This window comes from Musa acuminata, chromosome BXJ2-4 (genome assembly GCF_036884655.1).
Source record: "Musa acuminata AAA Group cultivar baxijiao chromosome BXJ2-4, Cavendish_Baxijiao_AAA, whole genome shotgun sequence".
Taxonomy (NCBI): domain Eukaryota; kingdom Viridiplantae; phylum Streptophyta; class Magnoliopsida; order Zingiberales; family Musaceae; genus Musa; species Musa acuminata.
In genome coordinates this window covers 8,903,026-9,015,000 of record NC_088341.1, presented here as the reverse complement: position 1 = coordinate 9,015,000, position 111,975 = coordinate 8,903,026, and the positions used below count along the sequence as shown (strand labels likewise).

At 40.2% G+C, this 111,975-nt stretch overlaps 13 protein-coding genes, 2 long non-coding RNA genes and 1 other non-coding gene across 23 annotated transcripts; 6 read left to right on the top strand and 10 right to left on the bottom strand.

Annotated features, from left to right (window-relative positions):
- Window positions 1–2,504: 2,504 nt before the first annotated feature.
- On the top strand, window positions 2,505–3,544 carry LOC135583290 (ethylene-response factor C3-like). The gene has a single exon (XM_065102083.1). It carries the CDS (start codon window positions 2,544–2,546, stop codon window positions 3,162–3,164), a length of 621 nt encoding a protein of 206 aa, XP_064958155.1. The 5' UTR covers window positions 2,505–2,543; the 3' UTR covers window positions 3,165–3,544.
- Window positions 3,545–5,469: 1,925 nt separating this feature from the next.
- LOC135608992 (ABC transporter G family member 28-like) lies at window positions 5,470–14,998 on the bottom strand. Its single transcript, XM_065102082.1, has 14 exons — window positions 14,526–14,998; window positions 14,360–14,436; window positions 13,154–13,426; window positions 11,928–11,991; window positions 11,681–11,827; window positions 11,493–11,527; window positions 9,841–9,914; window positions 8,759–9,597; window positions 8,162–8,458; window positions 7,330–7,812; window positions 7,090–7,238; window positions 6,586–6,875; window positions 6,368–6,492; window positions 5,470–5,765 (listed from the first exon to the last, which is right to left on the bottom strand). The coding sequence occupies exons 1-14, from the start codon at window positions 14,780–14,782 to the stop codon at window positions 5,609–5,611; spliced, it is 3,267 nt and encodes a 1,088-aa protein (XP_064958154.1). The 5' UTR covers window positions 14,783–14,998; the 3' UTR covers window positions 5,470–5,608.
- A 2,515-nt stretch (window positions 14,999–17,513) lies between these two features.
- LOC135609893 (uncharacterized) lies at window positions 17,514–26,719 on the top strand. 3 transcript variants are annotated; one of them, XM_065103673.1, is made up of 18 exons: window positions 17,514–18,954; window positions 19,259–19,330; window positions 19,429–19,633; window positions 19,715–19,826; window positions 20,701–20,796; window positions 20,885–20,966; window positions 21,059–21,118; window positions 21,200–21,252; window positions 21,347–21,513; window positions 21,907–22,117; window positions 22,563–22,620; window positions 22,711–22,767; window positions 23,009–23,254; window positions 24,673–24,737; window positions 24,824–24,880; window positions 24,966–25,059; window positions 26,137–26,277; window positions 26,361–26,719. In XM_065103673.1, exons 1-18 carry the CDS (start codon window positions 17,650–17,652, stop codon window positions 26,448–26,450), a joined length of 3,171 nt encoding a protein of 1,056 aa, XP_064959745.1. In that variant the 5' UTR covers window positions 17,514–17,649; the 3' UTR covers window positions 26,451–26,719. The 3 variants fall into 3 exon arrangements, with proteins under 3 accessions (XP_064959745.1, XP_064959744.1, XP_064959746.1); XM_065103672.1 differs by having other exon boundaries at window positions 20,695–20,796; window positions 26,361–26,591; XM_065103674.1 differs by lacking the exon at window positions 26,361–26,719 and having other exon boundaries at window positions 20,695–20,796; window positions 24,673–24,729; window positions 26,137–26,275.
- Window positions 26,720–39,825: 13,106 nt separating this feature from the next.
- LOC135609892 (uncharacterized) lies at window positions 39,826–53,407 on the bottom strand. Of its 4 annotated transcripts, none has more exons than XM_065103670.1 (8): window positions 52,734–53,407; window positions 49,437–52,271; window positions 46,651–46,704; window positions 45,985–46,321; window positions 45,793–45,888; window positions 40,824–41,061; window positions 40,515–40,727; window positions 39,826–40,434 (listed from the first exon to the last, which is right to left on the bottom strand). In XM_065103670.1, the coding sequence occupies exons 1-4, from the start codon at window positions 53,283–53,285 to the stop codon at window positions 46,049–46,051; spliced, it is 3,714 nt and encodes a 1,237-aa protein (XP_064959742.1). In that variant the 5' UTR covers window positions 53,286–53,407; the 3' UTR covers window positions 39,826–40,434; window positions 40,515–40,727; window positions 40,824–41,061; window positions 45,793–45,888; window positions 45,985–46,048. The 4 variants fall into 4 exon arrangements, with proteins under 4 accessions (XP_064959742.1, XP_064959741.1, XP_064959743.1 ...); XM_065103669.1 differs by having other exon boundaries at window positions 40,824–40,941; XM_065103671.1 differs by having other exon boundaries at window positions 40,824–40,920.
- An 858-nt stretch (window positions 53,408–54,265) lies between these two features.
- On the bottom strand, window positions 54,266–54,897 carry LOC135608991 (polcalcin Phl p 7-like). The gene has a single exon (XM_065102081.1). The coding sequence runs from the start codon at window positions 54,860–54,862 to the stop codon at window positions 54,521–54,523; it is 342 nt and encodes a 113-aa protein (XP_064958153.1). The 5' UTR covers window positions 54,863–54,897; the 3' UTR covers window positions 54,266–54,520.
- A 1,185-nt stretch (window positions 54,898–56,082) lies between these two features.
- LOC135609891 (uncharacterized) lies at window positions 56,083–58,221 on the bottom strand. Its single transcript, XR_010485957.1, has 3 exons — window positions 58,105–58,221; window positions 57,608–57,956; window positions 56,083–57,490 (listed from the first exon to the last, which is right to left on the bottom strand). It is a non-coding gene; the product is annotated as an uncharacterized LOC135609891 (long non-coding RNA).
- Window positions 56,844–58,194, top strand: LOC103981242 (probable xyloglucan endotransglucosylase/hydrolase protein 32). Of its 3 annotated transcripts, XM_009397896.3 has the most exons (4): window positions 56,844–57,045; window positions 57,121–57,221; window positions 57,296–57,513; window positions 57,588–58,194. In XM_009397896.3, the coding sequence occupies exons 1-4, from the start codon at window positions 56,844–56,846 to the stop codon at window positions 57,949–57,951; spliced, it is 885 nt and encodes a 294-aa protein (XP_009396171.2). In that variant the 3' UTR covers window positions 57,952–58,194. The 3 variants fall into 3 exon arrangements, with proteins under 3 accessions (XP_009396171.2, XP_009396169.2, XP_064959738.1); XM_009397894.3 differs by having other exon boundaries at window positions 56,844–57,221; XM_065103666.1 differs by having other exon boundaries at window positions 56,888–57,045; window positions 57,121–57,513.
- A 552-nt stretch (window positions 58,222–58,773) lies between the features above and the next one.
- Window positions 58,774–69,469, bottom strand: LOC135609889 (signal peptide peptidase-like 4). The gene is made up of 14 exons (XM_065103665.1): window positions 69,161–69,469; window positions 68,512–68,670; window positions 68,297–68,408; window positions 67,898–68,017; window positions 67,155–67,306; window positions 66,863–67,045; window positions 66,195–66,229; window positions 64,352–64,508; window positions 63,833–63,886; window positions 61,594–61,686; window positions 61,350–61,492; window positions 60,353–60,423; window positions 59,463–59,546; window positions 58,774–59,256 (listed from the first exon to the last, which is right to left on the bottom strand). The coding sequence occupies exons 1-14, from the start codon at window positions 69,290–69,292 to the stop codon at window positions 59,156–59,158; spliced, it is 1,596 nt and encodes a 531-aa protein (XP_064959737.1). The 5' UTR covers window positions 69,293–69,469; the 3' UTR covers window positions 58,774–59,155.
- Window positions 69,470–73,773: 4,304 nt separating this feature from the next.
- LOC135609888 (uncharacterized) lies at window positions 73,774–76,000 on the top strand. Its single transcript, XR_010485956.1, has 2 exons — window positions 73,774–74,371; window positions 74,465–76,000. It is a non-coding gene; the product is annotated as an uncharacterized LOC135609888 (long non-coding RNA).
- A 3,172-nt stretch (window positions 76,001–79,172) lies between these two features.
- Window positions 79,173–82,188, top strand: LOC135608990 (uncharacterized). Its single transcript, XM_065102080.1, has 3 exons — window positions 79,173–79,299; window positions 79,434–79,495; window positions 81,864–82,188. The coding sequence occupies exons 1-3, from the start codon at window positions 79,242–79,244 to the stop codon at window positions 81,990–81,992; spliced, it is 249 nt and encodes an 82-aa protein (XP_064958152.1). The 5' UTR covers window positions 79,173–79,241; the 3' UTR covers window positions 81,993–82,188.
- Window positions 82,189–82,973: 785 nt separating this feature from the next.
- Window positions 82,974–84,769, bottom strand: LOC103981239 (tubulin beta-1 chain). Its single transcript, XM_009397891.3, has 3 exons — window positions 84,332–84,769; window positions 83,976–84,245; window positions 82,974–83,877 (listed from the first exon to the last, which is right to left on the bottom strand). The coding sequence occupies exons 1-3, from the start codon at window positions 84,723–84,725 to the stop codon at window positions 83,201–83,203; spliced, it is 1,341 nt and encodes a 446-aa protein (XP_009396166.1). The 5' UTR covers window positions 84,726–84,769; the 3' UTR covers window positions 82,974–83,200.
- A 510-nt stretch (window positions 84,770–85,279) lies between these two features.
- LOC135609887 (uncharacterized) lies at window positions 85,280–88,375 on the bottom strand. The gene is made up of 5 exons (XM_065103664.1): window positions 88,074–88,375; window positions 86,458–87,041; window positions 86,171–86,363; window positions 85,781–86,056; window positions 85,280–85,707 (listed from the first exon to the last, which is right to left on the bottom strand). Exons 1-5 carry the CDS (start codon window positions 88,257–88,259, stop codon window positions 85,363–85,365), a joined length of 1,584 nt encoding a protein of 527 aa, XP_064959736.1. The 5' UTR covers window positions 88,260–88,375; the 3' UTR covers window positions 85,280–85,362.
- A 2,666-nt stretch (window positions 88,376–91,041) lies between these two features.
- LOC103981675 (transcription factor LAF1-like) lies at window positions 91,042–92,805 on the bottom strand. Its single transcript, XM_009398417.3, has 3 exons — window positions 92,670–92,805; window positions 92,091–92,220; window positions 91,042–91,456 (listed from the first exon to the last, which is right to left on the bottom strand). The coding sequence occupies exons 1-3, from the start codon at window positions 92,803–92,805 to the stop codon at window positions 91,042–91,044; spliced, it is 681 nt and encodes a 226-aa protein (XP_009396692.3).
- A 6,808-nt stretch (window positions 92,806–99,613) lies between these two features.
- LOC135608989 (WD repeat-containing protein RUP2-like) lies at window positions 99,614–101,452 on the top strand. The gene has a single exon (XM_065102079.1). It carries the CDS (start codon window positions 99,988–99,990, stop codon window positions 101,224–101,226), a length of 1,239 nt encoding a protein of 412 aa, XP_064958151.1. The 5' UTR covers window positions 99,614–99,987; the 3' UTR covers window positions 101,227–101,452.
- A 3,984-nt stretch (window positions 101,453–105,436) lies between these two features.
- TRNAP-UGG (transfer RNA proline (anticodon UGG)) lies at window positions 105,437–105,508 on the bottom strand. The gene has a single exon. It is a non-coding gene; the product is annotated as a tRNA-Pro (tRNA).
- Window positions 105,509–106,200: 692 nt separating this feature from the next.
- LOC103981236 (luminal-binding protein 2) lies at window positions 106,201–110,055 on the bottom strand. Its single transcript, XM_009397888.3, has 8 exons — window positions 109,925–110,055; window positions 108,902–109,169; window positions 108,598–108,812; window positions 108,273–108,515; window positions 107,439–107,918; window positions 107,195–107,349; window positions 107,029–107,111; window positions 106,201–106,939 (listed from the first exon to the last, which is right to left on the bottom strand). Exons 1-8 carry the CDS (start codon window positions 109,980–109,982, stop codon window positions 106,441–106,443), a joined length of 2,001 nt encoding a protein of 666 aa, XP_009396163.2. The 5' UTR covers window positions 109,983–110,055; the 3' UTR covers window positions 106,201–106,440.
- Window positions 110,056–111,975: the final 1,920 nt, after the last annotated feature.

The window sequence follows — 111,975 nt, the reverse complement described above, 5'->3', positions numbered from 1 at the left end:
TCTATATAATATCATAGAGATCGTATACAGGGTATGGTGCTGTCAGACCCATATAGTTTCTACTCGAGTCTCGCTCTAATCGGATTCTCCCGAAGAACTCTTTCTCTCTCAATCCGAATGACCCTAGCTAAGGATTTGTCTGAACAAGAACATGTGGGATATTCCTCTCATGACACCGAGAGTGGATGATCCTCTATCGACACTCAATAGCCCTCGTAAGGTCGACTGTTACTCCCAATGATCGATTGTACTAGATCTGGTACATTCAAACCTATAAATCCGGTATCAAAGAATGGAGCACTCATACAGGATATCCTTGGTATCTCAAGTCTAAGGACCATATACACCACTGGGACTACGAAATCGCTGTCTGATAATAAAGCATCATCAACCATCCAATATTCCATAAGTGGATCAATCAATGAACTCATTATCTATTGAGCACCTGTACTGTATCTCTAATATCCCCACACGAGCAGCTATGAGACCAAGTGCATCCATCGTATGGACGTATATACAGTACACCAATCTATTCGGTTATCTCGATGTCCCTCTCGAGTTACCTATGATCGGGATTATTTATGATATATATTTAAAAACGAATTGGTCTCATTATCGTGATCTCATCACGATCCAATTCTCATTGCACAGATCCAAGTATATCACAATATATACATGCATATGTGCAATAGTCAATATAAAGTGATAAATGTCAAAATATAATAAGCAAAAAGATTATGTATTAAGTCACACATGTCATTACTCACGTGATTGACTTGTTGGACACATATGACTATCAAGTTGATCTTTGCCCATTAAAAGAAGATCATTAGTAGATGTTGATGGCCTCGACAGAAGAGAAATTAGCGGGTGGATATAGGTCATAATAATCGAACCACTATAAAAATCTGGTTTGCATTTCGGTTTGAGAAATTTATCTTTCCTACAAACTACTTACCATCTTACTGTTTTCACTACGCTCTCGTACACTTTCAAATTAATATCTTTACGAAATGATTTTTGTCGGAATCAGATTTAATCGAAACAAAGATTTTTCAAATCGAAATAATTTTTTCCACTACACTAATTCAATCCTCCCTCTTAGTACCGATTCATTCCTAACACTTAGCTGACGTGATGAATCGGATTCACAGAGTGCTCGATCACACGTGATTAATCATATCTCACCACCTCTCATCGGATTAAAAATACACTCGTGGGTTTCTTCATAAGTATCAGCTAATCAGTCCCGAGGTAACTCCACAAGCATTACCACAATACATCAACAGACCAAGAAAAACGAAGGCTGTGTGGGACAGCGTGCAATGCAATTGGCAGGGTGGATATGTGCACTGTATCCGAATTCACGTCCGCTTCTCTTATGTTGGCTATTTCGTTGTGTTAGATTCAGTGAATCGCTCCAGTGGGCACGACGACGCCTATGGATTTTGCTACGGATTCGAAGTGACCCCACCGTATCTTTATACGCCGCCGGCGCCGGCGCCGCCACGGCAGACGCTGACAAGTACTCCTTTTTATATTAGTAACCTCTTTGTTCATAAACAAAATAACAATAAAACTTGGTTTTTCTTAATTGAATTGTTAGATGGATGATTAGAGACAAATATTTATAGAAATTTGGATATGATATTTGCATTCCAAATCATAAAATAGCATTTATACCCCTCCAATGTTATTTATTTATTTATTTATTATTATTATTATTATCTACTTAAATTTATCACTTTAGCTATATTCTTATTTGTTAAGTACTTTATTTCATGCTTCAATCTTGTGGTTGATTGTGTATGGAACCTTTTAATAATCGTTTTAGATTATATAATTATTTCTCATTTATAGAGTAGTAGGTAAGCAATAATGAATCGATCTTAACTACGATACGAAAAATGAGCTGATATATTTTCGGAGCAATTAATTCGAACCACATTTCCGATTGAATTGAATATAAATACCAATTATTTGCATCGTAGTTTATCATTAATTGTTCGAGAATTATTTTTATATAATGTAAAATAATTCAATAATTCAATATTATATATATATATTTATTTATTTATTCGTGTCTAATTTTGGTTAAATTTGTAGGTTTTTTGGATTCAATTTGAGTATTTAATTTTTCTGAATTCATATCAAAAGGCAAAATGTTTGCTCCGCCGCTATCCCTCACTTAGGTGGGGCCCAGTTACCTTGGCCAATGGGAGGCTCTGTTACCTCACCACGACACCAGACAACGTTACACACAGGCATTAGAGCGACACGTGTTCGGGACACCTAATAGGTACAATCCATACCGAAGCCATGACCGCACGCTGATGATTTCCTCTGATCCATTGACCCAGCCGCCGCAGGTCAAAGACGCATGTGCCATTCGAAGCCTCCGGGTCCCACCCTCCCTATCACGTCTCGGCCAATGGAATTATCCAACCCAGACAACCCTGACCGGTATAAACAGCCGGGGATTCTGAGGCTCTTATGCCGCGAAACCACACGAGCCGAGCAAGAAGAAGCCTGTTTCTCCGTCGATGGATTCTCCAAACCTCTACTTCCGCTGCTCCGAATCCTCGGCCGCGTCCACACCCGAATCCCCGGAGCCTGCCCCGTGCTCCCGCCTCGACCAACCGCTTCCCTTCGACGTGAACGACGCCGATGAGATGCTCTTGCTGGACATGCTCATCGATGCTCCCGACGTGTCTAACTCTACCATGGCGGCAGAAGAGGTCGGGTCGAGCGTGACGGCGGAGCCCCCGGGGAGCGAGAAGAGCTACAGAGGGGTGCGGAAGCGGCCGTGGGGGAAGTTCGCGGCGGAGATCAGGGACTCGACGCGGCAGGGGGTGAGAGTGTGGCTGGGCACGTTCGACGACGCGGAGGCGGCCGCCTTGGCCTACGACCAGGCGGCATTGGCGATGAGGGGGACGGCGGCGGTGCTCAATTTCCCGGCCGAGCGTGTGCGGGCGTCGCTGCGGGACCTCGAGCTGGGGGTGGATGGGTGTTCCCCGGTTCTGGCACTGAAGAAGAGGCACTGCATCAGGAAGAGGAGGAGGTCAGGGGGCAAGGTAAGGGAGAGTGTTGTGGTCTTGGAGGACTTGGGTGCAGAGTACTTGGAGGAACTCTTGAGACTGTCAGAACCTGCAAGTCCTTGGTGATCATCCAATGGTCTTGCTTTCCTGTAGCTTGTTCGCTGTGATGACAAACAGCTTCACAAGTCTAATGATTTGCTCATTCCCATAAAATCTGGATCCATCTTCTTTCTTGATGCTTCACTGTATATTAAACCATGGCTGCATCATCATGTGGCCTACACAACGAGCAAAGATCTTCTCTCTCTCTCTCTCTCTCAATTTAAGATAAATGCTCAGATTACCATGTCAAAAGGTAGGCTATGACAAAAGAGGATGTCATGTTGCCTTTTTTCGATGAGCTCCATGTATTGCTAGACTCTGTCCAACTGAGTTTACGGCTCATATTGTTTGGATTGGAAGAGTTGATCTGAAACCATCTGAGATATGGGAGTGAGACAGAGATCATGTTTACTGGAGGAAACGATGTGCCCATCCCATATATTATATACGTATATAACAGTGGTTGTTCAAGAAATATATATACATATATAGTAGATAGGATAGCACAATTAAACAGGGGCTGTTCAAAAAATACATCACCCACACATTGATCATAGACATATTAAAGTTCGAACATGATCCAGCTTTGACAATCCTACAGTTTACTAGCAGCTAAGATCCAGCTGGTGCAATTGTATACAACCTTCTCTTGCATCATGGTGTTGTGTGTCAGTGGGTGTAGTGGAACTTTCAGCTCTGTTCTGAAATTTTCTATCAGTTTACAAAGAAATATCACATCATCTATAGAGTGCTTTCCCAAATTTTCCTGTACTTGAACCTTATTTTGAGATATATAATAAATCAATAGATCAGCAGCTGATTGATTGATGGAAAGAGAAAATGAAATAGAAGTTCTCTCTTCCTTCCCATGTGGTGTTTAGAAAATCTCATTCTTTTGCATGCAGTAGTTAGAAAATCTAGTGATAGAAACAACTCAATGGTTCACAAAATTTTCCTTTGTTTTACAAAATAGAATTTTATGCTACCAGGAAAGCACTAGAGAGAAAATTGAGCAAAATAGAAACAAGATTGAATAACTTGGATCATCATTTGGTTGCTCTTTTGTAGGCTACCAAGCTGGCCATCAGAAATGACTTGGACTGCAGTTTGATCCCCCCCCCTTTTTTTTGCTTTCCCTTACAAATAGGTCAATCTTTTCTGTGACAAGTTTGTGGTCAAAATAAAAATATTTTCTCAGATCTCTATGATCTAAATTTAGGATATACTGACATGCATGATATCCTTGGACTCAACTTTAAGCAGAACTAATATGACAATGATGTGTCTGTAGGTGGAAATATTCAACATGAAAGAACGAAGGGGAATTGCACTTCCTGTGATGAAGACAAACACGCATGGGTCACATCGCAATCCATTTATGACTTGGTCCTGAGTTGTTATTGTCATTGTTCCTTCCTGGAACTTAATCCAACCATGGTGGACATCACATCTTATGATTGCTCTATTGTTCTTGATGCAATGCTTATATATACACGGAGAGAGAGAGAGAGAATGAATTGGTCAAGAGAGATATCAATTCAATCTAAAATTTTACTAAGTTGTGGATATAATCCAACATGTGCCATCCAACTTTCGTCAATTCTTAGCAATATACGAGTGTTTTTTATTTCTATTTTTAATTCTTCTTTCATACATAAATATTGTTTATATATATATATATACATACATACTGTTGTTTTAATATTATATACATGAGGTCATGTCGACATCACATGTGGCTCTAAAATGTCAGGAATATTATGTGAGCCATAATCATAGTGGTCAAGATGCATGATGAAGTCAAGTTTTAAGACCATTGACTCTTCCTTTAATTTTGGGTGGAGATGTAGGCCTGAGATAGCATTGTTTAGGGCCTCACATTGAGATCAATGCCGTATGCAGGTGGGATTTCCTGAACCTGTCACATCTTGCATCACCAACATCCTTGTGATCTCAATCATCTATTTATTTTGAATAAAAATAATTAAACACGGCATAGCTGGTAGGACCAAAATAAATTAAAATTAGAATAACTCTTCTGCGGTCCCTTCCAACCCTTACAAACATGCTTAGCCTTCACCTGTACAATTGTCTCAGGTTGTCTTCAGAACCACATGTTTGCAATTTAAGGAGGCACAATGATCACTTTATACAATGGGGTGGGAGGTGAAGACCAGCCACGGAATGGTGTTACACAAATCACTGCTTGCTTCCTCACAGGTTTTAGACATTACATGCAGTACCCCAGCTGTTCTGAATGACAATCCATCCTTGTACAGGATTCGTGAAGTGAGACAAATAGGAAATATGTTTTGACACTGTTCTAAATCCTTGTTAAGGACGTGCTGGAGTGGGTAAAAAGGTAGGACTCCCTTGGAGATCTGTTCATGTGTGTTTGTACATTTCCCGGTCCAAGAAAGCGCACCAAAATTGATTGTGGCTTGTATGGACAAAACTAAGCATATGTCTCAGTTCTTTTGGAATGTCACCATGCAAAACAAGGCAATGCAGCGGAAAACTACGCCGTTGATAACTAGGACCACTATACACAGCCACCAGTCACCGATGTTGTAGCCGTTCTTTATGAGAGAACCGCACCGAGTCACCAGCCACACTCCAGAATACCTGAAACAGACAGTGACGGTATTAAAGCGAGCATATCAATAGATTTCTCTTGTGTTTCAAGTGCTTTATTCTTGTTTTCTTTCCGGAATGATGAGATGAGTAAAACAGAAAGCAGAGTGTTAAGTACTAGTATGGGTGCTACTTGATGTACAGGTGAAGAACCGCAACTGAAGTTCACATTATCAAAAGAAATATATCTTAATCAATATTGTTGTCCGACGAAAAATTAGCTCATGGGGCTAATACAAGAGCCGCATTCCAGGCATATAAAGCAATCAGCAACAGAAACGGGGTGCCATTTTGCGTGCCGAGAGCTCATACATAAGCTTTAGCTTCAGATGATGGCACGTTAGACAGCTGAACTCGAGCATGATTCAAAGGCCAAAGTTATGTTTATGCTGATTTTTACAAATAAAGTGCATGAAATTGTAACTCTTAGTACTACTAAATCCCAAGAAACAACTTAAGCGCTGTATTTAAGCTAACAAACACATCAAAGTTGCCTGGTTTAAGCTGTCAACAAGCACATCCTGTCAATGGGAATAACTCATATGCTCTATTAACATAGATGGGTTAGAAATGCAATGGTTGTTTAACCATACCTTTCAGCATTTGCAATTACAAATGCTTCCAGAGCCCACTTTGTATAGCATAAATTTGCCAAGAATTTTGAAGTCTTCTGCTGAGTTGCTAGGAGAGTTAAAACAACAGGAAGTAGCACCGACCACTGCAACATGAAACACGAATGTTAGTGAAACAAAATGATATGAACGAGAAAGGGCAAGTCCAAATGGTATTGATTCTGTGATGGAACACACACCAATTGTGCTGAACCTGGCTGGAAGAACATTGCAAAAGCATATGCGATTCCGGTTACACAATAAACAAGTCCGACCAAGATGATGTAGTTATCTAAGATGGAAGACCTGGGATTGTTGAAGAAGTAGAACATAGAGAGATAAACTATTGGCTTGATTATCGTATTGAAATGATCGATTGTATCTCTTGCTAGAAAATAAGCCAGCGAACTCATGCCAGAAGCTCTTTCTCTCAAATATTGCAACCTTTCAAGTGAAAATGATCTCAGTGCTCCAATCTTGCACAAAAGAGCTGCAATTTAACAGTAATTATCGGTCATAGTAGGAAGTATAAAGTTTTTGCTCCAGATGCTACATGAATCGCAATGTACAAGATGACATTAAAAAAATATAACTGAGATGTCATGATCTTAGCATGCATTTGTTATCAACAATGAGTTGTATTAAATAACACACGATGTAAACTCATGAAGCAAACGTTTGAAATTACGCAATCTCCGACTTACAAACGGCAATGACGGTGTAAGTGTAACCCAGTGCACCAAATGTTTCATCGCTCACTTTCGCAAGTGTTCCTAAGCACACACCAGCAAGACATAAGATAAGAAAGTCAACTCCTTGTATTCTGGCCTCCCTAAGACGTTGCTTGCCAACCCTGAACATGAAGAGTTACGCATCAAATTCGAAAGCTCAGTAAAAGAAGATGAACAAGTTTCACTTTTGAGACACCTAAGCTGTAAAGTTACCTTCCCAAGAAATACTTGTATTGCCTGAGAACACCGGGAGTTCCGCGGTTGGACAAATCTTTGGATTTAGAGAAATTGTACTCGTACTCATCTCGCTTTTGTCCTACGATATCCTTCACATTATCCCATACTTCTCCAGCAATGGATTGTGTCTCAGAGCCAGTGGTAGCAGGACTTGATCCACCTCCCCTCACTGATGCATCGATGTCACCAGCATCCTGTAGCATATCTCGGGGCACTTCGTACCCATTGTGCAACATCCATCGCAGCGGCAGCTCCTTATAATTCACACCTGTACTTGTGCTTGGCTTCACTATCCCTTCTAAAATATCAATGAAGTAATCAGGAGGGTTCACGCGCTCGGGGACATTAATCCCTAGCCCTGCAAAGTATTCTTCCACTTTCTTCACTGATCCATGGTATACTGTCAGCCCTCCTTTTGCTAGAAGTATCAAGTCATCAAACATCTTGAACAACGTATAGCTGAATCAGAAGAAAATTGCACTGAGTTATTCGTTTCTACGGAGCAGTGATACATTTACTTCTGCAAGCAATAGATATAGAAATTGCTTTGAACATTTGCAAGTTATGCTTTGTGCAGGAAACGATGTGCTGAGCTTATAGTTTGTACGAATGAGATCTATCATGCAAGAAAATAGAAATTTAAAGGTCAGTTTGCGTTTTGAAGTTACACAACTTCATGCATATGCAGAAAAAGGAATGAAGGCAATTGTACGATTAACTGAAGGTCAGTAGAATGTGTGGCATATTAAGTGGAGAACAAGCAACACACATTTTTAGCAGAAAACACATGAATACTAACTAAACCAACCTGGGTTGGTGAACAACCATGCAGATGTTTACCCCTTCAAGGGCCTCCCGGCGCAGAGCTCGAAGAAGCAACTGAGATGAAGAACTGTCCAAACCAGATGTTGGTTCGTCCAAAATCAAAAGAGAGGGTTCCATCACCATCTCCAGACCAACATTTACTCTTTTTCTTTGCCCGCCAGAGATACCACGTTTCTCTACAGTCCCCACCAGCGAGTCCCTCACTGCCTGTAGGCCTAAAGACTCGATAACTCTCTCAACAACTAAAACTTTGTCAGGCTTAGACAACTCTGCTGAAAGTCTGCAACACATGAGAAGAGAAGAGTTAATATCATGTAAAAAGTATCCATCTGAACAGTGAAATTGAAACGAGGCTCTCTGTCACTTGCCACTGCACAAGCAGGCTGCAGGACTTGTTGTACATATCTCAATTTCTATCTTTGAGCTATGCCTAGGATGATCTGAACTTACGAAAAACGAAGTCTATACTATTAAAATTGCTGGATTTTTTTTAAATCTTAATGAGCAGTATAAATCCTAAAAAACCTAATGAGAAATGAGAGAATGCTTGTAGAAAACTATGTTGAAAGTCTCTTCTCACCTGCATCTAGCACTGAACCAAAGATTCTCCTCCACCGTCAAATTTCCATGAACAATATCATCCTGTGGCACAAAACCAATGATCTTTTTATATGAGCGTATGGGTTCTGCTTTCCCATTGATGAGCACAAGACCTGAAGTAGCACATCCTGTTGCCTTTCCAGCCAAAGCATTCAGAAAAGTGGTTTTCCCAGCACCAGATGGGCCCATCACTGCAGCCACACGACCAGGCATAAGTTTTCCTGTTACAGACCTCAGGAGTTTCTTCTTGCTCCCTTTCAAGGTCAGCGTGAGGTCCTTGAAAGCAACCTCGATCATGGGCCTGGTTCTTATATCGGTGTCAGTGGCCATGGAAATCACTCCGGAAAAGGTCAAGTTTTTGTTCTGCTGTTGCATGGCTTTTTCCTTCTCTATCTGACCATATGCATACTTGAAGATTTGGCTGCGCGTGTGCATCTGTTTACCTTTGGGCATGTTCTTCTTTAGGTTCTTGTCCCCTATTTCGACGTGGAAGCCTTCGTAAGTATCAGGATTCTCCTCGAGCGATTGCATCATCTTGGTAAGGTTACTTGGTTCCTTCTTTGAAGGTTGGCCGAGACCCTTGGGAGGATCTTGTCGAACAGACTTTTTACGAGAGAATGTGCGAGACAACTGTGTCTGTAAGCCAACTGCATGTTTCTTAGCAACATCTTTGGCTGTTTTCCACCTTTCACGAGCTTGGACAGTCTCTCTTGCGTGTCTTGCGGCAGCTTCCCTAGATTTTGCTTGTTTTCTTTCCCGGCTGGTGAGGATTTGGCCAGAGAAGTTATAGATAATTAACAGCAGTAGACTCAACGCAACCTACAGGTATTGTCAGAGAAGGTTAGTGCCATCCATGCCACATGCACTTGCAAAACCTTCAGGCCGTAGCAACTGTAGATATGGATCTATACTGAGTACAGTAACAAGTTTTCCAAGGAATGCTAAAACCAATAATTGCTATCTTTAAGTAAAGCAGATTAAGCTAATGTTCAAAGGTGGTCTCGAGGGTTCAACTTTGATAAACAACATGAACAGGAGAATTTAGTACGAGGGAAGGCTCACCATCAACAAGGCACCAAATATTGTAATATCTTGATTGGCAGAATTTGGTGGACAAGAGCTTTTCTGAAAGCATCCTGCAAATGCATAATAATTTCAATGAAAGAAATGCCTGCACGATTTTATACAAATTCAAAAGAAAAATTATGTCCAGGCTTAACTTCTCAGAAGATTAAAAGGCAGCACACAATATTGTTGTAGATATGCAAACAATATTGGTATTATATAAAGATTATGTCATAGAAAAGAACACAACTTGTTGGGTTTGCAGTTCTAAAGATAGTAATGACCTTTACTATGACTTCAGTGTTTCTCTAATGTCTACGTTCTGTTGGAGGGCCAGTCCTCTGGAGATATAGAGAAATCACATATTGTATGGCCTGGAACATTGTTATAAATTGTTCCTTTACTTAAAAACCTTGGCAAACCATTGATGTAAATCATTAGTCAGGCCATGGAAATGTTGGTTGTTTTCCCTCTTATCTTTTATCTCCTTCTATTCTGTTTTGCTGCTAAAAACCAAATAACATCTTCCAAATGGAACCAATAAAAAAGTCTGAATCAGCAACATAAAGTCACTCAATTTAGGTGGCAAACATTACATTTGAAAAGTTACATTCTGCGTGGCCTATCGACTATTATAAAAAAGAAAATAGGATTTTAAATGTCAACCAAAATCTTTTTAAGACTATAATTTGTGTTTTTTGACATTAAGATGTTGACTATAATTCAGAACTAAAATACAAGTTGCTTTATAAAATATTTCAGTGAAATTTAAAATTGAAATTCAGTTGGACAATAATTCATCCATGGTTCCAAATTCCTAGCCTATCGAGTTTCATTCATCTTAAAGGACAAGTTGCAGATTGGAAGATCTACATTACTAGCTTCAGATTTATTGATGCAATGAAGAAGCAATCCTCTAAAATGTCTCCTAAGCTTAGAAAAGCATAAAAAAGAGTGGAAACACACAAGTTTTATTGTTGGGAATAATTTATGTCAAAAGCACAAAAAAACCAGAAAGAAATTGCATACAGTTTGTTGCATGAGGTCACTAGTGCTTAGCAAACATAAGAATGTTTTGATATTTATAACAAAATATATGGGAGAATGACTAAAGATGACAATATTTGTTATCATATAATTCAGTGTTAAGTCCATCTCGGGTAGAAAAGATTGGATGGAGTAATCATTTTATCAGATCATTGAAAAATGGAGGATCAGGTTGATGTTTATCAAGAATTCAGAAATCATAAGTTCCAATAAACATGGTGCAGGTAATGGGTAACCTTGAGGTGATAGAAAGGACTAGGGAAAAAAACTAAACGTAGATGATTAAGGGTACAATATCTGGAAAGAATAATGCAGGCAGGAATCCCAAAAGTAGATGACATAATGGCAAACTGTTTCACAATCTAGCACATGATCACAGCATTTTTATGACTAAAATGTTTAATCTGGACCAACAACAGCATGCTGAGGACTGCAGTGGAAACAAAGACATTGGCATTAAAGAACACAACTGGTGACGAAACAACAGAGTCAAGACAGAGACTAAACATTACCAAGTTTCTGATCTATGATTCATATTAGCATCTTAGAATGAAATATATGTCAGGGAATTACTGGGAACCCAACTACTAAAAGGAACTTACTCGTCTGAGTAGTAGAACCCTTCCTGCAGTAATATCTGAAGAAGTATTTCAATGGATATTAGTTGCATAAATAAAAAATAAGGATAACATTGTGTGGTATGATTGACTTGGAGAAAATAAGTATTTTTTAACTGATACTTATAGCAAGAGAACAGGAAAATTAGACAAGTAGGTTTGAGAAACAATACCCACTACTACAAGAAATTTTCTGTATGGTGCTTGGACAGTAATATCCTGCTGGGCAAAATATTTCACTACTAGTTCCAACATCTGCCCACATATCAGCACTCCCACAGGTATGATTTGGCTGTCCAGGAGGTAGCTGATAATTGTACCTGAAATCTTCCTAAGTTTTAACATGTATATGGTAAAATATTCAAGCAATTGTATAAATATAAATTAATAAGGAACTTTAGGAGATCAGGATAAACTTACGGATCACAGACCCCAGTAGTTTTGTTCAGTTTTCCAAGTGGGCAATATGCACCTAATGGGCAGGCTGCAGGTTATTAAAGAAAATGAAATCAACAACATTTCTTAACAATTCTGGATTTCAATGAAATAGGTAAATGTATATATACACAGAAAGAATAGAAAAAAATTCCTTTTGAGCACATCAAAAGCAAACAGTAATCAGAAGCACAGCTAAATTATGTTAAAAAGTCCAAGGCTTATTTTCCTTTTCTCTTTCTGTTTTTCTTTTTTTTTTTAAAGAGAGAGAGATAATATTTCTTGCACTTACACTATAGCAGACATAAAATTGCATTATTGCTTAAACATGTTAAATAAACTAAAATATTTCCTTATGGTGTTTGAGAAACTCATCCAGAGGATACATTTCAGATGTCACGTTTTTGAAATTTAAACAAATACATACTCGCTGATAACTCTTTAAGAAAGCAATAGACTTGCAAATTGAGAAAAGAGAGAGATTCAATAATGCTGTACTGTTCAGAACATAATGCAGTGACATATATATGAAGGGAATCATATCAGTTTATGCTGTTCTATAATAAAATCCTTATAAGAAGCATAAATATTAGGGGAGGTCGAAACGTCTGATGCAATGAACCTGAAGGAATTCCCTCAGTTTTACCTTAAAATGAAGAGAAATCGTTGCAAGGCATAGTGCCATTGTAACAACTATACTGTCCATTAATGCAACTGCTACATTGAAACAAGTACTGTTCAACAATCTATGCAACTTAGATTTTGGCTAGGACCTAAAGGCTCTGGTACAGGTTTTTTAGTACTTGAGATAGCTCATTGTCCAACAGTAAACAACATTGAGAGTTGAGACCACATCCTTCATATGGTACTATTCAAGATAGGAAGCCATTCTTGAAAAATGAGGAAACTCAGGTAAACTGTAAATGTTTCAGATACAAAAGTCTGATATTTATATGGAAAGAACAGGAAGGAAGAAATGCAGCAGAAATAAAGAAATTCTAAAAAGATTGCAGATGTCACATATGATTTTGGAACTTTTTAACATATAAGACATCTGATTTTTCTGCAGTACTATTGTATATTTATGTAAAGAATAGAGAAATTGTTTGAAAGATTCTGAAACCTTTAACAGACATATGATAACGATCATAAACTGCAGATAGTGTAAAATTCATAGATCTGAATCCAAGAGAGAAAATAAAGATACTCACGGATCATGCAAGTGATACCATGAGGACAGAAGAAACCCTCACAACAAGGGCGACAGTTGATACTTCTCATAGGAACAACCTTGGAATCTTTAAGATTCACTTTCTGGTCTTCGAAAATACTGCAAGCCCATCCTGGCTCACATCCAGATACCCATGATGTCAGATTGCAATTCTTGTTGGGTCTTAGATAATTCTTTTTTCCACCATTATCATAGAAGCTGCTAAAGTAGAACTTAGTTTCTGCAGCCGTGCATAAGCGTCGAGTAAGATCTCCTGTCAATTCAAGTAAACAATGCATGAGAAATTTATCTATTATAATATAATTATATACCACCTGGAAAGGGATGTAAAATATGATGATTCTAGTCTGTCTATATGCTGTAGAAACACAAAAAATCATTCAAATAAAAGTGAAAAGTTATCATCCCAACTTCTTTAATAATGATTGGGAATGCACTATGAAAAATTCTTTACTTTAAGAGGTATATCATCATAATACACTGAGCCATCCAATGTCGCATTCATCTTAATGCACCTTCATTTCTCTTTACCAACCATAACTTCAGCCAATTAATTATGCTCCAGCTAGCAAGGACTGAATCTACAAACTTGTATGTTCCAATTGTCCCTTACCAGAAGTGCATACCCTATAAAATCTGTATATATCATCTCAGCAAGCGCATTACTATGATATTTGATCTTGGCTCTGATGGAACAAACCCAAACCATTCTATTCAAGTCTTGCTTAGAGACACAAACAAAATTTTATTTTATTTTCGCAAATTCTTGCACCTACAGAAAAACTTTTTTGCTGTGTTACCTAGCCATTTATATTAACATTTTCTCAAAAATGCTCCCTTTTAAAGGCCAGAGTACCAAGTTTCTGACACTATAGACTAGATAACTATCAGTAATTTAGTAATACCATACTTGCCTGATGCCCACAATTTCATATTCCAATTTTGTATAATCAACCTTGTACACAATAGGGTTTGTGCGCTTTCAGATGCAAATTTCTCATAATAATGCCAGCTATTCCACCCAAATCTTCCGTAATTGGCTTGTGTTTCATGAAATTCACCTTCATTGTTTGATTACACAAGGCAATTTGAGTTCGATAGACGAGATGATTGCTCATGTTGAAATGATTGTGAACAGAGTTAAGAACGCGTTGTACTAGGAAAAGAAAGCAAGAAGAGCTCATACCATTAGTCTCTTTCATGCATTTTGACAAGAAACTCAAATCCGACGAGAAATTGAACGCCTCATTCCAATCCTTATCCCTGGAACCAAATAACATCACCTCGAGAATCAATCCCCTGCATCTAAAAAGCCAACAAACCAGCGAGACAAGAAGCGCCAGCAAACATACGCGTTCTGGACGCAGAAATCCAGATGCTGGCCCATTTCCATGGCGAAGCTGCCCGTGAGGTTCATGATCCGGTCGTAGATGACCCCGGCGAACAACGGGGACGCGCCCTGGGCTTGGCTCCCGTAGTCATAGTCATCGTCATCCTGGCATTGCCCGAGGGGCAGGCGGCCAAGGAGGATCGCCGTGGAGGCGATGATGACGATGAACGTGATGTTGGAGGCCGGTCGCGGCCTCCGGCGGGACCATGCGGCCAGCATCACGGGATCCGTGCGATAAGGAGTGTTGGAGGCCGATGTCCAGAGGAGATCAGGTTGGGGGGGGGAGGGGTTGAACTGGGCAACGTGGGCTGTAGGAATGGTAATTTAGGGTTGTCGAGAGGGGAAGGAGGAGGTGGTGGTGCTGGTGCTGGTGCTGGTGGTGGTGGTGGAGTGGAGAGGGGTGGGGAGGAGAAAGGAACGGAGGGGAGAGAGAGACGGCGCGAATCCAGGAATGGCGAGGGCATTCGGTCGCTACTAACGGGGCGGGAAGTGAGGAGGGAGATGGTCGTCTTTAAATGACTTGGACATACAGTCCAAATGCATTGGGTTTTCCTTATATTTCCCTCCAAAATTTATTCTTATATACATCTTAAAATTCAGATTTTTGCATATATATATATATATATATATATATATATATATATATATATATATATATATATATTTGATGTTTCTTGATAGGTATGTTTAATCACACACATCAATTGAGGAGTAGGGAACCAAGATTTTGTAAGAATTAGTAATTATAAAATAAAACTGTATGAGGCCCACCTTAAGAAATAATTTTTCACAAGCTTATATGTTCACATCAAAAAATAAATGATGATTTGTCAATTGATAAGCATTTTCTCAAAATAAACATACTCTTTTACATTATTCATTTATACAAATTGATTTATCAATCGATCAGCATTTTCTCAAAATAAACATATTTTTTTACATTATTCATTTACACAAATTGAAATGAGTCAATAAACAAGTCCCAAGAAATACAAGTTATACATTATAACACAATCATCCAAATCTTCCCAATTTTACAATATATTATAACACTATATCCACATATTTTGCAATGCTATCAAAATTTATTTTTTTAGAAGGTGTTTCCTATAGTTGTGCTGCATGTAAACCTAAATTTTGAAATATATAACCTAGTATTGTTGGGTTTCATCAATGGATCACCTTATTATGGATTCAAGATGGTTAATTCCCTATCCACTATTTTTTTAGGGTTCTCTAATTGAAAAAAAATGAGTATATCCCTTTGTTTTTCTCACTAATTATTTAAATAAATTCAATTGTTTTACATTTATGTGTTTGATAATAATAATAAAAAATTTATAAAAGGATATGAACAAATATGTTTATATATTTTTATACCTTAAACATTATTTTAACGATCATATATTAGACTCACTTATGATTCACTTACTAAGGTTAAGGTTGAATAGTTGAAACATTATCTAATCTATTTTTTGAATGTACCAACTAAGTAAAAACTTTGACAGGTTCAGATTTTATCTTCACTACTTATTATTTACATAATAATAATAAATAAGTTATAACATTATATTTATTATATTTTGTTATAATTTATTATTACAAAAATGATGTCAAAACTCTAAATGATATTAACACGGTATATATGCTTAGAAATTAGTAATTCTTGGATCTATCCTTTTTAAGTATAAAAATAACAATAAATTTACTATTTTAAATTTAATGATTTTAAAAACTCATTAGCAACCATGGTTAATAACTTTTAACCTGAAATTATTAGACAGAGTTTTGAAGATATATATATATATATATCTGCAAGATCTAAGTATTTGAAGGATTATATTAATATGTTAATTTAAAATTTGAAGGTGTAAATCTGCTATTTCCTAACTTTGAAATAATATATGTATGTAAAAGCTTGAATAAATATACATACACATTATACCTTGCATTACTTACCAGTAACAATCACCAATGCAAGATCCTCTAGATTGGAGGATCATTCTATTTAAGTGCCATGATTTCCAAGCCTGAATGGGCGATCCAAGTGCTCTTTATATTATTGGATTTTGTAAGACAATGACAAATAATAATAATTTTTTTTCTTAATCTGTATATCGAACCAAATCGAACCGAACCGACCCGAACCGGACAGGACTCCGATGGATCTTTTGTGCTTTTGGTTTTTCCTCGATAGAAAACTGGGAGCAGCGGCAGTTGTCTTCAAATCTTAATTCAAGGACCCGAACCGGGCCGGTCCGATCCAATAGTGCCGACCACAATCAACGAGTTGATAGCTGGGTGACGAAATGGGACCCACGGGTGAAGCCCGCGTCTCTGTGTCGTAACGATGCAGGTGGATCTCGGGTAGGCGAGGAGTGGGTAAGAAAATATCGTGGTTGTGCCCGCGCCCCGCCCTGTTTGGAATGAAGATTCCGGGATGCTATTTAACGATACCCTCCGGAAAAGGCCATCCACAGAGAGGACACCTGCCTTTATTCATATGGAATCCCCGAAATGCCCATAGATGTTCCAGCAAATAAATAATAATCGAACCGTATTCCAATCGCCGGCCGAGGATGGATGGGTGGCATGAGGTAAAGAATAATTTCTGACCGTACAGTGAAAATAGGAGAACAAATTTATCAATCGCTTCAATTGGACATTCTGGTTCGACCGAATCAACAATGATTGAGCTTAAATTTTGGACCGCATCACACAGGTTCGGGCCGAACCGGTCCGATTATTGCACAGATCACAATCGTTCCCACTTTGCTGACCCCGTCAAAGGTAGGGGCAAATTAGTCATATAGCTGGCCTGTGAATCGCGGCAACATCCCCGTAATTTCGAACCAGTCCATTTCCGTTTGAACTCCCATCTCCGTTCTCTTTCTCCTTCGCTCTCTTTCCTTTTCCGTTCCCGACTTGTCTTCCCCTCCAATATACAAACCGTTCTACCCCTTCCGGAATTCTCCGGTCTCCGCAAACCCTAATTCCCAATCCTTTCGAGTTCCTCGGGGCCTTCTCCGTCGTCGCTAACGCTGCCGGTGGAACGCGAACCGCTTGCCTCCCCTCCGTCCGGTCCGATGGCTAACGGCCGCGGGTCCTCCGAACTCGAGAACTCCGCGTTCCGCTGCGGCGTCCGGACGGGCCTCAAGCGGGAGTTCGTCTTCGCCCTCAAGGCCCAGTCTCAGTTTCCTCTCTCTCTCGGTCGGACCCGCTCCGGAAAATCGTCCGCCGCCACCGTTGGCGCACCACTTGTCAATGAGAGCAAGCGGCGTAAGAAATCTGGGACAGATATGACGCCGGAGACCGCTGAACCGCAGCTTGTCAATGTTCCGCTGATGATTCTTGCTCCTTCCCCTTCTGATCTCGTAGAGGCGGATGCCCTCGCCGTTGTGGATGGTAAGGATGAAGTCATGGTGGATGTTGTTCCCTTAGAAAACGGGACTTCGGTGGAAACCCTCATGGTGATGGATGGTCGAAATCAATTCGTGGTGGATGGCCCTCCTCCTACGGTGAAACCCCTAAAGGTGTTCGTGACAACTTTATCAGATGAAATCGCTGAAGGCACGGTGAATTCTCATTCTCAGCCGGTTGAGCCTGCAGAGTTGACGGGCAAGGCTAATGAGACGGCAAACTCTCCTGCGCATGTGGATGAATTCGCAGAGTCCGAAATTGGTGGCCAAATCGTGGTCGATGACAATGGCTTTAGCAAATTGAACGTTGATCTGAATGAGAATGGTTGTGTCGAAAACCCAGTTGTAATTGATGGTAATGGTGGATTGGAGGTGGATAGTTCAGAAACAGAGAACCAGGCAAATAAGAAGATTGTGTCAGCGACTGACTATGCTTCGGAGGAACCGGCAATCATGATGCCTTTTTCTATAATGAAAACGGGTGAGGGGGATTCTCCAGTAGAAATGTCAGCAGTAATTCATTGTCTAGATGGAAGAAATATGGAGAGTGACTCATCAAACAGGACGTGCAATAGGAGGTTTACAAGATCCACACTGACCGTGCCTGCTAAAGAGCAAAAAGAGCCGCCTGTGAATCCTCCTGTTACTATGAATGGTCATTACAGTAACAAGGATAACAATAGTCACTTTGGGATGCCCCTGAGGAGGCTTACAAGGTCAGCTGTTAAAGCAAAATTGGAGTCTAGTTCAGGGGACATCACCAGCACAAGCAGTTATTCATCAGGATCAGAAGACACTAATCATGGGGTAGATACTGTTGATTCTTCTTCAGTTTTGATCCCAAAGAGCAAATTGGAATTGAAGATGTCAAAGAAAATCACATTAACAAAGCTTCCGAATAATGTGAGGGAATTACTTTCAACTGGATTGCTTGAGGGGTTGCCTGTTAATTACATTGCCTCCAATAGCAACGTAAGTGGCAGGTTTGATATATTAGTGGGTTAGTCTTTTGATGACTTGATATTGGTGCTTTTTCAGTGGAAAATTTGCATGAGTTGGAGTATGTTGAGTTCTTGTTTGTTGTCTTTTTCAATTTGGGAATTCTTGTTACCTTCTGTCTTTTGCTTTCGGTGTACTTGCACTTCTATTGTAGGACTCAAGGTGGAGTTATGACAATGATGAACTCTGCTTTACATTATTATTTTCTTTTTTTTATATTATCATCATGGCCTTAAAATTTTGACAAGGAACTATGTTTGTTACATTGTTGTTACAGCATATTGGGCTTCAAGGTGTGATCAACGGCAATGGCATTTTATGCTCATGTGCTTCTTGCAATGGTTCCATTGTTAGTACTTCACTTGATCATTTTTCACTATTGTTCAAGGTACCATATATTGTTTAACAGGATTAATTGTTTTCCTTTATCTTTTTTCTCAAATCAAGGTTGTTTCAGCATATGTGTTTGAACAACATGCTGGTAGCACAAAGAAGCATCCAGCGGATTTTATTTACTTGCCAAATGGGAAAAGCCTCCATGATGTAGTTAAAGCATGCTCCATTGCCCCTTTAGACATGTTGGAAGCTACAATTCAGAGTGCAATTGATCCAGTACCTGCAAACAAAACTGTTACTTGTCAAAAATGCAAAGGTGTTCGACTTTTTTTGAACTTCCTCATCAGTTGTCACATTTTGGTTTGTTAGATGTTTATTCATATTTTGACATCTGCAGGGTCATTGCTTACTCCATGGTCTGGGAAGTTTGGGTTGTGTGATTTGTGTTTTCCATCACAGCAACCTCCAAAAACTCCAAACCTGATGCATGGAAATTTTAACTCTACAAGGTTTGCCTCTTGAAATTATTTGGTATCCTGTCTTTATTTGTGTAAGTTTGTTTCTGAATTAAAGGAAATATGAGGCATCTATATACTTTGTTTCCAATTGAATCTTTTCAGGTAATCATGCTATCATTGCTTAGATTAGATGAATTTAGATTGTATTATATGGGAATCGTTGGAGACAATTTCTAATTTTTTAAAGAAAATAGGTGGCATATTGTTATACAGTCTTTCTGATGTCAAGTACTAGGACATCTCTAGTGAAATACCAAATGGAAACCCATGCAAGGCATGGTTCACATTGTACATAATTAAAGGATTAAGCAATGGCAAGACAGTTCCTAAGAGACTAAGAGTTATCATCAATCGGCAGAAGTTCTGGTGAGAAATTGTGAGAGTTTTGTTTGATTCAGTTATTCTTGGGTTTTCTTTGAGACAAAACATAAAAAGAGTGGACTCTGTGCACGAGGTGAATGCAGCCTTACCCTTATATTTAGAGAAGCTGTATTCATGGCTTGATTTCTGGTCACACAGATTGCAAAGAAGCAACCTTTACGTTGAATCAAGATCCATTCTTTTTTTTGAGACAGAATGTACTTTACCTAACCAATTGATATCAGTTGATGTTAAATGAATTAATCATTGAGTTAGTGTCCTCTGGTTTTCATTGTTTGCATTACTTGTTTTTAGACTGAATCCTGTAGGTTATATTGTTTGAAATGTCCATCTTGTTTGAATTTTCTTTTAACTATGATCATTCCTTTACAATTTGCATACTTGATCTCTTGCAATGCTACTTATCTTGTCAAATTGTATTCTTTTAATTATTCACACAATTTCTGAACTCAAAATATGCCTTAATACAAATGTGCAGCTTCAGGATATTGAAGACAGGTTCTGTAGCAGATCCAACAAGTAGCTCATTCAAGAACCTTTCATCCAATAAGAAAAATAGCCTGGGAAGATTAACTAGAAAGTTGGTAGTTTTAAACTCTTCTATTGAATATGTATGTATTAATTTACTCACAATCATTCTTATTCACCTATTTCTTTTTTCCTTCAAGAGATTTGGGCTTGCACAAGTTGGTCTTTATGAATGACATTTTGCCTGAGGGTACCGAAGTAGGCTACTATGTTTGCGGAAAGGTGTGCAATGTGATGGTTGATTTATTCTTATTTAATTTATCCCATTTATATCTGCCATGGCCTTTTTTAACAAGTTTTTTTATGATGACTAGAGGCTACTTGAGGGTTATATAAAAGATTCTGGAATATACTGTCAATGCTGCAATTCTGTGGTAAAGTGTTGGCCTGCACATGTTTGTTTTACTTGTGATCTGTTTACTCCAGATTTTAACAATAGGAACATTAAATGACAGGTTAGTCCTTCACAATTTGAAGCTCATGCTGGTCAAGCATCAAGGCGCAAACCGTAAGTTTATGATTACAAGGTTGCAGCCTCTTTATCTGAATTGATCCATTAAAAATTCTTACTTATCTATTTTCATTTTGCTATGGTTGTCCAGTTACAACTACATTTATACTTCCAATGGAGTATCTCTTCACGAATTATCGGTTTCACTATCAAAATGCCGAAAAATGTCTTCCAGTGAAAGCGATGATCTTTGCAGCATCTGTGCAGATGGTGGAGACCTACTTCTTTGTGATCTCTGCCCCAGGGCATTCCACAAAGGTATTTTTCTTGCATGCAAAAAAAAGTTGCCTTTTGGAAATTAATTAAACTTCAGAGGGGTATTTTACACTAGCAAGATTATTTTGGCAAACTGCCTTGGTTAACTAGTCAACACATTTAGATGTGCGCACATGCGTGTGTACTTAGATCCATGTTGTCTTTGAGCCTGGCAGCTTGTCTATGATGGACTTTATGCTTTTAGCCTCATGTCATGCTAAGATTGATCCATCATGTCATGCTGTGATGGACTTGATATTATTGTTAATGTTTTAATGTTATTGTTAATCATAAAATTATGATTACTGATTTCATGATTATTTTTTCTTGCTTATACAACAACTTGATGGTTAATCTGTTTTGAGTGTTAATGGCATCTTCTTACAATTATTGCAGAATGTTTGGGTTTGTCAAGCATCCCGAGTGGAGATTGGTGCTGTCAATATTGTCAAAATCTCCATCAAAGAGAAAAGTGCCTGTCAAGTAATGATAACGCAATTGCAGCAGGGAGAGTTGCTGGAGTGGATCCCATCGAGCAGATATTTAAAAGGTGTATCCGTATTGTCACGACATCAGAGACTGATGATAGTGCATGTACATTGTGCAGGTTAGAACTTCAAACTCATGTTTGATATCTTTACAGACCTGTAATACAATTATAAACATTTTGCCCTAATAGGTTAGTTAACTCTTCATGACCTATCTATCTGCTTTGTAAAGTAGTGCTCATCTAGTATTGAGGTTCTCGAATCCACATTAAGACCATGTATCTATGGCTGCTGAATTATTAGATTTTCCAATTTTCTTCAAAATCTTTTGGGTGGAAAGTAGTTTGAATGAATTTTGTGGGTTTTGTTTTATGGAAAACCTCTATTTCGAACCAGATTTACCTTTCTGATTGTCTTTGATTGTTTCTCATGCGTTTTTGATACATTAAGGTGCTTATATCTATTCAATGAATTTATACTTAGTGGGTTATAGAGATTCAGTTTGCATTTTGGAAAACTAGTTTCTTTATTAATTTCTTTCCTGATTATTTAAAATGTATGCAGGTGCCATGATTTTAGTAAATCAAGATTTGATGACCGCACTGTCATGATTTGTGATCAAGTATGTTTCAAATATTTTATAAAATTAGTTTCACATTTTATGGGATTTGTACTGTCATTTTGTGATAACTCTGAGTTCTTTCACTTTCAGTGTGAGAGAGAATACCATGTTGGATGCTTGAGGGATCATAAAATGGCTGATTTAAAGGTACAGAAAAACGTGTATTCTTTCTTCTCTTAAAGAGATATTTCTCTTTATTAAGTTGTTAAATTTATATAAGATTTTGTGACAGTGGTGCACCAATGTTGAGGTACACAAAATTTTGAACTAAGGCAGTTGTTACAGATGAGCAAAAAAAAACTTAGTTACTTGCCTGTTGCTTGTTGGTATGTTTGTCCTATATGGACATAAAGGATTTGTTTGGACTTGACTGTTTCTTCATTTTCAGGAACTACCTGCAGGGGAGTGGTTCTGTTGCACTGACTGCAGCAGGATTCGAAGAGCATTGCAGGTGTTTCTTCATCATGGAGCAGAGTTGCTTCCTTTTACAGATGCTAACATTATAAAGAAGAAACGTGATAGTAGAGGCTTAAATAAAGAGGTTGATGCTGACATAAGGTGGAGACTTCTAAGTGGAAGAACTCTTGAAGCTGACAGTAAACTTTTGCTTTCAAGAGCAGTCACTATTTTCCATGTTAGTGATCCTTTATTATCGATGATTAATTCTTACACAAATGTTATTGCTAAGATTTGTTTTTCTGTTAGTAAATTGTTATTATCCACATTTACTGTCAATAAAACTGAAACATCTGATAGATAACATTTAAAATTATCAATCATTAGATTGTTTAATGAGTCTAGTGCTGAAAATAACAAGTAATTGGCGAATTGGAAATGTGGGAGTCTGGCCGGCAATTGCTTACATGAATTTTCTAACCTGTCTTAGATAAAATGGGTGTCATTAAGGATTTGGAAGAATGCTTGTCTTATTCAAAATATTTGAACATGTATATTTTAAATATCATAAGATTGTTTTTTCTACAAAACATGTATATTTTAAATATCTTGTCATATATGTATCGTGTGGGTGTTTGATGTGTATCGGATTTGATGCTTCTTGGATATTGTTGAACACATATCAGATATTTCGGGGAAGTGTCGGATTTATTAAAAGTGGGTCTTATGAATTTCTACTTGGAAAACACTTCAAGAGTACTTCATGGATATTTTGATGAACTTTTTACTTGAATTTTGTTTATTTATTAAATAGAACAATGTATGATTAAATGCACTACTATAGTACTATGTATTTGCACGCATTAAAATGATTTTCTACATTTATCATGAATTTTCAGTCTTTTGTTATTTCTTGGCATACTATGTTACTGAAAGTAAAATCTTGTGCTGAAAAAAGTAGGGATCTAAGTTATCATTTTATCTGTCATGAATAGTTATATCCGACTATTTATTGAACACATAATTATATCTCAAATTGTTATACAAAAAAATTATATGTTTTAAATATTTACTTATTGATCTGTCCGTGGTGTATTGTATCATATTTTTCATATCTTGCCATATCAACATATCCATACTGTGTTGTATCGGACTATCGGGCTTATTATATATGTCGTTATCATTGACATCCATCTAAAAAAGATAGATTAGCCATTTTTGACCATGGGTAACTTCAGCTTGTTTTCTTTAAAGAAATATATAAAAATATTATGTGCCAAAACTACCCATAATAGCATCATAATGACTTTTTGAAGGCTACTTACGAAAATTGGATATATGCTACACATAAAATTTTAGGGATAACTATAAAAATCTTTGACTTTATATATATATATATATATATATATATATATATATATATATATATATATATATATATATATATATATATATATATATATACACACACACACACACAATTTTGTCTGTATCATTTATTATTTTGGTTCTTCACTTTGTGGTCGTGACATCGTGTTATTATGCGATTGATTAATTTTTATATTTTTGTTCTGTCTGCCTTCTACAATATTATGGGTTGCACATTAATGGAAATTAAAAACTTGGTTCTTATTTTTTTTATTGGTTGATTGGCAGGAGTCATTTGACCCTATTGTTGAGTCTACAACTGGAAGAGACCTCATTCCTTCAATGGTATATGGGTGAGGACTGAGGACATTAATTACACTTTTTAATTTGGTTTTTACTTTTGCATTTTTGTACTAATTATCTATTTATTTTCTGACAGGAGAACTGTGAAGGACCAAGATTTTGGAGGAATGTATTGTTCAGTATTAACTGTTGGGTAAGTGTTAATTAGTAAAGTGAATATCTTTTTACCAATTTATTTGTAAGGTTATGATTTTGTCTTGCTATGTTCGTCATTGCAGTTCATGTGTTGTGTCTGCGGGAATTTTACGTGTTTTAGGAAGTGACATTGCCGAACTTCCGTTAGTTGCAACGAGTAGAGAACATCAAGGCCAGGTGTGTGTTCTTATATCAACTTATATTAGTGACGCAAGCTGTCTTTAGTAACATGGTAGGTTTGGCTTTAGTCTGATGGTGGTATGCTTGGGTACTCTTTTAGCATGTGGTTTTCTAGGGAGAGTCTTGGGCTGTTATTTGCTAATTGTTGCTTGTTTTTTTTCATCCATTTCCATAACAATTTCATGGGTTATTGTGCTGTCTTTTGGGTGGCATAATCCAAGAAGCTCATTTTAACTAATTCTCAAAAAAGTTTCGGTGATGGAATTTTTATCTTATTTATGTCATAAATCTGTGCTGCACATCACATGACAAGGTTCTACTACAGTGCAAAATAATGCACTTACTGGTTATTGAAAACGAACATGCACATTTTTGTTACCTGCTGATTTCTTTCTTACATTTTAAGAAGGAATAGTACTGCATGGGTAGCTTTGACAAAATGAAGAAGTTGCGCCCATGTTGCCTTCAAGCCATAGATGGCCTCTCTGAATGCCGGTTAAGATTGGGAACGTTAAACTCTCTCTAAACAATACATTGGTTGGTGCCCCATGCATTGGAAATGTCTTTCGCCTAGCGCTGGTATAAAGAAAAGATCAAGGAAATAAATGAAACATTTTGCTGGTGTCCAATCAGATGAGCTTCCTGCAAGATAGTGAGCTACACAGGATTAGCAATGCAAAAGTAGCAGTTGATGTTATGTTTATTGGTGGCAGGTGGAAGTTTATATACATCAATGAACAGATTGTTTGCTTCTCATTCCTTGAACTGATTAGATGTTTATATATTAGATGATCTTTTTGGTGGCATTATGTTAGTTAGGGTTTTGATTGCTTAACCACAGTCTGATAAGACTATTAATTTGGTTTAATAAAGTGTTTGTACATGTTCAGTGGGGGCCTATTGATGCACGGTTGATTGAGATTAGCTAACTAGGATTAGTGGTGTGAGTGAAGGAGAGGCTAAAGAACTTATGGTTTTCTAATTGAAGTTTCTAGTGCATAACACGCCTAAATCAAGGTTCAGTGCCATAAGATGATTCATATCAAAGCTAATTAACTGCTGTTGTTTTTGTAGGGTTATTTCCAATCTCTGTTTGCATGCATTGAGAGATTGCTGGGATCGCTGGGTGTCAAACATTTAGTGCTGCCTGCGGCTGATGAAGCTGAAGCTATCTGGACCAAGAAATTTGGTTTCACCAAGATGAGCTCAGACCAGGTTGGCATCCACATTAATTGTTCTAGTTTACGCACATGCAGCGATTTCAACAAGCATAAAGACATTAACTTCATGTTCTGCAGTTGGAGAAGTACCTAAAAGGTGCTCACGCAACGGTCTTCCATGGGACATCGATGCTCCACAAGCCAGTTTCATGTGCGGAGGTTTCCTGACGAGCTTCCAGAAGCAGAGAATTCAGGTACTGTCAGTTGGAAGAGCCTCTTTTTTGGTAGTGCTTTTCGGTTGGCATGTACATACACGAGGGTCTGCTATGTACATGATAGAGCTGTCCTCGAAAGCAATTTTGGGCTCTAGAAAATTCCTTATTTTATCTTTTTTGAAGGAATTATAGGAATTACCCAAAGGGTAGTTGAATTTTGATGTTAATGACTGCGACACATTGTTGGAATATTAGATTAGGTATATCATTTTATTTTTACAATGCCTCTCTTCAACATGTGTTCTCTGTATGTGTTGTGATGCAGTTTTCTCTTCACTGTGTTTTCATATTAGTCTTTCTACAAATAGAAAAATAATTGAATCACAGTGAGGAAGGTTTAAGTTTGTTTTTGTTGTACGTGGCTGTGTCAATTGAAATATATGTGCAACACATATCTTTATGATAAACATAAAGATTGATCTTTGATACGTGGGCTTTTCCATACGTATATATTAAATTTATTATATATATAATTATTATATGAAACTGCATATTATACAAACGGTCAATTTTTCAAAAAAACTTTAAATTTTTATTTTTTTCTTGTAAAGTGTTTCCTTTTTTACTTTATTTATATAAAATATTTTTAATATTTTAAAAATGATATTACCCTTGGTCTTCGTCTCATCGTTTATTGACTTTGTTTCGTCATGGTCGTCTCATCATGCTATGTTACAGGTTGCCTTCATCATCACGAGGTCTCATCGTGAGGCTCTTGTTGCCATCTTTATCATCTCTATTTCATTGTGAGGTCTTATTATCTTTGCGTGATCATCATCTCCATCCGCGAGGCTCCTTCACATAGGTCCTAACCCCGTTCCTATGAAACTTCGTTCATGGTGTCAACCTTCGTTCCTAGTGTCAACTACTCCCCACCATCACCCCTCCTTTGGGGATCGGGGATGGGGTAGTTACTAGCGACGTGGGAAGAGATGAGATGTGTCACCCATCTCCTCACTATGGTTTGTGGTGTCCATAGACTCTTCCCCCTTGCTTCCACCCACGTGCTCCCTTCATATACCCCCCGGTCCTCCACTCCACTGCAACTTCTTCTCTTTCCTTCTATCACACTTAATCTCTTTCTCAATCATCTTCTACTTGGCATAGAGCGACCATGCGATAGTGACCTAAAAGGCCCAATGAGGGACCACGAGACCTAGTGCTTTAGTTTTCTCTGAGAAATCCTAATAAGTGTTAGGATCATTGGTATCGCTATCGATGCTAAAGAATGTTGCACTAGTGTTATGCTCATGGAAGCGTTTAGCCACATGTAAGAATTGATGTTGGCTCACGTCTAAGCTCATGGCCATCTTGTACACCTACGTCCAGGTGAGTATTTTGTTGGACGTGACAAAGAATCCTTGCGAACAAAGATGGCAACCACTCGAAGATGACAAAGTGAAAGCGATGAGGGCCTAACGGTGGAGGGTTACAATGATGGGGCCAAAGACGAAACGAAAACTAATAGTAATATCGTCTTTAGAAAATAAAAAAATGAACAACACTATTTCTTTCTAACGAAAAAAAAAAAAAAAACTATGTGAGACGCTAACCACTATACAAATATCACTGAAGCAACAAAAGTGTTACATATTCACCCCTCCAAGTTGATCTTTCAAACATACTCAATTATAGTATATATATCCATGGATGTCCCTCAGCCCTATTTTTCATCCAAGAAATGCTATTTCTTTCTATCAAGGTTATAAAAAGACACGTGCAATCATGCTGTCTTTGTGCCAATACCTTCAAAAAAAAAAAAAAAAGAAGCCCTAAATGTCTATTATTTAAAGTCCAATCAATAGCATATTCTTATCTTATTGTTCCACTAAATAAATGGCCTGTATCTACATATGCAACCAAATTGTTCAAGTGTGTCCATGCGGAAAAAAGTTTTTGCTACTTTCACAAGACAACTGGTGTTCTGTACACATTCTACACCAAGCTAAAGATGATTGCAACCTGCATGCTTAAAAAAATTTGCAGTAAAAACTGAAGAAACATCACGGGCTTAATTGATTTGGTCTAAATCATAACGTACTGTTGTATATTGGTTCGTAAAGAGTTAATCTCTTCGAAACTTCTTATGATCTCTTAATGATCTATAAAAAAGAAGATGGGATAAAGAAAGTACTTAACTCGAGATCCAGCCATTTCAATAAATATTTGATATATAATGTAAATTATAAATATAAACTTCGCAAGCTCTGAATGATCACAGGATAAAGAGTCTAAGATGGTCTGTCATGACCAAAAGTCTCCACAAGTGACCACATGATACTACTATAGAATAGAGCAGCAAATCAACCCTAGACACTATCTCAAAGACTCATCCAGCCATATGCCACCTGGGTAGCTTCTAGGTGCTATACTGGCTAATACTCTACACCATTCTACGAAGCTAGAAAACTTTCAAAATGACTATACATCACTCTGCAAAGCTAGAAAATCTCAAAAATGGCTATCTAGATTATTTATTTCTAGGTAATTTTGCCTCTACGTGATGACTGCATAAACATGCATTTACAAGTCTGAAATAACCATAAAAGTCAAATAAAATGGGGTTGTCAAATCTACTATAAGCCCTCTATATGTTATGTAAAGCATGAATAAAAACTAAAAGACATAGACATACATGAGCATTACATCAAATACTTTATTTACAACTTTGTCTGTGACATTCTCCCCCACTTATTCCTTTGACATCCTCGTTGAAGCCTTTAGGGATGCTATATCTGCTCGCCTTTACTGAATTTTTAATCTTCTGCTTTAATTGCAATATACCTCTTGGCTCCCAACTACTTTCCGTCGTTGTTGAGTAGTCGACCTTTGGTTCGCTATGCTACTTCAACTCACCAATGATTATGACTCTGGTGTGGGATCGACTAAGTTGTGTTGATCCTTATTAGTAATTGTGGATTCTTCAAATGAAAGAAAAAACCTTTCTTGTTATGCGTTAGTCTCTCAAATGTCTTACGCCACTTGAATTGAGTGGATGCCTGTTAAAGTTTTAACGAGTATTACCTCGCAGACTTTGAAATTTTTAGGGTCTTTCCTTCATAAAATTTGCCCATCGATTTCTCTTTTATTTAGTTGTCACCTCTAAATATGTTCACAACACTTTCACTTTTAATTGAGATTCTGTTAGAAAATAAAGCAAAAAGTTTACTCTTAGTAGTACCAATCACCGGTGAGGATTCAATTATTTTGATGAGAAACCTATTGACAATGGTCTTATTAAGTTCACTTGCATTTGCCCTTCAGCCTTGTCTTAGTACTTGGAGTTTGTATTTATATTATCCATATTCTCAACCCCTTTTATAACTAAGCGCTCTCCCTCTATGACAGTAAGGGATCAATAACTCCATAGAAGTCTTGATTATAAGGTACCATTGCACTGCCAAGCCCATGGCCTTATTCCGTCTTCTCACATCAACATCCCTTTCCGCGTGATTGGTAGATCCACTTCTACAACACTATAGTACACCTCCAAGTCCACCTATATTCTAACTGATGTTTAGTTTTGAGTAATTGAGTCCCTTTGGACTCGTCATCGCTTTCTTGCCCCTTTTAACCACCTACTTCAATACCTCTATGTTCTCCGAGCAGTTCCCCTTAGTCGAGGGAAAGATAAATTACGGCTCTCATACATGGTCTCTGCCATCATGTTCTAGGGCTCGTGTCGATTCTATTCTCCTTTACTTCCTTAGTGGCAATATTCCGTGACGGACAAAATTCTAAACAGGATGTTTGATGTAATGTTTATGTATGTACGTATCTTTTGGTTTGTTCATGATTTGCACAGCATGTAGAGGAATGGTCGAAGGCTTAACAGTTTCATTTTAGTTGGGTTTGGTGGTCTTTTTAGGCTTGTAAATAAAGGTTGTATCATGTGGACACTTATGAGAGATATTCGGTCTGTAGTGGTCCATTTTGACCCTTTGTTGTGTAACCCTTCAGAGCTTATAAAGTCTGTTTGTAATTTGCATTGGCTATGAAGTGTTTTCGAAAATGTTTGCTTATGGATCCCGAGTGAGGCATTTTTTCTAACCTGTTTTCTCTTTTGTATGTCCTAAGGGACCATGGGAGGTTTTGGAGAGGCTAACCTTTGCGGACGGACACGCAAGGGTGCTGCACGACTTAAGCAAAACCAGCTAAGTCTTTGACAGATGATATCAGAGTGGGACAAGCACTCATAGAAACACTTGGCATGCAAACGTGAGGGACTTAGCGGGGCTACATTGAGAACAGCCAGCATGCGCGACCGTTTGGAGGAAAGCGGGCATGAAGATGTTGGGAAAAGGAGTCGCTCAACGGAATGGGCATCTAAGATTGGCATTTAGAGGAATGTCCAACCCTTTGCACAAGAGGCACCACGAGGAGAAGCAAGCTGGGAAGAATGTGTAGCGCATAAAGGTTGGGATAGTTGAGTTTGAGTTGTGGCTCAACGTTGACAACCATACTTAATGGTGCTCAAGACAAGCGAGACACTTGGTAAAGGATGAAACCATGTAAGGTGGAATGGGTTGTTCAACGACTGAAAGAATTATGTAAAGCTCACAAAGGTGATGGGAATTGCTAATTCAAAGAATTTGGTACTCGTACAAAGGCTTGTATGCGAACGATGGAGTGTTTATGGTCATCCCTAGGCAACTAAAACTCGGCGCCATAGAGCATTGAAACTTTCTCTTAAGCATGAGAAGGATACATCCGTAGAAGGCTGAAGTGTGCAGTAAGTTCAGCATGTTGTAAGGCCTTGAGTGGTGCTGCGGGGACTGTATTGACATGGAGTCGTAATCTAGCGAGTGCGTTTGTGGGACGCATAACAATGCACAATTTATTCAGCAAGGTAGAGTAGTCCAAGGGGATGGAGATCTCCAAAACTTTTAGAGAGATGGAAGCGAAGAGAGAAGTTGCTCTAACGGGACAAATATCTAGGAGGGATAAGTCCCGACTCTCCAGAGGGAGAATCATGTGCAACAGACCGCATATATTGAGGAGGAGTACCTCAAAAAAATAACTCCACGAAGCCCAATAGACCGAGCGAGCAGCAAGGAGTCGTCGCATGATCTCACTTGAGAGAATGCATTGGTGGATGCATTGCGAGATCAAGTGGGGGAGCGACCCAAAGCAACACAAATGAAGGCATACTTGGAGTCGATATGGAGATCAGACTCAAGGGAGGGCTGACCCGTGGAATGGTGGGTGCAAGGGCCACCATCAACTCAATGCAAAACGAGGAGTGGAGCAACTTGGGAGTAACTTGGCGAAGTACCCAAGGCACATGAAGGGAGCCGACATAGAAGATAGAACATGGAGTGGAGGCACAGAGATTTCCTTGGACAGAAGTCAAGGACATGAACTCTTGCAGAGGCAAGAGTGGGATCATGTTATTCCATAGGTCCCTCATTCTAATGGAGTAGGCTCATCCTGCATGGTGTCATAGACAAATGGAGCTTCGAGGCACATGCACCTTACCTCAGAGAAGCATTTGACGGAGGAACTGAGGCAACTCAACTTGCAGTGGCAAAGTTGGGTTCAAAAGGCCTTGACACGGGACAAGAGGATGTGGAGGCGGGTACTCTTGAATAATATGCCACGGTGTTACCATTCAAGTTGCCATGAAGGAAGCGATGCATAACGGAGATTGTGCTCGTAGGGGCAGAGGCCTAGGATCCAAACAATGGTACACTAATTTCAGTGAAGTCGGTGGACTTTGAGAGCTACTAGGCGAAGGATTGTCCTAGAGCGGTGCTTTGTACAGATGTGACCCGAGAGCGAGGGGATGAAGGTCGATTGTCAAAGGAGCGAACACAATTAAAGGTAAAAGATGCCCTATGATGTGTTGGTAGAGGCCACAAATGGAGGTATCACAAACCGAGTTCATCCCATAATGATCAGAATGCAATGAAGATGTCACTAGGAGCTGACATGGTGCAGCGGATCATGGTGGAACAGTTCGTGGTAATGTGATACATACGAATCTAATCCCGTGAGGGACTATATCGAGAGATATTGGGAGCTCCACTTCGGTGAATAACACGATAGCAAGAAGGGCTATGAATTCAAGGAGTGAAGGTCATGGTACCACAAAGGTGGGTCTTCCGTGCGTGCATCGAATTTTGCATCGGATGAAAGCCTTGGTCATCAGCATACGGGGGTTGTGTACTACCGAGGGAAAAGTTCGAATGCAAGTATCAGTGAGTTCCATGTGAGGGACTTGATCATGCAGAGGTATGATCGAAGCAGCTAGAGAGTTGGACTACTCCAAAGCTTATATTCACGTAAGGGAGCCCGACAAGTCAGAGGACAAGGTCGAGTAAGCGAACATGGCTACCAAGGAAGCTAAGAAGAACATAATTAGTATAAACCCTGCAACATGATGGTAGAGATCATGCATAAGAGTTACAATTTGTCTTTCCATCGACCAAGGGAAATTGTTTAGAGAGCATAGAGGTGTTGAAGCAGAGGGTCGAAAGGGGCGAGGAAGCGACGATGAGTCCAAAGGGACTTAGCTACCCAAAAACCAAGTATCGGTTAGAATAAAGGTGGACTTGGAGGAGTGTCATAGTATCATAGAGGTAGATCTACCGATCGTGAATAAAGTGATGCAGATGTGAGGCGACGGATAGTAGGGCCATAGGCATGACAACGCTATGGTACCGTAGAGGTGGGACTTTCATGAAGTCATCAATCCCTTGCTCTCATGGAGGGAGAGCGCTTGGTTGTGAAAGGGGCTGAGAAGGTGGAGCATGCGGAGACAAACTCCAAGTACCAAGACAAGGCTGAATGGCAGAGGCCAAGGAACTTCGTAAGACCTGTGTCAATGAGCTTCTCATTAGAATAACCGAAAGTGAAGGACTTCGAGTCATGCAAGAGTGCACGACCAAGGAACGAAGCAGGTAGTAACCTGAATCTATGCAATGGAAATCATATCGGTTATTTCAATGTCCCTCTCAAGTAACCTATAACCAAGATTATTTAGACAAATTGATCTCATTATCGTGATCTAATCACGATCTGATTCCCATTCCATAGATTCATGGATATCACAATATATTCAAGCAATAGGGAATATAAAGTAATAAAATACCAAAATATAATAAGCAAAAAGATTGTATATCAAGTCACACATACCATCACTCACGTAATTGTCTTGTAGGGCACATATAACTAGCATTGTATACCCGTCCATATGATGGAGGTAACTGGTCTCATAGATGCTTGTGTGGGGATGCTAGGGCTATAGTGTTGGTGCTTATTGGAGAATGAGTTTACTTATTGATTTGCTCACGGAATGCTGGATGGTTGATGATGCCTTATTGTTAGACAATGATTTCATCATCTCAGTGATATACATAGTTCTTAGACTTGAGATACTAAGGATGTCATATATGAGTACTTCACTCCTTGATACCAGACTTATAGGTTTGGAAGTTCTAGATCTAGCATAGTCGGTCATCGGGAGTGATAACCAACTATACGAGGGCTATTGAGTGTCAATAGAGGATCATCTGCTCTCGATATCATGTGAGGAATATTGTGTGCATTCTTGCTTAGAAAAATCCTTGGCCAAGGTCATTTGGATTGAGAGAGAAAGAGTTCTTCGAGAGAATCCGATTAGAGCGCGACTCAAGGAGAAACTGTATGGGCTTGACAGCACTATGCCTGGTATTTGATCTCTAGGATATTAGGTGGATGAGAGACTATAGGTACACGATAATTAATGATAGATAAGTCCAAAGTATTTAATCTCCCTGTATTATTTGGGGACCACAACGTCGTGGCCTAGTACATCCGTAGTCAATGAGTCGAGTGAATTATTATGAAGATAATAATTCATTGAGCCAGAAGGAGTTCTGACAGGTATGACTCACAGCCAGCTCAATATTGAACCTAGATGGTCACACACATATGATAGGTGTTGCGATGAGTAGAGATTCAGATATGAGATATTCGTCAGAGCCCCTATTTTATTAGATATCCAATAAGCCCATGAATTATTAGATCCTATATATGAGATTCAAGAAGAGCTAATAAGAGATTATTGGGTAGAGACTCACTAATCTAAGAGACTTGGGTAGTTGTATGAAGATCCAATACCCAATAGGGTAGGATCCATTAGAGTTAAGTTGACATGGGGCCTCTATAAATAGGAGAGAACCAATGGGTCATAAACTAGGCTTTTTTGTTGTCACTTCCTATTCTCCTCTTCCCTTCTCCTTCTCAAACAACTAGTGTGGAGATTTGGGCAGTGAATTGAGGAGCATCTTTACAGCCCTTGTCATGTGAATCATCGCTAGAGAGGAGGACACTTGACCTCCTTCATCCTCTCCTATAGATCTGTAGAATTTCAGGGATATACGATCTCCCTAGGTAACATAATCTTTCATATACGTAGTTTTCAGTTTCGTAAATTTTACGTACTAATCTTCGCATGATGACAAACACCTTTTTTAAAAAAAATTTAAGGTTTTTGTTTCCTATTATTTCGCTACACATATGATGTCGCCCATAGATTTTCCTACTATGGTATCAGAGTTAGGTTATTTATATGGAAGATTAGTTTTGAACTGCGTGTATTATATTTTAGAAAAACTTTTGATGTCAAAATTGTTGACAAAAAGTCGAGAGAGGGCAGCAATTGTTGCTGCCCTTGCAGGTTAGCCAAATGCTACTTGCAACCTTGGCCGAGAGCTCCCAAGGGAGCTCTCTACTTAGCCACCTATGTGCAAGTGGCCGACGACCAACAATCGACTACTTGTGGCATGCAGCTTTCGAGCCGCAGGTAAGCAATCGCATGAGCGACACCTATGGGAGCGATTGTGCCCGTGGGCAAAGGTGGCGCCCCTACTGGTCGTCGTTGGCAGGGTGGTGGCGACCGCAATGTAACAAAGGGGAGGGCATTAGGTTTTTGGGTAAAAGACTATTTTACCCCTTAGAATTTTAGAAATTTTAAGATTTATCCTTTTTGTCCAAATTATCAAAATACTCTTCATAATTCAGAAAATTCCCTACCTGTCTCAATTTTTAAAAAATATTAGTTAATTAAAAGTTTAATTAATTGTTATTATTTATATAATAGTCTTATATAATGATATATACATGTGATATATGATGTGGACGGATGATCATGGATCGTGTGATGTGATTATTATTATTATTATTGGGGCCTACGAGCCTCCAATTTATTTCTCATTTATTGTTGGGGTTGTGTCTATAATTATATTGTAATTACATGATAAGGCACAATGGGAGCATGGAGGTTATAGCGGGACTTACGAGGTCGAGACGGACGATTGTGACGCATGGAGATGCGCTGAGATGTCGACGGAACTGAACCTCCAATTTATTTCTCATATTTGAACCTTTACTCGTCGTAACTCTTACCATGTGTGTGATCCTCTAAGCTCAATATCGAACTGGTTGTGAGTCGTACCCGTTAGAACTTCTTCTAGCTCAGTGAATTATTATCTCCATAATAATTCACTCGACTCATCGACTTCCTACGTACTAGGCTATTACGCCGCAGTCCCTAGATGATACATGGGAATCCGATCCTTTAGACCTATCTGTCCTTAGTTACTGTGTACATATAGTCCCTTATCCACCTAATATCTCATAGACTGAATATCGAGCATGGTGCTATCAAGCCCAAATGGTTTCTCCTCGAGTCTCGCTCTAATCGGATTCTCTTGGAGAATTCTTTCTCTCTCAATCTGAATGACCTTAGCTTAGGATTTGTCTAAACAAAAACACATGAGATATTCCTCTTATGATACCGAGAGTGGATGATCCTCTATCGATACTCAATAGCCCTCGTAAGGTTGGCTACCACTCCTAATGACCGACTATACTAGATTTGGAACTTTCAAACATATGAGTTCGGTATCAAAGAATGAAGTACTCATACATAACATCCTTGGTGTCTCAAGTCTAAGGACCAGGTACACACCACTAAGACAACGAAATAACTGTCTAACAATGAGATATCATCAATCATCCAATATTCCATGAGCAGATCAATCAGTGAACTCATTCTTTAATGAGCACCTACACTGTAGTCTTAGTATCCTCACACGAGCAACTATGAGACTCATAACCTTCATCATATGGACGGATATACAATACATTAGTTTATTCGGTTATCTCGATGTCCCTCTCGAATAACCTATATCTTGATCTCATCACGATCCGATTCTCATTGCATAGATCTATATTTATACATCAAGCAATATAAAATAATAATAATAATAATAATAATAATAAGCAAAAAGACTGTGTTTTACATGCGCTATCACTCATGTGATTGGCTTGCGGGCCACTTATGACTAGCATGACACACTAGTTTATCTGGTCATCTCGTTTCCCTCTCGAGTAACTTATGATCGGGATTATTTAGGGTTTATGTTTAAAGGTGAATCGGTCTCATTATCGTGATCTCATCACGATCCGATTCCCATTGTATAGATCTATGAACATCACAATATATGCAGCATGTTAGATAAAGTGATAAAATATCAAATAATATAATAAGTAAAAAAAAATATGTATAATATCACACGTGTCATCACTCACTTGATTGGCTTGAAATACACCTACGACTAGTACATAGCCCCCATATATTGATGACCAAGGCTTTCATCCGATATAAAATATGATACACATACAGAAGACTCACCTCTATGGTACCATGACATTCACTTCTTGAATCTATAACCCTTTTTGTCATCATATTGTTCACTAAAGTGGAGCTCCCAATCATATGATCAAGTATTTGCGAGACTTCTCCCATGTTTGTTGTATTATCTCGAACTATTCCAATATGATATGTTACACCTTGTTGCCTCTTGGTGACATCTTTATTGCATTTTGATCTTTGTGGGATGAACTTGGATTGCGATCTCTCCATATGAGGCCTTTGCCAGCACATCGCATGGCCTCTACCACATCGGATTATGTTCACTCTTTTAGAAAAAAAACCTTTGCCCACCCACTCTCGGGTCACACCCAGACGAAGCACAGCTCTAGGAAAATTTGTTACATAGCAGATCTCGAAGTCCACTAACTTTGCTGAAATTGGTGCATCATTCTTTGGATCTTAGGCCTCTACTCCCTAACATAATCTCCTCTATGCATTGTTCCTTAATGATAACTTAAATGGTAGCATTATGGCATATTCTTTAAGAGTACTCGCCTTTGCGTCCTTTTGCCCTATGCCAAGGCCTTCTAACCCCAACTTTACCTCCGTAAGTTGAGTTGTCTTAGTTTCTCTGTCAAATGATTCACTGAGATAAGGTACATGTGCCTCGACTTTCGTCTTTGGCACTATGCAGGGTGAGTCTATTTTATCAGAATGAGGGACCCATGAAATGACTTGATCCCACTCTTGCCTCTATAAGAATTCATGTCTTTAACTTCTGTCAAGAAAAGCTTTGTGTGTCTACTCCATGTTTCGTTTTTTATGTTGATTCCCTTCATGCGGCTTGGGCACTTCACCAAGTTTCACCCAAGTTGCTCCGCTCCTTGGTTTGCATTGAGTTGATGGTGGCCCTCACGTGCACCATTCCACGAGTCAATCCTCCATTGAGTTCAATCTCCACATCGACTTTAAGTATGTCTTTGTTTGGTGTTGTTTTAGGTCGCTCCCCCACTTGATCTCACAATGCATCTACCAATGCATTACCTCATGTGGGATTATACAATGCCTCCTTGTTGCTCGCTCGGTCTATTGAGCTTTATGGAGTTGTTATCTTAAGGTACCCTTCCTCAACATATGCGATTTGTTGCACATAATTCTTCCTTTGAAGAATCGAGACTTATCCCTCTTGGATATATATCCCGTTGGAGCAACTTTCCTATTCGCATATTTTTCTCTAGAAGTTTCGGAGACCACCATCCCCTTGGACTACTCTATCTTGATGAACAAACTATGCATTGTTCCGCCCCCGCAAACGTACTTATTAGATTGCGACTCATCGCTAATACAACCCTCGTTGCGCCTCTCAAGACTTAGCAACATGCTGAACTTATTACACACTTCAACCTCTTGTGGACATATCTTTCTCATGCCAAATAGAAAGTTTCAATGCTCTATGACGCTGAGTTTTGGTCACCTTAGGATAACCATGGACAGTCCATCATCCGTATACAAACCCTTGCATGAGTACCGAATTCTTTTGAGTGAGCAATTCCCTTCATCTCTATGAGCTTTGTACAACTCTTTTGGTCATTAGGCAATCCATCCTACTGTACACAATCTTATCCTCTACCAAGTGCTCCGTTGGCCTTAAACATCATTAAGTTTGGTTGCCAATATCGAACCGCAACTCGAACTCAACCATCTCAACCTTTATATACTATGCATTCTTCCTAGCTTGCTTGTCCTCATGATGTCTCTTGCACAAAGGGTTGGTTATTCCTCTAAATGTCAATCTCGGAAGTCTGCTCCTTTGAACGACTCATTTCTCTATATCTTAATGCCCATTTCCCTCAAACGATCAGACATGCTAACTACCCTCAATGCAGCCCCGCTAGGTTTCTTACGTTTGCATGTCAAATGTTTCTAAGTATGCTTATCTCACTTTAATACCATCTATCATAGACTTAACTAGTTTTACTTGAGTCATGCAACACTCTTGCATGTCCATATGTAAATGGTCAGCCTCCTCGAAATCTCTTATAGTCCCTTGAGGACCTATAAAAGAGAAAATATGTTAGAAAAAATGTTTAACTCAAGATCCATAAGCAGCTATTTCAACAAACACTTGATAAACAATACAAATTACTCAAGATCCACAAGCAGCTATTTCAACAAACACTTGATAAACAATACAAAGTACAAACATGAACTTCACAAGCTCTGAACGATCGCATGATAAAAGACCCAAGGTGGTTCGCCATGAACAAAAGTCCACAAAAGACACTACTGCGAAACAAGACAGCGAACCCACTCTAAACACTACCCCAAAAACTCATCCAACCATTGGTCACTTGGATAGCTTTTAAGTGTTGTACTAGTTAACACTTCGCACTACTCTACTAAGTTAGAAAACCTTCAAAATAACTATTAGATGATCTATTTCTAGATAATTTTATCTCTGCACGACGACTACACATAGTATGTGTTTACAAGCCTATATCGATCACAAAAACCAACCAAAAGGAGATTATCAAACTTACTCCAAACCCTCTACATGTTGTGTAAAGCATGAATAAAAACCGAAAGACAAAAACATACACGAACATTACATCAGACACTTTATTTATAATTTTATTCGTGACAATTTTATTCATGACATTTGCTCTACACACTTACTATATAATCATGTTAAATTTCACTGATATAAATAGCTTCATATGTGAGGTTACAATTTTGTAAGTTTGTCCTTCAATCTCACAAGATAGGGTTTATGAAACATGCTAGTCTCATGGAAGCCCAATAACTCCATGTGGAATATGCAAGTTATGCCTGAGCTATCACATACAGATAGATACAAAGCAGGTGGCCATTTTGTCAAATGTGGCAACTTACGAAAATTATAGCATCCCCACAAAGACCATTTTGTCACATTTCACATGACTTTCAGAAAGCAATAGTAGCTTCAAATATGCAACTGCAGAACTTGGGTTTGAACATCTTTTGAAGCCAACCAGATTTTGTTCACTATGATCCAGTTTGACCTAAAGAACACTCGATAAGATGCAATGTGACAACAGTTGTCATCGAAAAACACGCAGGCAACTCTTTCTTGAGAGAATCCTAGCGAGCTGTAGAATCTTAACATAAGTACTCCAAGAATTGATGTCAACTTGGAAACTCAAGAAAATTTTGTATCAGATGGGCTTCCTTCCAAGACAGATTAATCCTTTTCTCATCAAGAGCTCCACAGAGCACCTCAATCTCTGATGCCACATGTACAACGAAGACCTGGGTCCTGCAAAATTAATACAGAAAATGAAAATGTCCCAAGTGAATAACAGAAATCTTCCAATATCAAACTTCATGTATACTCACCATATTCTCTCTAAAGATCATTCCAGTTTCGTTGTTCTTCCTTCTGTTCAAGCACTTCTATGCAATCAAACATCAAAGGCAGGTTAACATGGACTCATCACCATCCAAGAAAGATCTGTTGGAACTCAACTAAAATAAACAGAACAGTCCAACCCCTGGCATGTTTAAGATTCACAAAGCTGTGTGTATGGTTCCGGTATCCATTTCATGAATCTGGATGAGAAATAATTATATTAGTGATCCTCGGTGATCAAATTCAACAACTCTGACCATTGCAGTTATTGTATAGGCATAATGAAGTGAAATGACCTAATTATGATGAGTCCAACTACATATACAGGAGACAAAGTGTGGTCTGATTATTCTCCGAGTTTAATGTGTCACTATTTGTCAAGAGAAGAACCTCCTGAAAACAAACTATGAGCTCCTGGAATTATTGAAATTGATTACCAAGTAGCTTGAATTTACTCCACAACAAGATAAAGAAAGCAACTAGCATATATGGGCTTAATGCAAATGACACAGAAGGCCAAATTTTTACCTGCATCTAAGATGTTAATCATAATTAGACAGCAATTACATTCATCAACAAAATGGAATGGATGATCCTACTGAAACCATTTTCACAAGGAAACATATTTCAGTCAGCTGGCAAAAGAGAAGTAATTCTATTAATTCTGAGAGCATTTACTTAGCAGCTGATACTATTTAACACATTATGATATAAACAGAGAAAGGAGTTCATCCTAATTTTTCCAACTTGCTTCAAATTATGCGAAAAATAACAAGTATCTCCAGACAATTAAGAATACAGTAAACACTAGAACATATAGATTAAGAAGAAATTTAGAAACAAACAAGAGAGTACAAGCTGTAAAGTCCAATCTGAAAGGGAGCTTGACTTGCAACTCAAAATAGGTCAAGTTCACATAACCTGAGCAAGCTATTAGAGTTTTAAGTTGATTTGCAAGATTGGTCTACTCACATGTTTTTCTTTTTTGTTGTTTCCTATTTAAAGCCATTTCAAGTAAATGAACCTTAGACAAACCGGCACTCAACTCAGCTCTTCGAGCAGTTTGACAGAAACTAAAACTATGCATCAGTATACTTTTCAACTTGAACCAATTAAGTAATTACAATATCAGTATACTTCTTGACTTGAACCAATGAAGTCATATGAAGGTTTTAAGCATATGTATAATGTTTAAAGTTGTATTTTCATTACTTGAAACATGTGAGTGCACATTAAATTATTATGTGATACTATAAAGACTTGCCACACATTTGGTACTTGGTCTTGAATGATTTCAGTACCCAGACTTCCAGTGCTAGTTACGCTACCGCATACCTTTGAATAGATACTTACAAGTCGTACATACAAAAGGACCCAAATCTCGATCTAGTGTTGATATCGGTCCAGGTCTAGTGCTGATATCAGTCGACAGCTGAACCAGTACTCTATTGGTACAACTGACATACCAATACTCGGTATAGATTGGTAACCCAGAGAGGAAGAAAAGAGGAGGTGATGGCAGAGAAATCGACATTTCAATGAGAGGTGGAAGAGGAAGAGGATGCAACTTTTACAAGGAAAGAGATGGTGACGGTGATGGGCCAAGTGAAGGAGGAGGCGATTGCAAGGCAGCGGAAAGGAGGAATAGGCAGAGGAGGGAATAGTGACTTAATAACATATCAAAAAAATATCATCCTGTCACGGATAAAGTTCTAAACAGGATGTTTAATGTAATACTTATGTATGTCTGTGTCTTTCTGTTTGTTCATGCTTTGCACAGCATGTAGAGAAATGGTCGAAGGCTTAACAGCCGCATTTTAGTTAGGTTTGGTGGCCTTCTTAGACTTGTAAATAAATGTTGTGTCATGTGGAAACTTGTGAGAGATATTCGGTCTGTAGTGGACCATTTTGACCCTTTGTTGTGCAACCGTTCAGAGCTTGTAAAGTATGTTTGTAATTTGCATTGTCTATGAGGTGTTTTCGGAAATGTTTGCTTGTGGATCCCGAGTGAGGCGCTTTCTCTAACCCGTTTTCTCTTTTGTAGGTCCTAAGGGACCATGGGAGGTTTCGGGGAGGCTGATCTTTGCGGACGGACACGCAAGGGTACCGCACGACTTAGGCAAAACCAGCTAAGTTCGTGACAGATGGTATCAGAGCGGGACAAGCACTCATAGAAACACTTGGTATGTAATGTGGGGGACCTAGCGGGGCTACGTTGAGGGCAGTCAGCACATGTGCGACCGTTTAGAGGAAAACGGGCATGGAGATGTAGGGAAAAGGAGTCGCTCGGAGGAGCGGGCATCTGAGATTGACATTTAGAGGAATGGCCAACCCTTCGCGCAAGAGGCACCACGAGAACAAGCAAGCTTGGAAGAATGCGGAGTGCACAAAGGTTGGGATGGCTGAGTTCGAGCTACGACTCGATGTTGACAACTATACTTGATGGTGCCCAAGACAAGCGAGGTGCTTGGTAAAGGAGGAGACCATGCAATGGGAAATGAGTTACTCAGCGACTGAAAGAGTTGTGCAAAGCTCATAGAGGTGAGGGGAATTGCTAACTCGAAGAATTCGGTACTCATGCATGGGCTTGTATGTGGACAATAGAATGTTCGCGACCATCCCAAGACGACCGAAACTCGGCGCCATGGAGCATTGAAACTTTCTCTTCGGCATGTGAAGGATACGTCCGTGGGATGCTGAAGTGTGCAGCGAGTTCAGCATGTTGCTAGGCCTTGAGTGGTGTAGCGGGGGCTGTATTGACGTGGAGTCGCAATCTAGCAAGTGCGTTTGCAAGAGGCAGAACAATGTACAATTTGTTCAGCAAATCGGGGTAGTCCAAGGGGATGGCGGTCTCCGAAACTTTCAGAGAGAAAGAAGCGTAGAGAGATATTGCTCCAACGGGACAGATATCCAGGATAGATAGGTCTCGGTTCTCCAAAGGGAGAATCATGTGCAACAGACTGCACATGTTGAGGAGTACCTCAAAAACAACTCCACAAAGCTCAATGGACCGAGCGAGCGCTGAGGAGTCGTCACATGATCTCGCTTGAGAGAATGCATTGGTGGATACATTGCGAGATCAAGTGGGGGGAGTGACCCAAAGCAACACAAATAAAGGCACACTTGGAGTCGATATAGAGATCAGACTCAAGGGAGGGCTGACCCGTGGAATGGTGGGCGCGAGGGCCACCATCAACTCAATGCAAAAACGAGGAACGAAGCAACTTGGGTGTAACTTGGCGAAGTACCCAAGCTGCATGAAGGGAGCCAGCATAGAAGATGAAACATGGAGCGGAGGCACAGTGCTTTCCTTGGACAGAGGTCAAGGACATGAACTCTTGCAGAGGCAAGAGCAGGATCATGTTGTTCCATAGGTCCTTCATTCTGACGGAGGGGACTCATCTTGTATGGTGCCAAAGACAAAGGGAGCTTTTGGGCACATGCACCTTATCTCAGAGAAGCATTTGATGGAGGAACTAAGGCGACTCAACTTGCGGAGGCAAAGTTGGGTTCAGAAGGCCTTGGCACGGGGCAAAAGGACGCGAAGGCAAGGACTCTTGAAGAATATGCCACAGTGTTGTCATTCAAGTTGACATGAAAGAAGCGGTGCGCAGCGGAGATTGTGCTGGTAGGGGCAGAGGCCCAGGATCCAAACAATGGTGCACTAATTACAACGAAATCAGTGGACTTCGGGAGCTACTAGGCGACGGACTGTCCTAGAGCGGTGCTTCATCTAGGTGTGACCCAAGAGTGGGTGGATGAAGGTCGATTGCCAAAGGAGCGAACAAAATCGAAGGTGGAAGAGACCCTGCGATGTATTGGCAAAGGCCACACATGGAGGGATCACAATTCGAGTTCATCCCACAAGGATCAGAATGCAATAGAGATGTCACCAGGAGGAGACATGGTGCAGCGGATCGTGGTGGAACAGTTCGTGGCAATGCGATACACACGACATAGTCCCGTGAGGGACTATATCATACGAAGGTATGATCAGGAGATACTGGAAGCTCCACTTCGGTGAACAACACGACGACAAGAAGGGCTATGGATTCAAGGAGTGAAGGCCATGGTACCGCAGAGGCGGGTCTTCCATGCGTGTATCGAATTTTACAGCGGATGAAAGCCTTGGTCATCAGCATATGGGGGCTGTGTTCCACAAAGGGAAAAGTTCGAATGCAAGTACCAGTGAGTCCCATGGGAGGGACTTGATCATGCAGAGGTATGATCGAAACAGCTGGAGAGTTGGACTACTCCAAAGCCCATATTCGCTTAAGGGAGCCCAGTAAGTCAGAGGATAAGGTCGAGTAAGCGAACGTTGCTACCAAGGAAGCTAAGGAGAACAAAATCGGTGCAAACCCTACAACGTGATGGCAGAGGCCATGCATGGGAGTTGCAGTCTGTCTTTCCATCGACCAAAGAGAGCTGTTTGGAGAACACGACACACAAGGGTGTCGTACGACTTAGGTAAAACCAGCTAAGTCCGTGACAATCCGGTACCCAAGTTTTAATAATTAAAACTAGGCGATATGCCTAATAAGATAATCATACCAGTCGGTAAGTCCGATATGAACCAAATCTAGATGACAACCGGTGGACCACATACCGGTCCAAGGTTAAACCAGTAGATACAGTCCTGTATTAACTGGTACAACATGTTTTCTAAACCTTGGTACATACAACATCTAAAATTCTGCCTAAAAGTCTAACACTATGAAAATTTACAGAATAATGTTCAAAATATAGCCTGTGAAAAATTTCAGTATTTTTTTCTCCTTCAAGGATATTACTAATTTCTTTCTTTTGTTCCTTAAAAACATTTTTGTGGGAATGGAATCCTGAAATAATGAATAATGCTCCCAATATTGACAAAACTGCTGGAAGGATAATCCAAAATACAGGTCAAAATGGGAACAGGAACCAGTTGTTATACCACAGGTATGAAAAACCACAATCACTGCCATGCCAAATTTGTGCCTTCCATGGTAACACAAGAATGCCATAATAACCAGCACTTGGATAACTTTGAAAAAGCACCATAATATGAAAGGAAATATTTGTATACTAAACAGAATAATCCTTATGAAAAATTCAGTAACTGTGATTTGGCTTGTTTGACACTTGCTAATTTTGTAAGTTCCGGTATCTTCTGCCTTGTATGCTGTACTCATAATTATGTGAGATATCATACCAACATTGATACCATAGAAGAAAGGTTTAACATGAAAAGTTAAAAAAGAACATCAACGATAATTTTTAGGTTACCATTTGTCCATAATGCTTGGTGAAAATATAAGAAACTCGAGCCCACTTGACTGTACTACAGATGAATTTACATAATAGCCAATCATATAGCAAAACCTGAGACATTAAAATTAACAGATAAGTTTGATTGAAAGAGAACCCTTGATATAAAGTATTAGTTAGGCACAGAAAATGATAAGTTCAAGAACATACCTTCGCCACGGAGCTATATTTAGAAACTTTCTATCTGATTTTCAGACCAGAAGGTGCTAACCTATCATCCTTGATTTTTTCCCATCGAAGCATCTTCATAATATTCGTGTCCCGTTGAGACAACCTGCAAAGCTGTTCCTTCAACAAGCCATGCTGTGAGCTCTGGCTGATGTTCAAGGTGGTTAAGTGGATGCAGACTTCCATCATCCATTTGGACACCATAGACAAATGGGAGCTTAAATGTAAGAAAGCTTTCTGGTGGAAGAATGACTTGACAGTCGAGGCTAAATTGTGATTGCTGCTCACGGTTTTGAATAGATGGAGGTAGACAAGAGTCCTATAGTACATTAATGTTCCAACAAATTGTCAGTATACAATATAAAGATAACGGGCATCTTTTAACTTGAACAGGCAACAACATGCAATAAGACTTCAAAATCTTGTAGTAAAATTATAGCATCTAAAAAATCATTCAACTGTACACAAGTGATCATCCTAAAGAATCCATATGCATTTCTTTGTAAGAAAGTGGTTAATTGTAAACTTTTGTCAAAAACCTCTTATGGTAAAGTATCAAACTTTAAATATTGTCCACATAATGGAAAAGAATTGGGTACTTATGACCTAAAAATTAACACTAGGAACTAGGAAGGCACCATTACTTACCTCGAATTGTATTACTGGGCATGTTGCTAAAACAGTAGGGAGCGGCGGTGTCACCTACATAACAAAAAAAAATGTTAAAGGGGGCAGGTTTATAATTTCATACAATGAGAAGATACTCTATATATAAGAGATAAGAGATTCTTTGAAGGAAAACTTTCTAAGTCTAAGTATTTGACAACATGTTTTGGAATTATCCAGTAATGTATAATCATAGTTGATAATTTGATATCACCATTCTTAATTTCCATGTCATCAGGAAATCTAGTGAATCAGGAACAGTTAAGCATCAGCACTGCAAGCAGAAAATTCCAACGACCAGATTCCAGTAAGATCTACTAGTATATGCTATATATCTAACATATCATTAATGCTATGAGATCAAAAATCATAATCACCTTAAGATATGTTTAACTGTCACCTTTTGTGGTTTTATCATTTATGATTAGCATAAGGTTTAAGATGGTCATGCACCTGGCCTTTCTTTACCAAGCTGTAACAAATTTTATAGAATGACTTACTGAACTTCTGACGTTATCCCTCGTATGCATCAACCATGCTATGAACTAAAGAGGTACTGATACCCGTTGAGGCTTATCATCATCAATTGTAAGATTAAAAAAACAAATTTCTCATCTCATCAACCACTAACTTATTCAAGTTGATGAGAGACTGTTGTTCACTGCAACCTATGGGCAGAGTGAAGTCACATACAAAGAACAAATATTTCTATTGTTGTGCTTTATGGGATCCTTTCTTTTCAACATGATATATTGATATATATCCTATCATGCTGTATTAGTTTCCTATATCCATATTTATCATTCCTAGCCAACCAATCTTAGAGCCGAACAACAATTCTTGGGATCTTGGTTAATTCTAACCAAAACCAGATCAATCCTAGTCTACCTAGATTGTCAAATTCCGGTCAACAGTTCAATACCAATGGAAAACCTGATTTCATCCTTTTGAAACCTACTAGCGCTTTAGATCAATGTTATTAAGAGGTGCTCACCTAGGCGCCCGATCGAGGCGACACAAGGCCCAAGTGCCTTCAGTTTGGTTCAAGTGAGCGATTGAGTTGGCTGCGGTGCCTGAGTTAAACCACAAATGGGTTCGATTTGGGTTCAAACAAGAATGACTTGGCCGAACCAATTCAGCCAACTAAAACCTCTCTCTAATTCTGACCAAAACTTCATCATCTCTGCTGCCCTCCACCGCGGCCACAATCTCCCCTACTTCCTCCGCTAACTGCTCATTGGAACAAGGCAGTCGGTGACTGGAAATTGGCATTCGTGCGCAAGGTGGCCCTCAAGCAATGCCTTCCCTTCCGAGCCTCCTCAACAGCCCCATCCCCCTCCTCCTCCGTGCTTCCCCCCTCTCCTTCCCTCCCACTGTCACTCTCCCTCTTTCTCCACCATCGACCATTGCTGAGTCTCCCCGACAGCCCCCCTCTCCCTTCTGCATCCCCCTCCTCCGCAGAGCCTCTCTTATAGCCCCCCTCACCCTTCCTCCTCTGTGCTTCTTCTCCTCTCCTTCCATCCCGCTATCCCCTCCATCTTTCCCCACCTATGTTGTCGCCCCGCCTCCCCGACAAACCCCCTCCCCCTCCATCCCTCCCTGAAAGCTCGTCACAACCGACAACCCCCCTTAGGATGTCCCCACCCTTTCACTCGGGTCTCGCCTCTTTATCTTTCTCCTCCGCTATCACCCCAGCCAAGCCTCCCCGTACCCCGACAAACCCTCCTCCCTCCTCCACCACCACCACCTCCTCCTCCCCGATAGCTCCCCTGCCAATGAACAATTTATTTATATTTCTCTCCTAAAATCCTGACCACCAATATCTTTTTTGGTTACTATAGCAAGACTCTAGAATGTTACATGAAATATATGATGAATGAACTGAACTGATTGGTAATGATGCTTTTATGTCCTTTTAAGTTTTTTGCAAATGATACTTTGTATGATAGATGGAATAGAAAGTCCAGTGTGTAGAAAGGCAAATGCAACAATCAAGCATTTGCCTATAGCTGTACAGCACTAGCATGAACATATGTCCTTAATTATATTTTAGTGATCATATGGAATACTAAGCATTTGCAAATGATTTTTTAGTGATCATATTTTTCCTTTAAATTTTTTATAATTTCAATATTTGCAAGTGCCTCACTATGCTCGGGTGAGCACGTAGCACCTTGTGCATTTTGACACCTCAGTGCCTTTTAGCAATCTGTAGCCAGATGTTACGCACTTATGTTATGCCTCACCTAACTATCTAATTAGATTGGCCTTCTTAGTTCTGTTCGGACATTGAAGCTAGTTCCACACAAGGATCTCATCCCTTCTTTGCTAGATCATCCATGACAAACTCATCAGCACATTCAGCTCCCTCAGAGATATCTGCTACCTTAGAAATAAGCGACTATAAGGCCCTTGCGGCACAGTAGTCAACCTTGGTCCCAGGTGGAAATCCAATCCTTTCAATGGTAAGGGCAACCTAGCACCTTTGACTACACTACTTTAGATGGTAACTAGAGTTTATCATTCATATCAAGCAAATTTATGATATGCAGAAAAGAAATTCCCTTATTTATTGCATGGGTATATGGAACTTACGCCCTAAATTAGTTCTAAGTTCGTCAAAACATCGTAGCTACAAAGCCATGTGAATTAGTAAGTCAACCATATTCAACTGAGATTTGACCACCTTAAAATCCAAAAGAAACAAATGAAAGAATAATATTCATTCAACAGAATGAATAAGATATCAAGATAGAATGGATACTTACCAGAAAAATGCGCTGAAGTTGTGATGTTGTACCTGCAAATTTAATCTTTTGATCCTTTCTTGTTAAATTCCTACAATAAGGGCAGTTCATATGTAGCGGTAACTTTCTGTTCAAAAGAGAAAATGCAGATCCACCATCATCAAGCCTAACATGTAAAATATTTCTGTCAAGCTTTTGCTCATAGCCTGCAGGTAATGGAAGTCCATTAACAGGCTCAAACCATTCAGCGCCATATCTGGATAATAGTGTGATTCTACCTTGCTGTTCATTACATTTAGCTGATGTTTCCATGGACTTTTGAGTTTTCTTCATGTTATTTACAGTGGAAGTTGTTCCAGATAAGTTTTCTGGAACTTTCTCATACAAACCAGTCTTAGTATCTGAATTTTGACCAGAATCATCAGCAGAGGAATGTAATTTATCTGCCAAAGAATATGAAGACTCAAGCTCTTTCAGGTGCTCTGGAGATATCAGAAACCGGTGACCGAAGGAGCACTCATGTTCAAATCCAACATACACGATGACTTGCTTTGAATGATTATCCTTTGGAATTTTTTCACCACCAATATTTACTGGCACTATGTTGCTCCCTATCTGCAAAACAGGGTTGCCTTCAGTTTGGCCTTTAGTACCTGATCTGGTTATGCTTTCATGTGAGAACGTATGTTCAGCTTTTTGAGGTCCTTCATGATTATCAGCTACAGAAACTCGATGCCCATTTTGATGGGGAACACCTAATTTTCTCACAATTTTTTCTGTGTTTTCTTTTGGCAGTTTTTTCTGCTGAAGACTTGGAAATGGATCTACACTATTATTACCAGCAACAACTTCAGAGAAAGGCTTCTTCATAGGAAAAGATGGAAGACCCTTCCCAAAGCTAATACTTGAGTCCTCAAGGGGCACCGCCTCCGATTTCTTTCTAAAATTTTCAGATGCTCCAGACTTAGTTTCTCTCTGCAACTGACCAGCACCAGTTTTCTTTACGTCATCATCTAAAACAGGCGAAAGCTTACATTCTGGAGTTGAATTTGCAAAAGAAGACTTGCCCACTGTATTAAAAAGCAAGCTATTTGCTCCCTTTTGTTTCTCAAGAGAAATTGTCCACTTAAGCAAGTACTTTTCAGTGGAGGAGAATCCAGTTTGAAGCAAGCCCTTTGATGGTTTATAATATCTTCCTCCAGCTATGCGCATCAAACGCCATGAGTTCTCAGAAAGAGGTCTTACATGACTTCCTCTAGGTAATATAAGAGTTGGAAGGAGATCTTCACAATTGGCAAAGCAACTGAAAGTTATGTTTGCACTCTCAAAATCAAAAGGATCATCACGAAGTTTTCTTGATCGGCCGCAAGCACAGGCATGCAGAAAAACATATCCGCTGGAGTGTTGTTTTTTGTCATCATGTATCTGGTGCATGCATGGCTTTCCTGTAAGACTAACAGCATCACAGAGTTGTCTTCCTGATTCCCATATTGTCGTGCACTCCTCTTCCAGCTTCCTTGAAAATTTTTGCATGGCTGGTCCTTTAACCATGGAATTGAAAAAGTGCAAAGCCCTCTCCAAATGGGCCTTATGCAAAGAAGTTGGATAAAAAGGAGGTAACTCATTTAGGTATACTTTCTTAGCAGCTGGGAGAGCTCTTTGACACCAAGAAATAGAAAACTTCAAGTTCAGGTCCTTGCTACTTTCCAGACAAGATATAGCTGCTTCAATAGATTTAGCATCTTCAAGAGAAATTTGTTGATCCTGCATCTCATTGGCATGTTTTTCAAGGAATGATCTCTTAACTTTTCCATCTTCATCTAGAAAGCTGTCTTCAACAGAAAGCAATGAATCAAGGATCAGACTACTAAGAGACAACCAGCGTTCCAGACTTGGGAGTTCAGGAGCACTAACAGGCTTCCCAGCTGCAGCTGATGCTGCTGCAGCTGCTGCTGCTGCTGCTACCATTCCCACACCAACTACTGAACCACTACTCGCGCTACCTGGTAACCCTCCTCTACCTCTTAAAGCGTCAACCTGCCTGTACAGAAAATCCTTGATTGACTGAATATCCTCATTATTCAAATTCTGGCAATGGTTTTCAAGAGAGAACACATCAATTGCACGTTTTGAATTCAATGCATCCTCAATAAGCCCTGTCATAAAATCAAGTGATTCACCTCTTTGGATCATAGACCTATCTACCAGTGAAACAATCCTTGATGCATCAAGCAAAAACAAGGGCAGGTTACTCAGACTACCGGCACCTCTTGGACCAAGATTACTGTGTTCTGTGCCAACCAATGTTCGGCATTTCTTTATCAAAAATCTGACTTGTGACTCTAGTGATGATTGCAACTTTTTCTTGAAACTACCTTCATTTTTACTAGCCGGGTGTGTTAGCACTACCACAGGACCAGAACCTTTTACGCTTAAACCAGGCTTCGACGGTCCACCTACGCTTGTAAGCTGAGTAAGAGACATTGCATCACCAGAATCCTCAGCAATGGGGGAAGGATTGGACCCATCAAATAGGTCATCAACAAACACAAAGAGAATGACAGGAGTACACTGGCCTGGAAGCACAGATGAATTACTCCCTGAACCCGACATTAAAGAGATGGATGAACCATGGCGATTTGAGGCTCCACTACGTCGGCTGGGAGGAGATATGGAAGTGACTCTAGCTGCATTGGGAAGCAAGATGGCTGAAGTGGTTTTCGATAATGTCGGTGCAATTTTGGATCTTACAAAAGGGGCTAAAGCATGCTTTGCATTTTGCAGCATCCGGAACCTTTTTAAGATCTGGGTATCAAATCGGGCACCATCTTGAAGAAATATAATCACATGACAGACCTGATTTGAATTAAGAGCATTAAATTAGAATTGCAGTTACAACTATTAGCAAAATAACAACTTGAAAGACCCGTCATTTTCGTAATCATGAATTGTACAAGCAATGCAAAGAAAAATGCAACATATACAAGTTTTTAATCCAAATTCCACTAACTTAGACTTCCATGAAACCAAGAAAACCTAAACTCAGTCTTGTATCCAAAAAACAACAATAAATTCGTAGCACTTTCTGTTAGTGGTTGGAGTTATATTTCACTTCATAGAATCCAATACAAGCCAAATCTGTAATCCTGGTCTCATATAATCTCCACCAAATCAACAAATAAATCAAACCGTAAACAGATCAACCCATATTTCCGCTGCCGATACCTGTTTGGATTGATAGGAGAAGGCAATCAAATAGCAGATGTCCTAAACAATCAAACGGAAAAGTGTCAACCAAACGAGAACCTAAAAACTCACGGAGAACATGAACAGCATCCCCCGGAGATCATCGGCATCACAGGTTTCCAAAGCCGAAACCGACCTATACCCCTCGTCATCTGTTCTAGAGGAGCACAGCAACGAAAACGGCGACAAAGACGACGAGAACTGGAGGAAGACCACCCCTTTCTCTTTCTCAAAGTGAAAACTGATCCTGCGGCGGCGGAACCACTCCTCCACCTGCCCGCTTGACTCGGACCGAGAAGCGAAGAGATCCTTGTCGAGGTTTCCGCAGCCGAAGACGTTCGCGTCGAGGATCCTGTTGATCAGATGGGTAGCGTCGGTGCTTGGCCTACTGCCGAGGAAGCCTACGACCACGACGCCTTCGGGATTAGAAGGAGAAGGAGATGGAGGAGGAAGAGGAGAGGAAGAAGGGTTGCTGACGGAGATGCTGGCGGCGGCGGGCGCAGCGGTGGGGACGGGGCCAACGGAGGTGGAAGAGGAAGCAGGAGAGGTGGAGGATGCAGTTGGAGGTGGGGTACGGACGAGGACGCGGATGGAGGGGGAGGAGGAGGAGTTGGGGTGCGCCATCTGCGGGCGGCGCGGGCGTGGGATAGTACAACGGGCGGCGGCGATGACCGGCTCTTTATCTCTCTCTCTCTCTCTCTCTCTTTTTCGGGCTACACTGTACACGGACTTCACATGGTTGGGTCCGTTTGGGCTCGGGACCGAGTCAGATGATACCTATATAACAAATAATTATATATATATATATATATATATATATATATATATATATATATATAATTAAAAAGAACTAAATATAAAAAAAAATTAAATTTTAAAAATAGGTATATAACTATAATAAGCATAATAATAATAATTATATAAATAAATTATAATTTTTTAATCAAACTAAAATATTATTATTATTATTATATTTTTATTATATTTAATCGGTTTGAAATCGAAACCACTAATATGGAATCGGAATCGTCAGTAATTAGAAATCGAAATCGTACCGCTCATCATCGATTCTGATTTTATTTGAGACCGTGGAACCGTTAGATCGATTTGATTTTGGTTAAAATTGAAGCAGCTTCAGAATTATTTTGGAGCGAAACAACGCGGCAAAGTATGGCGTTAGCTCTTGAGAGTCCAATTGAACCACCCATTTGCTTGGCCCTATCGAGGTATGCAAGAATGGCAAAAGCCTCCTCTTCGACGGGAGAGTGCAAGGATCAAAGTTTAGCAGTGACAGTCATTGAATTGATAGTTCACCTTAGATTGAATCGTACTCAGAAGAATGCAAGCGAAGAAGATAACACATACGGCAGGGATCCAATCAGCTATAGGCAGTTCTATGACAATCAGCTTGCCAAGAATCCCTCCCGAGTGGGTAATGCTTTGGATTACCATTTTGGTATTGCTTCTTCTTACTATTGTGTTGTTGGGAATGCAATTTTTCGATCATACATCATAAGTTTCAAGTGAATGCTTTCTTTTTTGTGAGTCTGTTCTTGAGAGAAGGAGAAAATATACATGATGAGTTTAGGATTTATGGTGCCGAGTTGAAATGAGAGAGGAAAACTTTATTATTAGATCATGTGAAAGCTCAGTGTCTGAATCAGACTTGCATCACAAACAAAATCGGTGTCTTCATGCAGTAGATATATCGATTCACACTCGTGACGACGATTACTTTGAGCTGATAGGATCCATAACACATTTCCACAGGCACACAACGATTCGAAGGGATCCAACGACGACGACGACGACGATCGAGGAGGAGGAGGGAGGAAGAAAAGGAATGTGAAGGCAAAAACTCAAAGGAAGACCTTGGCCACGTCCTTCATGAGGCCAGGGTTGGCGCGGCAGAAGGCGCCGAACTCCTTGAAGTCGATGTTGCCGTCGCCGTCGGTGTCGATCTCGGCCATGGTGCGCTTCACGTCGTCGGCGGAGGTAGAGCCCAGCGTGCGGAGGACCTCGGCGAGCTCCGCCAGCGAGATCTTGCCGTCGCCGTTGGTGTCGAAGCGCTTGAAGACCTGCTCCATCTCCGGCGAAACCTCGCCCATCTTCTGTCCTGCGATCGATCGATGCTGCGTGACGTGTTGCTTGAGCTGAGGGGGCGGGAGGAGAGTGAAGGGAGGAGCGAGCAGGGGGATCATAAATGGAGGGCGTGGCCTGAGAAATTGGTGGATCGCCCTCGCGAAGCGGAGATCGGGTGGTGGTGGTGGAGTTCGCGTGGGTCCTCGTGCATGCAGACGAGCGAGCGGCCATGCCCCCGAATCTATGTAATTACGGTCAAACCCCCACAAACGTCACTGACTCCATCATCACCATCCTATCAAATTATTGATCACTGTTTGTCAATCTAAAAGCTCATATAATGAAACGTGATTTGGAATCAGGAGTTCCAATCACGTGATAGGGCATGATACAGTACACAGTAGTCCTACGCCAATCTCAAAGCACGGATGCGAATCGAACGTTGTGTTGGATCCGATTTATTACGAACCCAAAGTGGCCCACACCCAAGACTCGGTGATTAACTGTCTTCACGGGTTTAGGGTTGGGCACATGGTCGGCAAAAGAAGCCATTGCAAGGGGACCCTCTTCCAACGTCATGTTTGACATGTAGTCGCGTCGGGATCTCGGTGTCATTAATCGATCGGATAGTTCATAGATACACTAAGCCGACAATTTTGATCGGTCCATGTTAATTTTTACCGCATGTTCATGGAGTTTGTAGCATCAGCCATTGTGTCGTGCTCCTTTAGCAAGTGGAGAATGATGCTGTGTTTATTGTATTTCATACTTCCTTGTTATTATATACACAATTACTGAAAAACTATTATCAAATCCTATGAATATAAATTTATTGTTCCATTAGTCTAGTTTGTTTTGTGGGATATATTCTTATCACAACAATAATAAACCTTATGAATAGTATTTATGTGAAATGGTAGGAAGAGATGAGAAGGATCTAGTTCTCTTTGTAGATTGATATCTCAGATCCGACGATGAAGACGTTTGTATATCATATAAGGTTTATTCTTCTGAACAACAATGAAAGATACGCATCGTAATATATTATTAGATCTAATTTTATTTGATTTCAATCTTGGCATAAAATTTTTTTCGTATTACAGATAGCATGATTACAGATTTTATGCTAATATTATCACCTAATTGGTTTAGCTTTTGCCATCTTTGTTTCTTGTTTTAGCTTTAACCTCTCTCTATTTCATTTTGTAGGGTTTTGTGTTGTACTTCTTATGTGCATACTTGAACTAGATTATTGTTTCCCCCTTCTATCTCCTAAAAGAATCACACCATCCTTAAGAGAATGCTTCATAAAGGCCTAATAATCTAAAGATGTAAGTCATCTTGCAAGTAAATTGGAGTCACGTTTTTATACTTCACAAAAAAGTTCTTATGGATATTGGGTGTTCTTGCATGTTGTTCCACACACACTTTCATATCACATTAATGAAACTAGCAGCTGCAGAGTTGCCTGTTAGATTGCTGCCCTAAATCCAGCAATTGAGTCCCCATGCCATTATTTTGGACCTTTCGGTGGATTACTTTCGGATGCTAACAAAACACTTACAGCTTAGGTATGTATATTGACTTGGATGCCTGGATCTACCTTCTCATCACCCAATGGATGAGGGCAAAAGCACAGATGTGGTTGGATGGCTACCTGATAGGTCAAGCAAACCAGACATGAATGTTTTATCATTGTTATTATTTTACTAATATATCAAAAAATTAAACGGATGGCAAAAAAAAAAGGTGAAAAAACAAAGTGTGAGAAAGGAACGGGATACATTAATGAGATATTCTACCAACTATCATAAGTGTCAGACATTAATGAATAGTCTCACTGTTTCAGTTTGTTCTCATCTTGAAAGTGAAATAAATTTGAGTGGATTCATAGCTGACTAAATTGATATACTATAGAGTTAGATTTCATTACTCTTTTTGTATCATTTCTACCTAATCCTTTTTTTGGGGGACTTATCTTCATCTAAATTTGCCTATCGGTATCCACCGCTCAAGTTTTCTTGCGATGGTAACCATTCCATCTTCCTATTTATACTCACCTTCCTTCCCTGTAGTGTCACAGCTGGTTGAGCTCCCTCCATGGCTCTCCTCCTCTTCTCCTCCATTCTGCTCTCCATACTACAATGCAGCAGTGCTCAGCCCTCCCCTGGCTACTACCTAAGCAGCAGGTTCAAGCCTTTGCCTGGCTTCTACCATGGATACAACACTCTGTGGGGGCCCCGGCATCAAACAGTCTCAGCAGACCAGTCCTCGGTGGCCATCTGGCTCGACAGGAGCTCAGGTCTGCTGCTCCTCCTCCTCCCTCACGGTTCATCTCAGTCTCATGTTAACCCTGCCTCTGCTGCATCGATAACAGGCAGCGGATTCAAGTCGAATCGCCCATTTCGAAGCGGCTATTTTGCGGCATCGATCAAGCTCCAACCTGGCGACACTGCAGGAGTGATCACAGCTTTCTACGTGAGTTCTTTCTTGGCCAACTCCCGTTGCCGTCTTGCTTGCTTGCTTGTGCATCATTCGACATTGTGCTTCAGCTGTCGAACAACCAAGTGCATCCTGGGTTCCATGACGAGGTGGATATCGAGTTCTTGGGGACTACTCCGGGGAGGCCATACAAGTTGCAGACGAATGTGTACGTCAAGGGGAGCGGCGACGGCCGGGTCATCGGGAGGGAGATGAAGTTCCACCTGTGGTTTGACCCTGCTGCTGACTTCCACCACTACGCTATCCTGTGGAACCCAAATGAGATCATGTAAGACTTGGTGCAGAGAGGTTGCAAGCTTGAATCATGAAACGACGTCTCTCTCCAACTCTCCGTGCATGCAGATTCTTCGTCGACGACATACCGATACGGCGGTACCCGAGGAGGAGCGACGACACGTTCCCGCTGCGGCCGATGTGGGTGTACGGGACGATCTGGGACGCGTCGTCCTGGGCCACCGACAACGGCAAGCACAGGGTGGACTACCGCCACCAGCCGTTCGTCGCCAGGTTCACCAGGTTCGTCGTGCGAGGCTGCTCCGCGTACGCGCCGTCGGGGTGCCGCCCGGTGCCGTCCTCGCCGTCCGGATTCGGGCTCAGCAAGCAGCAGCTCGCCGCCATGGCCTGGGCGCAGAGGAACTACATGGTGTACGACTACTGCAGGGATGACCGGAGGGACCGTTCCTTGACTCCCGAGTGCTGGGCTTGACGCCGCTGCAAGTAGTCAGTCACATGGGAGTGTTTAGTGTTGGCTTTAGGGGACTGATGGGGGAGAGGAAATACCGCCATGAAATAATTCGTGGTTGCTATTGGTCGCATGATGAAGAAAGCCTGTAGAGAGGATAGAAGAAGAATAACTCACAGCCTCTCAAACGCGTCGTACTGTAAGCGCGTCGAAGCCGCGTTGCCCAGTGACTGTTCTCTGTTTTATTCCATTGTCTTTTGTCTCGTATGGCTTGGCTTCGATCGACCTCGACATCTATATAAATCACAAGAACTCTAAACGGAATTCAGTACGCAATAATAATTTGTAATGTGTAGATGAATTGCAAGTTAGAGGATTTAGTAGGGCAGACAGAAGAATGAGATCACCTACAATTATATCTGAATAATTGATCAATGCCTGATTGAGGTACACCACATGCAGAAGTTGGTAAGTGATAGTTTGGAAACGAGTAAACGAGGCTGCGGGAATGTACATAATCATATCACTACTGCCTGCTAAAAGGGCACATCGATGTGTACATATCACTTCCTGCTAAAAGGAAGACAAGCATACCGGTGTAAAAGGATATGACTACACATTATGCACATAGGGCCAAAAGGAACAGATGATTACCAAGCAAACTTACTGGGTGGCGGAGTGCGTCTTCGCTTTGTGACTTCACCTCAGACCACCTTTCTTGGGCAGCAGCCAGCTCAGTCGTCCCAGAGATTATGCACTGTGATTTCAATAGAAGAAGATGGTTAAAGCACACCACAAAAGTTGTACATAAATACTCGAAAATGGCAACTCAGATCACACTGCATGTGCAGTTTTAACGTTGCACTTATACAGACTGTTTCCACAATAATAACAACAACAATGATAACAACATTATAAATTATTATCATCCTAACTTGAGATCATCATAATACCCCACTTCAACAAGTACGGGTTACAACAAGGAAGTTAGTTCTCTGGCCCATCCGGCACAAGACGTGATTTGGAGTTGAAGTGGGAAAGAGCATGGTGGTTTATAGAAATTAGCCTGCAGCAATGTCATTCCTCACGCATGCTGGGCAAAGCTTTATGTTAGATCTAATCTTTGAGTCTCCTGGCAATTACAAGCTATTACATCGTGTACATCACAGTACAGTTTTGAGACTTTGCAGTTAGCTTATAGTTTGTGCAACAGCACGAGGGCAGACTCCTATTTGGCAGGCTGAACGTGTGGGCAGACTCGTGGTGGCTCGCCTTGTGTCCACAAGTTTATAAGTTCACCTCTTTTCCGCCCAAGAGCCAAGAAGGTGCCTGGTGCAGAATTTGAGGATTTCACAAGTTAGTAATTGCAGTAGAAGCAAAAGGTATTTCTTACTGTTAATCAATCCTCCAGATATCATTGATACATGCATGTTCAATTTACCAAATGAACATGTATAATGTTTAGAATCAAACTAAAATTTCCAGTTAACAGGAATTTCTCTGAACTTTTATAGGCTTATCAGATCTTCACTTACCCAAAGTGAAGGGCACAATGTAAAGTAGAGCCGGTTGACCGTGTCCGTCCATTAAGTTCAAGGCAACATATGTAATAAGAAGACCTGCAGAAACATGGACAGCCAGATCTCGTGACTGATATGAAATAACAGCAGCATAGTGAATCCAGATTATAATTCCATGTAATTTGCGCTCGATACACTTCATTTTCAAAATATGTTGTTCAATATCCAGAAATTGGAGGTATTTAACTGGAACATTAAATAAAGCTAGAAAAGAGACAATGAAGAAAAGGTTGTAATATCACCAGTTAAACTTTTCAAGATGAATGAACCAGGAATTGTTGAGAGTTAACACTATCAGGGGAACCATGTATGATAATGTAAATCAAAACTAAAGAGCTCAGTTTGGAAATAAAAAACCAAAGCCAGCCCTTTAGTTAGAAAGATAGATTAACCAGAGATATCAGGAGGCCTGCAACAAATGGTTGGACTAAGGTTCCATGGTTACATTATGCTTTGTCAATGTGAACAACACAAGCAATCATCCTTTTGTGCTAACATGAAAAACAATCTGATAGTGACATGATAGTGAGTGGCAGATCATCCAAGACCATCTCTGTTGCATAACGATTTCAAAAGGGCCAGTGTTTTTTAGAATGATGCAAGTCACAAGTAAGAGCAATGAATTTCATCAAAATGCAGATCAAAACAACTTGTTGCCTATTTGTTTATTAATGAATTTCATAAGAAAAACTTGTTGCCTATTTGTTTATTAATGAATTTCATAAGAAAAACTTGTTGCCTATTTGTTTATTAATGAACACAAACTTGTTTATTCTTCTTGTGATAATCCCAATTTTTCTGACATACCATGCTCCTCTATACAATACCAGGAATTGTCATCTTACCAGAGCCATAAGCCACCATTGACCACAAGAAGTAACCAGCTCGTAAGCTTTTCTTCGCAGCCCAATCATATCTGATTATTGCATGTAAAAAAGAGTTAACTAGTGAAGGAGAATTGGCTGAAAAAAACCTGCATATTGTCTAAGCTATTTGAATAATTTGCGTTCAAACAGAAGTTATCAGAGCATTATAGTAGATGAACAGTAGTATGTTAAGAAATGACAAAAATAAAAATAAATAAATAAAATAAAAGCTAATAGCATATAGGACCGTACATCTGATGCCCAGTGGAAAACAGATCTACTAGAAGCATCAGCCCCTGGAATTATGTCCAAGTAGTTTACAAGAGGCAAAAACATAACTGAAATCTTCACAAAATAGATAGAATATTACTCATCGTGTGACAAAATTTTAACCATCCCTGGAACAAGATAGTTAAATGAGCACTTAATTAGCACCCTCTGCAAAAAACACTCCCCATAATATAATATTTTAGACAACTATTGACATGATTCTGTAATGCTCAACTTAGAAGCACCAGGATGTCCCATAGATAAAGCACAGATATAGCAAGCACATAGCGGGCATCTCTTGAGGGGGCAAGTTCTGACATTTGTTGTCCTATTGACCACAAAGTTTAATGGAACAACTCCAGCCCCCAGTATTGCAAGTATTATAGGTTAATCATTGCAGGTAACAAAATAAACATAAGGCCTGTAAGAATGGTCAGTACAACAAGTTGGTGTTGGTAACAGGCACATGCATCTAAAGGATGGATGGAATACTTAATTGTAGGTATGGAAATTTACATCCAGGGATGTGAAAAGTACACAAATGTAAAGAGCATTCAGGAAAATTTTAATTATACTGTATATTTCTTATGCCAGGTCTATTTGAGTTTCACTTGCTAATGTTATGGTTGTCACTTACATCAGAAAGGACAACCATTCCAATAGAAATATTCAGAAAATATATCAAGAGTTTTTTTTTTCCATTTACCTTAATGAAAATGCAATCAGCAGCCCAGGTAGAAGGATATCACCAAAGCCTATGATGCTATATCCACCCCATGGATCAAAGAGACGTGGTATCTTAAGTAGCATAGGTACACCATCCTCTGCAGTCCTATCACCTCGTGCCACCTGTGAATAAATAATGAATAATTTTATTATTCAAATTATTAAAATTATGTTTCAAACTGTTCGTTGCACCTAACTAAATATTTGTGTATAACAACACATACCACAATCATTACACTTTCATGGAACCAACTCTTCGAGATGAAGACCCAAAAGATGTCGTACAAGAAGGCACAACTGAGAAGCACGGTGCCCACCTGAATATCCAAGTCCAAATGCAAATTTCATGGCATACACAAATAAATCAGCAACAAAGAGGAAACATTACTGAAAAACTACCAACAAAACTTTTACTACTACAATTTTCTCAAGTTCACAAAGGACTGCACATATATCACATCAGGATATGCATGTAAACAGAATCCAATAAGATGGACGATAACTATATTGTAGAATAGACATATTTCAAAGTGAATGATGTAACTAGGAAAAATCTCAAAACGAAATAAGCAATCATCCATGTAAAGGTAGCACTGATTTGGAGTAAGATGACAGGAAAAAATTCAAGGTGGTTCAAGTATGTAGATAATAGAGTACCACTACAAAGGAGCAAAGTCTACTAAAGTAGATACAGAAAGAAGATAAGTGAAGATGCTTGGGTAGCAGTGAGAGGTAATATGAAGGCAGTAAAAGAACTTAAACAATGGAGGTAAATGGAGGGAAAGAATCCATGTAGGCCACAGGAATACATCAAGCTTCAGATACACAAACTTGTTGATCAAGGATCTCCAGAGACTGAAGCTGAATTTTAGTTTTCAATGGTCAATTGGCTTAATGGCATGTTATTAGCTCAAACTCTTGGAGTATAAAAACAATAGATCCATCTGCATCAGAAATGGAAGCCATGAAGCACGAATGCTGATACCATATGGGCATACCAATAAGTCAAACCTTGAAAAAATAGGATGAAACATCTAAGATGTCATTATCACAGCTATAAAAGATGCTTTCAAGTTTCTGCAAGAATATGTAGTTACACCTAAAAAATAATAACAATTATCAAACCAGCAACTATTTCTGTATCCTGAATGCTTTTTGTTAAAGCATTCATTTGTTATACTTGTGCCACCTAGAATAGCAGAATACTAAACCTTTTGAATCCCAAACATGGTAAGTTAAAGCAGACATTTGTCATCCTCAAAGAACAGAACCTCATGAAGAAGTGATGACTTTAGAATCATGCACAAAGCAACATAACATCTTACTTCTTAACAAGATATTAATTGCACGCCAAACTAGGAATACTAAGGAAAGGGGAACTATGATAACAAATCACAAGAGCAACAAACTTATCAAATGCTCTAATATTATAAGCTCAAAATTCAAGTGCTGCAACTTCTAGCAACATGACAATATATAACCGCTTGCATAAGCACCTAATGTCTATGACTTCTTTACCTCCCCACAAACCAAAAGCCTTGACCAGGACAAGCTATGTCATTCTTGTATCTTAAATTATGCCACAAATATTGACAATTATAACTAATTCTCCATTTCGATAATGTGTTCCACGTAAGAGGTATCAGTCAGTTGAAAAACTGACTATAAAATTGCCAATCAGAAGAACTATGCTGACATGCACCATTTAGCTTAGTTTATACTATGTGGTGAGAGGTGGCTAGAAAATAACTCCAGTATCAGTTTCTGTTTCATGCTGAAGAGGCAAGTTCTTCACATTTTCTGCCACCTGAAACACAGTGTGGTGCTGAGACCTGAAACCTAGGATGTAGGCAACAGAGTTCAACCTCGATGAAGTCCAATCTATGATATAGAAAGAGAACCTTGGTTTTACAGACTTCACTACGTAACTCTGTTTTGATTTTCTTGATGTAGAAATCAGAGGTTTTCACAATCTTTGTTTTCTGAACCTGCAAATGCACCTTAAAATTCATGGTATAAGGTGTTGATTATTCAAAACAACAGACACCTTCAATTAATTATTAAAAGGGGCAACCGCCAACATCAACATGACATACATAAAAATGGAACGTAGCAGTTGACCACAAACAAAGAGAGAAGCTTCTGCCAATAATTGCAGGTCACCTACATACATAGCAAATGGCCATGTGATGGGTGCATCAGACAAACTAAAATTTTCAAATGTTAGAAAGCTTAACATCAAAATAATACTATTTAAAGTTCTTATAAACTTAAAACCATGTACAAGCAGAATGACCTAATATGTGTTATAGCTATATTATAGAACTCTCAACAAAATATCGCAAAATTTAGAATTGTACCTATTATGCTTTACTTAAAGAGTTAAAATGTCAATAACCTGTCAAGCAACCATTAATAACAATCTATAAAATGTGTCCAGTTGAAAGAAAAACAAAAACTAACCTTAAGATTAGGTACTCGGACAATTTGGAGAACTGTAATAATCAGTGCAATACCCTAGTAGAGAAGGTAGAGAATCAGAAATAAATCAATGGAAATGACAAAATACCAATGCAGGTAAAGCATAATAGTGTAAAATGTTCCTCGGTACATCTTGAAAATTTCGATTTGCAGTCTTATGAAAATTGAAATATAAAAAATAGAACTTAAATGTATATAGTCAAAAGTAGCAATTTAAACCAGTCTCTATTAATTATCAAGTGTGTCTTGCACAGAATTAATTTTTTTAGCCTCACTGAATTCTGCAGAAGCAAGAATACCTAATTTCTATGTTTAGAAGCGAAAATAGATATCTATGTTTTTAAGTTTGAGAGAGCTAAGAAAATTTAGTTAGAATTAATACCAACATATTTGACCACTCTTATTTTGATTAAAGGTACTGCCCCAGACAGAGCTTAATGGCAGGGAAAAATCTATGAAGCCATGTATAATGTGTTAAAAACAACAAAACCAGTTTCTTACCAGGATATCTTGGCCGATCCAAGCAAAGGATACTCGACGATAAACAGCCCATACAACAGCAAAGACAATGCAGAATGGAGAGACAGCCAATGTAAGGTAGGAAACAGCTCCAAAAAAGGGCACTTTAATGTAAGACTCTCCAGCACGTTTGAACCATCTGAAAATTTCATATATAGTTTAGGTAAATTTATATATCAGCAAACATGCAAGTCACAAATAATCTGAAACAACTAGGACTGATGCTGGCAACAAACCATAGAGAACTATCCATGATGTTTGGTAATATAGTTAAGCTAAGACAATCAAGTCATTAATGAAATCATACTCTAGTAATTTCCACCTTCAAGTTCGTTATTTGTCAAGTGAGGTCAAAAAAAGTCCCTTCGTCAAGATTGAATCAAGTACTGAAGTATCTGCTTATGTTGGACTTTGTTGTTTATTGTAACACTAACATCACCATTTGCATAGTAATGCTTTTGTGATGCATCTCATTTCCAGACAATAGTAGTCGTAACTTAGCTGGAGAGGGATCCAGTGGAGCATCCACAAGAGGAAAATTTCTGAGCCAATTTGGTTCTTAAACAACTGACCACATAGGTTGATGAAAGAAACAATTGAGTAGTGCAGGTAACTCCATTTTCTATCTTCACCTCATTTTGTTCTCTATCCTTCTCCATAGAGGCAAACATTGTTATATCTGTTGACATTTTATATTATAACTCTGCTGCAGAATGCTTATTATTTTTGAACCTTTGTATGTTGCTGTTATTTTATTTAATTAATTGATGATACATAATATTACAGCTTAGTTGCATCCAGTACAATCTACCATGTTTATAATACAAAAGAAGAACAAATATCTAATTTTTCTAGAGCCTTAGACTTGCTTTCAGGTTCTTTTCAGTTGTTCCTGCATCAGAATTGGTTAATTGAGCTCCCCATTGCCATCATGGTTTATCATGATGCCTGGTCTAGGACCTGGTGATCATATAAAAACTATTAGCCTACATGCTTCTTGGAATCCACGAATGCTAATCATGTGCAACATCCCTTTCATATGATCTACTATCTCCAGTATTCATTGTTCTTAATCCGATTTATTATACGATCAACCTCATGAATTGGTGTTCAAGTTGCAAACTCAGATTAATAAGGTAAAAACCATAAGTGAGGATATACGTGTAAAAAGTAGAGAAGAATCAGACAAATAGTGCAAATGGTAAAGAATCAAGAACATAGAACACCAGACATCTTATGTGGTTTGGCAGTATGTCCACATCCAAGCATTGTTTACTTAAACCAGCTATAGGAGTAACTAAATGCATAAGATAGACTGTCTATAACCATAAAAGCAAGGATCTTATATTAGCGTTCTTTGGCCTCAGTTAACATGAATTTAGATAATGCATGGAGTCACTCACTATATTAATGAACTTCACTATATGAATCACAGAACTAGTCTCAAGGATAAAATTGAAACTCATACACATCATTAATGCATCAAGATATATTTCTTGATAGCACCAGTAGATATGGGACAGGAAGAATCAAATCTAACAGAATAGAATTATGCCTCATGAAAATAAAATATTAATCTTAATTTTCTATTACAATCTAATTTTCAACATTGAGTTCCAAGAACCAAACATTAGATAAATAAACATGTAATAGTACTTAGAAATCAAAAGATTTAGTGTCATTGCCCCCAACTGAGCATGATGAAAGAATATACTCCATGTATGCAAATGCAAATAATTGTTTCATTTGTAAAATAATTTAACAGAAAATTTGTTCCAGCCTTTCAAATGATATGATACCAAGGAGTTATAAGACACTAGTATACCGTGATAACAAAGCCACCAAGCATGTTTGTAGACCCTGAAGCAAAACAACATCAGCCAATTAATATTGTTATGCAAAAGTAAGACATTTAACTTAAACAGTTGCAACACAGCTAATAAATTAATGTCAAACTCTTTTAGATTTATTCAAATAATCAACAACTTTATTCTCTTTTCTGAATAATAAACAAAGAAAGATTCCTAGATCAAGATTATGGCTTCATGATTATCTTGTATTAAAATTAAATAAAACTTGAGCAGTGCAGAACACAATATCTTATGTTATCTTGAACTCCAAAAATCTCAAGCGATAAAAGAGCTGATCAAAGGGCTTCAAAAATCAGAATCATATGCAAATTCTACCTATGTTGAAGAAAAAAAGTAAAGACCAGTTCTAAGATTGAATGCTGGTGTCATGTAATATCTTCAGCCTCAGAATGCATGCTGCTAACATTTATTTTGGCTTGCATCAAGTTCTAGCCACTAGTTGAAGGATATGTATCAGAACTATATACTTGAACATTCAAGAGACCAGCTAGGTTAAATTTATAGTTAACAAATAGTAACTGAAAAGGTTTCAGAATAACTTCAGAAAAATTGTCTTGCATCAAAAGCAATAATTATTAATAAAAAAGAAAAGGACATATAGGATAAAGGTAATGAATTGCACCTCTACACCACCAATGCAAAAAAGAACCACCAAAAGCTCCACAAACCAGAATGACATGAGTTTGTAAAGTAAGATTAAGAAGCATGAAGCAATCACAACAAACAAAATTGCTGATGTTGTGTTGATGTCCACCACACCGCTGGATCCTGTATTTTCCATGTTTAGTAACTCGTCTGGCGCATCCTATGATCATTATTCCATATATCAGTTAAAAAGAAATGTTTTGACAGGTTCACAATAAGCAAAATATGATTAAACAATCTTAGGCAAACTATGAAAGACAAATGAGGACCTTCAATAACTTTTCGTGTTCAATTAATGCTTCTCTAGCACTCCATGCTGACCAATATGATGCACACAAGATGGTACCAATTGCCATAAGCCACAGAAAGACTTCTGCTGTATCAACCAAAGGACGATCTGGAGAGTACAGTTGCACAGATACTGAAGAAATTTCAAACAGTTAGAAACTCCGTTTGGTAGAGTGTCGAATAGAATATCCGATCATCAAATGCCATAAAAACTGTCACATGATATAAAAATATATGTGCTTACAAAATAATAATAATAATAAGTATAAACCAAAAAAATCATGTTCCATAGAAAGAAATTTGCATGCAACATGATACCAACTTCCATATCCCAATCCCAAATTTAGTGTGGTTCCACAACTCAATCCCAAGAGTTCAACTCTATTTGATATAGGGCAGGCCACAATCTATGAACTAGAATAATCAGCCACTATTATACTATCATCATTATGATAATGTTAAGTTACATCTTCATATATATGGTCGTAGAAGAACTGGAAGAATAACCATACTAGAAAGTTTATCAGATATAGTAAAACAGGCTACAAAAGAAAGGCTATTAAAATTATGCACAAAATAAAGATGCCCAAATTCAGGGAGATCAGAAAAGTAATCAAGACAACCACCCCTACAATATATGGCAATCATTAAAACTTCAGTTAATCTACGTAAAAATAAGTAGATATGTGCCCCTTGAATAGCTGATATTAAACAGGAAAATTACCTGAGAAACCATGTTTAAGACTGCTTTCCAAGCTAGCCCCTGCATCTTGTGGCAGCATAACTGCAGGAATCTTTATATTTAAATCTGTTTCATTTCGATCACAGACCATCTTGTACAGCTCTGCAGAGTAAATATTACCATCTTGTAACAAAACAAGGGAGAAAATTCTACAGACTTGTGGGTTGTTGTCCTCTGGTAAATTAAAAGCAATGGAGCTTCCAGACATGCACCTCAACATGCTGGGGAAAAGAATACAAGGGCCATCAAATAGAATAGCTTGGCACACTATATTTAAAATATCCCGAGTATCACCCAGTGTTACTTGATGATCCTATATCCGACAGGAATAGAATCTCAGATCAGGTTATTGTCTCACAAGCAATAGAAAAGGAAACATACCTTTATGATTATTAATAATTAAGATAGCAGATGCACCAGCAGCTTCTGCAACCTTTGCCTTTGTTGTAAATTTGCAGTGTCCCCGGTGCACTAACAGGACATCTCCAGCAAGCTTACAAAATAAAATTCCAAATCATAGCCTCAGAATGAATGGACTACGAGACTGTATGGATGACTAAAAGAGGACTAGACTCGACAAAAAGCGGGGAAAAAACCTTTTTCGTAGGTGCAGTGCAGCAGTCAGGAGGATCTGAAAGAGTAAGCCGAGTTCGGTTGGCATGTTTTTCTTTTGACACTATGGTAGGGCCAAATCGAGCACCAACGCCAACAAACTCATTATCTTCTGTGTTGTTGATCCAGGTTTGCACTTTCACCTGGCATGAAGCAAGACACAAAATGAGGCCTTATCAAACCAACAAACAAATAAGAGAACCAAATTAGGCTTCGGAAAGAACAAATTTGTAGAATTTTCTCGGGAATTGGACAGTAATAATTAGGAAGAAACAAATATTGCATGCACCAGCAACCAGTAATGACATCAAGGCGTGTACGATGACTAATGATCAACTCTGAACATGAAGGGTTGCAACCGAGGGTTTCCCCATGCGAAAAACATGCAAACTATGGAAGATCCCTCGACTAAAATTAAAGAACAGAACTGAGGACTAAGACTGCAGGTGGCGATCGAATCAATTGCAAAGCTGGAGGCATGTGGCAAAGGCAGAACAACATTAGAGGGCACGATTAAACAGTATAACGAAAGGGGGAAGGGATTCTGCTTCGATCTTCCCAAATAACCACCACAAGTCGAGGAGTTTCACGAAATCGCACCAACCAAGAGCAGGATCGAGGAAGAAAAGTTACCAGGACGAAGTTGTTGGAGCATCCGGGCAGCTTCGGGGCCTCGTCGTCCTCGTGCACGATGTCCCCTCCATGGACAAAGCCAGGAGTGAGCAGCACCAGCACCAAAGCCCACATAACCCTCCCCAAATCCATGGAAGGGCCGAAGAACTCGAGCAACACGAAGCACGAAGAAGATTCGAAGAGGGAAGGGACAACGGGGCGGGGGGGGGAGGGGGGCGGGGGGCGAAAGAGAGAGAGACAGAGAGAGAGATCTGGTCACCGCTCTCTGTTGGAAGACGACGTCGTCCTTCGGACTCCCTTTTCACATCCAACCGAGAGAGTGCTTAGTGACGTTATTTTATTTAGCGATTTACCGATACTACCCCTCGCTTTTGGGCTTTTGCCCATTTATTTATTTGTAAAGGATTTACTTATTAAATTAGTTGACATGTTAAATAATTATTGAATAATATTTCAACCATAAAATGGTTTGTAAAACTATATTGATTGTTTGTGATTGAGATATACAAAAATTATTTTTTTATTTATAATTTTTGTTAAAATCTTTTTTTATCTTTGTTTGTACCATTAATATTAATTCGTTCATCTCTTCTAATGATTATACCTCGTAAGTAAATATTTATATCATCTTTAAATGATTTTATCTTATTTTATTAATTGATACCTAATTATTTATTAAAAAATATTTATTTTTCTTAACAACCCTATATATCCATCTCAATATTTTCATCTTAGCTACACGAACTTTTTATATACATCAGTTCAATTCATCATTATTAGACTAATATTTTTTATAAAATAATACTAATATGATAATAATTTAAACTTTTTAATAAATTTATCAATATTTTTATTTACTTTTTTCATTTTATTTTTCGTCTTTCGTCCCTCATATTTTTTTTTGCTGTCGTTCCTTTCTCCAATCTCTTCTATTTCCTTTTTCTTTTGTTCCTTCTTTTCCTCAAACTTCCTATATTCTTCATCTTTTTCACTTCTCCATGCAATCTTTTTTCACCGCAAAGTATTACAAGGATTTGTTTTCAATTTATGATGTTGATATTTATTCAAATATTTCTTGTTATGATTCAACTAGATTTAGAAAAATAATAGTATTATCTTTTGTATATATCAAAATATAGATCAGTTCTTGCCAACTCAATTGGTTCCTATAATTTAGCAAGCAGTCTGATCGATCTTTTAATTAAATCATGTTGTTCATAGTGCTTGGTCCGATTCTAATAACTATGCTTATCTCATTTTGTTTTCATAGACCTCAATAATTGTTCATATAAGTTCATTTTTAGTATCTTTTAAATATAAATAATTAACAGATTAATGTTATTATATCTACATTTATATATTATTTATATAGACGCATGATAAGAAAAATTAGTATCAGTCTCTGAGAAGGTATCATGTTGTGTAATACTTGAATGGTGGATGGAACAAGTAAACTAAAATATATATATATATAATAGAAAAATTAGAACATAAATAAAATATTTATTTTACAGTAATAAACCTGAGAAAGATGACAAGCAAGCAATTCACAACATAGTGAGTTAAGGATTTAGTGCTTCATCTTTCAAGCTGAAAATTATCATTTATTTGCCAAAGTTGTGGCAAGAACAGTGCATAATCCAACACCATGAACATGAAAAGTCTCAGTTCACAGTTCAACAATGGGTACAGTCTCACTTCATGGATCTCTTCTCACTGTGTTCTAAGCTCTTCCATTTCTCTCTGTTCTTATTGTTCAGTCTGTTTCCTTTGTTTTATCTCAACAGTGTGCTTTGGCCTGCATGAGAAAGAGGCTTTCTAAATTATATCAAAATATACCATGAAAAAAGATTTTAATTCTTTTAGCCCTGCAGATTCTAATTCTCATATTCAGTTCCTTTTACCTTTTGATTGTTTTTTTTAATCTTTATTTCTCTTCCTTATACTCCATAATTCTTTATGTTTTATGTATGTCTATCATTTCCAGATTACATCAGTCTGAAACATGACAAAACATAATTGGAAAGTTGATTTAATCTGGAAATAATATCAACAATTACTACTTAGATCTTCAGTAATGATTTTGTCTTCCATAGATAAATACTTGGGAGAATGTTTTGGTATGAAATGGGAGATGAAGAGCACACAGTGAAAGCTAACATGTGTATGTTAGGGAAGTTTCTGTGGAGATAGAATTGATAATTATGGACTAAATTCTTCTTACTCTATTATTATTATTTATTTCAGATTATGGTCTTTGTGTTTTCATAAGTCAATTTAATTCCCACATTTTTTATGTCACCATTTACTAGTATTAATTTGACAAGCATCATCAGTGTCATCCATCATTAGCTTTGTTCACCTTTAACATCATTCTTCACTTGTTACTATCAACAGGAGTCTTCATTGTTGCCTTCCATTTATTATCATACCTCTCTCCATCCTACACATGGACTGTCATTGTTAGGTACACACATTGTGTTGTGTTTGGCACCTCTTATTATTTTCATTATTCTCTGAGAACTTTTTTCTAAGTTGTTTCCACCAAACAAATTGTGATTTATCAAAAAATAAAAAAGGGTTTCAACAAGCTACATTTTGGTCTAGAAAGTGATTGTTGAAATCTTGTGCTTGCTATACTTGAATGGGATATGGGATATCATTATCTAATTACTTTGATTTATCTTATGGTATGACTATATCATTGATTTATCCCCTCTTTACATCTCTAATAGGGCAGATGGATCTTCTCCTCCTCACAGTCTCACTCTTATCTCTGCCAGCACAGGATTCAATAAGCTGCCTAAATCAGCATGAAGGGAATCTATAGTGAGCATATAGGATAGATGTGGAAGGCTCCAGCCACCACTGCACCATCAACAATCTGCATGACCTCAGCTCTCAACACACTGAGGCTCACCAAGCATCCATCATCTTCATCATCATCACTCTGGGTTGGAAGAGCAGCAGTAGCGGCAGCTTGATGTGTGTATGCAGTCTGCATGCCTCGAGGAACAGTGATGGGGGAGAAGCAGTACTACTGATATGGTCCACAAGGGAGGACAAGATGGGCAGCATCAGCCAACCTGCCTGTGATCGAGTGTTCATCAACTTGGAGCTTGACAATTACCACTGCTTCAGCAGCTCCAAAACCCCTACTGTAGCTCTAAGCAACAGGAGAGACATTCCAAAGCTACTGCCACATCTATCTATGGTTGCAGGATAGTGATGGGAGTAATGGCTCTCTTGACATGATGATGATAATAATAATAATAGATGATAAATATTTTAATCGGATTACCATAAATCTCAAAAGTTTTAAGTGATTAGAAAAAAGTCTTAATATATGTTTATGAACTCAATCTCTTTTGTGTTTTTGTTTTTGTTTTTTGTTTTTGGAAGAATCTAATAATGATTCTTCCACATTAAAGCGAAGTTTGCTTGAAACAATGATTCATAGTGTGCAAGACATGTCACAATTGAGATTGATTTATCCATACTACCCACATCCAAAGAGAGCTTTTGAGAGATCAATTTAATCATTCCAATCTCAATTATTAAACCTTTTTGACTCGTCCATCAATCATTCTTCTGCGATGCCAATGTCGCAGAGGTTGTTCGGCCGTCCCTACCGCACAACTCCATCAGTAAACATGATGAGATTCCCCTCGAATCATCATCATCATCACCATCAATGGCGCCATTGTTCTCAGGACCGAGGCTGCAACGTGACGTAGCTCCGACGTCGGCCGGCATGGCCCCACCTCCGCCTTTGTGCGCCGCGCGATGTCGTGGGCTTCGCTCGGTGCGCCCTCTCGCCCGAGCACTTCACGTGGCCATGTCGCCCAGCCTCTCGTTGAAGGAGGAGGAGGAAGAGAGCTCTGCGTGCACGCAATGCGCGACGTGTGCGATGTTTCTTTGTAATGGGCGAAGCAGTGCGACCACTGCCTTCCCCTTTCCTCGCATTATTTGGCTTCCGATGCTTGCTTTCAAGCATTCCTTTCATTGCTTTCAGAAAGAAAAGAAAGAACCAAGTGTTACTTTCAGCTGCTGTAGCTGTGTCAGTGAACCTTATTACATCTCTTTTTCGGTTGCTTTTATCTGTAGTTATAGTGTTTCCGAGCACTTGGATTCTAAAGGCCTTTCAGCTCAACCTTATTCTTTTCTGCTTGTTTTAGTAGTGATTCGATAAGATGAAGCTTTCTACTATATGAGATCAATTATAAGACTCATGAGTTATCGTTGTTAAAACATAATCTTTCAGTATATTCTTTCACTAATTTTTTTATCTCATGCTCTTTAAAAATCGTTAGATAGTATCGTATTCTTCGTATTTTACTCTTCTACTAATAAAACCTAAACATATTTATAAAATTTATAAAAAATATCAAACCCTCGACTTTTCGCGAATTAAAATTTATCGTCCTTTTAAGACACTGGTTTCAGAATTCCAAAAATACTTGTCGATTCGTCGTAATCCTAGAATATTGGCTTCAAAAATCCAAGAAATACCTACCGATTCCAACAACATTGACAACCAGTGGTGTAACATATTATATATCTCATGCGCAAAACAACCATAAGCTACAAAAAGATTAGGGTTAGGGGTTTAGTCAACGACATGCTTGTGGCTTCAGCTTCGCTGAATCAGTCTTCATCAGCTCCACTACCGATGGGTAGTAAGCTTTGGGAGCTATCCTTTGAGCTTTGCATCTTTGTTGAAGTCGTCAACAGGAATTAACTATTTTGGTCCTGCACACGAAGATTAAAAGAAAGAACATAGTGGGGATGTCATTTTCTTTGATGGCTGGAGTGCTTGCATTCTTCCTATCAAAGTCATTGCTTGATTGCAACCCCTGCCGGCCTTTGCTGCTATCAGATTCAAAGCTGTCTCTTTGCCCGGCAAATTATTCACCTGTCTATGTCCCACCTGTTTCTTCCCTCACACAATGCCAATTCGATCTCTTCTCGTGCTCCACAGAAGAGTGGAGAGAAAAGAAACGAGGAAGAACAAGATCATCCAAGTCCTACTATTCCTGCATCTACCACAGGTGCAGCTCACTCGGGACCTTTAACAGCATCTTAGGATCATGAGGGCGCTATCACCGGAGGCTTTAAGAGCTCCTTCGTGCTTTCTAATAAGGCAGTGCAACTCCAAAGCATTCGAATGGAAGAAAGTGACATCCATCTATGCTTCCCAGCTTCTCCTTGGTAACACCACCATACAAACCTCTTGATCAAGCATGATCCATGCTCGAAGCAAACGTGTATGTATTCATGGTTTGTTCATGTCACATTTTACAGCTATAGAAGCATCGAGGAATCTGAAATTTGTGGTGCAGAAATGGATTCGTACACGACAAGATCAGTGCAAGGATATTGGAGTCATTTTAGGTGGAGAAAAATATGCTACTGCTTCATTCACCTTCCTACCTCTTTCCTCCTCCCTTCTTTACGCTGCAATTAAACTTCCGACATCCTTCTGCATCTTACTGCGCCCAGCTGCCATTATAAGAGTGATCAGAGGGACAGGGGAAGAGGAAACAGCAGCTCGGAATGAGGTTGGTTGTGTGTGGGCAGCAGAAGGAGAATTCCAAAGGGATCGCATTGATCTCTGTCTGCTGAACAGTTTTGAGCGGTCATGCGATTCCTCTGGAATTTCCCATCTGTTGCTGAATGTTCCTCCCTCTCTACTCGGCTTGGAAAGCTCATCGTCCAGGTATTTTGCTGTTCTTTCATGGTAGATCGAGAAGCATTTTCTCACACGGATATCTCGATCTTTTCGTGGGGATTTAGAGTTTCACACGATCAGCATCCTTCTTCGTATTGCTGATCTATTGCTCTATTGCTCCTCCACTCAAACCCTCGAAGAATTAAGTTCCTGAGTTGGCTCTGATAGAAATGAATGACTGTTATCAGGCTCGAGTGGCGATTCCTCGACATCATCTTTACTGAGTTCTTCCCGAAGCAAGAAAACGTCCATGATCCTATCGAAGAGACAGATCGATTTAAATGACATGTGAAAACGAATCGTGTAACTCGAGGAAGAAAGATCAGAGAAAACTAACCAACTTCTTCTTCTTCTTCTTCTTCTTCTTCTTCTTCTTCTTCTTCTTCTTCTTCTTCTTCTTCTTCTTCTTCTTATCTGGTATCCATCAGCTTCTGCTGTAGAGAATTTAATGATGAACAAAAGTGGACTCAAGATCGTTTTAGGCAATTTCTATATGAGCAGCCAAAAATGGCACTGAAGAAGCAAAGCTGAAGCGATCTGTAGAATGAAGCAGAAGCTTCGTCGAACCAGTCTGCATGCAGGTGTTGTTCTATTAAGAGCTCCACTTCTTTAATGACCTTAACTGGCTTCAAACTATCATTGAACATATGGTGTGGTAGCATTGAGACTCCAGTTCAAGATACAAAGAAGATTCAGAAGAGGAGCTACGTTCCGCTGCGTCTTAATTTGCCGAAACCCTTTTCCCCATCCTTCACACGGCCATGGATGGCCGTGAAGGTGTGATGAGTACGTTGAGGGGTTTGTCTTTGAGTGTAGGACAAGTAGGGGAGGGTGTCATATATCCATAGGCTGGGCCGAACCCTACTGCGGTGGTCCTTTGTCTCCCACAGCTGAATTGAGTGTGGCCGGTCTCATCGATGGGAAGCCTTTTGGGACCACCATGATTGATGCAGGATGATCCTCCAAGTCATTCCATGGCTTGCTGCTGGTGGAAGCACGGTCGCTGCACAACAAGTCAGACACGAGAGAATCTAGTCATGATTGGAGTCATAGAAATACTCTCTTCTTTAATTAGTTTATATCAGTTTATCAAAGAAAAGTTGATGATATGATGGCGTAGAGCCGACCATCGAGAGTGATTCAATTTGTTCACACTAATCTAATCAACGATAAAGTGACTCTGACTCGTTTAAGCCCTTACTGTCCTAACTAAATAAGATAAAAAATCATCGTCAACATATGAGTTAATCAGACGTAATCTAAACTCAAGAATACATGAGTATCCAACGTGATGACTCAGATGGCTCCAAGAGTATTCCAAAATTGAAGTGTCGAGATGCTACCTGCATTATGATCATGGTCGAAAAAAAAATTTTGTTCAGATCCCTCCGATACCTAAATTGTGAGTTTTTTTCAGAAAAAAATACTCTCTAACATAATGTTGAAGATTAACTTTTCTATATAGCCTTCGAGGGAATATCCTATAACCGTTTTAACATTTTTTTTCTTTACGTTTTATCCATACAAGTGACAACCTCAAACAACCTATCTTGGACTTTTGTCCACATAGACCTTTTTCCTTCCACGATTGTTTCTTATACTTATATGTCGGACGATGATTGACCGTAAATATATTCTATATCACTTCTAATATTTCAAAAATATCCCTTCAAAAAGTTATAATTTTTTTCTCACCCAATCTAAGAAGTTTTTTCGTCAACTATTTACAATATTTTATAGATTGATTTTTAACCATAAAACATTAAAAGACTAGTTTAAAAACACTATATATTGTTTTAAAACACTATACACTATATTTTTAAACAAAATATTTATGTCATAATATTTTTTAAACAAAATAATATATATGGCACTTTTAAAATAAAATAGTATTTTTAATATAAAAACTAACCCATAAAATACTATAAATAGTCGGTGAAAATAAGGTTTTAGATTGGGTAAGAAAATACATGATAGCTTTTGGGGGGCATTTTTGAAGTTTTAAAATAAGAGGTAATTATTTAGCAATTATGAAAAGAAAATATCATCCAACAAATACTTAAAATAGATAATTACTTGAGAAAATATTTTCTTTTAGGATTTTTTTCGGATGATACCATCTTTTGAAAATTCTCAAACCATTACCTTCAATTTAAAAAATTTCAAAAGTATCCCCTAAAAGTTATATACAGTGTTTTTCCACTCAAATCCAAAATGTTTATACGTCAATTATCAATTATTTTATAAACGAGAGTCGGGGTCGGCACTAAGAGGGGGGGTGAATTAGTGCAGTGGTAAAAATTACGTCGGTTAAAAAAACCTTCGTACAATAAAATCGATTTCAACGAAAACCATTTCGAAAAGATTTTTAAATTGAAAGCATGCGGAAGTGTAGTTGATGTAAAGCAAGAAAGACAGTTTATAGTTAAGATAAATAGCAGAAAGTAACAAACTGATTTATAGTGGTTCGATCGACCTACATCCACTCCTCTGATTCCTTTTTCGTCGAGGCCACCGGCATCTACTAACGATCTTCCTTTAATAGGCTAAGATCAACCTCCTTCTTACACCTCTCTTCTCCTTTTACCGGGTTTAGGAGACAACCCTTACAAGCACTCACACTTCCCTTACAGAATTCTAAACTTAGAGTGAAGGAGGAAATTTCTAAAGAGATTATAGCAGTGTTTCTTTACTTTTAGACTCTCTGTTGTGTGTTTTAACTAGGGATAAGAGAGGTATTTATAGGCTTCAAGTTGATTCAAACTTGGAGCCTAAAAATATCTCATCCCGGATTTTTCGGGCACGGGCGATACCACCGCCCAGTGTCAATCTAACATTGACACTACGTAGGCGGTACCACCGCCCAGTTTGGCGGTACCACCGCCTGGCACCCTGCCAAGGGCGGTACAACTACCCAGACTGGAGGTACCACCGCCTGACACAGTCTCGAAGACTATGCCACGAGGGTGAGACTTCTTAGGGCACTGTTTGGGTCTCTCATTAGGTCCAACATAGTCTTTACATGGGCTTACCTGACCCATAATTGGGTTGGCCCAAATCCAAACCCAAGTACATGCTAACTATGAAATCTAAGACATAATCTGAGCTAAATAAGTCCGTAAGTATTGGTTCTTCCAGCGAGCTTCTAACGATCTTCTAGCGAACTTCCGACGATCTCTTGGCAATGTTCCGACGGACTCCAAGCAAGCTCCTGGACTTCACGACGATCTTCTTGACGAGTTCTAACGAGCTTCTCTAGCAAGCACGAGACTTCTTGGCTAGTTCCGACAGAACTTCCGACGAACGTCCGGACTTCTGACGAACTCTCGAACTCCCAACGAAATCATGTCTTTGACTCCGGGACTTCATTTTGCTCCATGCCTTACTATCGTAGTTAATTCGGCACATGTAAAACATACTTCGATCTAGACAATTAATACTAAGCATTAATCATGCTGTCCGACATGTCATTGGTCTCTCGACGCTTTGTCCGATTTTTCGGCGCATCATCCTCTCTTGCGACCTATTACCCGATCGGCAAGTTGACTCTACAACTCCGATATCCTTAGTGCAATATCTGCTCTTCTTGGTCTGATGCCTAAATCTATGGCTCAAAGCCTTCTGTCGATACGTCGACCGTTCCTCCGGTCCGACGTCCAATCTTCTGATATGTTTTCCCCCGGCACAACATGATTCTTCTTACTTTAATTGTCTCATCCTTATCGAAGCATCCTACGTCACTCAAAACGCAGATTAAAACATAAATACTTATCAATTGGTTTCATCATTAAAATTCGAGATTCAACAAACTATTTACAGCAATTTTATGTATCATTTTTTATCTATAAGATACTATATAATGTTTTTTAAAAAATACTATATAGTAATTTAAAAAAATATATAATATTTTTATTTCAAAAATGTCATGACATCAAAAATACTGTACACTATTTTTTAAAATACTATACAGTATTTAAAAAATTATTATATAATATTTTAAAAACACTATACAGTATTTTTTTAGTGGATAAGAACCAACACACAAAATATTAAAGATAATTGGTAGAAAAAATTTTAGATTTGGACAGAAAAAAAAAAGACACCTTTTTAAGAAGCATGTTTGAAACCTTAAAAATAAGAGATGATGAATTAGGAATTTTAAACAAGAATATCATCCACACACACACACACACACACACACACACACACACACACACACACACACACACACACACATATATATATATATATATATATAAGCTTATTGAAGCCTCAGTCGGGGCGCCTCTTGTGTCTTCCTTGCTAGGGTTTATAAGGCTCGGTGAGGCGGCGGGCGACCGAGCGAGCGAGATGTCGAAGAAGAACAACTTGGCTAAGCGGAAAAAGCAACACGAATTCGACCTTCAACGTGAGTTTGGGTCTCTTTGCTCCTATCTCGAACCATTCGATCTCTTTTTTTCTACGTTCAGTCGGGTTCTCGTCTAATTCTCTCTTCGTTTTCTACTGATTCGTCTGTGGTCTGCCACTTGTTGGTGCAATCAGGAGAAAAGGAGGAGAAGGAGAAGAAGGCGAAGAAACTGCAAGCCAAAAAGTCCAAGATGAAGGTGAGCACCTCTATCTGATATTATGCAGGCGGTTTCTGGTCTTCTTCCTCGTTCGATACTGGTTTTCATTGGTTGTCTTCTTGCCTTGCTTTGAATGAAATTCGTTGTGGAGGCATGCCTATTTTGAACGAGAATTCATGGTTATTTGGATCAATATAACCTAAAGGCCATAAAAATCTCTTCTTGGTGAGAAATCCGAGTTATTTAAGTTGCTATTGGGCATTTAATTCTTTCTTTTTTGATTATTTTTTATTGATCTTCCATGCTAAGAAAATTGAGAGTTGATATTGATACAAATATTCGTGCAACAGAAACATGATAATGAAGCCAACTTCCAGTCGAGAAGTGTTATCGAGAAAACTGATTATTCTCACCTAAGAAGAAAACCAAATGAGGACATCGTTCGTAAGACAAAAGTTGGATTGCTAAAATGGTTAGGATTTTCGTGGGAAGCTTTACAAGAATTAGCTAAAAAGATCTAATAACATGTATTTTCATTTGGCAACATTTAGATGTTGCAAGAAAAAAATTGTTTAGCATGGCATTAGACATGTTCAAAGGAACCCTAAAGATGTTATGATCCGAAGATGTAATTTGACTAGGATTAGTAGTGTGAGGAGAGATAGATGGAGCCTTAAGAAGATTTTACTGGAAACAATAATAATATATTTGAATACTTTCTATTTAAATAAATAAATATATATATATAGCTTAATGGCGAGAGAAGGTTCATGTTGTCGACCCCAAATAGTTGGGAAACTGTAGCTTGTTCTTGTTGTTATTTATGTGGTTGAAACCGTGTTCTCTCAGCTCTGATTAAAACGTCATATAACTGCATATACAATTTCAGTTTGTTTGTTGTGTTTCAGGATTTTCTTAGGTAGCTTTAGACAATTCTTATTTAATGTCGAAGTAGTGACCAGATAAAGAAGAGAGATGCAATTCTAAAAAGCTAGTTATTATGAAACTGTTGTAAGATCAGTTGCCAAATGATGAAGCATGACCGATAACCTCATCTTGTTGAGTGATTGATAGACATAATTGTGAGGTGCATGGGTTTATACAAGATGTAATTACATGACACTAGTTAAATATATCTCAACTAACAACATTTTAAAGAGCCAATAGGAGGATATTTCAAAGTACTTCAAGCATATGAACTTGAGGGTTCCTGGATGTGCGAACAGGTCAGAGCTTTTGATAAGTTACCTCTATGACTAAGGAAAGCATTCGTAAGAACTAGATCAATCTACACATCCATGAGCATATCATATTCACTTTAGTTTACAGTTCCACAAATTCCTTTGTTCAAACTAAACTTTGACTATGTTTGTTCTCTTGCAAATGATGTGATTACCAGAAATGTCTAACTTATCCTTGATAAGGGATCATCATTAAACATACGTCTGTATTACCAAGTATTGATGCTTTTGATTAAAAGAGGGATGTAAGGGTTCCAAGAATTGCTTCTAGCTGATTGGGAACAGAAAACAAAATGTGTGATATGTCTAGGATGAGTGGTTAAGCAATTTTTTTTGTAGAAGTGAGAAGGGTCATCGGTTGTTGGTCCCAGTTTTAGACTAACCAATTGGATTTTATTTTCAAGTCTGAACCATTTCTATTTTATCATATATAGATGTGTGTGTGTATTGTGTATTGTGTATTGTGTACGTCAACCTGTACTATAGGAGATTAGGATTAGAAATTTCTCTAGTCAGGATTTGTGCCAACAGGTAATAAAAATCTATATGGGGTAGGTTAAGTAATAGAAAATTTGTTATTGGATCCGACTGCAGTTGGCTATAATGCAATATATATGTCCACCAAAAGTAGCCTCAACTGATAGCAATATTCTCTATTTTCCCAATTGTGTCAACCATTTGAAGGTTAAGTTGGGAGCTCCACCCATAAAGATGCAGTACAAACAATTAACAAACAAGAGAATTGGCTCCAGCTGGTGGATATGTCTAGATATTTTGCAGCATGGACCAACTTTACTTGTCTGGGTATGAGCATATAGGCTGCTTCCACATTATTGCTTTGACATAGGTTCACATCAACTTTGCCTACTATCCTTTTTTTTTTTTACGTATTCATCAAGGAAAAGGCATCTTCATTTTTGTCATGTTTAGTTGTTCTTGAGTTTCATTATTCAACGTTTGAAAGATTATTTTGTTTTTTTGCATCACATGTTTTGTCACCTAACTTTTTTCTTCTTTTTTCTGGGAAGACCATTATTATCTTTAAACAACTTGCCAGTAACTAATTTATTCGTTTTTAATAAGAAATGTGTTTTCTTTTGTTTTTGTACAGGTGAAATGTGATGTCTGATGTGTTTTCTGATTTCTCTTTTGTTTATTTACTTCAGGTGGATGGTAGTGACATGAAAAATAAGAAATCCCGAGGTGTATTCCATGTCGGGAGGAAAAAGGTGAAAACCAAGTTGTCAAAATTGACCAAGGCTAAAGCAGCTCAAGCAATGGAACTTGACAAGTAGCCACTGGTATCGGTAGCTTTTTGTTTTCGGTCATAGCGCTGTCACAAAGCCATTTAACCTTAGATGATGTGATGCTACTCACCCTGGTGCTAATTTTCTTGTCAATCTGCGGCAGTGGATTTTGCTTTTCGTTAACTGTAGCATTTGAATGGTTGATTGGCTTCCTATTTGTATGTTTAGCCTCATCAGTTTTTCATGTTGCTGCTCCTCCCACATCCATTTTTTAATGCGTCTATGATTAGGCTCCCACATCCATGTATGTTTTTGCATATCTTGAATTGTGATGGAATTTTGTTGCATTATTATTCGTTATCATTATCCCAGCTTTGGATGTGACCAATTCTCACTTCCACCTTTTTTTTCTTACTAGATAGTGAAAAAAAGGCTCATATTCCGCCACAGTGATATTGTGTGTGACACTTGTTCTTCCGTAGGTCACAGCATCTCGATAAAATTCCTTCGATACCAAATTCAATAAGTTTGGACAGTTTGAAAGATCAAAGTACAACATTCGAGAAGATTAGAGGTTGTTAAAGTGACATACTTAACAATTCGTCCGATATGTCAAGGAGTTCGATTCTAAGACAGTTTTGAAAGTGGATGAATTCGATTTTATACTTGTGTAAATCTAAGCTGGGGTCGCATTTAAGTACCAAATTCAATAAATTAGTAGAACATTAATAGAAAGTTAAAGATTGTCAAAACTGATATATCAAAGGTGTTTTATAATGATTTATTACAACAAATTGAGCATTTGATGTGCGAGATTATCGCAACGTAAGGACATGAAGAATACATCCAATCATCAAACAATATTATGGTGGACACCGATCACACACGCAGTGAAATCGGCAACATTGAGTTGCAAAACTCATATCTCGATTCATCATATAAAACCTACCGATCAATAACATAAATTTTGTAATTCCAAGGGAATGCACTGACTATTTTTGCAAAGAAATCGATGGCAAGCAACTTCAATTTTCTTTTCAGGAGTAACAATCATATGAAGATCGGCAGACTCAAAATTCGATACCATTCAGAATAGCAATTGGTTCCCAAATAGCAACTTCAAACGACACAACATAAGCAACCGAGAATTGCAGAACAAGAAGCACCAATTCCGATCCTAAATGAGTAGTGACACAGAGAAGCCCAACTATTGAGATATTCGATGAAAACAGAGATCCGAAAGGGTACCAACCGAATCAAGCCTCTTCGTAGTCACCTTCCTCCTCATCTTCATATTCAACATCATCAGCCGTGGCGTCCTGATACTGCTGGTACTCGGAAACCAGATCATTCATGTTGCTTTCCGCCTCGGTGAACTCCATCTCGTCCATCCCTTCCCCGGTGTACCAATGCAAGAACGCCTTCCTTCGGAACATGGCTGTGAATTGCTCGCTGACGCGCCGGAACATCTCCTGGATCGAGGTTGAGTTTCCGATGAACGTCGATGCCATCTTCAACCCGGTGGGCGGGATGTCACAGACCGTGGATTTCACGTTGTTGGGAATCCACTCGACGAAGTAAGAAGAATTCTTGTTCTGAACATTGAGCATCTGTTCGTCGACTTCCTTTGTGCTCATTTTGCCGCGGAACATCGCGGACGCCGTCAGGTAACGCCCATGACGAGGATCGGCAGCGCACATCATGTTCTTGGCATCCCACATCTGTTGTGTGAGCTCGGGGACCGTCAGAGCTCGGTACTGCTGGGAGCCACGGGAAGTGAGGGGCGCGAAGCCCACCATGAAGAAGTGAAGACGAGGGAAAGGAATGAGGTTCACGGCGAGCTTTCGGAGATCGGAGTTGAGCTGCCCGGGGAAGCGGAGGCAGCAGGTGACCCCACTCATGGTGGCCGAAATAAGATGGTTCAGGTCGCCGACTGATGCGCAACAACGGAATACAATCGAAGATCTTAATCAAAACTGCACATAGGCGATCTAATGGATAATAGCAAATGCTGGAACACAGATCTCTTACAGCTGGGGGTTGTGAGCTTGAGCGTGCGGAAACAGATGTCGTAGAGAGCTTCGTTGTCCAACACCATGCACTCATCAGCGTTCTCAACCAGCTGGTGAACAGAGAGAGTGGCGTTATAGGGCTCGACGACGGTGTCGGACACCTTGGGCGATGGGAAGACCGAGAAGGTAAGCATCATGCGATCTGGGTACTCTTCCCTGATCTTAGATATCAGGAGCGTCCCCATGCCGGAACCAGTTCCTCCTCCCAGCGAATGGCAAACTTGGAATCCTATCGTACGTACAGTAGGAAACAGAATGATTAATCGAACCAAAAATAGAAGGCAAAACGGGGGGAAAAAAGGAAGGAAATCACACCCTGCAAGCAATCGCAGTTCTCCGCCTCCTTCCTGACGACATCGAGCACCGCGTCAATGAGTTCCGCGCCCTCGGTGTAATGCCCCTTAGCCCAGTTGTTACCGGCGCCGGACTGGCCGAATACGAAGTTATCGGGCCGGAAGATCTGGCCGTACGGCCCCGATCGGACGCTGTCCATGGTACCGGGCTCGAGGTCCATGAGCACCGCGCGGGGGACGAACCGGCCGCAGCTGGCCTCGTTGTAGTAGACGTTCACCCGCTCAAGCTGGAGATCATTGTCGCCGCCGTATCGGCCGGTGGCATCGATGCCGTGTTCCGCGCAGACCACCTCCCAGAACTTGGCACCGATCTGGTTCCCGCACTGCCCGCCCTGGATGTGGAGGATCTCCCGCATCTTGAAGCGACTACAGTGGCAGAGACAGAGAGAGAGAGGAGATGAGAGTGAGGAAAGGGGGGGAAGGAGGGGGCGGGGTTAAGTAGAGGGAGAGATGACGGAAGGCGACGGACGTTTGAGGCGAGTTTTGGTTTCTTGACGGCGGAGGGGTAACGGGCGTTGGATTTGAGGGGGAATTTGAAATTTGAAATGGTGTTAAGGTTTAAAGCGACCGCCTAAGAGAGAGATAAAGAGGTCTCATTGATGTTTTTGGAGCCGTTGCTTCGAGTGGCCGTCACGTGCGGCTCGCGGAATGACACCGAAAATAACGGGAACAATTATTATTATTTAGACGCATTTATGCTTCATGCGATCTCCATGGAATCGAATCATGGTAAATAACCATGATGAAGCAGGCACGGTTGCGTGCCTTCCCCTTCACTCGACTGCGGATTGCACACCTGGCTCACGATGCAGTGGAATCCATCATTATGGCAATGATTGGATTCATGGGCCCGAATCGACCGCATGATTCGTTGGTTACCCCTACCCGAGAAGAATTGAGCTTCCATATATAACATTAATTAATTTCTATTAGATAATGCTCATAAAATTTATAGCTGATCGAAGGGGACAAAGGACTGCTCAATCCCTCCCCTTAATGCCAGGCTTCTTGCTCCCACTTCTCCACTTGCTTTACAGCCTTGGCCTTCCTCGATCGAAGCTCTTCCAGCTCCCTCGACGTGTAAGCTGGAGGCAAGTCGCAGGGCTCGGAATCACTGGTCCGCTTCACCATGGACTGCATCAAGAACTCCTTCACGCGCCCTTGCTCGCGACAAGCCACGGATTCCAGGCACAGGTCGGTGGCTTTCTCTGGGAGCGTTGGCTTGTACCGCAAGAGATTGGCGTACTCGGTCAGTAAGTGCAACATGTACTGGTACACGTAGTCCATCTTCACTTCCTCCAAAATGAAGCGACTGCCCTCCTTCCCCATGGCTTGCGCCTGCACTCACATGTACAAGCATCAGCAACCATCGATTCGAGTCTCTGCTTTGAAGGTGCAAAACGAGTGTTACCTTCTTCTGGTGTTTGTTGCCCCAGTCGACTGCGAACTTGATCGACCTGCACTTGGCGGTCTCTCTTATGGGCCAGTAATGGCGTCCGGGAATCAGGCCCCTCGTCATGAAGTCGTAGAAGTGAGTCGTCACGAATAGCGCCGGCGAGTCGCAGCCCAGAGTGTACTTCTCGCTCACCGACCATGCCCTCCCCTCCACAAAAATCTTGTACCTGTACATGCATTGCTCCGCCAGGTTTGACTCCTTGAACCCGTTCTGGGTCTCTTTTTCCCAATTCTGCAACAGCATCAATCAGATTTAGAGCCATCGACTCTGCTCTGCGTGTTGATGATGGACTAATTTGATGCAGTTTGTCCACTTCAATTGCGGGAAAATAAAAGCCATATATACCTGCGCGAAAACACGAGCATTCCAGTCATGGCCAGTGGAGAGGTTACACTTCAAAAGGTCCTGCCGTTGCCGGGACACCCCCGGATTGCCTTTCCAGTAAGCATACGGCTTCCTTTTCTCCCACTTCACCCTCTCATTCGCCTCTTTCATCTCCTCGCTTAGTGGCTCCCATGGCTTTATGTTGATCTCTGGCCTGCTCGTAACCAACCATTACACCCCACTCAGACAACGCGTATAGCATGAGGATGCTGGCATTTACAAGCGAGACCAGAGCACGAGTGAATTACCAGCCCCAGAAGGACCAGTCGGGGAAGACGATGTCCACCGTGGTGTCGTCCTTACAGTAGCGGAAGAGCGGCGGCGGGGGCGACGTCTTGTAGTCGGCGGCCTTCACGGTCGGCACGTCCTCGCAGTTGAACATGAGGTCGAGGTCGGGCAGGTAGCCGGGGTACCGGTTCGCGAGCTGCACGAACCCCCACAGGGTGAAGAGATCTCGCGTCTGGAACACCCTGTGGTACTGCTCCACGTAAACTCGGCCGTCGATCACCAGCAGCCGGAAGGCGGCTAACTTCTGAGCACTCTCCACCATCTCCCTCGTGATCCCGGTCGATCTCCACGGCCGGAGGTCCTCGTGGATCCATCGGAAGTAGTCCGGGCACGAAGGAGGGGGCTCGGAGCTGGCGATCGGCAAGGGAGAAGGAGAGGGGGACGGCGACACAGATGGAGATGGATAAGTAAACCTTCTGCAGTACTGCGTCTGTGCAGTTGTTTGGTTAGGACAGGTTAAGGTCACAGGTCTGGAGTGTGATCTGTAATGGCGTCGATGAGACCTGGAAGGTTGCTGTCCCCACGAGGTTACCATGGTGAAGGTCTGCATACACACAAGCCCTAAGTTTCAACCTTGCATCACAAAAGGTAATAAAACTTAATATCTTTTAGATTCTTACTCAAAGCTTGACCAAATCTTGTGTCGGAGGATTGTAAGAAATCCTCTACAAGCATAAGGTAAGTCAACCATTGAATCATTTGACCGCCTTATAATGAAGTCTGACGTAGGTATTTTTTATCTAAAAGCATATTATTACTTTAGCTTATCTTAATTGGGAGTAATAAAATGTGAATAATGTTGCATCGTAATTCGAGTCAAAGTTTGACATCAAAGTTTGCGTATCTGTGAAGTTAGCTCTGTAGCTATGGAGTTGACCGATAGGCAGATCCAAGGCATATGAATGAAGATTTTAATACAACATAGAAAACATATAGATTGGCTCTACAAAATGGAACTCCACAGGATGTCCACTTGTCAGTGCGGGTTTCAATCGGCCCGTTCATATCCCTAGCAGTGAATGATTGTGACATATATGACTATATTGCAAATTTTATGGTGTCATCGTCAAATTTTACGGGCCATCAAGGCAATGACGATATGAGGAGGAAGCTTCCTGACACAGAATCTTTGTGATGACCACTATTCATGTAACACGTTATGAATCATATGGATGTGAATGACGAAGAAACATGTGGACGTATTTTATGATTTTGGGGAATGATGATATGGTAGTGGCACTATGAGAAGTCTTACATCCTTGCATCACCACAGTTGAATTTTATGAAGCATGACAACGAAAGGCATGTTTATTTCTTGAGATGCAACATTAGTTTCTGTAGCATCAGAAATGTTTTAAGGACATGGCCGCGTGGATTGCAGGAGGAAGAAGAACACCGGTCTCTAGGGATCGAAAATAAATAGGATAATAAATGAATCAGAATCAGATGTTATACGTAATATTTTTCTTCTTTTATTTGCTTTCTAGATTTCTGTGAACCAGTTGTCTTCTTGTTTTCTTTGGTTGGAGAAGACATGAAATGAAAGATGAGAAGCATGGGAAGGGAGGGAGCTTACGGTGCCATCGAACCATCTTGAAGAGATGAAAGCAACAAGAGCAAGAAGCACAAGGAAGAAGACGACAAGTGCCTTCGTCGACGACTGCACCGCACCTACGACGCCCTTCGCCCTGCTCTCCAGTGGCTCGTATGCAGCTTCCTTTCCGCACCACCACCAGCTGCTCATGTTGCCGTCTCTTGGCATCCCATCTAGCGAAGCATCATCGGACTATCGGAGAGAGAGAGAGAGAGAGAGAGAGAGAGAGAGAGAGAGAGAGAGGCGTTTGGATTGGAAGGCTGTGGTGCAAAGGTTAACAGCTTCGCAGTGCCATCTCTCGCCTTTTGACTCTTCGTCAGAGCGTCACGTCAAACGTGAACTCCTCGGCGTGAAGGTTAGTTGATCAAGGTGATCAATCGCGGTGGACGCGACACGTGTCCTAGCCATTGCACACAGGAAGAAGATGTGATTTGACTAGTCGTTGATGTGCAATTAATTACCGTTAATTCACTTTTCTGTAATAAATAAATATATATATATAATAACTATTATTGGTAATGAGTCATTTGTTTTTACTTGTAAGTATTTCTTGTAAGCGATTAAACACCTGACAAGTTAGACATTTAAGAAAGATTTAGGTGTGATCATGCCATATTCATTTATGATTGATATGAAGATTATTACCTTGTGATCCACTAATCATATTTGATTTAGGCATGATTTAGGTGTGATCATGCCATAATCATTTATGATTGATACGAAGATTATTACCTTGTGATCCACTAATCATATTTGATTTAGGCTAGATTTAGGTGTGATTATTATGTCATTAATTATTTCATGCTTTTGCCAAGAACATAATTATGATTATTATTTCACTTAATATTTGAAATATCCTTTTCCATTGGTGAATCGATACAATTGCAATATTTTTATACTATATTATAGTTTTATTAAAGTACCAAATACTATAATCTAGTTTTTTTTTATAAATTTTATAAAAAATACTATAAACATATTATTTTTACGCTACATTATAGTGTTTTAATAATATTATAAAATATTAATAATATATATTACATTAATAAATTTAAGTTGGAATGAATATAAAAAATAAAAAATACCTTAAAAACTCGTGATGTTTTATACCATGAAAAGTAAGTATTTTGCTTTTAGTATATTATAGTTTAATGTAAAATAAAAAATCAATTAATAGTTAGGATATACATATTTTGCCTGTAGATAAGAAGAATGGTAAGTTTGCGTGGAAAGAGATAACTCGCCTTTAGGACAAATGGAAACCCTAATTCCATGTTTCAGACACCTAAAGACCAGGAAGTAAGAAACTAATGCGAAGGTTTCGGTAAACGCCATCGGATTCCCAAGTCGAGATGAGAAGCTCGTGGGAGCTGAAGTCATAGATGGTTGCAGAAGATGGAAGCGTTTTTTAATCGGTCAACGTCGAAAAGGAAAGATAAGCCAAAGATGACCTTACAAAGGAGGAAGCAATAATCAATTTAGTAGGTTGGAAGATCGAAGCGGTTTGTAATTGGACGAGCAAAAGAAACTTGGCGAGGTCGTCTTGACATGGACATGGATGACGACCACGAACTATTGGAACAATAGCCTTGGAATTCAATTTTGGCGTGCAAGTGGACGATCTAGATGGAAAGGAGCGTATAGCAATCAAAATGGACATTGGAAAGAAAGAAGAAAACACTAGGAATTCAATTTCGTACCACGAAACGAAGCACCTCATTTGTGTTGTCACGAACAGGTGATTGCCTTGAAATGGATTCCGATCACAATCCTCGTGATTGATTCAAAATCCATCCTTTTTGAGGGAAAAGAAGCGATCGGAAAGGAAGCAAACTAGTTATATGCGAAAACTCTTCCGGAATCACATCAGTGTTCAAGAAACTACGAATGCAATTCGCAAATCAAAGCGCTCAAGTCGATGATTCCGATTACATGCCTCCAAAAGTTCGTCGGAAACCAAACCAGAGGAAATGGACACGAGTAATCCTCGAGAGAAAACAGAAATCAAACAAAGTACCGAGACACAGCGATCCAGTTTCTCATGCTCGATCGAAGAGGAGGAGAACCGGGGCTTCGCGATCTCCGGATTAGGAAGCAGGGATGCTCTGTTCTAAATACATTCCAGGGGAGATGATGCCGATGGCGGAAGCAGCCGCAGTCGATCGATAACTAATCCGAAGCCAAGCTAGGGATCGCCGTCCGCCTCACTCCGTCGCTAACTTCAAGATTCGTGCTGTCATTTCCTTCGACGGTCAAAGCTGTTTTAAAACTTCGTGCGCAGTTGTTCCTCATCGGACGGTCAAGACGTCTTTACAGAGCTGGGTTTGTGACGTCAGAGACCTAGAGTAATAAGCATTCCCACCCATCAGTTCACCTGGATGGCGATTGGAGGAAATCTCAACGGCCCCACCACAAAAACTGAGCGGCCATGCAATAAGTTTTTCTACGCGTCAGAGTAACACCCAGGTAATACCGCATGATAACTGGCCAACATCTGTGGGCTCCACATAACACCGCATCGAGTACGGAGCAAAATTAGACATCTACCCATCGAAATCCACCTGCTTTCCTACCCGACTTGTAATTGGAGGCACAGCGGGCACGCTAGCCTGATCACAAAGCAGCTGAGTGAGAGAGGGAGACGAATATGGGTCGAAAATATTTATTTTTGATTTTTTTTCCTTTTACTGAGAAAAACCAGAAGATCACAGAAAGAGTTGAAGAAGAAGAGATGAGAGATTAGAGGAAAAGTGAATCATTTTGATATGTGGAATACAAACTACCTATTAAGATAGATTTTATTGCATGGAAAAGTTGGACTAATAGTAGTCATTATAAAGATCACATTCCAGCCAAACTTGGAATTCTGTGACAACACTTTGTGAACTCTCATGAACTCTTTTCGAGGGTGAAAGATCATTCAACCCATTTTTTGTGTGATATTAACAGTCTAAAAGTCGTTGTAAGTGTTGCTAAATTTGAATTCATTGAGAACAATGGCATCATCAACTTGTGAAGATCTCACATCATCCAGGTTGAACAGGCTTTCCCAGTTGTCCTGTTCAAAGGAAAACCAATCAGCAAATAAAACCTTAGGAAGGTGATCTGCTGCCATCCCTTTTGGGGAGCCATCACCAGTGCTGGGAGTCACAGATTGTTCAGAGTCCTTCAGGCATGATAGAATATGGTCATTTTGTTCTTCAAGCTTGGTAAGCCTTAGGATGGACAGATTAAGAGCTGAGTTCTTCAAACTATGAGTGTCTGATTCTTGAGGTTTTGAGGTTTTCTGCTTCAGGTAGGAGTTCCAGTAGTTCTTCACTTCATTATCAGTTCTTCCAGGCAGATGCAGTGCTATTAGTGACCACCTGAAGAAAAGAAACATAGTTATATGCATACATTTATCTTAATTAAAAGGAAGTACAACCTCATTTTTCTTTCTCTCTCTCTCTCTCTCTCTCTCTCTCTCTCTCTCTCCTTCTCTAGTAAATAAATAGGAATGTCTAACTAAATGTTCATGAAAGATGGCAAGACTTGAATTTGCTCAGACATGTTTGATGAATATATAGTTTATGTTGGTTAGAAGCTTGATTTCACCATATTTCCCTTTCTTTCAGATGCTGTTCTTAAGCACTGGTCAATGAGGTGTCAATGACCCAAAACTGGACAAAAATGTGCCTGTATCTGAATAAAGGTTTGAAGGCTTACATTAACCATCTTGTGAATGATAGAAGAGAAATGCATGTTATTGCCTCAATTCACATCACCTGAACTTTGACATGGCCAACATCAAGCATGTCATCTTACTCATTATTTCCTTATATATCTTACATTCTTTTCCTTATGAGATTAATATCACAGCCACACACATCATTTTCCTGATGTGTAGTAATAGTTTCAATCAAGTACAAAGACTTGTTTTGATGATATCAAAAACTAGGACACCTCCAAGTGTTCAGAACAAGAAGCTCAGATTCAATCTGGAATCAGAATATGGCTTACTTGTTCCCAATTTTGGACTGAAGCTTCAGAATTGTTTCCTCCTCCTGCGGAGAAAGTTTTCTGCATTTCAAACCTGGCCTGAGGTAATTGATCCACCTCAATCTGCAACTCTTCCCGTTTCGTCGCAAGCCTATGAAAGCCACACAAATGTCAAAAAGCAGAAAAGAATTCTGCAACAAAAACACTTCTTATGCATGAAAATTTGGATATGATCTGTCTTGCAGTTGCAGCAGTGATACTGTTTTATTTGCTGAGTAGTGTTGCATAACATGATAGAAGTCATATGTGGAAGTTTCTATGGTAGAAAGATAAGGATTAGAGGACATTAATCTTCTACATGTGGACTAATTCTGATGCACAAAGCTAATAGCTGAAAAATGACAAGCTCTATAAGCGGATACCGTAAGCATTTGTGTACTGAAGGATGAATCTGAAATGCCATCAAAAGAAGAAACAAAATGTTTCTATTGTTTGTAAAAGGTAACTTAAATTAAGCCAAATAATTCTGCAGGAAAAATGGTACAAGCAAGCGAAGCATAAATAGGTGGCCACCATGAGCCAAATGCAAGAAGAGCTCACCAGCTTTGGCAGGAACTGCACTCCAACAGCTGACTCCATGCATCATAATGTAATCTCTGAGCTTTTGATCCTCATCTGGTGACCATAACCCCTTCCTATAATTCACCTCTGGTTGCTTGCAGCTCTTGTACTCCATTCTCATCTGGCAGCTACCTCAATGGTATAGATGATGAGAAGAACCAGATCTCAGTCTGAACTCTGCTTGTTGCTCTGTGCTCAGATAAGAAAGTTTAGGATTTAAAGGGGCGACTCATGCTACTTTGCATTGATTTTATGCATAGAAAACTAGTGTAGTGCCCACTTGCAGTAAAGAAACTAAGATAAATTAGTGTTCTAAGCCTGGCATTCTTCTGTCACTGGTCATGATTTGTTACCACCAACTGCAGAAATTGTTCTTACAGGAATCCAAGAGTCCTCATTAAATTTCCACAAGAACTCAGTCAATGGCATCAAAGGGATGCTTTTGAGAGGAAGATCAGATCTTCTTAGTAGATAAGCTTTTGAAGTCTATCATTATCTATCTATAGCATCTAACTCTTTGATGTGCCAGTTTAACTGGAACTGAAAGCTTGGCCTCCTTTATTCCTCTCACTGAATGGCTTTTTTAGTGATCTCATCCATTAACCTCTCTCTTCCAATTACTATTATCACAAACTTGTTTGCCTACATGGATGTATCTATCCATGGATTTATTATACCATACATTTTCGGTGCTTGCCACAATAATCTTTACCCACTAATCAGGGGTTTGTTAATTCTAATTATCTTCTTCCTTGGGACAATCAAGAACATCCATTGATAAAAAGTCCAATTTACAAGAGGATCAAACCTGCAGCTGACAAATGCTACTCTACTTATAATCCATTTCCACACTTTACTGCAAAGCAAGATTCAACAACATTTCTCATGTCTGCTCCAACAACAAGTATCTGAATGCTCTCTATATGTTCAGATTCAATATTATGGCAGCTGAGCTTAGCAGAAATCTTACTGAGGCTGAAACATTAAAATCTTGTTGTACATATAAATCTGGAATGAGCAGAGATCTGCTTCACAAATTCTATCTGATGTTTCTTCATGGAGGTGAATAAGATTAATGTTAATATGAGGTGACAAAAAACTGAGTTCTTGTGGTTGCAGAAAATACCAAGCATTGTGGATAGAATTACTGATTTAGATATCTGAGGAGATCAATAAACTGTAAATTTTCCTTGGACAACTTACTAGCTGAGACTTCACACTCACTGTTATCAATGACTCCCAAGAAAAGGTATTTATCTTCATTTAATCAGCCCTATATACTTGAATTGTTCTCTTCTTTATCATGTTTGAATGACCAAAGTAAAGTCAATTGGCCACTTCTTGCAGATTCCACCTTCCACATAACCTGGTTAGAGAGTGGCAATAGTTGACTAAGTTTTAACTGGCTGTCAGTGTCAACACAAGAAGCCATTAGAGCAAACCAAGAATAATCTCACAGTACCACCAAGACACATAGTTTAAAGACTATGCATGCTGGAAATGTGATCGATAGTTCTTGTGGTAGGTGACAATGATTTGAAAACAAGATTAAACTTGCAGCATGACTTAATGCCCATCTTTTAAGTTGATGATCGAAGCTGGTTAAGTAGGATTCTGCATAGAAAAGTGAAGATTGCAAGCCATTTGATGGTTGAATGGTACACTAAAGTGGCATTTTTCTTTATTTAATTACTGATGTTGTTGAGTGAGGTAAAAGATGTTTAATGTGTTGTATGGAGAAAGTAGTTAAACCTTCTGTCACCACTTAAATCAAACTAAAGCAAAATAATTATGATAAGAACAGTGAAGCATGCAACTGAGAATTTCAAATATCAACAACTTATCTCTGTTCTGTTCATTGACCTCCAAGAATCTAATTCTTTTTGCTGCTTTTAAGATGCAACTCTCTATCATCAACCAAACCTCTCAAATGTATTCAATTTTGTATTATTTGGGTCCAAGAAGTTTCTTAGTCTGCATCATTTGTTTAGGACACGAAAGCAATCTGAGGTTCTGAAGGAAAAAAGAGTTGTATCTCTCAAAGAACCCAATCAAAGGAACTGTTTGTTCTTTTTTTTTTTTTTTTTTTTTTATGGTAAGGGCATGTTTGTCTTCAAGTGAATGAAACCATGTGATTTCATTCCCATATTATTTTAATATTTTTTTCTGCCTTTTAGTTCAGCCTTATAATAGTATTTTCTCAACTGAATAAATATCGTACTTCAAAATGCTCCCTTGTAACGTGTATAAATAGGGAGCATGAGTTTGATGTCTAACGAGAAGAAGTCAATAAAATTCATGAAGTATTGGTGTCACATCCTGGATTTATAAAATAATAATAAATCAGTAATTTATTATTCATAATTTACATAATAAACTTTTTTTTTCATTCGAATTCAAAATTTTATCTTTATAATAGTAAATATTCTATTAATTAGAAAAAGAAACATATGTTTGGTAGGGTCACAAGTCTCTTCCACCCAAACTTCAGATCTATTACAAAGTAATAGATTATTTTAAAAATAAATATAAGATAAAAACATATCAACATATACACATACTCGTAAGAACCTCAAAATAATCATTAAAATAATATTTAATATTCATAAAATAAAAATAAATATCAATAATTTAATAAAAAATGATAATATATCGATTCATCATAAAACTTAAGCATTAGAAAAAAGATGATAATTTTTTACATAATAAACAAAATCATGCATCGGCTAAAAGCATTACATATATAATAAAAAAGGCTTACATCACCCAATTGTACACTCTCCAAACAGCGGATGGAGAGGCATATTTCACAGGATGGATTCCTCCCAACAAGCATATTTCACAGGATGGATTCCTCCCAACAACGGATGAAGATAATCCATATCACACTCCCAACAACGGATAGAGTGGTATCCCTCACCCGCCCAGGTGGGGATACGTTCCTCCCGACAGCGGATGGAGGAATCGTCTAACCATCATGTCTGATGGCCCGTTAACCCCCGAAGGGAATCGCTATACCTGCCCTCGACATGTATACATAAACATCCATGATCATTCTTTTATACTTATCCATTCACTCACACATATATCAAAAAATCAATATGATTAAATATTTTGAGAGATCATACTTGATGTAAATCTGCTAGATTGTGTTCATTGGTGGCTCCGCATTGATGGGCCCATAGCTCCTTTTACAGGTTGCACTCCCAATATGAACTACTAGTATAATCACATCTACTACTACATGATACTAATCATATCAATATCATAAACATAAAAAAATAAAAAATTAATAATCATTTTCAAATGTCATCTTCACATAAAACCTTTAAATTCATCAAATCATAAAGGCATGAAACATCAATCTCTCAATAGTCCTCAATCAACCAAAACCCTAATTGGAATAGCTCAATTGACTTAAATCAAACTCAATTCGATTATGATCTAACGAACCAGTCTCAAATCTTTATAGAATTGGTCTAGAATCACCATAGACTAGTCTAATTTAGATTTTATTGATCTTGATTAGGTTAAATATGTTTGAACTAGTCAAGTTAGTCTAGATTCACCCTAAACCAGCTTTAACTGATCAAACCTGTTTGATTTAGTCCATCAATGAGTTCAAACTAATAGAGAGGGAGAAAATTGGACCATATCGGATAGTGCTAACCTAAACTGAATCAACCCACCTGAGTCTTGGATGAGTCACATACACTACATATATATATTCTAAATAATAAGTTGATTTGAGGTACGACGGGCTATATAAAAAGAGCGACGATATGTCTAATGCCAATCGCGTAGCTAGATAGGCTTAACTTCATGAACTAGGCTAAGCCTCACTTATAAGCTGGGCTAAGCCTTACCATTGAACTAGGTCATGATTGGCTCACGAGTTGGTCCTAGATACATGAGTTGGGGTTTTATCTGACCACATTGATTGAGTTGTACCTAGCCGCATGAGCTAGCCCATGCATGGCCACACAGTTGGGTCGTACCTTACTATATGAGTTGGGTCATATATGGCCACATGGACTGGATCATACTTATGCACATGAGTTGGCTCATGCATAGCCACATGGTTGGGTCGTACCTTACCATATGGGTTGGCTCCTACCCGACCACATAGGTTGGGTCATGTTGAGTCACATGGGCTAGGTTGTACTTGGTCACATGAGCTAGATTGTACATAACCACATGGGTTGACTCGATTCGATCTGATCGATCAATTTAGACTCAAGCCAACCCCAATTAGACTATCTTATCAAATTAGATTTCAATATCTAAAATTATTAAAGAATGATTCAAATACATTAATTAAAACTTTAAATTGATGATCTTAAATTTAAAACTAATTATAGAAACTCACACATAATTTTTGAAACATAGATATATCCAATTAAATAAATTAGAACTATTATGCTAATCCAAAAATAAAATTTTAATAATTAAATTAATATTAAAATCTACTTAAGCTTAAGAGATCAATATAAATCAAATAATCATTCTAACATCACAAAATAATTATCATTACTTACTAATCATGAATTTTAAAATTAAAACATCATTGTACATAAAAAATTATAACAATCTCAACATCAAGATTTCAAAATATAAATTAAATATAGTTAAAAAATAAAAGATTATGCATCTTTTCGAGTATCTCATCATCGATATCATCTCCTCGAAAAGTTCTCTCCTCAATCCTCCTATTGTTAGGCTTAGTACGGAATGAGGGAGGAGTAGCCCTATTTATATAGGAGAAAATGAGATCTCCCCAAAAGATAAATAATAATTTAATTTTTAATTTATTTTTCTTTTGCTTTCACACACGAAGAAAGTAATATAATATTTATTCTTATAATTCACACAAAAAAATGGAATGTAAACTATTTACTTCCTAAATATAAAATCACTCATTAGGAAATAAATCAATTAATAATTTGATTAATTAGTAGAATTCCTAACTTATCCATGTGATTAAGGAAACTAAATGTAATTATTTCTTTAACTATAGTACACAAATATAGAAGTTAATAATGAAGTAATACATCATTTATAATAATTAATTTATGTTAAGAGAGAAATTATCGATGATTATATTTGGAGGACAAATTTGAGAATAAATTATTTGAGAAGAAACAAATTTTGCCTCATTAATATGAAAATCATTGACTTTGAAATATATATATATATAATTTTATCTCATTAATATATATTTCTATGATAAAAAAAAAGTTCACTATGATATATGATAATTAGTACTTATTTAAAAATAATGTAACTCAATAACAACTATCGAGTAGGCAACAAATAGTGTAGTACTAAATAAATAGTATTTTAAAAAATTAAATTATTTTATTAATAAAAAATATAATAACAATAACAATATGTAACATTTGTCAACGTATTACGTACCAATCGGTGGTTCGATAGGATGGATAACTCTCTAACAATTGAAAGTATATATATATCGTACTCTCATCGAATTGATATTTCTCACTAATATCATTAGTAGAATATCATTAGTTATATCTCATTGAAATCATATTCTTATGATTCGAAACAAATCATATTATCCTCCATCTAAATCCTCTCAAAACCTCACCGCGTTAGATGTTCATTGTAATCTACCGCTTGTAGAGAGATGAAAAAGGATTCAGTGGCACATAATTGGCCACATGGATCCGATCACATCTAACACAGGATCGAACTGATGGAATGAAGTGAGGACACGTATGGGATTCTACGAGGCCATGGACCTAACACTTGTCCTAAAGAGGAGCAGAAAGCTCACCATCATATTTCTCTTTTGTGGTTGTCGATTTTGATTTGGACTCACTAATCCACCAACCTGTTTGATACAAATATAACGTGTTAAATGGTTATTTTAACTCGACATGTTGTTATTTCTTTTTCTTCAATCATAAAAAAGGGGATAAAAAGAAGTCTTTTCGACCATTTTAGGAGCATTCTAAAATTAATTTGGTCTCTCTGAATTGGTTGTTTCTTTATTCAAAGAAAATTAATGGGTTGAAGTAGCTTTAATTTTATTTTTTATTATTTTTGTGCAATTATCGGATCGGATATTTCTTTCTTGATTTTTTTTTTTATGGTATACACTTCCATGAATGGCATTTGTAGAAAGTTGGAATTCATGGGAAATTTTTTTTTTTTTTTGAAAGAGGTGTTCTTTTTTTTCCTTTTCTTTTCGATCATTGTCGTCTTTTTATTATATTCTCTTATCCTTTTTATTGGATCATTTCATAAAATGAATTAGTTCAATTATTTAGTTTAATTGACTTACAAAAACCTCTCTATTTGATTGTTTTTGTTCTTAAATCTTTAATTGAAACTATATTTTTATGTATGAGTTGGAATCAATTAAATTTGAAGTCAATTTGCCTCCGTTATAGGCTAACAATATATTTGAACAATGTTTTAGTAGAGATGAGTAAGCCAATTCAAAAAATTATGATCCATAAGATTGATCTTCTTATACATAGGAGATTGGATCGTTTCACAAAGTGTAACTCATCTCGTAGACGAAGAATTAGATCAAATTCATCCATTGAAAGAGAGAGAGAGAGAGAGAGAGAGAGAGAGAGAGAGAGAGAGAGGAGGATGCGTTATTCACATTTAATTTGATGGTCAATTATAAATATCTATTCGCCAAAAACAAAAACAAAAAACAAAAACAAAACTTTTCCGTAAATTACCCAACAAGTTTTACCTTGAGATGGCCTCTGTTAAGAGGGAGAGATCATGAAGCTGTGAAGAGGCTTGCATTCATCCACGCTTGCTGCTAACTCACCACAACAATCTCTCTCTCTCTCTCTCTCTCTCTCTCTCTCTCTCTCTCTCTCTCGTTGGCAAAGGAAACCATAGCATTTGACTGCTAGCTATAAAAAGAGATGACGACATTAACTACATGGGGGCAAGTCATGAATTGCTCTAACGCTTACCTGTTTGAGTTCTGAGCGTGCAGAGAGAGAGAGAGAGAGAGAGAGAGATCTCTTCAAGGCAAGTAGCACCTCTGAGGTCCACCCATCTTCATGTGCAGCTGATGCAGTGATAGCTCTGTATCATAGGCCAAAGATGTGGCTATTGCAACCAACATGTTTGTTCGCGTGCCTTCTTCTGCGCCTGTCAAAGCTTCATCACTTGAACCTGCACACCACAGAATCCTGCTGTAGGCAGACCTCAATGTGCATACGTACGGTTTGAGCATCCACTGTATAAATGTACCGGCATCATCCTACCCCATTCTCCACAAGCAATCCTCAAGAACGGACCAATGAGACCTGAGATCTCCCATTATCATAGTCTTATCGGCCCTCGACCCCTTCGACTGTTGCACCGATCTTTCAAGCACCATCCACAGTCCCCGTTCCTCTATGAACGGGCAATGAGCACTTCTCCCCATCATGAGCCAGCACAGCAGCAACGAGGAGGAAGCGTTGTGGCAGCACTTGAAGAGGAGAAGGAAGAGAAGGCTCGCTGTGAATGGGACTTCCGGCTCTCAACCGTGGTCTCCCCGTCTACGGCTGCCGGAGAGGTTTCTGACGCCATCGGCGCCATCGAGTTCGACCCCACCGACCGCCTCTTGGCCACCGGCGGCATCGCCAGGAAGATACGAATATACAGCCTCGGCACTTTGCTTCCGGAAAGCCGCGACTCGAGCCTGACCTTCTCCGATCACTCGACTGCTTGTCTGTTGTGTATTTGCACGCCGGCGAAGCTCAGCAGCCTGCGGTGGCGGCCTGACTCTAGTGGCCGCACCGTTGGCTCGGGTGACTACGACGGCGTCGTCACGGAGTACGACGTGGAGCGCAACGTGGCCGTCTTCGAGCGCGACGAGCATGCCGGGCGCCGCGTCTGGAGCGTGGACTACTCCGTCAGCGGGTACCTCGGCGCGTCGGGGTCCGACGACGGCACGGTGCAGCTATGGGACTCGAGGTGCGAGAACGGCGGGCGCGTGGCGGCCGCGCGCGCCGGCGGGGCGGTCTGCAGCGTGGAGTTCGACCCCGAGGGGGGGCCGTGGGTGGGGGCGGGGAGCGCCGACCGGCACGCGTACGTGTTCGACGTGCGGGCGGTCTCGGCGGGGCCAGTGGCGGCGCTCGGCGGGCACGGGCGGGCGGTGACGTACGTCCGCTTCGCGCAGGGCGGGCGGAGTGTGGTGACGTCGGGGACGGACGGGTCTCACCGGCTGTGGGAGTGGGCGGAGGGGAGGGAGGTCCGGGCGTACCGCGGCCACGTGAACTCACGCAGCTTCGTCGGCATGTCTGTGTGGCGAGGGGCGGGGCTCGTCGGCAGCGGGTCGGAGAGCAACGAGGTGTTCGTTTACGACCTCCGGTGGAAGGAGCCGATATGGGTGCGGGGATTCGGTCCAAGGAGGGAGGAGGGGGGCGCGTTCGTCGGCGCGGTGAGTTGGAGGCAGGCTGTGTCGGGGCCTGGAGAGGGCGCGCTCGTGGCCGGCGGATCGGACGGGGTCTTGCAGGTCTTCGTTGGCAGGAAGAAGACTGAGTCTGGGTGAATTGCAACGCTGCATGCATCATTATGGTTTCACTGCATGGTTCGTAGCCCTGTCTTCACGTAAGACATAAAGCGTCACGCTCTAACGAGTCTGAAGTGTTACTGTGAATAAGATTGGAGCAAATAGAAGATTTCAGAGTTGAAATAATTTGTTGGATTTCTTGCAAAACTATTTGTAATAATTCTTTTAGGAAAATAATGAACTCTAAATGCAATGTTTGTTACTATGATTGACAGAGTTTTATGCCGAGAAAAATAGCTTATTAATAGCAAAAAAACTCAAGACTTGTAGTAAAAATGAGTAGTTCACCATAATTTTGAGGCAACCTAAACTAATAGAGAAGGATCCAACTTAATTATTGTTGTGGGAAACAGCCCTGAGTCGTGGCTTCAGGGCCGACGCAGCTCGGTTCGGGTCCGGACGATTGGGATCTCCCTAGGGCATTTCTCGAGCCCGTCGAGGTGGTCGCGCTGAGGTGGTCCGATCGGGACGGGGTGGCCGCTTCCTCTGGGCAAGGGCTCCTCGCCTGCGCGTTCCGCAGGGACCTTCGGCTTCGGACCTACACAAAAGTCGAGTCGGGAAGCTCGACCCGACCCCTCCGACAATCAAGTCAGTTGATGTGAAGGGGATTTCAGATGAAGAAGTCTTTTTGGTATCTGTCTCCCTCCCCCCCTCCCTCTCCTGATGAACGAGAGGGTATTTATAGGGAAGCTTACTGCTTCCTGAGCTGCTCGCTTGCAGGGGGCAGGCTGGTAGCGTCTGACACTTGTGTTGGCGTGGCGTGAAGAATTGAGCTCGAGCAGGGTGTTAATGTGCCTCGGTCGACGTTCCGGTCTGCATTGACCAGGTGCTGTCGCGTCGATCGAGGCATGAGGCATCATCTGATGTCAGCCGAGTCTTATCATAATTACTATCCTCATCATATTCCCCCCTGGAAAGAAGCTATGCGTCGGTCGTTGTAACGGGAGTCCGAGGCATGGCTTCAGCTTTCAGGCGGGCTGGCCGCGCAAGCGCGGTCTCGGGGAGCATGGAGCCGAGGAGCACGATGCAGGCGGGCTGGCCGCGCTGGTGTGTCTCGGGGAGCATGGGGCCGAGGAGCACGACACAGGTGGGCTGGCCGCGCAAGTGTGTCTCGGGGAGCATGGAGTCGAGGAGCACGATGCAAGCGGGCTGGCCGCACAGGTGTGGTCTCGGGCATCATGCGGCCGAGGAGCACGACGCAGGGGGGCATGCCACGCAGGTGTGGTCTCAGGCATCATGCGGCCGAGGAGCACGACACAGGCGGGTAGGCCGAATAGGTGTGGTCTCGGGCAACACGACCGAGGGACGTGGCTCAGGCGGGCAGGCCGCGCTGAGGTGGACTCGGGTAGTCGAGGGACGTGGCTCAGGCCGAGGGATACGGCTCGGGCGGGAAGGCCGCCCTGAGGGGAACTTGGCAGTCTACGGCCGAGGGATAGGGCTCAGGCGGGAATGCCGCCTTGAGGTGGGCTCAGGCAGTCTATGGCCGAGGGATACGGCTCAAGCGGGAAGGCCGCCCCGAGGTTGACTCGGTAGTCTTCGGCCGAGGGATACGACTCAGGGCGGGAAGGCCGCGCTGAGGTGGACTTGGCAATCTTCAGCCGAGGGACACGGCTCAAGCGGGCAGGCCGCGCTGAGGTGAACTCGGCAGTTTACGACCGAGGGACACGGCTCAGGCGGGCAGGCCGCGCTGAGGTGAACATGGCAGTCTTCGGCCGAGGGATACGACTCAGGCCGAGGGACACAGCTCAGGCGGGCAGGTCGCGCTGAGGTGAACTTGACAGTCTTCTGCCAAGAGACATGGCTCGGGCGGGGAGGCCGCCTTGAGGTGGACTCGGCAGTCTTCGGCCGAGGGACACGGCTCAGGTGGGCAGGCCGCGCTGAGGTGGACTCGGCAGTCTACGGCCGAGGGACACGGCTCAGGTGGGTAGGCCACACTGAGGTGAACTCGGCAGTCTTCGACCGAGAGACACGGCTCGGGCCGAGGGACACGACTCAGGCAGGCAGACTGCGCTGAGGTAGACTCGGGTAGTCTACGGCCGAGAGACATGTCTCGGGCGGGGAGGCCGCCCTGAGGTAGACTCGAGTATTCTACGGCCGAGGCATGTAGATTCAGAAGGGTTTAAGCCGGGGCTAACCGTGTGCCGAGAGACGGTCAGGCAGATACTGAACCTTCGCTCGGAAGAGACTGAGGCAGGGCTTAGATTGCTTTTCATGAGGACTACATCGGGTAGCCACCGCGAGTCCTTGACCTCTTCTATGGAGCCCACTGCCAGAAGTCATCCCTTCTCCTCACGGTCTCCCAGGCCTCCGCTGCGATGTACCGATTAGCCCGTTTGAGCATCTCTGGCACCGTGGTGGGAGGTCGCTCCGCGAGGGACCAGAAGAATCTGGAAGGTCGCAAGCCTATCATAAATGCCTGCACTAACAGAGAGGGGTGAGTGCCCCACAAACCCCGGATTTACTTGGCAAAGTGATCCGCAAAATGTGAGAGGGGCTCGTCCTCCCTTTGTTAGAGTCCGAGGAGCAGTGCCGCGGAAGGCTTCGGCCGTGTATAGGCCACGATGTGGAGCTCGAAGTCCTTGACGAGCTGGTCGAAGGACGCAATCGTTCCGGTCTTAAAGCCGTCGTACCATGCGTGGGCCGACCCTCTCAGAGTGGTAGGAAACGGTCTGCACATCAGGGCATCAGCGGTTCCGTATAGCGCCATTTGGGCGCGAAAAGTAGTCACATGGTCCGTTGGGTCGGTGGAGCCCTCGTAAGCGTCCAAAGAGGGGAGCTGGAAGTCCGGGGGATTGTCTGATCCCGTATCTCGGGCGTGAATGGAGACCCTTGGTGTGCATCCTCCCCGAGCTCTCCCTTGGACCTACGAACCTCTTTCTGCACCTCATCGAGTCGCTGGCTGACGAAGCGATACTGGGCCCGCAGGGAGTCCGAAGAGAGTGCCTCGGATTCTGGGCGGCCGCTCAGGCTTGCCATCACTAGATCCCCGAGTGGGGCTGGTCCGACCCGAGGCGAAGTGGGGGGCTCGGGAAGTGTCATGTGGGCCCGAACGGGTGCCTTGCGTTGTCGCAGTGGTTCGATCGCAGAAGGGTGCACCAGATAAGAAACGAGCGGGATAATGGTTTGCACAATATCCATCAGAGCTCAGACTTGACGAGCGAGGTCCTGAAAGGCCACGGATGACACGGGCGTCGTCGGTCGGCGACAAGCCCGGGTCATTGAATATTCGCCAATATCGTTCTGAGGTCGTGGTAGGGTGTTCGTCACGATGGTCTCCGTACGGGGGATGTACCCCCGAGGCTTCAGTCGAGTGTGACCACTCAGCCGTGGGCTCATCTGAGCCACTCGGGTGATCACCCGACATTCCGAGCCCTCCTTCTAGCGCCAATCTGTTGTGGGAAACAGCCTTGAATCGTGGTCTCGAGGCCGACGCGGCTCGGTTCGAGTCCGGATGACGGGGATCTCCCTAGGGCGTTCCTCGAGCCCGCCGAGGTGGTCGTGCTGAGGTGGTCCGATCGGGATGGGGTGGCCGCTTTCTCCGGGCAAGGGCTCCTCGCTTGCGCGTTCCGCGGGGACCTTCAGCTTCGGACCTGCACAAAGGTTGGGTCGGGAAGCTCGACCCGACCCCTCCGACGATCAAGTCAGTTGATGTGAAGGGGATTTCAGATGAAGAAGTATTTTTGGTGTCTGTCTCCCTCCCCCCCCCCCCCCCCCCCCCCCCTCCCTCTCCTGATGAACGAGAGGATATTTATAGGAAAGCCCTCCCCCCCTCCCTCTCCTGATGAACGAGAGGGTATTTATAGGAAAGCTTACTGCTTCCTGAGTTGCCCGCTTGCAAGGGGCAGGCTGGTAGCGTCTGACACTTGTGTTGGCGTCTGACACTTGTGTTGGCGTGGCGTGAAGAATTAAGCTTAGCAGGGTGTTAATGTGCCTCGGTCGACGTTCCGGTCCGCATTGACCAGGTGCTGTCGCATCGATCGAGACGTGAGACATCATCTGATGTCAGCCGAGTCTTATCATAATTACTATCCTCATCAATTATCAATTATGATTTAACGATAACAATTCTTGTATTATTTAATGATCAAACAAGTAAAGATCAGCGGAGGATTCCAAATTTTCTGTGTTTTTAAAGCAACATTATTGATATCAGCTCAGTCAAAAAAATAAATAAATGAAAAAGTAAAAAGGGGCGTTGCGAGAATCGAACTCGCGACCTCTCGCACCCAAAGCGAGAATCATACCACTAGACCAAACGCCCTGTTATGCGTTACTGTTTAGTTTTACTATTAGTATTTAGAATTTTATAATTCAGTGATCAAAACATAATCGATGATGACGGCACTTGACGGCGTTGATCAATGTGACTTTGATGGGCTTTTGTGACGACTTGGGATGAGCCCGTTGCAATCCATGGCAGTTTTCGTTAAGATGCTGTGCATACATTGTTGAAGAGTAGTCTCCGTGTGACACTACTTGATATCGGTGATTGATAGTGGTAATAATGATGGGACGTGCGTTGACATTAGCTCCTCCAAGATAACGATCGGGGCATGCCACATCCTACGCAAGCCCGTTTATTCACGTAACGCCCACATTGGTGTCGGACGCTATCGAAAGTACGGACCTACCCCTGCAAGCGGGCACATTAGGAAACAATAAGCTTCCCTTTAAAAACCCTCGTGTTCGACTCAAGGGGAAGGAAAGAAAATGAGCAAAGACTAAAACCCCCGATGACTATCAACTAACTTGATCGTCAAAAAGATCGGGTTGCCCAAGCGAGGAGTTCCCTTCCAAAGGAAACGATCGTCCCGTCACGATTGGACAACCGCGGTCGGCCACCTCAGCAATCCCGAGGATCACTCAACAAGATTTCCGGTCATTCGATCCCGAATCCAATCGGGTTGGCTGCGAGGCTACCTTAACGTTGTTCCCCCACAACACTACTAATACTAATCGAATACTGATCCCTGTAAGAAAAGTCATTACAGTAATATTCTAACGGCTAGCGAAAGCGTGGATTCCAAATTAACTACAAAATATTTGATTTGAAAAGAGAAAAAAAAAATCTGCTGGACTCAACAGCCCCCGTCAGTCAACCCTCTTCAAGAAACGAGAGGAGTTCTGATCTCAGATCCCCCCCCCTCCACGTCCCAATGGACGAGTAGAATATGCCCACCTACTCCTGCTTGCTTAAAGCTCGTCATGTGAATCATCTTCGTCACCGCCATCGGAACCACCGGGTGCGCCGCCGGACCTCTGATACACTGCAGAAATGATGGGGTTGCAAACAGCTTCCACCTCCTTGAGCTTCTCCTCGTAGTCCTCCTTCTCGGCGCTCTGGTTGTCGTCGAGCCACTCGAGTGCGTCCTTCAGGGCCGCTTCTATCTTCTCCTTCTCCTCGTTCTCGATCTTGTCAGCCAGCTTGTCCTTCTCGTTGACGGTGTTTTTCATATTGTACACGTAGGTCTCCAGTTGGTTGCGCGCGTCGATCTTCTCCTTCACTTTCCTGTCCTCCTCGGCGAACTCCTCCGCCTCGCGAACCATGCGGTCGATCTCTTCCTGGCTGAGACGCCCCTTCTCGTTGGTGATGGTGATCTTCTCGGACTTGCCGGTGCCCTTGTCTTCTGCCTTGACGTTCAGAATGCCATTGGCATCAACCTCGAACGTGACCTCAATCTGAGGTGTGCCTCTGTTTTGCCACGACAAAAAAGACTTCACTTTAGTGACAGGAAATAAGAATCTTGAACATGTAATCCGAAGAGCACAAGGAAGACAAACCTAGGTGCCGGTGGAATTCCAGATAAATCAAACTTGCCTAGCAGCCTGCAATCCTTGGTGAGACTCCTCTCGCCTTCGAAGACCTATACAGCAGTATATATATTAGGGGGGGCAAAAGATTCGTGCGGAGTTCCTAGCAACTTGGAAGGAGGGAAAGATCAGTTACCTGGATGGAGACGATGGTCTGCTGATCTTGGTAAGTCGTGAAAACCTGTGATTTCTTGGTTGGGATGACTGTGTTTCTTGGAATTAACTTCGTCATTACTCCACCAACAGTCTCGATTCCGAGGGTAAGAGGTGCCACATCCAAAAGAAGAATGTCTGCGTGGGACGATGACGGAATTAAGCATTCAAGCAATTAAAGATGAAATGTTCAGAGAATGGCAGTGCGGATGATGGACGATCGTTACCTTTGGTTTCTTCACCACCTTCTCCGCTCAAGATGCTTCCTTGCACAGCTGCACCATATGCCACGGCCTCATCGGGGTTAACACCCTTGTTTGGTTCCTTTCCATCGAAGTAATCCTTTAAGAGCTGTTGGACCTTCGGAATCCTTGTGCTCCCACCAACGAGCACGATTTCATCGATCTGGTGCTTCTCCAGCCCAGCGTCTTCCATAGCTTTCTTGACAGGTCCCATGGTCTTCCTGAATAGATCATTGTTTAGCTCTTCAAAACGGGCACGAGTCAGAGGCTCTGAGAAATCCAAGCCTTCGTAGAGCGATTCGATCTCGACGCGGACTTGGTGCTGGTTACTCAGAGCTCTCTTGGCACGCTCGCACTCCCTCCTCAACTTCCCGAGCGCACGGTTATCCTTACTGATGTCCTTCCCATGCTTCTTCTTGATCAATTTAATAAAGTATTCCATAATTCTCTGATCGAAGTCTTCACCTGCGGAAGGAAATGGAATGATGAATTAGCTACAAAAGCATGGCATGTCAAACTTAGCTATGGGCTCCTAATTAGCAAGCCAGTAACTCAAGAGACCGCATTTTCCTAGTAAATCTCATCGAATACCCAACACAATAGTCAGTAAAAGAGTATTAATCCAGAGACCAGCGTTGCTATATTCCATCCTACGAATGAATTTGCAGTAATCCTAGAGGCCACTATATCAGTAGTCTTTTTGAGTATTAATCCAAGAGAGACGGAAGTTCAATTGCAATCATCTTTTGTGCTTGTCTTCAATCTGATATCAAGACTAAGCTTGCAGAGAGAGTAGTTTTCCGGGGATAACAATATTACCTCCGAGATGAGTGTCGCCATTGGTCGCCAGTACTTCGAAAACTCCATTATCAATGGTCAAGATGCTAACATCGAATGTACCACCACCAAGGTCGAAAACAAGAATGTTCTTCTCACCACCCTTCTTGTCCAGACCATATGCTATGGCAGCAGCAGTGGGTTCATTGATTATTCTAGCCACATTCAAGCCAGCAATTATTCCGGCATCCTTGGTCGCCTGTCTTTGAGCATCATTGAAGTAAGCTGGAGGACAAATAAGGACGCAGATGAGATTACTTTCTGGGAAAAAAAAGCATAGAATTAGACATGAAGGAAACCTTTATACCTGGAACAGTAACCACGGCATCCTTAATTTTCTTTCCGAGGAAAGCCTCCGCTGTCTCCTTCATCTTCGTCAGAACCATTGCACTTATTTCCTCGGGACTGAACACTTTAACTTCCCCGTCCTTGATCTTGACTTGGATATAAGGTTTACCATCTTTGTTAACAATTTTGTATGGTACAAGTTTCATGTCCCTCTGTACTTCCTTATCCTCAAATCTGCAGATTGAGAAGTTTTGAGCATCTAATAACATATAGAACACAGAAAGGCCTCCAGTAACAGATAATTATGAAGAAAAGGAACTCACTTTCTTCCAATAAGTCTTTTGACATCAAAAATGGTCCTTTCAGGATTCACAGCTGCCAGATTCTTTGCAGCCTCACCAATCAATCTCTCAGAATCAGTGAACGCCACCCACGAAGGGGTAATGCGGTTTCCTTGGTCATTGGCTATGATTTCCACATGGCCATTCTTGTAGACACCAACACAAGAGTAGGTGGTGCCAAGATCTATCCCAATAACGGTTCCCAACTTGGTGGCCTCTTCTTTAGCCACCGAGAAAGCAAATAAAGATCCTGCAAACGTATACGGTAAACCGATAAGTCTCTGCTTTGTCACCGCTAGATAGTCAGGCATTTTCAGGAAACAGAATCGAACATCCTTATGATTCAAAATGAACACTAAGCTTACAGACAGCTCAATTTAGGAGAATTCACGGAGATTAAGAAGGCAACAGACTTTCAAAACATTGTTCAAGTTCAAGAGAATCAGCAAGCTTCGGCCACGATAGATCCAATTAGTTGTCCGCATATTGTTCTTGCCATTTGATTATGATCATTGCCACATGAAAATTGTTGTAGTGTTCTGTTTGTGGTTAGATATTGAAATGGTTACGATTCCGCAGAAGCTACCCACGTGAGAGACAACGGAAAATGCCGTCAATCACCTTCCCAGGATTTTCTTTTTATTAGCATTATGCAGACAACTCGAAAAAACTTTTAAGAAATCAAAGAAGAGAAGATTATATAAGCTACTTTTCAGAGAGAATTCTCAATCACGTTCTAATCCAAGATCCGATAACAAAATCTGACAGAAACAAACAACAATCAACAGAGCCAAAACATTATATGATCTATATCTGCACAAGTATAGCAAGCTTCCCTCGCTGTAGATCTTATCAATCTGGATCTAGAAAATGAAACAGAAAAAAGGGGAAATCAGATCGGATTCCCCGCATCCATTCACCAAGGCCTAGAGATCAAGACCGAAGCAACCAGATCAAACACAAGCGGAGACCGAGACGCCGCGAGATCAGAACAGGAAAACATACCGGCGACCAAGAGGCCCAACAAGATCATGGAACCGCGATTCCGCGACGACGAACCCATAGTCGCTCCCCTCCTTGAAGCTTCCACTCCGCCGAAACGGCCAATAAAACACTCTCTCTCGATCAAGAGCACTTTCGACGGTGCCTCGACCGTAATATATAGTGGATTCGGAGTCGGCGAGCTAGAACAATCTAGATCCGTTTCGACCACTGGGAGCGAAACGAACATGTCATCTCGCTTACGTGGACCAATAGGCATTCAATATGTGAGAGCGATGACCAATGAGCCAGAGCCATGTTGTTGGGCCGACGAGAGCCGTCCGTTTCCAATCTCACGTCCGTGAAGCCGTCACGCGTTCCCTCGGTAATCGGCCTGGGATAGCTGGACCCCTACGCGAACTTTAAAGGTACCCACATTTTAACTACCCTGCCTGCCTACCTTCGTTGTGGTTGCAGGTTTCCATGGGACCCACCTTGCAATCATCTCTGCTACCATAAAACTAATTTAAATTTATATAAAGAGAGCTATTCATCACAAAATGATTTAATCAAAATTGCATTCTTTATGATCAAAAGAATGACTTGCAGTTCACAACATACAATAATGATATAATCCCAGTGGTCAAAGGACTCTTTGTCAATGACCTTAATATAATATAATATGGAAGCATTCGAAAATATAACCACGGATTAGATTTCTAATAACCCCATCTGCAGACAGGAAATTGACTATGTTTCAAAGGAATGTTGTGACTTTCGTTTTTCTCTCATTTTTATCTTTTTAATATTGATAAAATTATTTAATCTCACATTGGTTGAGAAGTATGAGAATCAATGACTCATAAGTCTGTCAGATCTTCCTTACGTAGAAACTCATGTTTTCTGAAAATGATAAAATCATGTGCTTAATAATCATATCGATATATTATAAAAAACTTAATTTTTGTTATTATTCTAAATTATTCGAATCCACCTCTTCACTTCAAACAGGATTTTATCGATCATGCACTAGATATAATTTTATTAGGTTATTTATCAAATATTTTATCTTTTTGACATCTAGTATGAAAGTGGATTTTGGTTGAACTCAAACTCTCTTTACAATCAAAATATAATTTATGATTTTTTTAAATTATTATTATTTAATTAAAAGTATGAAAGTACAATTTACATATTTAAAATTTTACTAATATTTAAAAATCACTCATAACAATTATGATATCTATCAAATTAGGTTGGTGCTATTTAAATATAAATTAACTTGTGTCTTGTATACTAGTTTAAGCTTATAATATAATAATATTTATTAAAAAACTAACATGGGCATATTAACATTGATAGACAAACAATGATCTAACTAGCACTTCACTATTTAGAATGATACAACATCTTAATATCATATTATCAAGATAAATTAATTATTGTAATACTTTAGATTTGACGTGCCATAATACAATGATTGTAATTATAGTTAAGAGCAAAACATAATTGCTCTTCGTAACTATAGTTAGTTTCAGGAGTAATGATCCTTAAGTTATACTATAAAAGGGCTACCGAACCTAAGCTAATTTTGATATTGGATGAGCATTTATTTAGAATGCCCCTATAGCAGTTTTTCATGTTTACGTCGAACACTCCTAATATATATTTAGAATTAATAGAGTCTATTTCGATCGAGAAAGATTTCAATTTGCTCTAAATGAGTGTCTTAGTTCGAACAATCAAATTCTAAATTAGTAAGCGTAACGTCTTCAATTGAAATTTTATGTGGTCGTGAGAATGAGAGAGATAAAGACGGAAGAACATCAATCAAAAACTAAACCAGATATGTGATGATTGTAGAAGAGAACTTTCCATGTCAATAACATGTTATTGTAGTTCAACTCCCCAACTACAATGCCAAGCATTCAACCATAAAGAAGTAATTGCACCTTATGCTGGTATTGTGACATCAACACATCCCCCATCCTCGCTCCTTTCCCTCTAACACTACATCTTTGATCAAACTATACATCATTCCATATAATCATAACTAAATATCAATGAAAAATCAT

Bases quoted from the DNA above. Each gene is read 5' to 3' on its own strand.
- LOC135583290 (XM_065102083.1), top strand. From the start codon at position 2,544: ATGGATTCTCCAAACCTCTACTTCCGCTGCTCCGAATCCTCGGCCGCG.
- LOC135608992 (XM_065102082.1), bottom strand. From the start codon at position 14,782: ATGCTGGCCGCATGGTCCCGCCGGAGGCCGCGACCGGCCTCCAACATC. The intron at 11,528-11,680 runs GTATTGTTTCTC...ATACTTCTTCAG, and splicing joins AAAATTTCTTGTAGTAGTGG to ATATTACTGCAGGAAGGGTT. The intron at 6,876-7,089 runs GTAAGTCGGAGA...GTTAAATTGCAG, and splicing joins TTACACCGTCATTGCCGTTT to CTCTTTTGTGCAAGATTGGA.
- LOC135609893 (XM_065103672.1), top strand. From the start codon at position 17,650: ATGGCTAACGGCCGCGGGTCCTCCGAACTCGAGAACTCCGCGTTCCGC. The intron at 20,967-21,058 runs GTGTGCAATGTG...TATGATGACTAG, and splicing joins GCTACTATGTTTGCGGAAAG to AGGCTACTTGAGGGTTATAT. The intron at 22,118-22,562 runs GTTAGAACTTCA...AAATGTATGCAG, and splicing joins AGTGCATGTACATTGTGCAG to GTGCCATGATTTTAGTAAAT.
- LOC135609892 (XM_065103670.1), bottom strand. From the start codon at position 53,285: ATGGCGCACCCCAACTCCTCCTCCTCCCCCTCCATCCGCGTCCTCGTC. The intron at 46,705-49,436 runs GTAAGTATCCAT...TTTGTTATGTAG, and splicing joins AACTTCAGCGCATTTTTCTG to GTGACACCGCCGCTCCCTAC. The intron at 46,322-46,650 runs GTAAGTAATGGT...AATGTACTATAG, and splicing joins GCCCAGTAATACAATTCGAG to GACTCTTGTCTACCTCCATC.
- LOC135608991 (XM_065102081.1), bottom strand. From the start codon at position 54,862: ATGATCCCCCTGCTCGCTCCTCCCTTCACTCTCCTCCCGCCCCCTCAG.
- LOC103981242 (XM_009397894.3), top strand. From the start codon at position 56,844: ATGGCTCTCCTCCTCTTCTCCTCCATTCTGCTCTCCATACTACAATGC. The intron at 57,222-57,295 runs GTGAGTTCTTTC...ATTGTGCTTCAG, and splicing joins GAGTGATCACAGCTTTCTAC to CTGTCGAACAACCAAGTGCA. The intron at 57,514-57,587 runs GTAAGACTTGGT...CCGTGCATGCAG, and splicing joins TGGAACCCAAATGAGATCAT to ATTCTTCGTCGACGACATAC.
- LOC135609889 (XM_065103665.1), bottom strand. From the start codon at position 69,292: ATGGATTTGGGGAGGGTTATGTGGGCTTTGGTGCTGGTGCTGCTCACT. The intron at 67,307-67,897 runs GTAATTTTCCTG...AAATTTCTTCAG, and splicing joins TCTTAAACATGGTTTCTCAG to TATCTGTGCAACTGTACTCT. The intron at 59,547-60,352 runs GTAAGATGACAA...ATGTTTCTGCAG, and splicing joins AATGGTGGCTTATGGCTCTG to GTCTTCTTATTACATATGTT.
- LOC135608990 (XM_065102080.1), top strand. From the start codon at position 79,242: ATGTCGAAGAAGAACAACTTGGCTAAGCGGAAAAAGCAACACGAATTC. The intron at 79,300-79,433 runs GTGAGTTTGGGT...TGGTGCAATCAG, and splicing joins ACACGAATTCGACCTTCAAC to GAGAAAAGGAGGAGAAGGAG. The intron at 79,496-81,863 runs GTGAGCACCTCT...TATTTACTTCAG, and splicing joins CCAAAAAGTCCAAGATGAAG to GTGGATGGTAGTGACATGAA.
- LOC103981239 (XM_009397891.3), bottom strand. From the start codon at position 84,725: ATGCGGGAGATCCTCCACATCCAGGGCGGGCAGTGCGGGAACCAGATC. The intron at 84,246-84,331 runs GTGTGATTTCCT...TACGTACGATAG, and splicing joins GAACTGCGATTGCTTGCAGG to GATTCCAAGTTTGCCATTCG. The intron at 83,878-83,975 runs GTAAGAGATCTG...GTTGCGCATCAG, and splicing joins CAAGCTCACAACCCCCAGCT to TCGGCGACCTGAACCATCTT.
- LOC135609887 (XM_065103664.1), bottom strand. From the start codon at position 88,259: ATGCCAAGAGACGGCAACATGAGCAGCTGGTGGTGGTGCGGAAAGGAA. The intron at 87,042-88,073 runs GTAAGCTCCCTC...GTGTGTATGCAG, and splicing joins CAAGATGGTTCGATGGCACC to ACCTTCACCATGGTAACCTC. The intron at 86,364-86,457 runs GTAATTCACTCG...GGTTACGAGCAG, and splicing joins GACTGGTCCTTCTGGGGCTG to GCCAGAGATCAACATAAAGC.
- LOC103981675 (XM_009398417.3), bottom strand. From the start codon at position 92,805: ATGGAGTACAAGAGCTGCAAGCAACCAGAGGTGAATTATAGGAAGGGG. The intron at 92,221-92,669 runs GTGAGCTCTTCT...TGGCTTTCATAG, and splicing joins TGCAGTTCCTGCCAAAGCTG to GCTTGCGACGAAACGGGAAG. The intron at 91,457-92,090 runs GTAAGCCATATT...TCTTTTCTTCAG, and splicing joins CAGTCCAAAATTGGGAACAA to GTGGTCACTAATAGCACTGC.
- LOC135608989 (XM_065102079.1), top strand. From the start codon at position 99,988: ATGAGACCTGAGATCTCCCATTATCATAGTCTTATCGGCCCTCGACCC.
- LOC103981236 (XM_009397888.3), bottom strand. From the start codon at position 109,982: ATGGGTTCGTCGTCGCGGAATCGCGGTTCCATGATCTTGTTGGGCCTC. The intron at 109,170-109,924 runs GTATGTTTTCCT...ATACGTTTGCAG, and splicing joins GTTGGGCCTCTTGGTCGCCG to GATCTTTATTTGCTTTCTCG. The intron at 107,919-108,272 runs GTAATATTGTTA...TTCCTTCCGCAG, and splicing joins TGGCGACACTCATCTCGGAG to GTGAAGACTTCGATCAGAGA.